Source organism: Atractosteus spatula, chromosome 1 (genome assembly GCF_055471065.1).
Source record: "Atractosteus spatula isolate fAtrSpa1 chromosome 1, fAtrSpa1.hap1, whole genome shotgun sequence".
In the NCBI taxonomy this organism is placed as follows: Eukaryota; Metazoa; Chordata; class Actinopteri; order Semionotiformes; family Lepisosteidae; genus Atractosteus; species Atractosteus spatula.
Window position 1 is genome coordinate 11,800,079 of NC_142706.1, and position 119,818 is coordinate 11,919,896.

A 119,818-nucleotide genomic window follows, 5' to 3' on the forward strand; every position below is an offset into this window, starting at 1 on the left:
ATGAAGGGGCCTCTGGTGCATGAAGCACTTTGAGACAAAGGTGCTACAGATACTGAAGCATTACTATTAAAATTAGTTACATTACAGTGTCAGAATGAAATGAACTGCCTCCGAATCTTTCACTGGAAGTGTTTTTCTGAATTTACATAGCATTTCCCCACATTAAACATGGCATGCCTGTCCTGAGTATCTATAGTACCAATTAGCCAGTTTTACTGTAGCAACAGCCTGTCTGCCTCAGGTTTTGTTCGTTCGGGGTCTCGACAAGCACATTTCTAAATATTTTTGGACCTAAGAAACAGAATGTAATAAACAGGGAATTCTACAAGTGATAAGAAGCCCTCTACGTAATAAGTAAGATTCTCCTACATATTTCAGTATTCAGAAGTCATAGAACCCAATTTTATGAACTAATTGACATTAAATGCGTCAATCCTGAAATACGCGCTAAACTCAAAGCTAGAGCAGTCACTTTCAACTCTGGAATCATGGACAAGTACAAAAAAAAAATCCAGATCTGACCTCAGAAAAGCCATCAAAAGAGGTAAATACAACTATAGAGAGAAACTGGATCATACTATCACGATGACCGAGACACCCGGAATATGGGAAACGGAATTCGCACCATCACAGACTACAAAGCGCAACCCAGCAATACGACACAAAGCGTCTTTCTCTCCGCTGAACTAAACTCATTCTATGCTCGGTTCGAAGTCCCTAACACAGACGCAGCTAAGAAAATCCCAGTAAACCAGGAGGAATACCCACTGTCTGTCTCCAGAGCGAACGTGCACACAGTTTTTAGGAAGACAAAGCCCCGCAAAGCTCCTGACCCAGGCGCTATCCCTGGCGGTGTTCTGAAGGCTTGCGCAGACCTGCTGGCAGACGTCGTCACGGACGTATTCAGTCTTTCTCTTACTCAATACCCAGTCCGCTCCTGCTTCAGGAAAACCACATTCTTCCGATCCGCAAGAAAACCAGAGTTAGCCGTCTGAATGACTACCGCCCCGTTGCAAAGCACACATCACCTCTTCACTGCCTGACACCTTGGACCCACTGCAAGTTGCATACCGACAGAACAGCCATCGCCACTGCCCTACACACTACATTCTCACACATAGACAAGAAAGGAGCGTATATGAGAATGCCGATTGTTGATTACAGCTCAGCATTCAACACCATCGTACCCTCGGCTTGTCACCAAGATCCGGGACCTAGGAATGAGCTCCCCTCTCTGCGATTGGATCCTGGACTTTCTGACGGGTCGTCCGCAGGTGGTAAGGGTAGGAACCAATTCATCCTCAGCCCTGACTCTGAACTGTGTACTGTGTACTGTACTCAGCCCTCTCCTCTACTCCTTATTCACTCACGATTGCGTTACCAAGAACAAAAAAACTCCATCATGAAGTTTCCGGACGACACAACGGTCATCGGCTTGATTACGAAAGGCGACAAGACTGCGTACAGGGAGGAGGCTGACAACCTCTCTCTGAACACCAGCAAGACCAAGGAGTTGATCGTGGACTACAGAAAACACCAGAGAGCAGACCACGCTCCCATTTACACCAGCGGCTCTGCGGTGGAGAGGGTCGGCAGTTTTAAATTCCTAGGTGTTAACATCACAGACGATCTAACCTGATCCCACCACACCAACCGCGTAGCCAAGACAGCAGGGCAGCGCCTCCTGTTTGTTAGCAGACTAAAGAAGTCCGGCATACCGTCACATATCCTGACCAACTTCTACAGGTGCACCACTGAAAGCATCTAACTGTAAGTGGCTGCATCACTGCCTGGTTAAAGAAGTGCACAGAGTTGTGAAATCGACTCTGTCATCTCTCTCCTCTCTCGCATTGCGAGCTTGCGGGAAAAGTGTTTCATTACCGACAGCGACCGGTGTATGCCGTATTGTCGTGCACTTGATACATAAAACACGATTGATTGAATTGATTGATTGGTTGACTGCCGGTGCTCACAGCTCAACTTCACTGTGAACCACAGAGGACTGCTCAAATATAAATCTAAGAAAGCAAACGCCTTATCGTACCGTAACTTGCGTTTTGCTTGGTGTTTGAAATACCCACGTTCCGGTCGCCGCCGCTTAAGCATTGAGACTGACACTCATCTTGCATTTACACTTGCTGCGTTCTCCCCCTAAATTTAACGTATTAAAACAGCACACCTTTCATCGATTGATGAATTTATCAGTTACACCAGATAGAGTTAGTTTAGATTGAATTATTTCAAACCATGTACTGATGGATTACCAGTTTACTAAATTGAATTTACTAATTGACGGCGAGAGTCTTAGCAGATCCGTAGCGAGTTTTTTATTTTTCTCCTTGCACAGTTCATTACCATTTCGAAGAGTTCTGTCTATTTGACAGATGTTGATATGATAGTGTAAAACTTACAAAATGAAACGTTTTATGAAACAAGACCGTAAAGAAATAACTAAACGCCGCGAGACCGACGTTGCCGTAAGAAAAGTAAAAAAAGACAAGCTACTACTCACCGTATTCTCCACTGTCTCCTTTCACAAACTTCATTATGTCGTTTAGTAGAAGTAGTAGAAATAACAGAAAGGTCCACATTCTGTGGCGTTGCTACAGTACTATCGACTTCCAAGTGGCTTTTTAACTGCTTACTTGTTGCTCCTCCTTTAACTAGTAATTTGTTGTGACGTCACCGTGATATATAGCGTTACAAATTAACTCCGTAACTATCTAAATAATATCTCAATTACTCCGGAATATGTGTCACAAACGCTCTCTGGGATGCTATTGGTTGAACTGTAGTTTTTTTCTGTTTTTAACTAAAAGAGATGGTATAAAAGCGTTGTATTTAAAAGTGTAAACAGTAAGCCACTTTGCCTGAAGACATCCGGTCGGCTTTTTAAATACATGGGGTAAAGAGCCTTTACTTAACTGGTTCCCTTCTTTACCCCTCTGCTCCTACTATACTTAGTACCACCATCCACGGGCTCCTCTGTGTATTGTAATTGTGTTTTATCTTGTGTATTCTTTTTATTTATTGTAGTCATTCTGTAAAGTACTTTGAGAAGCCACCTTTCAAGGCGCTATATAAAATTGTTTTTTATTTATCATTCATTGTAAATAAGTCCAATAAAATACTGTTAAATTACTTTTTGTGAGTCAAACAACTCGAAGCAACATCTTTTTTCAATGTTTAATTGCTTAAAAAACAAGAATTTTCCAGGAATGTCTCATCTGATGCGCCCAAGATCATGCTACAGCGACGTGAAATATTTTCTGATTCGGGTAGTTTAAGTAGTTTTCTTACCAAATAAAACTATATAGATTTTAAGCAAAAACACGTTACAATAAAAAGACATTCTTCTATTCAATGTGTACAAAAAGATACATTTTAAAACATCAGTGCTCAACAGGTCAAAAGTACAATATCTAAGTCATTAAAGACCAACACAAAATATATCCAGTTGAAAAGAAGACATACATGACATATATCAAGGCAATTTTGACACGTTGAAAAATGATAATCCCCTCCTCTCTTAAGAAAGAAAACAGAATTTAAATAGTCCTGACTGCACAATATTGGCACAAGCATGTTGAACGACAGGCAACCATTACAAGGCTACTTGGGGATATGAAGGAACAATAGGTTTATTCCATGCTGAAAAAAGAAGAAAGAAAACAACGTTTCGGCTGTGGAGCCTTCTTCAGGCTTGAGAGGACACCTGAAGAAGGCTCCACGGACAAAACATTGTGTTTCTTCTTTTTTCAGCATGGAATAAACCTATTACTTGTTCCTTTGCAGCTGACGCAGCTACCCACCTGAACGACTTGGGGACATGAAGATCCATACACCATGGACTATATCGATTGAATCAGTCTTCAAAGCTATGTAGCTTTTTAATGCCTGAAAAGGCTGCATTAATCTAACATCCTGCACATGGTTATGTCACATAGATCTACAAAATTAACCATTCTGGTAAGTCTTCACCCCCAAAAACCTGTGAGAGAATGACACTTTTACGACACAGAAACCCAGTCTTCTGTATTACAGTAAGGTGAGGGAGAAGCAGATATCATGGATATGCCCATCTTTTCCCTTTGGTTTCTATTTTTGAAATTCACCTGGTTTTCTTCCATTTATGGATCAGACCTTGGTTTCTCACACAGGGATGTTTTATTTCACTTCGAAGTCGGAAGAAATAAGCTTCCAAATCATTAGAGAATACAAAATCCATCATCGCCTCTTTTTGCCCTGCTTTTGAATCTGTGGATAAAATCAGCATGCTGGCAGCACACACCGGGAGTCCTGCAGATGGCGACTGAACTGCACGGGCAATGGAGCAGACACAGGGGCGTGAGTCCACTCCGGCTCACGTTCAAATCAATGGTCCAGTCTCGGGGTAGCGATCGGAGGCAAACCGCAGCGTGGAGCATTGCGAGTACCGCGCCTCTCAGCCACCGGAGACTCCATCTGCCCGAGCTGCTTCCGGTGTCACCATGGACCTGCCCAGGCAGGGGGTTTGGGGGGCAGCTCTCAGGGCAGGGACTGGATGAGGATGATCTTCTCGTTGATGCAGAAGCGGTGGAGCACGGTGTGCAGGTTCTCCCCGCAACGGGACACCTGCCTCTCCATGGCCAGCCGGAAGTCCTCCTTCACCCCCTTGGTGATGCCGCGGGTGACAGTGTGGTGCCTGTGTGAGTGGGGGCGAGACAGAGGAGGAGACAAGGAGACCTGATGCTCTGTAGCGCTGTTTGCCCTCCCACCCTTCCTCTCTCCCTGACAAGATTACTGAACCACCTTCATTCCCGCATGAAAACTGCACTTACACGATTGACACGAAAAGAAAACTTCAGGAGAGATGATGGACAAATTGACTGCATCTCCCTCCAGTTGTGACAATCTCCACCTCCAGAGGTGGGATTTAAATGATGTGCTGTAGGCTCAGAAACCTAAAGAGGATCTCAAAGTTGACCACCTGAGATGCTAGTTCTGAAAACGTCGACAATCTTCTAAGAGTAATCTGTCACTGAGTAAATCGCAGCACAGGAAGGTCTAATGGATCTGAAAACATAAGTGAAAACATGAAAGTGGTTTCTAGAGCTCTGATGTGGGGATCTACTGAGTCATCTCAGTAGACCATCATCATTTCAGACTGTCAGCTTTAACCTACTCTTTGATCAAATCTGAATGCTCTTGCGGAAGTGCGGGTCCTGTGCTACTCTGCTGCTGTCTATCAGATGGGCTGATGATGACGATGCAGTAATTCCCCCACCCCCCCCCCAAAATGAGGATAATGCATGCCTCTTGTCTGCCATTGTACAAGTGTGCTTCTTTTTCAAAAGTCATCTGAAGTGCCAGGGATTAAAGTTCACATGTAGTGCTATGTGGAAACGCTCCCCAATACTCACCGGCCCTTCCTCTCCGAGGTGCTGTGAAATCAACAGAGAGCTGTAATTGGGCTGGGAATGAAATCCTGTACAGCAGCACGCTGCTCTGATGCACCGCTCAAAACCCAGTGTGACATTAAGTTGCTGCTTTTAGCAAAGATTACAATTGCACAGGGCTGGCATACTTCAATCACGGACAACCGCTAAGTCTAACGGCTAGTGCACAGTCGGTCATGCAAGAACACCTGGTTCATGGAGAGGACAGACAAAAGGGATGGCTGGATGGCGACAGCAGAGCGCCTCGGACACAGACTGACTGGGCAGCATGGGGCACGTGCCACAGGAACCCAGAGGGGTGAAAATGTCACAATGCGGCTCGCGGTTTTAGTCCCTTCCACAATGTAATCATGGATGGCTCTTGCCCGCGGAGGGGCGCGATGAGGCACACGTGTGGAGGGGTGGAGTGGGGTTGTGATCACAGCTTGTAAAAAAAAAATCAAGAGATGAATGAACTGGGCGGCAAAAATAAGAACGGACAATGATGGCTTTAAAAAAAAAAACCACGCGGAAAGAATTAACAAAAAAAACGGCAGGTGATGAGCAGGCTGGGGAGGGTACCTGTCGGCAGTCGGTACGCCAGGCGGCAGGATGGGGATAAACTCCTGGGGTAGGAGCCCCATGGAAGGGCTGGGGTGCCTAGAGACAGCAAACAGCAACATCCATCACCCACAATAGGCCGCCAGGACAGACGCGCACGGTTTGCGCACAGGGCAGGACTTGGTTTCTCCTCACCGTACAGTAAAAGACACTGAAGCTCTGTCATAACAGAGCTTCTTGTCTCTCTCCGGGTAATCACGAAACTGGCCAGGATGATCATCCGTCCCCCAGATGACAACACCGGAAAACAAACTGTCTGGCATGCCGGAACGCCTCGGAGGATCCGCGTGTACCGTTTCTCTGGGCTCATCTGGGAACGCCCCAGTAAGTTACCGCGAACTTACTCAACAGCTCTGAAAGCGCTGTGCACTGACGAACCCTTCCTCCATGAATTGTAAAAGCTAGTGTGGTGCTGCTCCATGCTTTGACTCTGCCTCCGTTAGCCAAGACATGAAAAAAGACTACACCATATCCTGCGAGATCAACAAGAAGTAACTGGCAAGTCTAATTAAAAAGGCTCTACTCCAAACCACCTATCGCCTTCCTCTCCAGCTGTTCATTCATTGGAGCTGATGCCAGCGTACAGCTCATCACTAACATTAGGCTGTAAAATGTCACAAATCTGTGCATTACCTTGCCTCAAAACACAGTTTGCAGTTTAAGACTACTTTTAAACCTCAACAAAAGACTAAAGGCTTAATACTCTAGTTTAAACTAGTTGTTTTTTTTCGTCTTGTTGGCAATGAAGCTGCTTTCGTTGCAAATATTGTGAATGCCTTCAAGGTCTGTGGTGTTTATTTTACAGCATGTTTAGATGCTAGCCATAATATATTTATATAAAAAGTGATTTCTAAATAACAGAATCGGTTGATCAGTTGATTGACTTCAAACGTCCTGGATTTCCTGCTCCCTGTCTCACCCCTCCAGTGGCTGGTACAAGACTGTCCCTTTCCCTACTCCGCATGATCTCCACCAGAGTGAGCAGGTGCCAATGTGGACGATCCCGGGGCTCAGAGGGGGAACTTACTTGATGAGCATGCCCTGATTGGGCAGGAGCTCCAGCTGCACCTTGCCTCCCTCTGTGGTGCGCAGGTAAGCAAACTCCTCCAGCATGTCAATATCTGCACGGGGGGGTGTCAAGGAGAGAGCTGACGGGAAACCACTCTAGGATGGAACTGTAGGCAGGGTGAGCAGGCGTTGGGGCTGTGTACACATAACTGGAAGTTACGGACACTGATGTTGGACTCTGTTGTAGTTTGTTTCAATTGCACCCTTTGCCAGTTTCAATGGGCACCAGCATTGCTGAGGGTACCCCTGTAACAGTCTAGCACCCCATCCAGAGTGTGATTAATGCTGTGGAAACGGGGATGAGCTCCTTTAGGCTCGAGAGTCCTAGAGGATGTTACTCCTAATTTACTGTACTCTGTCAGTGGAACAAATCTCTTAATCCTGAAGAGTGAAAGAAGACACAGGGCTGTTGTACTTTCTGGAAAAGTGGATTTAGAGAAACCCAGTGAAACTATTTGTAGCCTATAGTTCTGAAAGAAGAAAGGAAAGCATCAATCTAATTTCTGCAGTTTAGTTTCACTAAGACTGTTATATTTCTCAGGTTATCCAAACAAAATTGACAGATAACTCAAAAGCATTAACCCCAGCATGTAGTTTCCTTAAGAAATTTTCCAGAGCTGAAACCAAAGACCCTTTCTGATCAGAGAAATTGTTTTTGCTGTGGTTGACAAACAGTCCCGATTCACTAAATAAATATCAGTGGTGAAGTGCACCCTGCAGTTACTTAGAGCACCGAGTCCAATTCCTTCAGTTACAAAGAAAATAATTTCTTATAGGACACAAAGGACAAAGGTGTACGAAAAAAAAATAATTCTATTCATAACAGAATATCATACTATCATAACATTTAACTGAGTTCATGAGCACTATTTCAAATCTCTCTGTGAAAGGGGAGATGTGACAAAATTAGTTTTAATCAAACAAGCAAATCTGTCTCATCTTAATTTACTCAAACAAAAATGCAAAACCATTTACACTTAGTCATTGCTGACTAAAATGAAAAACAGCTCGTTACTGAACATTTTTGTCTTCAATTTACTGAATGAAAATTCCACAGCGCTGAAGTTTTAGCTCGCTCCTATTTTTTTTTCTTGTTCCAACCTCACTGTGCAATCACCAATTTAGCAAGTGTTTTTGCTTCTCAGCATATGGCCATGACACCCTGACTGCACTCAGCAGAGAAAGAGGAAGTCTAGGTTGACACTTCTGACCTACCCACTTGCAAGTCACTTTCAATTCCTCACAGGCAACACAGCCCTGTACCGCAAGTCCTGCTCAGATTGGAGGAGAGACGCGTTTCTCACCAACGACAAGCAGCCTGGAGGCTGAAATAGTCGCCGTTTGCCAAGAGTCGAGAGATTCCTGGACATCCTACCCTCTTACACCCAGCTAGGATTACACCACCCTTGGGAGAATCCTGGCCAATACTGTGTAGTGACTGAATTCTGGCCTCGAACCAGTGACGTCTCGCTCACAGGGCTAGCATACAAGCACTTACCAAGAAACACAGCTATAATCCTACAGTAAGGCTAAGCACTCGGAGGCAGGGACACCACCCAGTGTCTGACGCAGGGAACTCCAGAGTGAGAGGATACTGGTGATGTAGTTGAAGAAGTTCTCGTACTGGAAGCTGCCTTGCTGGCAGATCTTATCCACAGCTTTCAGGAACAGGCCTTCTCCCTGGGGCCAATCATGCTGCAGCAGGACTATCACATGACCCAGAGCCAGGTCGTCTCTGTTGTCGGTGAAGGCGCGGAGCTGACACGACAACCCGACAAACACAATGAGGTAAAGAGGGACAACAAAGAAAAAATATTTTGACAGAAAATCCATAAAAATACTTTTAGATATAAAAATATTTCCCAAATTGGTCACAATATGGGCAAAACTAACTCACGGGCAACTCCTGCTCTCCTAGGTTTGACTCATGCAGGTTTTACAATGAAATTAAGACCAGATGAAAATCCCACTAGGATTTTTTTGTTCTGTACAAAGATACATGGCCAGTGATCCTGCAGACTCCAAATGACTGGACTTGCCCACCCTGGTCTAAAACCATGTAACTTCCGTGCTGTCATGTAATGTTGCACAGTAATGCTGAAAGTAATCATTTGGGATGTGCCCAGTTGCTTTGCACAAAACAAGTAAGAGTAATATTTCTGTGTTTCTTTAACCAGATGTTTTGAAAAACATTTGCACGTTTCTTTTCATGACTACCATGCACCATTCATGAGGATTGATCACATCCCAGTCCTTAGTATATACCAATAGCAGTTGATTTCTGCCATTACCTTAAAACATGCTAACATCAGCTGCAAGCAGAAGGGCATGATGGCCTTACTTGTACAGGGCAGAAATCTGAGGTCGGTACCTACCAGTGGGGAAAGAAAGATCAACATTGGAGGCATTTTACAGCACAAACAAAAACATTTTTAATGCAATACTAGGACATTAGATAGATAGACCTAATCCAAACATAGCTGAGTCATCAGTATGCTAGGCCCCTCAACGTCCAGTATTCTTTTTTAGTCATTTAAAACTGTGTTCCAGAATACAATAAATCCTGCCACATTTCAGTCTTTCCCAGGCCACTCCAGCCCCACCCTGCCCATCCTGAGATTACCCACCCTTGCGGAATTTAGTCCTGACCCTGGTGACCTCCTCAGCTGTCCTCCCCGAGTCCTGAGGCTGGGGTACCAGGCCACTCATCACCTCCAGCACCTTCTCACAGGTCATCTGCAGGCCAGCACACAAAACAAGCAGAACTGATTAACACTGCAGTCTTCACCTGCTAGAGCACAGAACCCAACACACTCCTTAAATACAAAAACCGACCCCATCTTATTCATGGCCATTCTTCAAAAATGTGATGGGCTCAGTACAGCTTTGCATGACTGAAGGCACAGAATATGAGGACTCAGTAACTATATCCAGAGTCTTAAGCGCAGCTAATTGCACTGCAGCCAGTTAACAATTTTTTATGTGTCTAGCCAATTTGTCATCATTAATAGCTCCCAGCTCACAGTAGCAAACCCTGTGTCTACACAGGGAGAAACAGGAAATGCAGACAAGACTCCTCTTAACCTCACCTTTCATCTTTTGACATGTCACAGGCTCTGCAGCAACATACAGGAGGTGTAGTGTCAGTTTGAGGAAAGAATCATCCTTCAGGCAATTTCCCCACAAAATGTACTTAAATGTACTCTGTAGACCATGTATCTGTTCCGGATGCACATTCACTTCAAACTCCTAGAGGGAGCTTTGGGGTCAAACTTGTGTCCACACTCTTACAAGAGGCATAAATGAGTCTGGATGAGGTTGCCAGGTTGCATCTGATTCCGACTGCCCGCACAGTGGACAGATGAACCACTGCCCGCCGTGTGGCAGCAGCCACTCACCCTGTACTCGCCCAGGGTATAGTGACAGGAGGCCAGCTGGATCAAAGCCCTGAGGTGCTCCAGAGACCCCTGGGAGGAGGCCTGCTGCTGGGGGGTCTGGAAGGACGCCAGCTGGTGGAGACTGCTAATGGCCTTCCTATACTGGCCCTGGAGCAGAGGCCAGGAACACAGGAGAAGAGGAGAAAGTGAAAGGCTGTCAATGGAAACATGGAACAGCACTGAAGCAAACAGAAATCACGGGGTCTGAGAACATACAAAAGGTGGCAAATGAGATGAGCTCATTTTGGCCCATTGTGCTTGTCTGCTAGGTGAGTAGCTTTGCTCAGTGCACTTTTTTTTACCCTGCAGAAAAAAAAAAACTAATAAAGTACAAGCACACACATTTCTTTCAGCAGTATTATAAGTGTTGTTTAGCTGGATCCGAGTAACGTCTTGCAATAAGGACGCCAGGAAGCTGAGCAAAGCTCTCATTCTCTCACATTCCCAGTTCTCTCCTCCAAACTATTTTGATACAATAGTTCTCCATGACGCACATGGACAGGCAGAATAAAGTGAATTTAAAAAATCATCTGCCTCCTTCTTGAATAAGTAAATGTTTGGGGCACAACCACTTAGCTAGGGAGGTAGATCTAAATATCCAAAAACCTTCTGTGTATAGATGTGATTAAATGTCTTATTAAATGAAAACAGCAATCTCTATACACATATAACTATTATAATAATTATAACTGTAAATGAACCTTACCCCAACACTGCCAGGGGTCTGTACTGAAGTCTATGGTACACTTAATCTGAGTTGTAAATGACTCAGACTCACTGATTTACCTGATAGATGATCATGTCAGTCAGGAATATCCTCAACCACAGCCAGCTGTCCGTCTTCCAGGAAGAACAGATTCTCTTAAATTCTGGGGGAAAAAATAAAAACATATTATATACATGTAAACACACTATATATATATATGCCAGAATCACAGAATGTAATTATTGACAATGTCTGGGCCACACTTCATAGGAACACCTATTAGCTGCTCAAATTCTTTGAAAACAAGAAACCAACCAATATTTCTGCGGTAACGGTTTCATTTTTATTTGCTGCTTCACTTAATCCTTTCATCATTCTAAAACAAAAGGGGAAAAGATTTCATCACAGTCGAAGTTTGGCTTATATAGGTTTGGTTTATAACACACAGGGGCATTAGCTAGCAGTGAATGTCGTGGGCCAGACACACAATCTTCGCCCGGTGTGTGTCTTTTTGTGCTTCTGGGAATTATTTTGAGCTCTTCCAGCAGCCCTGGTCTCGAAATCAGCGCCTCTCAGAAGAAGATTGCTGCCTGCGCTTTGACAAACCGTTCTCCAGGGTCTCCTGTGAGTGCAGCAGCTCCCAGCTCTCCCTGGCCGTCCTGAAACTCTCCAGCATGTCGGCCCAGGTGGGCAGCTCGGCCTTGTTCACCAAGATGTGGCGTCCCCGACCCTTCCCAGAGCCCTCCTCGTCATCGGAGCTCTGCCGAAAAACAGGACAGCCCACTCACGTCCAGCCCCAGACACTGTACACATCATCTATTACAAGTGAACAAGTAAAGGATTATTCCATGCTGAAAAAGAGAAGAAAAGAAACATTTTGGAGCCTTCTTCGGGTGTGAAGAAGAAGAAGGCTCCACAGCCGAAACGTTGTGTTTCTTTTTTTCTCTTTTTCAGCCTGGAATAATCTTTTACTTGTTCCTTTGCAGCCTACGCATGCTGACGCAGCTCCCTACTTGATCTATCACAAGCGAAGTGCCTGATCAATGAAGTGGTACTGGGGAAAAAGTAACAATAAAATAATATTTTCGTATTGAAACACGGGGAGATTTTGATTTGTGCTCTTGATCCTTTTGAGGGATTCTCTTAAATATTAGTTTCTCAAAAGACTGAGCTTATAAATGTTTCTTGTTGATCCATACTGTTTTGAGACCCATTTTCCACAAATTACACAGAACGTGTTGCCTCGCTCTCTCTCTCACCATTGTCTTCTCCCTGCCGTCCGCCAGCTTGCGTTTCTTGTGGATGTGCTTGTTCCGATCGATGTCTGCATCACTGTAGACCGCGGAGAGGTCTTCCACCAGGATCCAGGGTATTGCACCAGGAGAGCTGTGCCCTACAAAAGACAGACACTAAATAAAACCTGTCTCTTCCATTCCTGAGACTGACACCTCAAAAACCTCACGCCAACGAGATAGTTACACGTGGGATATGGTATAGTATGGATATGCAGGCTGGTTATCTATTATTTGTCTCTTAACTTGACTCTTTAGCTGCTCTGGCACTGCTGACAAACAAAGCTTGACAGTGCCTTCACAGTTCATAGAGTTATCGGATCAGATAATCAGTCCCCACCTGAGGGGAGACATCAGATATTTGCCAACTTAAACAAGCTGGAACTTCCTGGACCTGACCAAAACTGTAATTGTATTGTCTTTTCCACAAGAAAACACTTTGTCTCACTTTACTTGCATGAATTGGAAGACAGTGAACCGTCTTTGGCAGGTAGCACAAAGGGACCATGGTGTTGCGGGCACCGCCCTGGATCACTCACCCTGGAAGAGCATGGGCTGGATGGTGCTGACGTACTGGTAGGCACTGCGGAAGAACACCAGCATGACGGAGTACACCACCTGGTTCCTGTAGCGGATGTGAGCCTCGGCATCAAAGCTGCCGAGATACCGCGCCAGTTCCTTCATGCGCTGCAGGATCTCCCCGTAGCTCCTGCACAGCAGGGACGGGGAAAACACAGACCTTCACTGGTCTGTAGCCCAAAGGGGAGGCACTCTATTCATTTAGCATCAGCTAACTGCTGATGTCAGCTAACAGTCTACTCTGACTGATGCTTTTTTACAAAGCAATTAACATTTGCTCCCATTTACACGTGCTGGGTACGCCACTGCAGAAAACTGAGGTGAAGTACCTTGCTTTAGGACGACATGGCCTGTCTCACCTGGGATTTGAACCCTCAACCTTCCCGTTACGAGTGTGAGGCCTCAGGCACTGCACCACACTGCTAGTCCATACATGTATACAATAGCTGCCAGTGCAGAGGACAGCTTCCATCTGTCTGCCTTTCAGAGCTTCACTTCCAGACTGACTGCCATCCCTGTTGGAAAAAGAGCCCAATCTGCCCTGTATGGATACCGCTGGCACTAAGGGAAATTATGCCCAGCTGGCTCTTGATGGCATTAACTACAACAGATGTTCCACCACCCGTCTCAGGCACTCATCTGCCTGAAGCCACTGGCACTTCCTGGGGTGTTCCTCAGGTTCAGCAGCTGGCATGTGACCACTATAGGTTGTGCCACTAATGGGCAGATTGGCATCAAGTTTTCAATCCTGACCTTATCCACCTGTCCACCTGCATAAAGATCCACGCAGTGGTTCCTGAACTTGCCCACAGCTGTCCGTTTCTGTGGCTTCAGAGAGGTGTGCATTTCCACGACAAAGGAAGCATGGCCCACCTGCTGCCCTTGTCCATCTGCCACTCGCACCTCACTCCCACCACCGACAGGATCTCCAGCAGGCGCTCCCAGGGCTCCACGATCTGGGAAGACTTCTCCGTCAGCCCCTCGATCACGTAGCGCTGGGAGCCCCGCGCGCTGGGGGACTTGAGGCTGCCCCCGTCCTGGGACCCTGATCGCCGCGAGAAGGGAACAGCACAGTCAGAGAGAGGGGGCAAGACGGGACACCTGGGCAGAAATCTGAAAATCAGCCTGCAGGATAGCGCAGGAAAAAGGGGACGTGGCCGGTTTATGATAAGGAACAAGGAGAAATTAATTCCTCTTTGTGTGTTTTCTTCTTTCTTTATGCTTTTCAGTGTCAGATCAACCTCTCTGTGTTCCTCCGCAGCCTGCGGGCTGCTGCAGCTCCCCACTCAAACCTCTTCGGTTTGAGGAAAAGTCAGTGCAGCACCTTACACTTCTCAATTGCTTATATGACTCATAGGATTCTCGTGTACAAAGGTATATCAATTCTTTTTACTTTGGTTCTACCTTTAAAAATTCAGCATTTACGTGCATGTGCAAGAAAATATCACTCCACACTGCACATAGAACAGCAGATTGCTGGCTAACAGATTCATAAGAAATTCCTCAAATACTAAGAATGCAATAAATAATAATACAAATACGTAATTAGTATCCCCAAATCTGAATTCAGTAATGTGCATTTCTGTTACTTACAAGCATCTGCATCACCAAGAGCAGTGTTTTATGAACCAATCATTGTGTCATGTAGTAGGTAACCCCCTGTTTACAGTGTCAAAAAAGCAATCAATTCTTTTTTAAGGAATGTGCAGGTGACAAAACTTTTAAATCTTCATCAGACAGCTGCAATTTCATTCATATCAAGTGTGGCTTAACAATCCCAAGGACAGATGGATAAGGGAAGCATGAAGCTGTCTGCGAGCTACTGCAATACTGTGTGATGCACGGCTGTAACAGAGAGCCCTACCCTGGAGCTGACTCTCCACAGTGGGGCTCCTGGTGACGTAGCTAATGTAGAATTCGGCAGCTTTGTGCATGTACTTGTAGAGCAGGCTGGCAGGCAGGCGCATGTCGGGGTTGTTGATGATGAGAGGAAGGACGTCACACACTGCAAAAGTGGTGAAAATTGTCAAGGGATTTCTTGCACAAAATATTGAAAATATTGTTAACCAAAGAGCTTGGCATTACATTTCTACAAGTACGTTAAACCTAACTGGCTACACTATCTCATTCGTGTTGTCAACAGCGAAATTAATAGACTGCTTAAACAACACTAAAACTAGGACAAGAAGAGAAGGCACTAACTCAGTATGAGTATGCAAAGTCCTGTAAAATCATGACATTAGACACTGATCCTAATGCAATTCTGTTTTTTTTCTGTTTTTCACATTTTATCTTTTAAATAGTTAAGCATTGCAACACTTTATATAGTTACAGTCTTCTAATTTATTTTTGCTAATATCAAGAAAATAAGACAGGATGGACTGCAGGTTACAGATTTTTTTTTTCATTTCTGTGGATCAGATATTCCAGATATTGCTGCTCTGAAACCAGATCACAAAAGAGCAACCAGTTACATTTTCAGGCTAAAAGTAATGCCCTACGCAGTGCCAGACTGAAAGAACTGAATGAATTTAGTCTCGGTGAAGACCGCCAGCGGATCTAATGAATGTATTGAAAATCCTCAAAGGCACTGACAAAGTCAACCCAACAGACTTCTTTAGAATCAACAGCGAAGCCCTGCAATTTACCTGATCACTTTCGTCTGGATATATTCTGGAAATTGTTTTTTGTAACAAGTAGCCAAAACAATATAGGCAAACACTGTGTAAGTTGTGTCAATATAGACACTCGTCAAGAACTGCAATAACAAAGACAATTAAATATTTTGAAGCTTTTTGACAATTACATTGACAATAGTGACGTAATAACATACAGCAGTTCAGTTTACAACTCAGTCTCAGTCACCTGACAATTATTGTCATTCCTTTATATTTTTATTTAACCAACAGATTTACGTGTCCCTACCAAAACCGAAGCCTAGCCTCAATTTGTTTTAAGCGGAAAATAGCTGATTGTTCAGGGATTTAACAGGTTATTTTGCTTTTCATATGTTTAAAACAGGGTGTCAGCCAAAGCACAGAACTGACCACAGCTTTAAAGCTCAGTCTCACATCTTGACTGGAATATTGAAAATCATCAAGATTCTTCTCTGTCTGTGCTATAAAGGTTGCTTGAGTGTTTTTCTAAGCTTCACTAAGACAAATTACTAAGACCTGAAAATCTGAAAGCTTTGCAACACTTTACGTGGAGCTACTCTGCAGCACCTTAGCTATAGAATACAGTTTTTCTTCAATGTATATATATTTCTAATTTACCAGAATTCCCACTGAAGGTGAATTTCTCAAGATAAGGAGGAGAACGAGACCCACATTGTGTAATTTTCCACCATCTCTAACCTTCTCAGGTTGATGTTTTGAAACGCAGGAATGTCTATTTCTATACTCGGTCTGGGTCACACAGTATCCCTTTATTCTATCACCAGGAAGTTATAGTTTTGTTCCACACTTAACCCTCTATCTTCTGCATCACCTCAACAATATCAGCTGCACTCCCCCCTTTTATGTTTTTATGTTTATCGCCATTAATGTGCTCTATAGCAGTACCAATGCACACACAATCAGATGAATGACAAAAGAGCATGAAGAACGGTAACTCAGCATTCCCATGAGGTTTTGCAGCTATTATGAAACGCTATACATAATTTTCTGCACTTCAGGGCAGTCATTCAAAAGTGTAAATGAAGTCCAGTCACAAAACGTGTCTGGGTCAATGCAAAAAAATACTAAAAATAAAAATGGAAGCAGAAAAACAATACAGGACTCAGCAAAATGCTGTTATAAAATGCGCTGTTCAATCCCCCCTAAACGATTCACTAATCGGAGAATGTAAGTCTCTCTTTCCTCAAGGCACCTGTGCTCCAGCCATCCAAAAACACACCCCTTACCAAACAGTTTCCTGAAGCAGTTGACTGGTGACTCTTGGTCTTCAATGCTTTCCGCCTCTAGCAGCGTCTCCCCCAGATTAACCTGCAGGAAAAGACAGGAAACTTTGAAAAGAGCCATCTGATAACAAATCAGTCAGACTCCATTTTTCCAACCCAGAACGCTGCTAGGTTCAAGACCCTATTTTGCATCACCCTGAGACTTGAATGTTCAAACATATTCTATGATTTGTGTCTCTAAACTTGCACTTGGTTGATTTTCCTATAATTTATAAGTTTCTACAAATGGCAGCATGCTGAAAAATGTTGGTTGCTGGTATATATTTCCAAAACCACAGAAACAGTGGCAACAATTAGAGATATAACTGAAGTGCACTAAGGATTATGCCACTGAGGAGCGCCTTAATAAACTGAAAGATGTATGCTTAGTTTTCTGTTTTAACCTGAATTTCTGTTAGGATAACCTCCACACACCACACACACTCGCCCCCCCCGTACCCCACACACACACCACACACACTCGCCCCTCTCCCGTACCCCACACACTCACCCCCCCCGTACCCCACACACACACCACACACACTCGCCCCCCTCCCGTACCCCACACACACACCACACACACTCGCCCCCCTCCCGTACCCCACACACACACCACACTCACCCCCCCCGTACCCCACACACACACCACACTCACCCCCCCCGTACCCCACACACACACTCACCCCCCCGTACCCCACACACACACTCACACCCCCCCCTGTACACTCACACCCCCCCCGTACCCCACACACACACTCGCCCCCCTCCCGTACCCCACACACTCACCCCCCCCGTACCCCACACACTCGCCCCCCTCCCGTACCCCACACACACACCACACACACTCGCCCCCCTCCCGTACCCCACACACACACCACACACACACCACACACACTCGCCCCCCTCCCGTACCCCACACACACACCACACTCACCCCCCCCGTACCCCACACACACACTCACCCCCCCGTACCCCACACACACACTCACACCCCCCCCTGTACACTCACACCCCCCCCTGTACCCCACACACACTCACACCCCCCCCGTACCCCACACACACACTCACCCCCCCCCGTACCCCACACACACACACTCACCCCCCCGTACCCCACACACACACACACACCCCCCCCTGTACCCCACACACACACACTCACCCCCCCCGTACCCCCCACACACACACTCACCCCCCCCGTACCCCACACAGACACTCACCCCCCCGTACCCCACACACACACACTCACCCCCCCGTACCCCACACACACACACTCACCCCCCCCGTACCCCACACACACACACACACACACCCCCCGTACCCCACACACACACACTCACCCCCCCGTACCCCACACACACACACACACACCCCCCCTGTACCCCACACACACACACACCCCCCCCTGTACCCCACACACACACTCACCCCCCCCATACCCCCCCCACACACACACACCCCTGTACCCCCCACACACACACTCACCCCCCCCATACCCCCCCCACACACACACACCCCTGTACCCCCCACACACACACTCACCCCCCCCGTACCCCCCCACACACACACCCCCCCCCGTACCCCACACACACTCACCCCCCCATACCCCACACACACTCACCCCCCCCGTACCCCACACACACTCACACCCCCGTACCCCACACACACACTCACACCCCCCTGTACCCCACACACTCACCCCCCCCCCTGTACCCCACACACACCCCCCCCCCCTGTACCCCACACACACACACCCCCCCCTGTACCCCACACACACACACCCCCCCCTGTACCCCACACACACACTCACCCCCCCGTACCCCACACACACACACACTCACCCCCCCCGTACCCCACACACACACACTCACCCCGTGCTGTACGACAGACTCAGGAAAGCGCCGCAGCAGCAGCAGCAGCATCTCGGCTTTCTCCAGGGTGTTGAAGCACTGCTCGGTGGCTTTCAGCAGCATCTCGCACTGCACCCGGCCCGGCAGCGTCTCAAACAGGCCTGAAAGACACGCAGCTGGCAGTCAGGCCACCCTGCCGGCAACGTCTTTCTCCTGCCTGCTGGACGAGTCCTGGAGAACCATGAGGTCTTCCAGTCTTCACTCCTCAGAGGGGCTCAGCTGGACCAACTCCTCTCTTCATAAAAAGTCAAACGTTTTCCAGCACTTCGCACATTGACTGCCCACCTACTAATGGCTGTCTCCCTGAGACAGGAAAGAAACCTTTAAACACATACCACTAAAACAATTATAAACTGTCCTCTACCCTGATTTCCTTGACTTACAGGCCAGAAGAACCACAAAACTGCTGCACAAAGGGATTTTTTGCCAGTTCTCTGGTCTTGCTTGTTATTTTTTTTTTAAAACAGGTCTTCTCGTTGCAAAATCATTCACGAGCAGAAAAATTAACTAAGCGGAAAGAACAAACATCACAACTCACATTAGTTAAAAAATAAGAAAATGTACATTACGTACTTCTTCAAAAGTCTTGAATGGTTCACTTATTTCACTACGGCGATGTACAAAGTAAACAAAATAAGTTTCCACTGACGTGTGAACTGTTTCTGCCATCTCTAATCCCTGGGCGATGTGACCCAGTCCCCATTTCTAATCCAACCAGGCCCTGACATTTACATTTAAAAATGGCAATACCTTTTTATAAACTCTAGAACATCAGAGTGTTTAAAAATACAAAAACAGATACAAATCACGAGTAGCTGGTATCGTAGCTGTCTCGCCCTGGCCAGTTCAGCGACTCCCAGACTGTCCAGCTCACCAGAGGCCCCATGTCACCAGGGTAGACCCTCCGCCTAAGAGCGGCGCGAAGCCCTCACCTCTCAGAAACTGGGCGTGTTTGTCCTGGCAGTCGTTCCGCAGGGCGGCAGTGATGACGCTGATCTCCCGCCACACCACCGGCTGCTCAGGGAAGTTCACAAACCTGGAGGGGCACAGACACAGATATCCGGCCTCCTCAGAGTCTCACTGTCATCCTGCGGTCACGGTAAACACTCTGCAGTGCGGTATCCCCAGGGGCAGGCCTGGCCTGTCAGTCACAGCCACCCTGCTCTGTGTGACCCGCAGGACTGCCGATGAGGCCATTTGATCTTCTTTTGAAAGCAGCCATCTCAAAACCAGACTTTAAGTCTTGACGTCTGCTTTGGGATTTCCAGCTCGTGAAATGTTATTTGGAGGATCTACACTTCCGATAATGCAGTCACTGATTAGAAATAAAACCCTATAAGCAGTGTTTTACATAATTTCAATTTCTAATGACTCAGACCTTTAAGTATCTTGGGCTGAAAATGAAAAGAGCCATTAGCTGGAGGAATTCACAAAATGCAAAGACACATACAGTACTGAAGCATCAACATGCAAAGCTCATTGAAAATTACAATTACAGAAGAAATGTCAACCCAGCAGGTTTTTCCTCCAGAACAGACAGTGCAATGTGAACCATTGACCGTGAGCAGAAACTATATGCACATGCATTTAAAACCCAGAACAGGAGGAACATCTGTTTGTAAAAGGTTGTGGAACAAACTACACCGTTGTTGCTGAAGCTATTACCCTGGTGCCTTTCAAGAAACAGCTGAGGGAGACCCCTCGGATCAATTCTCAGCTCTCAAAAAGGTGTACTCATGGGGTAAAGCACTCACATGTCATACAGCAGTCTCCCCGCTGAGGCTGTCCTCTCTGCCTTGCGCTCAATGGTGTACATTTCATACTGAAAGAAAACAGAAAGACGGACAAATGCCGTTTATTAAACATTGGCGTGGGTGCTTTCTCAGCGTCATTTTAATCAAACAAAAAGGATTTCCTGCACTGGATAGCCCGGTCAGCCTTGAGATACCTTGATTCGTCTCCATTTTCTCTAACCAACATTCTCTATAATAAAAGGAAAAGAAATACAGTCGTTCCGCTGCCGTTTTCACCTCTACAAGGCAGCTGCCCCTGCTGTCGTTCTAAAAAGACGAGGTGTCTTCAGGGGCAGCGTTCAGACCGATGTTCACTACAGCATCACTTTAGAACAATATCGTGCCCTGTGAAAATCAAGCGAGTATGTTTGCAAATCCAGCTTTTAAGAACCCAGTATAAATTTAGATGTCTTTCCATCAGTCATACAACCGCTGAACCATACTACTGAACTGTTCTGACCCTATTAACTGTGCGTAATGTTGTAATGACTTACCTGTATATTAAAGTCGGAAGGGTAGAGGGTCCGTGCAGTGATGAGCCACGCTTTGGCTGCCCATGGATCTTCATTCACGAGCTCCCGGGCCCTCTTAACTAAAAACTCGCAGTCCCCCTGCGCGGACATTTCCAGCTTACTAGTTAACCTTAAGGACTTTTAGTCACACATCGTATGGACTGTTTACGTTAAGCGTACCCCTAAAATGTTAGCATTTATTAGACTCTTAAACTAACCAAATGCGACGTATCTTGTGGTTATAATATTATATCAGGCGATATAGAAGTGTTACACATACGAACAGGTTTACAACATCTACAATTATCAAAATATTTTCTAAAAGACGAGGTAGAGAAGTGTGCACAATCCTCTAACCGATTGTGAGTACTGTGCTGTGAAAATAAACCCCGGGCGCATTCAGATGACGTCAGACGGGGTTTACATATGACCTCAAAGAAGAGGATGCGCGCGATGACTGTCAAATCAGTTTATCTGTAATTTATTAATTCTTGCGAGCGCAGTTCTATATTTATACTTAATAACAGTCTGAATAGAAAGCATTTGTACTTTAGCTCGCTACACTGTTAAAAATTAGAGAGTGTAAACTAATTATTCGAGATCTTTTATGAAAGAAATGTAAATCTGCTTGGTGTGGTTGAATATTTTTCTGTTTTTCGCTTTGCATTTACCTTCGTTTTCAGTGCTTTCCAAGTTTCTCTTACTTTTGGGCGCTATAATTTTAACAGTGATTTCACTTTGTTTGTACTTTTCTTTCTTTTGACTGACAAAGTTTTAGAACAGTTTCTTGTGTTTTGTATCGCGAGTATGGCTTAGGTACCGTATAACTACCATTTGCATACATTGAAAACCTTCCTACAAAGGGAAAGGTTATCCAAATGAAAATGAAAACGACTATTCTTGATGTAAGTGACATCACACACCCATGTGACTATTTTACGGTTAGAATCTAACAAAAAAGAACATCTTTTTGGGAGTGAAAAATATAATTATTCCAGCATAATTTCACTAGATGGCTCTGTTGAGTTATAAACGTCTCCAGTATGATTAATTCATCATTCAACTGTATCTGAAACTCCGCTTTAGATTGTGTCTTGCAGTAGTTACAGATATCGCTTAAATGTTTGCATATACATTAAATATAATTCTACAGGTGCATCAACTATCGTGGTTGTTAATATCCCTGTGTGAACCACCGATGAGCCATAAATTCTGAGAAACATGCACTACACACTGTTCTGTAGAGACGTGATAACCGAGAGACGATTCGTAACTGCGATACACATACTGCATGTATGAAACACAGTACATGACAGAAAAACTTAAAATAAAGTACATATTATTGGGGGGATTGAAATCATGATAACTTTGCTTTCAATTGGACCACTTCAATAGTGGAACTATTCAAAAGAACCCAGATTGTATTTGCACCTCGTATTCACAGAGGGTATTACTAGCTTCTGTGCAGGAGCAGAGACGGAAAATAAGAATTTTAATTATTTGTATGTAAATTTGTCCATCTCATCAACATGCTACATTATGATATTATTATTTAATATTACAATATTAAAAGTATTCACCCCCCTTGGACGTTTTTACATTTTATTGTGTGATAATATGGGACCATAATGCATTTAACTATGGGTTGTTGCTGTAGATTGACAGAAAACACTTTTTAATGTCAAAGTGAAAACAAAATTCTGCAGATATAAATATAAAATGAAAAAAAAACTTATTGCATAAGTATTGAACGCTTTTGAGGCAATACTTGGTAGAGGCATGTTTGGCAGAAATTACAGCCATAAGACTTCTTATTCAGCTCCTGCCACAGATTCTTGATTGGACTGAGGTCCAGGCTTGGACTGGGCCACTCCAGAGCATTGGCTTCTTTTACAACCACTCCAGCTTGTATGCTCTGGGTCACTGTCCCACTGGAAGAATCTTCTCCCCAGTCTCGTGTCTCTTGCGGACTGTAGCAGGTTTTCCTCCAGAATTGCTCTGTACTTTCCTGCATCCATTTTTCCTTCTGTCTTCACAAGTCTTCCACTTCCACAAGTGCTTCGCTGCATCAAGAAGCTGCATCAAGCTTCTTGATGCAGCGAAGCTTCACTATAGCATGATACTGCCGCCACCATGCTTCATAGTAGGGACGGTATTCTCAGGACGATGTTCACTGATAGGCTTGCACCAAACATAGCTCTTACTGTTGAGGCCACAAAGATCAGTTTTGGACTTGTCAGATCATAGAATCTTCTTCCTCCTGGGTCAGAGTCTCCCACATGCCTTCTGGAAAAGTGTAGTCAAGATTTGATGTGAGTTTTTTGTCACTCTCTCAGGAAGCCCAAATTTGTGAAGCACCCAGGCAATTGTCATACGCACAGTTTCTGCCACCTCAACCATGGAAGACTGTCATTCCTTTAGAGTTGTTACAGGCCTCTTGGCGGCCTTTCTGACTAGTGCTCTTCTCTCCTGGAAACTCGGTTTTGGAGGACACCCTGTTCTACACAGTTTCACAGTCGTGCCATATTTTTTATATGTGTTTATAATGGACTTTACTGTGTTTTGAGGGATATGTAATGCCTTGAAAGTTTTCTTTTACCCTTCCCCTGATTGGGGCTTTTCAATAACACTATCCCAGATTTAGTTTGAAAGATCTTTTGTCTTCATGACGTATTTTTTGTTGGGAGCTATACTAATCAACCATGGGATAGGTATATCTATCCTGAACTCATGTGAAACAGTACTTGCACATAGGGGGACTCCATTCAACAAATAATGTGACTTTAAAATACATCTGGTGACACCGCAGCCTGTTTAGGTGTGTCACAATAAAGGGATTAATACTTATGCACTTTATAATTAATTTAGGAGGATCTGTACAATTTTGTTTTCACTTTGACATTATAGAGTGTTTTCTGTTGATCAATAGCAAAATATCCCATATAAATACATTGTGATTCTATAGTAACACAGTAAAATGTGAAAAAGTCCAATGTCGCTATAGTTCCTTTTTGCTTCCTCAAAATAACGCAGCACATGACATTTCTACACCGAAAAGCAAAATGGTTATTAATGCTTGCAGAACATTTTTGATACTTTCTGGTTTGAGCTTAATGTTTCAGGTAGTTCATCTACAGAGGCATGTGGTGACTTCATTTTCTCTGGTCTTTCGTCAGTCCATTAGATGCCTTAATGTTAACAACTTCCTTCCTGTGGGAACTAATTGCTGAAGTCAAAAGGGCTGGAAGTAATTGTGTGGGCTGGTTATCATATGTGGCCATTGCACTCCTACTAGAATGATTCTAATGGAACGGAACCTCTAAATGAGCGGCACTGCGCTGATATGGAGTTGAAAAACCTAGACGTGAGTAAATGGATGCCTGCGTTTGGGAGGAATACTGGTTTATTCTGAAAATATGAATAACAAAGGCAATATGTAAATGGCGTTCATAATTTGTGGAGCTGTGTTTTGTATTATGCTGAACTGCTATATCCAGAACCTGCTTGATTTTGAGAAAACCACAGCTGAAGGCCTGTAAAAAGACACTGTTTGACACATTAGGATTCTCCGTGAAGGACTTATCTTGTAAAGGTTATGTGACGAGAAGAGAATGGTAATTTTTAATGGAGGACTGGGCCTCCAGGTCACAAGTGTCCTTATAGTGTAAAGACCAAAAGACAGAGGCAGAGCATGAGAATTCAGCCAGTGCCAGTCGCCACAGAGCCTAAACGATGTCTCACTCACTGCACCAAAAGATGTGACCCCCCTGAGTAGAGAGTTAGAATTGCCCTGAGAGACCAGGGCAGGGAAGAAAAACCCTCGTCTTGGAGGGCCACTGTGTCTGCAGTTTTATAGATCTCTTCAAAGGCACAGCACATGGAGAGCTAGGAGAGGCTGCTAAATGGGTCCCTTTAAGCCAATAATAAGCTGATTTAGGTTGTAAAGAGATAAAAAACCTGCAGAAACACTGGCTGTCCAGGGCCATGATTACCCACCTGTGGACGAGGGGAAGTGATGCTTACCCCTCTTTCTGACTAAAAGTTATTTTTGGGTGATCAGTTTACAATGAGCAGATAAAGGTGGAGACGACACTCCCACAAAAAAACATTTCTCCTCTTGCGCAGGTCCCTTTGACTACATTTCACATATCAATTTATCACTAAAACATTACCTTAGTTATATTTACACCTTCTAATTTATTATAATAGGCTTTAAAGATCTACAATCCCAGATGAGGGTCCAATTTATTACAACATATTAACACTGTTTTCTTAAGAAAATTGGGCACTGCTGTATTTACATGAGGTGTTTACTACAATATACAATACGATGTTTGTAAATTACAGCTTAGAAAATGAATATGAATAAGAAGGTTTTCACTGTAACAGCAATTTTAATAATTATGGTCATAAGATGTAGTATACTTACACCCGTATTTAACAGGTAATATAGAGTATTTGACTTTGCGGTAGTTTTTACTGTTGGTCGTGTTTCAGAATGGTAAAATATAGACTACAGTATAAGCATATCAGAAATGTCCCTTTCCACTGACACACAAGCCACTAACCTCCAGCAGCAACAAAATCACTTAATCCCTGACCACCTGCAGAAGCACATTCAATATGTCAGCAGTCAGGGGCTGTCAGTCGGGTGACTTAGAGAGGGCTTCTCGAAATGTCTGTTGCCATGGAAGCGCAGGGTCCTCTTGGGCAGAGAGAGGTCAAATGAACATCTGGGTAATGTCAGACGTAAAAGGAGATCAATTCCACAAGTCTAGAGGGGCCTGCTTCAAAACATCTAGTAGCAGCTGGCTGTGTAATCTCCGTTAGACCAATGACTCTATTTTAAGGATGGCTCTGGCAGAACACAACAGCTTGGGAATTCACCAAATCAGCCTAATGAAAATGACCCTATTCGCAATATGTGCCTATAAGTCATAAACAGCCTCTTTGTTTAGCACTGCGTGTTGGGGATTCTTCTCCTGCCTTTTGCAAAGACAAAATCTAAGTGCTACAGTATATTTTAAGCGATTAGGTAATAAAGCAATATTTACAAAGGGCCATCTAAAAAGCAAATCAAGAGACAAACACGTGCCCCAGGTATCTTCATCAATTATGACTAAACCTTCACATTAGGAAAGAGTCTCTCTCAGAACTTGATGAGTCAGGCTGGCTGAACCTGAATCTGAACACTTTAGTATATTTCGGAACCTGCAGTGGGCCAGTGTCTATATGAACAGGCGACACACAACTAATACCGAAGAACATCCTTCTTTTCTCATGCCCTAAAACGCTGTGAACATCCTTATCATTAGAAGGGGTGCTGAGGTATTCGGTAAACAGACACCCGTCTGTCATTGGGAGAAATTAGCCTTATTGGCTGATTGGGAGCGTTACTGGGAGAAATAAACCCGCTATCGTTTCTCCTTAAGAGTTGCCTGTTCTGTCCCAGCTCTCTGAATGGCCCAGTGTCATCCATGAGCCAGCAGTGCTGTCTTGACGACCACGAGAGGGCCAGAGGTGGCAGTCTCAGGCAGAGCCCGGAGCTGTCGAGTGAGAGAGAGAGAGAGAGAGAGAGACGACCCCAGAGAGGGCTGACCCCAGGGGGGGACGCCAGGCCAGCTGTCTCCTCAAAGAGCACTTTTCATCTCGAGTTTTCTGAGCGACCTTTCAGCATCGAGACAGGTGCATTATTTTTCCTCGCTCCGAAGCCTGTTGTCCTCAAGGGCAGACAAGGAGAATGAATGGCTTCAGCTAGTGCCTGCGTCTCTCTGTAATACACAAAATGAATCTGTAACAGCAGATCTCAGTAGATTGGAAGGCCTTGGGGAATATACTTCTTCAGTTGCAGTGTGGTTGGACAGCTTGTTCTACACACACAAACCTAAATGTAACATGCAGAACACAAGGCCGTTCTGTCCACAGAGATATATAAGGAGCAAACTAACCACATTGCAGAAAACCATTTTGTTCCAAGACCCAAGTCCTTGGATCATTAAGCAACAAGCAATAGAACTACATAAACGGGCTATCTCATTTCTAATTTTTTATATGTTCTGACGTTCCTATGAAATATTATATACTGATGCTCTTTTACTTCAAGAACATTAAGCACGAATCGGCAGCTGTACAGCACCTTGTAAAAGTATACATACCCCTCCAATGGTCCCATCTTGTTGAATTACAAATGATCTATACACATTTTTTTCAACGTTTAGATTTTTAATCAGAACTTGAAGGCTCAAACTGAGCACTTTTATGGCTTTAAGTTAAATGCCGTCAAAAACTGCAAAAATATGTTGCCTGCACAAGTACTCACGCCCTTCCAGTGAATAGTGCAGTGTAGTGAAATTACAGCAGAAAAGCAGGGAATATCAATGTTTCTTCTTCTGTATTAGAGACAGTGAAGTCTGTGCTGGTGAAAGATTACCTCAGTCCTGATCTGAATCTCTGGACCACTTTAAGACTAAACACCGAAAATATGTCCGCACCGGGTTTGGTAGTGAAAAGCAGAGAGGAAATCTTTTAAGTTAAAAATGATAACTTCGAGGTTTGGGCTGAAAACACCGAGCAATAGAAGCACGGGGGCAGAAAGGCTGGAGCCAAGCAGATCAAAGTGTTATCCGAGCCTCAGACTCAACCTCTTCAAAGCGACGCTTGTGTTTCTAACATCGAGCCCAGACGCCCTCTCGCTCCTAAATCTTTCTCTCGCTAGACAGCCGCAGCTGCTTCGCCAGCACATCTGCTCGCAGGGGGGGGGCATGAAAAGGAGGAAGGGGGAACGTCTTGCCTCCGTCACACTGCTTCTACTAACGCTGCCTCAGCAGAGGAGGATGGCGTGCTGCCTGCGGGAGAGAACCCGTAATAGAAAGAGTCCGGGCTCTCCCCGCGTCTCCGCGCAGAATGAAAAGCCGCCTCCGACGGGACGGCATGAGAGTCCGCCTGTCGGACCTTCTCTGTCGTCAGAGCGTCGTTCCTGAAGGACAGAGGGACGGGCATCCGACTCTCCGTCTCTACTCTACAGTTTCGTGAAGAGTTGACCGAGCGGAAGGCGCTGGGATAAGGAACATTGAATGCCCTTTAATTAAACTTGCGCGCCTGTGTGCGTGGCGCTAGCGGGCCGCCAGGGGGCACTCTTCCCTCTGCGCCAGGATTTCCGAATCCGAGCTGAAGTACCGCGACCAAGGACACTGTACTGTGGAAGCTGCTGCTCTTTGGATGAGATATTTTTACCAAATTCCGGACAGCCTGGTCATTAAGGATTCCACGGCACTGTTCGTAAGCGTGTGGATGTAAACTGCAGTGTCCTGGCTAAACTTCACGTTGAACTTGCAAACATAGTCTCTGTGAAGTTTCCCTTTAATTCAGCAGGTGAAGTAATTTCTCACATCTTCATCTGATATGTTACGCAGAGGATCTGCTGGCAGCCAGTAGATGAAATGGGTCCCCTCTTCTAAGTAGAAGTCTTTGGGATTCTTTGGAATTAAAAGCACTGTACAAATCAGCAGAGGTTTTAATTCCAAATTAAATCAATGTTTTTCCTAAAAGGAAGGCAACACTTTGAAATCATGAAGGTTGAGAATATTTGTGCCCGGCCGGTCTTTTACATTTTGGGGGGTTTTCTGATACAGGCTGATCATATTCTCTATTATCAAAAGGAGTTCATGAAGTTGGTGCGACAGAAATGACAATGGTTCGCAAATATGGTATCAAGTTAGCTCACAACGTAAATTCAAGAGTAGAAAGTGGGATATTTCTCAATTAGACCAATTGCCATTACTAGTTCACTAGTTAGCCATTTCCCCAGCTTAATAAGCCTGTCTGGCTCATTAGATGAAAAGACCACCTGTACAGTTAAAATGGGACTTGTGTTTCACCCACAGGCTTCAGTCTTAACTGCTCTGTTCCAGGGCTTCAGAGCACTTGCTGGCCTGGTACTATATAAAGGACTTGTACGAGCTTGAGTTTAGATAGATAGATAAAGACTTTATTGATCCCGAAGTGAAATTGATGTGTTACAGCTTTTGCGATCTGGAGTAAGATTGCAGAAGAGCAGTAGTTCACAATAAGATGCCTAAATTTCACTCCCATGAAGTGCCAAAAATATCTTTATTTCCCCCACTGAGAAGGACCTGTGGCAGATAAGAGTGATCAGTTACGGATAATCAAATCCAATAACACCAAAAAAAAACTACAGTACCCCAGGGCCACTATTTGACACCCCTGGGGAGCTAGTGGACAGCTGGGTTCATGAGGTCATGCTTGTCCTATCGGGGTAGCCATATGGCCCAAGGGGAGTTATTCTTCAAACAGGAGCATCCCACTTTGCCATCGTGACTCTAAAACCAGAACACTGAACAACCTCACACCCCACTCTCAAGACTCATCTGTCAAACGTACCGCAGTTAAAAAGCAAGGGACTTCAATCTCTCACTACTACCCCCCCCCCACTCAAACCGAATCTGCCTCCCATCTCATCTTTACCCGAACATTCGAGGCGGGATGCTTGTCACCTAAACTTATTAGGGGTTTTGAGAAGCTTCTAAAAAAAAACAGGAATGAGTATAAGGTAAATTGCAGGGTTTGAGTTCTGCATTGCCCATCACCGCAAAAAAAAAAGTCACAAAACAGCAGAGATCTACATCCACCTGAATCGTTTCACAGGAGGGCAGTACAAGCCATTGTTCAACAATTTTTCCATTTTAGACAAAGCCCAGGAGACGTTTCACGCCTTCCAAAATGAAAGTGACAGGTTTAGTATTCTTTGGCTAAGATACCACAGAGAGGTTTTGCTATTCAGACGCTTTAGCTAGAGATCACACCCTCTCTACCGGTCTGAGTTTTTTTTGCAGACAAGCTCTTGCAATTTAAAGTTGCAATTGAGGTTTAGATCATGGCAAACAAGGAAGATGTTGCTTTCATTAAGCACCTCACGTTTTACTCATCCTAATAGAGCAATAGATAAAGCTTTTCACTCCTTAACTGGAGCTGGCAAAGGAACAGCGTCTTCTAAAGCTATTGGATGTGTGGAATTCAATTCCTTAAAACCTAAATTAAAATTTCCCGTCAGAAAACGGCTCCAATGTGGATTGCATTCCAGCGCAAAATTGAGGCGCATAAAATTGAAGATGCTTAAATCAGTTGTGAAGACTGGTTTCCCCCGTCATCCGAAGTAGACACGCCTCGACTCCGTTCAGCGATATCGATCATTAAGGACTTGAGCCTCTGCGAATTTAAAATTGCACCGCACGTCTAGTCTTAGATCTACAGGCGTGGCCAGACTTGCCAGTCTAGCGCAGAGAAATGCGGGCTATAGGAGTAATGCCAGCGGATTTTTTTTTTAATTAACCCTCCTCGCTCCAAACCCACCGATGCATTTTGGTCTTGATAAAATGCAGGCGGGGGGGGAAAAAAAAAAAAAAGACGGTAACTTTTATTCACTTTTATTAAGTCAATTTCAACATTTGTACAAATTTCTGGGGTTTTCCCACGCGAGAACAATTGGTCACGCAGGACCACTTCCCGTCCGGCAGGCGCCGTCCGCCGAACATTGTCCTCGAGCGCTGCCCGTGGGTCTTCGTGCGGGAGTCCGCGGAACAAAGGACACGATGCTGCTCCCGCCGCTGCCTACGAGTTCTCACCCTGTTTCTCCTGTGCAATTGCTGAGACGCGCAAAAATGGGGGAAAAAAAAAAAAAAAAAGAGAGTGTCCGTCACTTCACACGGTAAAGGCTCTTTCTCCCGAGCTTGTAGACTAGACGGAGGGGCGTGCCTCTAACATCTCTAGTGCGGTCTATCAAGAGAAATAACTAGCACATATTTATTGTGCACGTACATTAACACATAAATCAGCAGTTTTAGAGAGTAAAAGGCTCCTTCAAGATAGGCAGCACTCCCCAACAAATGTAAGCAACCAGCAGTGTACGCCGGTGAATAAGAATGCATTAACAATTACCGGCATTACCCCAGAGTGAATCTGCCCACACTACTACTACTACTACTACTACCCCGCTTCAAACCGTCCAGAAAAAGCGTTAGCTACTCACTCTCTTTTGTGGGAAGCGTGTTCTTCTCGTGAGTCTCCGTCTTCTTCAGCTTGCTCTTATCAAACTGGGAGATCTCTTCTAGACTGGGCTTGTCTGCCATCTTCTGTCCAATTGACCTAATTGGAAGGGAGGAGGGGAAGAGAACCAAAATCAGCACTTCCAGACCTTCACGGTTGATTGAGCGTCCGACGAAACACCAGCACCGCCAGATCAGATTCGATGGGATACCGAGACCGACCGCTTTCAGCTCCACTATCCCCGAGGAGGCTGCAGGGGGGGGGGGGGGGAATGAACACTAGAGACCGGTAGAATTGTGCAGCCCGAAGCAATTCAAGTTCAGAAGTCTTAATCCAATATCGTGGCGACCATGCACAAATTCATCCGATTGCACCATATATATATACACACATACATACACACAAATGAAAGTTACAATTAGTATGAGTATCTAAACACGTTTTACAAAGGAATATATAAATCCTGGAACAAAGAATAATGTAACGGGAAAAAAAAATCAATTTACTCAGCAGCGGCGTAGCCGTCCCCCGAAGTAAATGAGTTGCAGTCTTGGAACAATAGGGTTCCGCCTTCGTCTGCCTCCCCTTTATACACAGCCGCGGTGCTGTGACGTCAGGCCTTTTACCGAATCGGACGCATTTTTTTTTTTTGCCCGACACTGAATGGATCATTCCCAGACCAGCGAGAAGGGGAGCAATTCAGCACTGCGGTAACGTGGGAAAGGAAAAGACTCAGCTCCCAATTCAAGACCATTTTACCGCACGTTGTACTTGTACAACTGCAACTAGATGTCATTAAAGGCGGCGCGTAATTAAGATACGGGGGCTCGCAAGTACAAAATGTGAAAAGAGCCGAGATTATGTGTGTTACATGTGCGCAGTGTACAGTATATAAATGGTTCTAAGTATAGTTACCAGGGACAGTCATTCATTGATTCAGAACATGTGTACAGCTGTAATTCGTACAAATGGAATGAAAATGAGATGCACGCAGAGAGAGTCCTCTATTGTCACAAGTCTTTGGAAGAAACAGCCGAATTTCTGAAGGCGCCACACCTGAGGGCGAAAGTGTAAACGTGTCCGCGTTTTCAAGGAGTGTTAGTTCACATCGCCTACCACACTGGCGTCTTTCTGTGTCTCTGTGGAATCTGTTTCTACATGTAGACGTGTGGAAGGTAAGACGTGACTGGCAGGGGAAGTCCAGAGGCTGCCTGGTCACAGAAGGACTTCACGGCAAACCGCACAGCACAGTTTGCTAATCCTAATCCCTCTTCAGGAACGAATATGGATCAGGATGTTATTTTTTCTTTGTGTTAAGCTCATGGCAAACGTCAGGCTAGGCACAAACGGCACAGCAATCACAGTAGGCCTTATGGGAAATCACTCTGACAAATGTGCACTGTACGTCTGCAGTTATTTAGTTTTACCAGGTTTATGGCAGGCATTTCTTATTCTGCTTCGCTGGGCTGTATATACAGTAACTGGAAGCAGTTTAATCCAGGGGTTCCCAGATCCCTGTCCTGAGGACTCACTGGCCCGTTGGGTTTACAGAGTTGTCAGTTTTAACAGGCATTCTCACATCTGTCTATTCTATACATTACGGAAAATATCAAACATAGTAGAGTAGAGACTAAAGGAGTTTACTGCCATATGCACATGTACACTGGATGTACAAGTTATTCACATTACATTGAGCACTGGTTCTGCACAATCACTGTCCACTGAATTTAATTCTAGTTTATCTCTTAAATCCCCAGTTAATTGATACGTTCGTTGATCTGCTCACGTGGTAACGTTTTTATTTATCTCGATTCTTCAGTCAGTCTTCAGTGTTTCCTACTCTTTCCAACAACTAAATCGGGGTTCAGGTTCATGTTCTTGAAGCTTTGTGGTGTCTCAAACAAAACAAGAATAAAGAAAGGATTTCAGTCCTAAAAGGTGGTAAGGAACGATCCCTTCTCTTTCACGATGTAATCGGATTACAACACAATCTAATGCACCATGAAAATCGAAGGCTACGACAGGCAAAACACCAGTCTCTGGCTTTCATCCTATGGCTTTAATGGTTAATTGAACCAATTAATTGCATTCGTTCAATCATCAGCGCACTGCAGGTCTTACACAAGTGCTAATTAACAGGTGCCTCTGAGGCAGGCGAGAACTCTGAACTCGCTGGAGACCTGGAGTCGCCGTCCCCTGGATGAAAACACGTCCGCATGTACGTTCTCCAGACTCCACACACTGGCACCCCAGACAGCGCTGCTGCTTTTCTCTCCGAACTGCCCCCTGCCTGGCTCCTGCCCCCTAGCGCCGGGGCAGAATGCAGTTTACAAAGTCACCAGCACGTGACAGAAAAGTCGAGGGTGTTTGCGCCACAAATTTGTGCCCCGTTTCACTTTGCCTGTTCCCCATTCTCACAAGTGTGTTGCAGATGGGACCACCAGCTCTCCATTTAATAACAACAACAACAATAATAATAATGTTATAGTTGTCGTAGAACAGTTCGGCTTCTAAACCTGTGGCCTTTGTGCTGCTTTGCAACATAGGAGATTATTGTTCTGCAGTTCATTTTTACACCTACAATGCTTATTCAGAGTTAAACCAGTTCAAAATGGTGAGAGTGTATTCTGAACGTCTTGTCACAAAGCTGGAAGTTCAGCTGGGTACAATTACAATTACAATTCCTTTAACAATTACAAATTACAATTCATTCAAGTATAAAAATATGTCTTGGAGATCAGATGTTTGGTTAAAATACAAATGAAAATCTTAATTTTGGGGTTTGGGACAGCATGAATGGGGGGTATACACACAGGAAGAGCAACTTTTGCAAACCTTCAGGATAGTTGGAAGTATTTGTTCCATTTTGCATAAGTTTTTACAGAGAGTGTATTTGTGTGTTACATATATACATGTACACTCATTTTTGCATGATTTATCAAGCTTGCAAAGTTGTATATGGAGAGGTCTATTGTAATTAGGTGACCATCTTTCCAATACATGGTTAACCATAGACTATAATAAAGAATACATTAATTTAATGCAAGAAATTGTATATGGCTAATATAGTGATCTTATAAAGTACTGTGATTACTATGTGTATGTGGAATCAACATTGTCAGGTTTAGTAAGGCAATTCTGTGGGCGGAAGGTGCCTACTGTTGATAGAAGATAGCTTTTAAAATGGGAATCATTTTAAATTCACATATAAACTGGGAAGACTGGGTGTGCAAAACTGCAGACAGGAATCTGGCCTCCAGCCTGCACGATGTCGCCGCCTGTCCGATCGGTTCCTGGTGACGTCATCAACAAAGCGCCGCTGTGTAGTAGCAGTAGGCGGGGGAGGAGGAGGGTGTGCGTGTCAGGTACAGAAAGACGAGGGTGGTAAGGCAACAGAGGATTTATCAGCGAGAGGTAATTTCTCTTTTTTTTTTCTCTGTTTCGTGGTTTCTCTGGTCGGTCGTACGAGGAGCCACGGGCAGACAGGATCCTACGGTTTTATCACCCTCCAATCGGCTTGTTTAAACTGAGTGAGGCTTGCAGCTGTTCTGGTGCACGGCGTATCTCTGCTGTCTTGTGTGTGGGGGCACAGGCCTTACTTAGCCTGTCACACTCCTTCAGCGTGACCTCTTGGGCTGTACCGTGCACAGCAGCCACCAGTTTCACCCCGGGTCTTATCTGCAGTTAACCAGGCGTGAAGGTCTGATGGTAGCGACGGCGGGCTGACAGACCGAGAGTCCTCGGCTAGGGAGGGTCCTGTGTGCTCCAGACCCGTTCGGTAGGATTTTACAAACAGCCCTGGTGCTCTGTAAGATCCTGTCCGTACAGCACTGGCTGTAGATCTCTGTAGATCGTGTTGTTGGCTAAACCCATATAAACGTCCGTCTAATATCTGATTTAAAAGGAAACTGGGATGTAATTATTTGATTGTAATAAAAAAAAACAACGCGAGATATAGATTACTCAGTGCCATTTATTATCCTCCTCTTTGTTTGCTTCATGGACTCCGAAGTGTCTCTAATTAAATAAAAAAGTTGTATTTTATTGGACTACCTTAGATCGACCTGTAGCTATTCCGTTCTTTAAAGTGCCACTTTGCTTCTTGAAGTCTGTGCTGCCAAGAATCTAGTCGATTTAATTGAACGTTTTTTTTAAATACCGATCAGCAGTTCTGTATACGAGAGTGAATGTTAAAGAAAATCCCCATTGAAATCACAGGAGATATTGCACGTATAGATGCGCGGTACATTAAAATGGTTATATATTAGATTGGATTGCGTCACAGGTGACGGGAATTCAGCACTGTTCGGTTTATCGATGTAGATACACTAACCATGAGGAAAGAGTTAATTCAGAAAGCAAGGTCATAAGTCCATTTTCTTGTTCCCTGTTCTTCACGTGGACTCTAATTTTAGTTCTGCAAAACAGCGTGTGGAAGAGGCAGCTGAGTGTTACATGCACACTGCTTTTAGCAGGCCGGTTAGTACACACGCCAGTTTTTCTTAAAACGAGTTCGATTTTTTTTTTTTAATTTTAAGATGTAGATCTGCTCAACGGACTACCCAGCTGGCGCGCACCTACTGCATGTGTGGCTGAGGTTAAGGTGTAGGCGCCGTGAAGAGAGGGGGTCCCACAGTTTCGAGCCCACACCCTTTGGAGAGAAGCTGTGTCAACAGGGCGGTGCTGCTGGACAAGACCGTGCAGCGCTGTGAAACCAGAGAGACACCAGCCTGCCTCTTCTCTCGGAGTCCTCGGGAAATGGTGCCCTGTGCACCTTGACTGCACGAACGAGGGAGTCCTTCCGAGCTGGAGTTTTAATTCACAGACCCCAGACTACTGCTGCTGCTCCTCCTCCAGAATTAGCAGATGAACACCAACGCAAGTTGGTATTTTGTTTCACTTCGCTGCTCCGCTGGAGGGTGTGTCACAGTCCAGGGTCAGGGAAAATGCAAACTTGAGATAAGAACCAGTTTTGTTATTCCGTTTTGCACTGCGTCCCTGATCCCTGTGTGCTACGGAGGGCAGTTGTAGGTTAGAGGTTTTTCAAATTGCTCAGCGATGTTGGGGACGGAAAGGGGGCGGAGACGGTCTAGAAACAGGCAGCGAGTTTTTTTTTCCACCCTGTCTGTAAGGCTGTTGAACTTGCAGAAGGCCTATGTACAGTGTAACGTTCTTGCTAACCACCTGATTTTTAGCGATCTGCGTTGAGGGAAGAGCCTCTCAGGGGCTGTTTTGGGCGCAAATGTGAGATGTCGAGCACTAAAAAGAATAATCCCATTTGTGGGCATTACAGTATTTTCAAGCGCGATTTAAAAATCGATGCCTTTTTTTGCATCAAATTTTGTATGTTACACATGCACAACCTCTCATATGGGGATGTTAGTGTCTGCTCCTTTTTGTGCTTGGCGGTGTCATGCTGATTTAATGCTTGTGGTAAGGTTTCATACTGCACATAATTGAAGGTCACCATTTTTTCCCAGTGTATGGAGACTAGACAACTAAATACACTGCGTTTGCAAGGAAAACCAGCACAATATGACGCTAGACAGCATTAGTGAATCTTGAGTGGGTCTCTTAACCCTTTATAGTGTTGCCTTTCGCTCTACAGAAGTCTGCAACACCTTCACGTTGTACAGATGAAATTGTGTTCTGTGCGACTGAAGTATATTGCTGACAAAGAATCTGTAAATACTGTGGAAGTGGAATTACGGGACAGCTTTTTCTGGGATTAAACAATACAGAAGAGTAAATCTCAGAAAGACCTATTAAAGGTTACATGTTGTCAAAAAGGCACAGACATTTTTTTTGTATACAGTTGTTGATTAACATTCTTGAATGGCAAGTCTATGACTTTTACTGGGTCATATCATGACCCAAAGTCATTGTGTCCTAATCATTTTTATATTCCCATATAAATATAATTAAAACAAAATTAAATAAAAAACTACAAAAAAAAACTAGAGAGTAAGATGCAGAATAAGAGGAAATCCAAGTTTTTTTTGTATTTGCTCTTATTCTGTATATAAGAGGAAGATGTAGAATGAGATGTGGGAACTTTTCTGAATGTAAAGGCAGATTGTGACTGAAAAAAATATCTAGATGTTACTTCTCACTGAACTTCGTGGAGCATAGATTCACAATCACCTGTCAATGTAGTATACTCATGTCTCAAATTAACGGTGGTTTTGTCTGCACTGTCACCTTAAAACACTTTTTTAATATCTTAGAATTTTGTGATGCTTTGGAATTAAAAGTGCTGTACAAATGCAAACTTATTTGAACTTTCTTTTCAGATGTTGGATGCCATCAAGTATGACTTAAAACAGAGACAAAGATCCTGTTTTCCTACGAGTGTTTTAGCGTTAGCGTAGAATATTCCAAAAGAAACTGAGAAAATGTTTCAAAGAGGAAATGCAGATTTACTGTTACTTTGAGCCCTGATTTACTAGCAACATTCTAGAAGACCAGTTTTTGGAGCAAACCTGTGAAGTCACTCCCACAGCTGCTTTTCAGATTTCAACTTTCTTTAGATGTTCATGGAGCTAGCCTGGGGTGACCCTCAGGATTCCCACTATGAACCTCTACCACACCCGCTCCACGATGATTCGGATCTCGTCCTCGCTGTTTTTCACTGCTTTGAACCCCAGAAACGTGGTCGCTGAGACTGAAGTTTTCCCAGTGGTCACAAGGTCAACAGAAGGTGTGATAGTCTCTGAGATGGAGAATACATGATACTGCGTAGAGAAGGGCCAAGGACTACATGCTCTAACCTAGTGGTTGGAAACTCGTCATTTGAAAGTAGAACTGCTATGCAGAGACTAGGAGCAAGTGTAAGGGAATGAGTATACAGTACATGTGAATCGCTTACTTTTTAATTATATTTATATTATTTTGGTTTGTATTTATGGACGTGGTGACTGGAGGCCTTACTTCAGTGTCCTCTAAGTAGTTTTCACTTTCATTTCCTCTGTGAAAGAGCACTGAAGAACATTCTTGTTTCCAGGGATCTTCAGCAATAAGGTTTCCATTTCTGTCCAAGTGGTCTGTTGCTTTTGTTGACAGACGGAATATTTCAGTGATTTTAGGTGACCAGAACTACAGTAGGTGTTTGAATGTCATTGATGTGTTTTTCAGTCCGTAATGACTGTTAGTTAAGAAGTAAAACAACGTGGATTTATATATCAAACCTTTCGATTTGAAGAGTCACAACCCCTGCAAAAATCGCACAACCGTTTGTGTTCCATTTTGTAATCTTTAAAGCTATTGAGAAGCATTTTTAATTTTGAATATTCAAACACAAACACTCGTTTTGCTTTTCAGAAAAAAAAGTCCAAATTTTATCACATTGCATGCAATCAAATGGACTTTGAACAAAAATCCCCTTTGTGAAGTTTTTTTTTTTCTGTGGTTATCAGGATAGGTCTAGGGAAAAGATCAAGTGTAGGAGAACTTGAAAAATGTAAGTCTGTATTTATTCGGTTGCTTTTTGTAAGTAGTAGAATAAAAACTTTACTTTTATTTCTGAGAATCAATTCGGTAAGGATGCTGGTTGTACTTTGAGTTTATTCCACTGAGACTCGGTATAATGTAAAAACTACATCAGGGCAGTTTTCCACAAAATAAATATGAATTGTACCTCATCATTTTAAAGGCACTACCCAGACCTAGGTCACATGTTGAAAAAAGTTTTTCGTGATTTCAAAACAAACAGTCTAACCTGACTCCTTAAACGGTGCCATGAATCATAACAGGTTTTAGAGCTGGCAATAAATGCTATCTGTTTTCTGGTTTGCATTTTTTTTCATCAAGTGTGTTGTGGACAGGGAGAAGCGAAGCCTCTACAATTTCTGCAGATCCTTTTCCTCTGTTTGATTGGCCTTGTTTTTTGGTTGGTCTCCAGTGAAGTGAACTGAACGCTATAGAGCTTTTTTTTTTTTAGTTCGCGATGGGGTGTCCTAAATCCTGGAAGACTGGGTGCTGCAGGCTTTATAGATATCTTTAATCCACGCCAGCTCTGCAATGTGGAATACCCTGTTCAGTTTCCATGTGGATCACTGAGCCACAGTAGGAAGATTTATTTTTAATTTTCTTTCCTGTGTTCAGGCAGGTTCCCCTGACACCCGTCGAACATCATCAGTAGATGTTGCTGCACACGTGAAGACAGGTGTGAACGCCATTTCACTCCTCCCTTGCCTTGATGTCACTCTGTGATATTTAGGACCAAAAACTGTAATTCCGTAGGATTTTGTAAGTGATCACCCAATTAAACCTGGGAAGAGATCAACATTTAACAAATGGTAGACTGAGGTGAAACAAAAACCAGGGAAGCCTACTAGTCTGATCCCATTAATGATCCTCAGAACCTCAGCAAAGCAACACATTGCGAGATACACTGAAACCCCTTCTGGGTTTGCAGACCAGAGTGAATGAATCTGTACAATTTAACTGTAAAGAAACTTTAAAGTAGGTGTTTGTAAATTTCTTTTGAACAAGATTCAAGAAGGAACGCATTAATGATAGAAGTGAAGTTAATATATTAGCTCTGAAAAAGTAATATTATTGCATTACTAAAGAAATGACATTGGGCAGTTTGTAATGTTGCTGGTCTTTTTTTGCAGGACCATGGCCTCAGCCAGCTGGGCTTTCCAGGAGATGCCCCAGTGGTAAGTGTCACTTTCCCGTCCTTTGTCGGATTTCCTCCCTTGCTTGAATAGAAGCTCAGCTCTTCGCCACTCTGGCTCACAGTGGTCAGTGGACTTGCCTGCAGCCCAAACAGAGTGACCCCCATGGAAACACAGTTTCCTGTGTGGGAGGCAGGCAGCTCCCAGTGCTGAGCGAAAGCACTTGGCTTAAGTGCCTCAGAGGTCACAGGTACAAAAACGTGATGGGGGGGGTTTATCTGGATTTTATAATGAATGAGTCTCAAACAATTGTTTTTATGTGCACTTGTTTCAAGGTTTCAGGAATGAATATCATCTTTCAGGCCTTAGGAATGTTTAAAGAGCAAAATACAGCCATACTCTAAGATTCCCTTTGTTGGCTTTAGAAAAATAGCTTTGGTTTCTGGAATCTGCTTTTTGCATTACTCCTCTTTGATAGTGGACAGGGTTCCTGAGCTGGTGTCACAAGCCTGTGGGTTCAAGGCCTTACTGTAGACAGCACTTTCTGTCCTTGAGCATTGTTACCCTGTAGTTGAGTACTTCTTGAGGAGTTTACCCTGATTACTCCAGTCCTTCTTGCTTTGCTCATGGGGATGAATCAGCAGTGGACTATAGCCACACTCTTGACTCTCGACCCATTAGGGATCCCTGGTGTCCGTACAATCGATTCTTTAAGTTCACACTGTGCAGTTGGGCTGACAATAGAAATCAACCGATGGGTCCTCACAGACTGTTTCTGTGAGGAACCACTGGAATTGATTCTCCTGACAGAACTGAGGAAGGCAGAAGATAATGGAGCTATATTTCCGAACATCTCATAACTGGCAGACTGTCAGTACCTGGATGGGAGACCTCCTGGGAAAAACTAAGGTTGCTGCTGGAAGAGGTGTTAGTGGGCCCAGTAGGGAGCGCTCACCCTGCGGTCTGTGTGGGTCCTAATGCCCCAGTATAGTGATGAGGACACTTTACTACAAAAACAATGGCGCCGTCCTTCGGATGGGACATAAAACCGAGGTCACTACTTTCCGCGGTCATTGAAAATCCCTGGGTGTTTCTCGAAAAGAGTAGGGGTGTTACCCCGTTGTCCTGACTAGTTTTCCCTCTGGACTTTACCAATCATGGCCTCCTAATAATCCCCATGTGCGAATTGGCTTCATCACTCGGTTCTCCTCCCCACCGATAGCTAATGTGTGGGGAGCGTACTGGTGCGCTCTGGCTGACGTGGCATCATCCAGGTGGGACCGCACACTGGTGGAGGGGACTCCCCATTACCTGTAAAGCACTTTGAGTGGAGTGTCCAGAAAAGCATTATAAGTGTGTAAAGATGATAACAATTATGTAAGCTTTTTTTAGATGAGACGTTTGCCTTGGCATGCTGACCCTTCCCCAATGTCACAGTAAAAATGTTTTGTAAACTGCTCAATGCCATACTAGCAAACTGCACTTGTAATTGTAAGACAACCCCTGAGTGTGTGGAGAATCTGAGCGAGTTAAGATGGCCGCTGTAAAGCTGTCATAGATTGGGTTAATAAATAACTTCCAGTGTTTACCCTGTACTCCCAGTGAAAATATTACAAGTATGCAGTGTGGCACTTGTTTGATAGTTTTTAAAAAAAATGCCTCATCCCTCTTAAAAAACATTGAAGACCACTGAACTACAGTATCCCATTCAGAGGAACCTTATGTTATTATTTTGGCTAATATTACAGAAACTAAAATAACTTGAACCTCCAGAATTGGTTGAATCCCTGTCGGGCTCCAACTCCAGTTGGCTCTTGTCTCATCATACTTTTGTGTTACAGTGCCTGGCTTTTACAGTTTAGGATTCCCTTCAACAGGAAAGCAGAAGTGAGCAAAACATTCTTTTCTTCTTTCTAAAACATGACTTATTTTCCACGTTCTTCCCCTTTATTTTTTTTCTACCATCTTCTCATTTTGTGAAGAGTGCCGAAATGCTTATGTACAAAAAAAACTATTAAAACATGGAGAGCAGTTGAGGATCAGTCTGGAGAGATAACATGAAAGGTTTCGCTTTTGAGGTTTGTCCTGTCTTTCATTGCTCTGAAGCTCCTAGGCTATATATGCTTTTTATGCGAACATGGAACGTAAGTCCTCTGATGTCTGCCTTTGCAGTAGCGTATCAGGCTATTAAATAAACTTGCCTCTAAACCAGCCGTGGGACTTGACATTTGTACTTTGTCAGTAACTTCAGGAGTAGCATAGGATACTGAGACATGTTTAGCTGCAAGTGGTTTGATATCCAAAAGTACAGGAAAAATGTTGTGCAGGCATCAGTAGCATGGGCTTAATGTGTTAAAATCCGAATAATTGACATTCAAGCTTTTGAAATTATCAAAAGTCAAAGGTAACCAAATGCTGTAGTCCATGAAGGTTGTCACTCAAATTTAAATTCTCATCTTTGCTGTGAAGAAAGATTCGCTTGTGATGTGCACGTGACCCGCTGGGGAACGTTTGAGCAAAGCTGTAAGCCAATTGGAGTCCCAGTCTATGGAACATCTCGGTGTATGATATGATCTCTTTCACAAAGAAATCTGCACAAAGCTTGTGTATAACTGCTTATTTTAGATATTTATTTCTATATAAGAAAGTAATTTATGTTTGGAATTTGTATATATGCCTGATATGTGGGCTTTTACAAGTGCATGATAAATTATTCATTGAAAACTCCTTCAGGACTTCATACTATATTTATGTGGGCTCAAATATACTGTAAGACATGTAAATGAGATGGCAGATTAGTATTTTCAGAAGCCAGATTTCTTTTATTTCAACCTGTGTTCCAGAAAATGGCTTCCTCTGCAATGTTCAAGTTATTACAGTCCTGATGCTAACAACTTCTGAGTGTTTTAAGCTTGTATTAGAAAAAAAACAAAGAAGAACCCATTCCCTTTGTTTAGCCCCCGAGGTCCAACAGCTAATGCATTCGGTGAGAAGATAAACTCCAGGACATGTCATCCTCATAAAAGTATCCGATAAGATGTGAATCCATTTTTGTCATCATTATAGAAAAGACATTATTGCAAACAGGAGAACAGGAAGACCATATCTTAAGTAATTTTGTGAATGTTTCTACTGAATTCCAAGATGTAAGGGTGTTATTATGGGGCCGAAGTGCAATTTCCAGTATTGAAATGGAGGGTATGTTGATTAAGCTTTAAGCTCTGTGCAGAAAAAACAGTCTTCCTTCAAATGGATTTCAAGATACTGTAATGTCAGGATTAAACCAGAACCGTGAATGTAGAACAAAGGAGTAAATTTCATCTTGTATTTGGCAGAAATAGATCCCCTTCCCTTCACACACAGACCCTTTGTGTCATAAGATGGATTATTTGGCATGTAGTTGCTTCCATTTACATATGCATTTAGAGATTCTAGAATGCGTAGTACTTACATTCTGTCAAAGAAGAAGCACATTCATTTTTATAATGGACATACAGGCTTGAAGAAAATTGGTCGATTTAGTCCATCTGTAATAATTTCTGCATCCGTGGTTTCCTTGGCCACACTAAAAATTGAGGTAGTTTATAGAATCAGTAAAAACAAATCTGATACGATTTTATGTTTTTAAAGGCCCAGTTGAGTCTTTTTTTTTAAATAGAAAAATAACTGGCGCATACCTGAAACTCATGGATTTATTTCAGCAACAGTGATACTCTGATTAGCGTTTCTATTATGTAACGGAGAGAGCAGGTAAGATATCCAGCAGAGGAAGGGTCCCCTTGGCTGTATTAACTGTGTAACTGCAGGTAAGAATTCCATAACCATGCCAAACAGTTCTGCCTGCAGTTGGGAACAGCCTGGTTTTTAGGACTGATGCGTCTTAGATGGAAACTGCACCACAAGATGACCGTTTGGGGAGAAATTCGTTTTCTCTTCAAACTCCTCATGGGTAATTTCAGGACCAGTGTTAAAAACTGTAGAACAGCCGAATTTGGCCCAGCGTAGTTGACGGCTTCATTTACGGCTGTGGTTCTCGTCCTCCCCCCCCCCCCCCCCCCCCGCAGCTGACGGAGGATGAAGGCCAGGGGCTGACTGTGCCGTGGGATTCGCCACCATGGATTCGGAAGCCCAGCAGAAGCAGCGGAAGGAGCTGGTGTTGCCAGCCTCCCCGGCTCAGCGCCTGGCTGGCGTGACGCCGGGCAAGCACTACCTGTGCGGCTCCTGCGCGGCGGTCACGAACATCGCCGTCACCTTCCCCATCCAGAAGGTCCTGTTCCGCCAGCAGCTGTACGGCCTGAGGACGCGCGACGCGGTCCGGCAGCTGCAGAAGGACGGCCTGCGCAACCTCTACAGGGGCATCCTGCCGCCGCTCGTGCAGAAGACCTCCACCCTGGCGCTGATGTTCGGCTTGTACGAGGACTTCTCCAGCCTGCTGCTCCGGCACACCAGCGCCCCCGAGCTGCTGACCCGCAGCCTGGCGGCCGTGCTGGCGGGGACGACGGAGGCCATTTTCACCCCCTTCGAGAGGGTCCAGACGCTCCTGCAAGACCACAAGCACCACCACCGTTTCAACAACACGTTCCACGCTTTCCGCACGCTGCGCAGGGAGCACGGTTTCCGGGAGTACTACCGAGGCCTGGGCCCCATCCTGCTGCGCAACGGTCCCAGCAACGCCCTCTTCTTCGGCCTGCGGGGTCCCATCAAACAGTGCCTCCCCGAGGCCAACACCCGCGCCTCCCACCTGGTCAACGACTTCATCTGCGGCGGCCTCCTGGGGGCCATGCTGGGCTTCCTCTTCTACCCGCTCAACGTGGTGAAGGCGCGCATGCAGTCGCAGGTCGGCGGGGACTTCCCCTCCTTCAGGACGGTGCTCGTCACCATCTGGCGCGAGCGCGACGGCAAGGTGACGCACCTGTTTCGAGGGGCACACCTCAATTACCACCGCTCCCTTCTCTCCTGGGGCATCATCAACGCCACATACGAGCTCCTGCTGAAGCTGCTGTGAGGGAGGGGGGCAGCGGCAAACTCTGTCAGAGAGGGTGATGCCAAGAAGGGACAAACAGGACCAGACGAGCATGATCTGGTGCAAAGGAGCACTGGTCTTCTTGCAAAAACAGGTTGGGGGATGTTTCTAAAAGTGACGAACTCATGTAAGAGCTGTTTTTGGTGCTCCTAGTTCCTCAGCTGGGCTGCTTTTCAAAAGGTTTTTCAGCTTCTGTCATTCATTACCCATCCTATAGAGTTCTTTCAGTAAAGCTTTTCTGCTGAGTGGTTTCTCTTTAGCAGAAAATATTCAGCAGAAGGGCTTGTTTTGTTAAGTTTTTGAGGTGCACCCTCCCACCACATCTTATAAGGGATCCCTGCCTCACATACAGGTTTGTGTGCACCAGCATTGCGTTTCAGCTAGAATGGTACTCGTGCCCAGTGAATTTCCACAGCTCACCTCGCCTTTCTCAGGAGAGGATCATCCTTTGACTCTTTTGCAGCCCATAACATGAAAGCAAAACTTTCAAATGGGAGCTGACCAACTTTATCCTTATCAGGGCATCAGTAATGGCACTAGACTCTGTCAATAGTCAATATAAAGAGGGAAAAAGCGTTTTAAAACGGTGATCTGAAATGTTGGGAATAAGAGAAGGAATACAGTGCTGCTGCTCAGGGAGGTGCAGACATAGCACAGTGCTGGCAACATTTTCAAAGACATTCAGAGCTTCTTGTTTTTGTCTTTTTGAACTCGTAATAAAAACCCATACGTTTTTCAACACTCTTCCATATTTGTTGTCATAACCTCCAATGTTGATGGTTCCTTTTAGGAAACTGGGTGACAAATTTTACATTGCAGGACACTCTGCAAATGACTTGGGGGTGTCAGCAGCTTTAATTCAGACCAGTCAAGTAACATTACGATGGGTCTCGTTTGTGAACATAGCAAACGTTCTCCTTGCAGACTATAATCCTACAGGGATGAACTGTTCTTTTCATGCGTCGCATGGCATGTCATATTGTGCTGGGGGGAAAATGGTAAATTTCGGATTCAGTAGTCGAGAACTGAGATGTAAGAACACACAGCATACATTATAAGCACTTGAGTTTCCCAGCCCTGCTGCAGAGGGTAATCTGATAGAGAATCAGATTCTTAATGCTCTTCTCTGCAATCCTTTTAAATATTAAACAGTAAACAGATTCTCTCTGCACTGACGAGACCATCCTCAGTATATCTGTGATAGTTGTCAAAGGTGAAATATCACCTGCTTATGTATTCAGATGTAAGGAATCCACACTACACAGCTGTATAGCACAGCTGTACTGATCAGCAGGCTTCAGATACATTTTTTTTGCAGTATAAAATACACCAGTGCTCAGTTGGAATAGTATTACTATACTTCTTTTTTTTAACGGTAAAGCCTATAAAAAATGGTTTGCTCCCTTACACTATGTCTGCCTTTTAATACAGATTAACTGATAGCCAAGACTCCTTGGTTATACTTTGACATAAGGAGGTAGGAATTCCATAACCACACCAAAATGTTCTGGCTGCAGTTCTGGAAAGTTTTAGGAATGATCTATGTTAGATAGAAACTCAGTGTGACCATGATTATAGCAGTAAGGTATCTCTTGGAACTCATCATGTGGTTGATTTCAGATATTAAAGTTATTTTTTTTTTAATCAGAGAAATTAAATGATTAAGATTAGTTGCCCGTGGAGTAGGATAAGTTGTTTTTTCCAGACGGGAAGGAAAAAAAAGACATTGCCTGTACCTAAAATGTGGATTTTGTTTTTAGAGCCTGTGATGTCAGTGACGGGTACACATGTCCTGAATAATGAGAATGTTACTTATCATCTCAACCCAAATGTTAAGACTGTCTGACCAGGAGGAAGTCTGCAAGGCATCTCGACAGCACTTAGTTTGTTTTGTCTTGAGAAATGACTAACCTGTGGGAGGTCAGCAAAAGTACAAAATCGGGGACCACATGTCTTGTGTGATAAATACCTGGGTGTTTTTTGAATTATTTTTTACATTGATTCAAAAATAATTCTGTAGATATTTTTTGTATGTATAATATTATATTTCTTTCTTTAGACCTGTACCTTTAGGCTGACCTTTTTCGTCAATAGAGGAATTTGTTTTAAGAAAACCCCACAGTTTGATTTAAAGTCCGACATGCTTTGTTATTCTTCAGTTCCCTTACTATTTTTTGTTCTGCTGCGTCCTTTTGCAAGGGCGGCTAGGAACTACCGCTCGTGGGTTTTGGCTGAGCAATTTAGATTGGAAATTTCCCAAACGGTGTCGCGAGGTGATGGTGGAGATTACTCCCGACTACTGACCACACAGTTAGTAGCTGGGAGTCAGAAACCAGAACCTCCCAACCGGCCACGGTACTAGCAGGCTTGCTTGCGGTGCTATTGGCGAGGGAAACCTGTCTCCTGCGATTGGCGATTAATGTTTTTCCCCCTCGGGTTTTGTTAAACATTAAATAATACAAGTAAAGGAGAAAAAATATCCAAAAAAGAAAAGGGAACAAAAAAAAACAGCACAGTTTGTTGCAATATATAATTGCAAGTCTGAACACAAGATTACATACACTGTTTTTACTTAATTATTTTATACAAAGTTAAGATTATGAAGATTTTGCCAGCTGTGCCAAATACATTTTTAAATTTGAAGGTGTATTTTTTAGAAATCTTTGTGTTGGCACATCAGAAAATATTGTGATCATAATTTAACGTTTCGTTGTAACGTTCACAGCATATAAAATAAGGCTCAGTGCGCTGAGCGAGTTACAGAATGAACATAGCCCTCCTCTCTGAAATCTATATAGTGCAAGACTGCAACGCAACACTGAGGCGTCTGCCAAAAAATAAGAGCTATAGAGAGCACAGAGAAAGAGAACTTTATTCATGATTGGGAGGGGGTGAATAGTTTTACAAGTTACTGTATATGTGACGGTAGTATTCCCACCTTGTAACCTGAGCTGGTTGGATCTCGGAAGCTAAGCAAGGTTGTGCCTGGATGGTACTGGGTTATGCGACCTCCCGGGAGAACCAGATAGCAGACTTCTCAAAGCAACGCCCCAGTATGATGATTGGCAATACTCTGATGTGCAATGTGCTGTCTTGATTGTATGGTCATGAAAGATTCTGAGGCAGTGTAGAGGCATTAATCCATGATGCCTTGATTAAAGTCTGCTCTGGTCTTGGAAAATTGGGCCATCCAAAGTTTCCCTTTTATTTTTCATGAGGTGAAGCAGTTTCTCTCACCTCTCTAATCTAGTCTGTTTTATAGTAGCAGTGCCTGTGCACATTGGCTGCCATGTTGCACTTCAGTGGTGGTTAAATGGGTCTCCTTCAAAATGTGAAGCTCTTTGGCTTAAGAATTGCTATTTAGATGCAACCAAATATGTGAGCTATTTAAGCCTTAAAGTTCTAGAACAATACTTGTCTGAACCATATCCCAGGCCCAGGAGCTTGAAGTCAGACTACAAGTATTACACATTGGAATATACACTCACTGTCTATAAACAACTGGGGCATATCCACAAAGAACACAGTGTTAACATAATTAACAATAACTGTCACCCCAACATAAAATCAGGTTCAGCGGGCTTAAGATAACCTAACTACTTTCACTGTGGTGGAAGACTGGATAATGACTGTCAAGATTAATATTGATTAAACTGGTATTAAAAGTTTTTTTTTTTTAAGGTGACATGCAACCAAAATTGCCATAAACCTGGTTTACTGAATAAAGCACAAATAAAAGCTAACTTTTAGGAATCTTTTAGGATTGTGATTTAAAAAAAAAACCTTAAGCTACTTTATATGAACCTAATCTACTATCAAATGGAAACGTAAGACTGGGTTTGATGTGCACTGGGTTGGTTTTACCAGGAAGACCAGGAAAAACCAGGTTGTTCCTGTAAATGATGGTGGTCCAGTAGGTGGCGTTCTATCCCGTGAGCTAGAATTCCCAGCAGAGGGTGGAGTTTAGTGGTCGGCGACTGTGTGGTTTTTAACTGAGCTGCGCTGCTGTGTTGTGGGCCTCCTGACACAGACTGTGCTGTGCCTCGTCCAGGTATTAACTGCACTTCACTGGCAGGAGACGTGGGTCCACATCTGGACGTTCTGTTTCAGGATCCAAAGCAGGATATAAAATGCGAGGAATCATCACTGAGGCACACACTTCAGGATCCTGTGTCTTTGCATGAAGGAACACACACAGCGAAGAAAATGATTGCCAACAAAAAAAAGTCATCCTTTTGACAGGGCTATGGTGGCAGTGAGTGGAAGGCAGCTTGGAAAATCTATTGCCAGTCAGTACATGAAGCCTTTCTTTGAAACAATGATGACTAAGCCCCTCTAGATTATATAAATGAACCTGAAGTGGCTCCGAGTGGCTCTGAGCGGAGATAGGCTTTTAACGGTCTTGTGCACTGTTAAGTGTACATATTGCAAATGCAAATATTTAACCTGGCCCTCTGCCACTGCTAGCATTCTGCTTGCTTCTAGTCCTGGAGTACTGAGCTTGAGGTTGCACAACTGTATAGCAGCATTGATGGAGCAGCCTCAGCTTAAATCTGGCTGTTCTGTCGTTTACAGCGATTTATACCGCGCAGCGAGAGTATTTCATGTGTATGTGTATGACTGACACATTTTTTTCCAAGCAGTGTAATCCTTTTTTTGTGCTTTCTTCATAACATCTCAGGCCTGGAGAGTTTTCTGCATTGTGTGCAATGGCTGACCAGCAGTGAAAGGCTGTGATGAGCTCAGTGAGTTATCTTCAAATGTATCACACACCGTCTTGAGTCCTGTTCATATAAATTGCTGGGATGTGCTTTCCCCCTTCTAACTTTTTGCAGATCTACCATCCATGATGCAATGATTAATAGGGGAGGCCTACTCTCTCAGTGTCTGGGCGGTAAGCACTGTTGCCTCACAGTCTTTGGGTATTGATTTTGGATTCTGACAGGGGTACCTTCTGCGTGGATGTTGCATGTTCTCACAGTGTAGTTCCCAGCTTGTGACCTGTGCTTCCAGGATAGGCTCTGGGATGTCGACCCTCCCCAGGAATAAGCATCTTTCTGCTGATGGATGAATGCCTCATTCTTAAACAGTCCTTGCATTCTGTGCTTTCTATATATATGCACTGTATGACTTACAAATGTAAAGGCAATGTTCTGCCTTTTCCATGTACCCTCTGCAAAAAAGGTTGAATGTACATACTCTAATCATATGTGGACATAATGTGCAACAAACCTGCAGTGATTTGTGAACAAGCTGAGCGTGTGTTTTTTTTAAATATTGATTCTGGTCATAATCATTATTTTTTTCTAAATGTAATTACTTAATATATGCTGTATATCGTCTCGATATTTTTCGTTTTCATTTTTGGAAAAAAAAAACCCTTTTGGGGAAAAAAAAACCTCAGAAAGCTGTCGTGGTTCATTTTCCCCGCCTGAACATGTGGACTTGTGGGGGACTTCCCGAAAGCCTTTCCACTTGAAGAAATCACCCCCCTAGGGCCTGAATTGCCAGTCCTGGTCCCCTTTGGATTTTCATTGCAGCTTGGCTCCTACCTTACATGAATCCCTAACTGAACTAACAAGTTGCTTCTGTAGAATCTGTGAAAGTCTCCCCCCCCACCCCCCACTCAGTGGTCGGTGAATTTTAGTTACTTAGGAAAAGCAATAGGTCAAAGTTCAATTGAAACCTAGAATCTGGTGAACTGTGGGCTGAAATATTTCATTGAATTCTCAGATAGAACAAAAACCAGCAGGTATATGTGGACCTATCAGTTTAATTTCATAAACCCTTAACAGAAATGGCCTCCTCTTCTCCCTTACAAAACTGGGGTAATTCAAGAAAGAGAATGCAATCATGATGTAGCTTGACATCCCTCTTTCTTTATACTTTATAAAACATTTTATATTACATTAGGAGGGCAGTACAAAAAGGGACAACTAATATACCCAGTTATTGGAGTGAGTGATAAGGCTCTCGGCTTAAAAGCGAGTTAAACTTTCTCTCTCCAGAATCATCTCTGATTTTAAAAAATGTCCACAGTTCAATGCAGAATTACAAACTGAAAGAGTTGGTGTTATTGGTGTTAGCGCTAATCTGGGGTAAGATAAGAAGACCAGTTCATTCTGGAAAGGCCTCCAGGAGAGAGGAGATCTTCAGAGAATAGTGTCACAGCCCAGCTCCACACTATCTTCCAAGACAGGACTGTCGTTACACCGATGAGACCCGATTTTCAATAAACAAGCAGAGAAGGCTTGGAACTAAAAGCCAGTTCTTTATTAACAAATAAATGTATATAAAAATAGCCTCTATATTTGAATCAAAGAATTATTTAAACCCCTAGATTTCAGAACAAACTACAAGTGCTCCACATCTCTATTTCTGTCAAAGAGATCATGAAAATGAAAAAACCCTGAACTATTAAGCACTATACTCCCATTGTTAACAAAACTCTTAAATATATATAGATAGATCTGAAGGTACCACACGATTTATGAAGTACAGTCTAAAATGTTTCAGATACAAATACTGGAAAATATTATCATACGTTTACGTGAACACCTTAGCTGGCATTTCTTAAGAAGAATGAATGAGGTACAATAGATAAGTACAGTTTAGCAATATTTATAATAGGGAGGTACTTTTAAAAGATCCTTCTTAAAATCGATTGTCATTTTTGAGAAAAAGTTTAACTTTGTATCTTCATCATTATCTCGCTTCCTAAAATGCAAGATGCAAAGTTCTTTCCTGTCATGGTATTTAATGACACCATTTCACTTCAAACATTTCTAAGAAATCACTTTTTTAACAGACAAACTCAATTTTGAGTCCTGTACCACCTAGCCCCCTGACCTTATCCAATATGTCATAAATCCCCCCCCCCCCTTTTTAACTTCTGGGATTTTAAGATGGCATAGCTTGGACCCCAGTACAGTTAACTAAGTACAATTCATCTTTGTTTTTGGCACAATAACTTAATCCAAGTATATATAAAAAATATTTTTAAAGCATCAAGTACAGTATGTTTCCCTTGAAGAAGGGCAGTCACAGGAAGCTTGGTACACTGCCTTGGACGGGTTTAACTACATGTAGCTGTAAATGGTTAACTTGATAATTGAGCATCAACAGCTCCCTACCTTTCACATATGAAGAACAAGTGACATGTAAAGACAGTGTTCTATTGTAAATAGGTTTTACACGTGCATCAATCTGTTTTGGAGAAAAAAACAGATTCAGGTCATCAGACAAACAGACCATTTCCCTCTGAGAAATTCCAGCAGGAAAACATTTAAACCAAATTTCAGAATGAATCTTTTCTAAGATGTAGATATGATCCTCACGTTAAAAAACAACAACAAAAGTTAAGAGGTGAAAGTGGAAGTGGATTTCAGCACATCTTTTGTGTCAAGATGGTTCCCCAGACCCACGATACTTTCACTCTGCTCCGAGGTGCATGGCCTCAGCAGCCCGGAGCAGTATGTACAGTGCAAGCAGCTTATCTTGAAGGTCCTGAAGGACCCTTGGGGGCTGGTTGGAGAGGTCCCCCCCTTCTTCAGGCTCCTCTTCCACTTCACAGGAAATGAAGAGCTCCTTGGCCACAGGGACTTCCTCTTTCAAGAGCTGAACATCCACATCCTTCTGCTCCAGTTTCCTCTCCACCTTTCACACACATACACACACACATCACAAGCACAGTGGAAACTGACAACTCTTTACTTTATGAGACTTTCTCCTAAGGCACAACTCAACAGATGCTAACTAGCAGACAGGAGCTGTTCTTGAATTGAGTGGTTTCCGTGTAAACAACATTTGTTACCAAGGAAACCTGGAGGTTCCAGCACGGCGTATCATACACAATTATATGTAGTTTATGAGTCAAACCAAAAACGTGTGAAGAAGGAGCAATTTTTAAAGTATTTTTTCCCTAAAGCATATATCAGTAAGCCCAGGCTAAGGAAATGTAATTTTATTAAAGACACCCTTAAGCTTTTGTAAAATGTTTCAGTTTGTAGCAGTAACAGTTTATGTAGGACATAATTAAAAATGTTACAAATTAAAGGAGGTTATGAAATCCACCTAGCTCATTTGGTAGTTTGGTAGCTACTTGACCTGAGGACCCCATCTCAGCCAGTTTATTTCCCACTTCCAGAACCCTTTGCACAAATACATGCTTCCTGTTCTCATTTATAAATGCAGTTTCCACTTGGGTCCCTGGGTCATGTTTCACATGAATTCTGAAAACATCAACTGGGTTGGCTTTGACATTCAATGTTTTTGAATACTTGGTTCAGGTTCCGCTGTAAGCCATTAGTCTCGTCTGTTCAAGACTAAAAAGATTGAGTTCTCTTAGCCAGTCAGGGTAGGCCAATGGCCTAATGACAACACTGGGTCATCACAAGGCTGCTTTCCAAAAGGAATTCTGTATGCAGCCACACTAATGTACTGACACCTTGTATGAAACGATAAATGAAGACAGATATAATACAATACAGTCCTCGGCATTAGAGGATGATATTTGAAACAGGCACCATATAGTTCACATGGTCTTTAGGACAAGTTTTAGAAGTATTTTTTAAATTTCCAGTTTTATGGTATTATTACAAAACTTTGTAATACTATGAAAACGAAAACACTTTACTACAATTTTTAGAAGTTTTCAAATCTTCATGTGACAAAATGTCTTAGAAAAAGACATGGAACTGGAAGATTTCTTATTTGTTTAATTTTGGAATTATGACGATTGTAGCTGTTTAAATCATACACCCCCATTTCCTCTCACTTTGTAAATCTCGCTTTGCAGTGCTACTGTACATATATAAAAAAAACGCTGCTCATTTTGTTCCACAAGGTGGAGATCATCCTTTTCTAAAGAGCAGATCTCAGTTGCAATGCTGATGTTTTGCTGAGTGAATTAGAAGCTACTTAACACGGCAGGTATTTGACTGCTGAGGTGTGCTCTTTTGCAGCCTTTTATGAAAAGTGCTAGACTTCTTAAAATGGAAAATTAATCACGGTAAGTGCTCATAATGGCTTTTGCGTTGTTTTATAAGTAAATATGGAAAAAAAACACTTGCAGCCTCATATACTGTAAGTCATCCTACAAACCTCATGGTTTGTTGAGTGCCACCCCCCTTGATCTCCTCATAATAAGGTTTCTTTCCCTCCACATCTATAACAAACAGGACACAGAACTTTGACACACTTGCAGCGGGTCTGAAACCTTTTAGGACTGTTGAATTCTAAGAAGCACTATTTACCACACATATACAGCGTTTAAACTGGTTATCTGTATGTCATGGGACTTATGGAAAAATGTTTTGCCTGACAAAAAAAAAGTTGAAAACCCCTGGGCTTCCAATACAATGATTGATTCTTTCACTGTGAGGGCATGATAACGAGAGTGGAGTCGTTACAGTGAATTACCAAAGCTGGTAAGGTATCTCTGCTGTGTTTTACGCCTCCTATCAAGTGTGCTCTGCTGCAGTAGGAAACTGTGCAGTTTTTTTTTAAATAATTAACATGTTGGCACATTTAGCTCCAGCTCAGTCTTAGACACAGTGAAAAAGACAGGAAAACATGAATCCCAGACAGTGCCATTCTGATATGAAGATGTAACTTCCTTACATAAAACTGTTACCTGAATTTAGCACTTCATCAATATGTACCAAATTTAGGTAATATAAAAAGAGCAACTAACACTAAGTTTTTTGTTCCATTTAATGAAATGAAAGATCTCTGCTCCAAGTCATAATCTCCCAATAAATTCTTTTGTTGCAATGCACTGCAACTCATATGGAAATAGATTGGGCAGAGTGTTAGAAATGACTTTTTCAAAAGATGTTTTGCTTAAAGCAAAGCGAATGGTAAAGTCAAAAAGACTGTATACAATCAGTGATAGGCAATCAAACCTACGGTATAAGCAGTCATTTTGAGGAAAGGTTTGGAGATAAAAAGGTCTAATACATTCATGAACCAAATGGTACGTTTAGCCACAGTATGAGCTCATCTGAAAAGCAAACCAGAGGTTACAAAGGCTAAGAAACACAGTCTTATGTCTTTTCTTCATCCCAGCGTGAAAAGACAGGAAAGGGAGCTATACTCCTGGCAATGGGTTTGCTTACCAACTGAATCTGCTGCTGGCGAAGATCTTGACTTAGGTTGGTGACATTCAGTACCGTCTGCACATTCAGGTCTGTGAATAAAGACAAGACCGACAATGAATTTCCTTGAAAACCAAAAAAGCTGAGTCTCTTATACTCAAGTAAAGCACAGGGTAAATCTACATACATAAGACAAGGTACAGGATGTGAATTGTGTTAACTGTACACCTGAAGGGTTTCCTTCCTGTGGTAATCAGCACATCTACCACTGAAGGTGCCCATCTCTTGAGCAGAGACTGGTGGCTGTATGTTATTGCACAGGGAATTTGGCTATTAAAAAGGATACAAAAGCATCAGGAGACGAAGTAACACTATTTGTGACCTTACTAATTTTAAGAAAAAGAATGTCCCAGGGTAGGGTTTATTAAAAAAAAAATGACCTTCAAAGGCGTCAACCAGAAGAGCGAGGGCCCTCTGGAGCTCGTGCTCTTGATCCTCGCCGGTCTCTGACTGGAACGGCTCCAGGAACTGCAGCAGCTCCAGGACTGCCTGCTTGGCCTCAGGGCTCAGGCCCTCCACAAGTGAGGGCTCCTCGTCTGCTCCGGTGCGGCCCTCCGCAATCTGAAACCGCCAGCGCAGACGTTTTGAAAGGAAACCCAGGCAAAAGGAGTTTGCGTGTGCAATGAAAACATCGGCGTATGACCACAGGCTTGGCGGCACTGATCCAGCCGAAGAGGTTAAGCAAGAGGACTGTGGAAGCTGTATGTGACCGAAGAAAGCTGGTATATATACCATGTGAAGGAACCAGCAAAGGTTTATTCCATTCCGAAAAGAGAAGAAAAGAAACTACTTCTTCAGGTGACACCTGAAGAAAGCTCCACAACCGAAACATTGTGTTACTTTTCTTCTCTTTTCAGCATGGAAAAAAAAACTTTATTTGTTCCTTTACAGCCTACGTGTGCTGACGCAGCTACCTACTTGAACGACATATATATCAGGCGTACGCCTGTTTGTGTGTACTAATGTACAAAAGAAAAATAAATAAATAGAATAAATATAAGTTACAGCATCTTCAAAAACGTGGCCAAATACTGATCTGCAGACATTAAAAATTGTGTTTTATTTGTACAGCACTGAAACATGTAATGAAGTGGTCACAGATCACATTTTCTGTGAAGACTTCTTATTCATTTTGTTTAAATAAATGACTTGTTGCTAGTGCAGCAGTGTGGCTATCTGCGTTTACATTAGCGGCTGAGAATTGTGAGAGGATGGAAATCAAGGGCCTAGATGGATGTATGGCGTGTGACGGGTGAGTGACAATATTGCCATACGACGCCATGGTGACACACGTGATGGAACAGCGGGCGACACAACCCCATCAAAACGTCAGTTATTTTAATAAACAGCTTTTGTCCTTACATCCAACACCTCCATTACTGCTTGAAAGACAGAAAACTAACTGGTTTTAGTTTTTATTTTTTCCTCAATGTGTTATGTCAACAAGCGAATTGTAACAGTAACTCGTCACGCTTACGTAGTGGGACTTACACTGACTGTAATCAGTTACTGAGCTTTTCAAGCAACTTATAAAACAGCGAGGCTCCAACACGGTGATAAAAGTGGAACTTTAAACAATAATAATTCTGGGGAGAATATGATCTTCAGCCTGATGCCATTAGCTTGACCTCTGTTCCTGTACAAAAAGGATCTTTAAAACAGCATCAATTGCTTCACAGTCCTCAACCTTTCTAGCAACAGGTCAGCAGGCTCTTGGCTTACTAACTATCTTCTTCTCATGACCAGGTCGTTGTACCAGTTTCAACCACAGATTCAAAACCAACACTAAAGAAACAGCAGTTCTTAACCTTTTTCTAAGTGCGACCCCCCCTCTGGATGAGTGGAAAAAGTGCGCAAAAAAAAAAACAGTTCCACATCAAATGAAAAATAAAATGACTGTAGGAAAAAAAAATACTCACTCAATGAGATGGTTGCGCTTGTATAAAGGCAGAGAGGACTGTTAGGTCATTCATTGCTTCACAGGGGATTTGTTGGGCTGAGGTAAAGACGCAAATCTTTGTCTTCCCTGAGACGGGCTCTGTATTAGTTCTTCACGTACATTAGTGCTGAAAAGGCCAACTCACAAAGACAGGATAATGTGAATGGGTGATTTACTTTCAAAGCCATGTTACTCAGGCCTTCATATTTGCCTTGCACTGAGATCCCAAAGTCAGCCAGTAAAAGAGAGTGGGCTTTCTGTGAACAACTGCTTCGGAGCCAAGTCAGTTGTGAGATCAGTCAATGATTCTTCAAACTGAAGCAAATAATCCTTTGTCAGCCGTCTCCGAATATGAATTTCTGATCCACCCGCCTGCAGTAGAGACCACCATGTGTTCAGGAGAATACTTGCAAACTCAGTCCATTCAGATGAGCTCTGATTATTGTCTTCAAATCAGCTTTTGGCACACTGTTCTCGCATAAAAACTCCTCCAGGAAGGGGAAGGCCTCAAAGTTGTCATTGACGACGCGCGTTTACCAAAACGTGAGTTTTCTGATCCACCCCAGAATTTTGTCGGAAAGATTAAACAGCGTAGTATTTTTCTCTGAAGTGTCACATTCAAGCCATTCGGCCAAACAAAAACCTCTGTACCAACTGGGATGAATAGCAATCCATTTTGTTATAAGCTGTTTAATGACTGATTTATTTATCAATTTGTATACGTTATTAACGAGACCAGGAAGCACCCACCAGGTTAAGAACCGCACCACTACAGTAATCCCTCTATAAACCTGCTCTAATGCATTAAGCCACTCGAGGCTCCTGATGTTTGTACAAGGACATTCCCAGAACTGACTGTATCATTAGGTGTGCTCACCATGTACTCCAGCACACCCAGGGCATCGCCGTAGGCCAGCAGTTTGGTCAGCAGGGTCCAGATCGTGGCACTGCCTTTACTGTCCAGGACTGTCAGCTCCCTGAAGCACTTGTCAATGTCAGCCTTCACCTCCTGGAAAGCTGAGCAGGAACCAGAAACAAACCGATTAAGGCAGGTCTGTACAAGGGCGGCACAAGATACTGCAACCCATTTTTTTTACCAGAGTGTGATCATCGGACACCAAACCCGAAGGTGAATGACAAAAAGGTACAGTCATTAAACAGTGTGGATTTCTACAAGGAAGTCTGTTCAAGGCACACAGAGTCCAGGCAGCCTGAGGCCAATTACACCACTTTCCCAGCTGATTCTTTGGGACCTCTCAGAAAATGAATTCATGAGATACTTAAACCACTGAGTTACTACCATCTAAATCAAAAAAGATAAGCCTCTTCTTGTTTGTAACCTCTTATATTTTATATAAAATATTTTCTATTTGATGTCTTTCTCTCTGATTTTCAAGGAAACATACACCAGTGATGGGAATGTTTCACAGAAAGGAGATGACACATCATTCACCACTAAAGTGACATCATGAGCCCCTTGTCAGATTAAGTAGAGACATTCCTTCCTCAGTGAATCAAGGAGGTAGTTACATTTTTTAATAATACTTCGATTATTAATTACTTTCTACCTAGCCAGAGTGGAATTTAGCCAGCACGCAGAGGTTAATACACCTGCTCATATGAACATCATCTTGGGATCTTGAAATGACGAAGTCATAGGATGACAACACGTCCTACTGCACAGCATCCCTGGTCACTATACTGCGGCACTGTTAATACCAGAAGGGAGAGCACCCCCTACTGGTCCACCATCAATAATGGTCATGTTTATTACGCCATGTAAACAATAATATTTATCTACATCACATACAGTAGAAATCTGGTGAAATTTGGTAGAAGAGTCCCATGCCACTACTGACCGGGCCCTGCATAGCTTACCATCTGAAAATGATCTGACAGGATCATGAAATTACTACATCTTCCAGGACACTTTTAACATCCAGTTTTTTTTAAAGGTAAAGGTTAATACATGTAGGTGAATGTTAATAAATGTGTGTCTCTCAGGAGTTTGTCACAATGCACCTATTTACCTGTGCCATGGATCTGTGCCTCAGATGCTGCTATTCCTGAAAAACAAGTTTTCACAATTTAATGTCAGTATTTCTCGACCTGAATATTTCCTCAAAGTTCCTCAAAGCTGTCCCGAATTCCATACATGTAGAACTTTGCATAGATAGGAATGCAATGATTGCAATTTTGCCATTTAATACCTGTAAATAAGCTTCTTTCAGTAAAGAACTCAACTAGTATGCAGAAGATCAAAGAATAAAGATCACAAAGATAATAATAATATGTGCTTCCAGTGATACATCTGAAATCAAAACAGTACAGTTATTTTTATCGTTCTTTTACTTAAAATGTTTGTGATGTCCGCTAAAGAAAAAGTTTTAATTATTTTTACTGCACATCATACATTTAGTGTCAGTAGAAAGCCTACTAAATTTTCAATGTTCAAAATGGGATGAATACTGACAATAACACAGATCGCATTTTGATCAGTCATAATGTTGTATGAGAATTATTAACATAGATGCAGAAAAAAATAGGACCCAGGATAGTGCCTTGTGGGACTCCCCTACTGGAAAGAATTAGTGAAACAAACATAAGATTTAAAGACCGTTTGTAATTTTGGAAAACGAGCAATGGAGTTTACATCAAGACCAAAGCTGTACATTTTCCAAAGATCTGAGTGATATTTAGTATTATAGTTATAAAGGCAGTGCCATAACTGACCTTTGTCAAGAGCTGTTATATTGTTAATAAGTTTTAAGTTTGCTTTAACACACCCATGCCCAGAACCAACACCAAACTACAAATACAGTAATCAACTGGTCAGCAGTTCCAGTTTCTAAATTGTTGAGATTTTGGAGAAACATATCAAGGACCAGTTGGTTTAATGCAAACACCAGAAATAAAACTAAATAAGACAAGAGACGGAGTTCATCAAGGAACACATTACCGTCAGAGATAAATGTTTTCTTTCTGGTTGGACTCGATACAGCATCTGCAAAGGAAAAAAATTAAAAACTTGTCGATAGAAGGGCAGAGCTAGAGTGCTCTCTGTTCTTTGAGTTAAGGGTACACGAATTCTTGGGTACTTTCAATCCACTCTGTTCACGCTAATCATAAAAAATAAATATGGGCAATCCCCCGTTATCTAAATTATTCTTCCTTTTTGTTTTTAAAGGGTAAAGTTTTTGAGTTTTGTCATTAAAGGCATTTTAGGGGAATTTGGCAGGATGAGTCTTGGTTACAACGAAGGCAACCATGACAACAGTACAGTCCTAGTTTTGAAATGCTATTCACCACTGTTAATTTACTGGCAGTTTTTGCAAAAAAAAAACATAAAAAATAACTCTAGTGGCATTCAGTAGCTACTCAATTGGCATGCTGAAAAAATCATGAGATAGTTAATTGTTTTGTTTCCAAGGAAGAAGCAGGTGTAAGCATGGTGATGAATGTTTCACCTTTTCCATCACGTGTGTGAAGTACTACACTTCCTGGTTAAGCACATAGATTAATACAGTAGAAAACTGTAAGAAAAACTGCAAGAAAACTGCAGCGGCACAAAACAAAACTTTTTTGCTGACTGAAAACAGCTCCTTGCTGGGGCGGGGGGGGGGGGGGGGTTATTATAGTTGGAAAGTTTCAAAATGAATGTTCGTACTCTTGAGACTCATTCAAGTAATGTGCTAATATAACATTTAAATGAATTTAAATTTTGCTTTCGATTTATGAGTACTTCCATTATCACCAAGCCTTAGTAACTGATGGTTTCCTGTGGGGTGTTTTGTACTTGTCGCTGCAGTGTTTCAGAAAGCTAGCTGATGGATTGACTGGTATCAGGAAAGAAAATTATTCTCTATGATGCCAGGCTGCAATTTGTTACATTTCACCAATTCATCAGGATGAGACTCATTTGTGTCAATCATTCCTAAGTCTAGAATTCTAGTAGGCAGTTTTAAACAAATTTTGCCTATATTATAGTGTGTAGCAAAAATAAAGTCACATTTCGTTCTCCTCTGCAAGAGGGTTTCTCTGGCAAAAAGACTTGAGTTCAAACTCACCCACTTTGCCATCCCCTCGAAGGCTCAGCTCATAGACCTTGAACGCCAGTATGGTGCCCTCCTGGACCAGCATCTCCCATTTGTTACTGTTCACCATGTTAGCCTGCATCTGGAGCAGAAACACCATGGCTCACCCTGGCTGCCGATAACTCGAGAGGGCAATCAGTCCCTATCGAATAGGCTCGGGTTTGGAAACGGGCCTTTCAAACCCTGTATCGTCAATATCGGCTCAACCTGAATTCTCCGAAAGGTATCAACAATGGGACAGGCAAGGTAGAAATATTATTTAATCACAACTCTGCACAACGGTGGAATTATCAAAATGCCTTCTAACTTTCAAACAGTGTCGTCTTCCCAGAGTTTTGCTTCACGGAGTTTTAACTGAAACGGACCCATCCGTTCGTTAATAGCATTCGGCCAATCTTTTCACATTAATAACTGGAAAGCTGCGGCAAACAATCTCATTCACAAAATAAGAATGGGTCAGAAAACTATTGGGCCACTCTTTAAAAATGAAAGTTTTTTAAGTGCTTTTAACAGTAAATAAGAGGTTTACAGCATGCCCATCTAAAGGTTTTTTTTTAAAATAAAGTGAAAAACGTTGAGTCACTCAAATTCATATGTCTGTACAACAATTGTCTCCTTTCGTGTGTAACCTTTCTAATGTTATGAAGCAACTCAGTGTCAATCTTTGAGCAAACAAAAGTACCAGCGAGATCTAAGTTCTGCAGTGGAATGCCTACCCCACAGCGGTCTAGATCAGAGATCCCAATCCTCATCAAGAGGGCCAGTGTGTCTACAGGATTTCAGTCCAGTTGGGCTCTTATTGACTCTTATATTATCGGCTCATCATTGACTTTGTAGACCAGCAGCTTGCCCCTTGCTGCTTCTTTTAAAAAACCCTGCAGACACACCAGCCCTCCAAGACCAGGAATGGGGACCCCTGTGCTTGAAGTCAGTGCTAGAATGCAGAGCTTCATACCTTGGTCACTGGCACGACTGGCGCCATGCTCAGTTTTAAGTACCCATGTCTGGACCAGGATTGCTTGATTAACAGCTGGCTCTTCGCTCGGACAGACGAGATGATCACACCCAAACCATGAGCCCTTTCTCTGCTCAGTTTCTGCACCAGCCAGTGGGACATGTCTATTTTCCTGCAAGAGGCCCATGAAAAAGAGCACAACCTCAGTGCTCCAATCCCATTTTACACCCACTGCAGCAGGCAATGAACATCTGTCCGTGCCAGCAGAATTTGCCTTTTACAGTCCCTCCTCTAGGACCTGTAACTCGCCTGCCCAGAGGAACTAATGTTTGTAGCTGTGAATTTCCAGAGAACGATTCACTGTTGAATTGATAAGGCTGTAATTTCTAATACAGACTGTATTTTTTCTGATAAGGCTGTAGTATTTTGTTGTGGTAAGACGAGCAATATGGAACAGAACATTCTAAATGTACTGTAGACACTTTAAATTCCACAATTTTGCTATTTACAAAATTATTCTGCTAACAGGAAAGCATGAAAAAAAAATTCAGCATCTTACTGGAGGCATTAAAGAATCTACAGTCTGTCACTAAATCCACTGCCTCTCTTGGATATTTACACTGCTGTGTTTCGCTGCCATTTTCCTGAAGCTACATAGTGTGACTTCCACAGTGCACGGACTCACGCGTTTTGCAGCTCCTTCATCAACTTGTTGAAATCCATGTCCATCACCTCCACGCAGAAAGACCCCAGATTGGTGGTGTGGTCCAGTGACACCTTGCTGTCCACCTCCACCTGGTTGGCAGTAACCTGTCCAGACAGACTGCTATTCCCCTCGCTTGATTTGGTCAGTGTGATGGTCAACGTACTGTTGGGTCCTGCAAACAGAAAGTGCAGGGCTGGGAGAGAACAGCACACTCCAGGAACCACAAGTCTTCTGCTTTTCATTCTGAAACTGACTCCATTGCCTAAAATTATTGAACTCTTCACTGATCTATTTCCTTAATTACACATTTTTTATCGAATGGATTTGCCCATTTTTCTATATGTGGACCCTTGCAATTTGGATAACAATCAATTGTCCCACACCTTGGCTACTACAATCCCTGCACTGCTAGGGGACACTGGGAAAGAGAGAATCTGTGCTTCTCTCTTCTGGATCTGTGAAAATCTGTGGAGTGGCTTAGCATTCATCTGACTGGAAGAGTGACAGGACTCACAACTCTAAATGACAAAAATGCAACTCCCAAGCCAAGGATGATCATTTAAATACGGCGGGGCTCATGCTAGCGCCTCTTGAGGAAACATGCTATTTCCATACCTGTATCAGGCTTGGACAGAAATGTCATGTGCCTTTTAGGTGCTTCCTGAGTGATAAAGGCACACATTAGGGCTTACAGTCCCTGGTTTGAAAAGGAGATTTCTCATAAAAGGGGAACTGCAGTCCCAATTTCTCAGACCGGTAATTAAATGTCAGTAGCAAAATAAATGAATTCACAGTATTGCAAAATTTGACAAATTCTGAACTAAGCACAAAATTCTGAATGTTGTGAAAGTACTGTATGACGTCCATGCTGTCGCAATCCTCTGTTCTCGCCACAGACAACAGGAGCTCCCACAAGTTTTGACGTGCTCTTCCTGCTCACTAGTCACCGTAGTAACTAATGTAATGAGATGAATGAGCAAATAAGTACAGGTTGTGCAGCAGACATTTCACCACATGAATGTTCCAACATGATCAGCATGCAGAGTTAACAAGTAGTATTTGTCAGCAAAACCATCTCAAAGTCGAAAGCAACAGTTGTTCTGGATTAAAAGAGATGTATTCACAAGACTGCTGGTTCACAATGTAATGTGGCCGCTTCACGTCACAGGAAGTTTTGTTGCCTCTTTCTGAATGGCAGACGATGACGGCAATATGGCCCTGCGCATACAGTACATTGAAACAACTGGGGCTGCCCGGACAAGGGCACAGAGTTCCCACAGCACCAGGTTTGTGGGTGCAGCAGCTGAACAAGGGAGCAACCCCTATCTTGTAGCAAAATCGATCCTCATGAGCTTTCGTGCCCCAGAGAATCCATGTTTGGATTCTGGCAATGCAGGGTTGACAGTGTGAGCAACAAATGGATATTACAGTTTAATTCCTGAGCTTGAAACAGAAGTGTAGAATGACACTTTGGCAAATTCAAAATAGTATGAGTTCTTGTCAGGCATAGTCCTCCTTGGTATAATCAAACGGGAAACACAAACAGTACTCAAACAGAGAAAAGCAGAAAACCAAACAAAACCACAACGAACACTGTAAGGCATATGTCCTTGTGCAGTTTTCTTTTTTAAAAAGGATAATAAATAATAATAGTAGCCCCCACCTGGATGATGCTACAGCAGCCAAATGGTGCCAAAATGCTCACCACACATCAGCTATCAGTGGGGAAGAGAACAGAGTGATGAAGCCAGTTCAGAGATGGGGATTATTAGGAGGCCATGATTGGTAAAGGCCAAAGGGAAATCTGGCCAAGACATTGGATTAACACCCCTACCTTTTTCGAGAAATGCCCTGGGATTTTTAATTACCATGGAGAGTTAGGTTCTCAGTTTTACGTCTCTTCCGAAGGATGGAGCCTTTTTTACAGTATAGTGTCCCCATCACTATATGGGGGCTTTAGGACCCACACAGACTGCAGGGTGAGCGCCCCCTACTGTCCCCACAACCTTAGTTTTTCCCAGGAGGTCTCCGATCCGGGTACTGATCAGGCTCACACCTGCTGATCTTCAGTGGGTTGCCGGTTGTGAGCTGCAGGGTGATATAGTGTTTTGTGGCTGTGGTGAAATGCTTACCAGCATCAACATAGTCCCCCTGCTCCAGAATATCCTTCAGCTCGACACAGGTGGGGAGGTATTTGTTGGGTCTCCATGGGAAGAATGGCACCACTTTCCTGACCACATGCAAGTTCTGGAACTGCGAGGAGCTGGCAATACTTCTCATGGGCACCAGACTCCCAGTTGGGTCCAGCTCCTTGGCCATGAATTGAGTTGCCTGGTGAAACATCCCTCCTGCCTGCAATTCAAGCAGCAAAGACTCGTGTCGGAAAGTTCTCCAGTCATCTCTCCAAGCGTCAGAGCTTGTTTCCAAGTTTCTAAACTTCTCCGTTCTGAACGACTAACACTGGAGCCCTGTCACCTCTTTCAGTGTCCAATACTGTCAATCAAAAGAAATGATTTAAGGTCTCACTCACTTGCCAGTGTTGACATGAATACTGGTCCGTATACTTAGGGAAACGATAAGACTCACACCGCAGAGCAATTTGGTTCACCTTTTACAAGCTGCACAACCTACTTCAAAGGTGCTGGATACTTCTTACTTTTATTTTCATTTTAAGATGCTGAGGCTTACCAATTTATACTGCTTGATCTGCTTGATGAGGATGTGACCTTTCAGCTTTTAAAACTTCAAATTGGTCAAAGTGCTACGCAAGGGGAGCCTGACCAGAGTTTTGTATAGAAATGGCAGATTTTGGACTGCCTGGAACCACGGGTGATCATTACTATCAGAGCTGGTTCTACGCCACAATAAAATCTTCTGGGTACTGCTGGTGCACTTAGTCCCACTTGTTTTGTTAGTAACTTAGGTGCACATGCCTGGTGTCACCTAGTTTCCTAGAGTATTGAGGGTGTATTATAAATTGCATTCTATTGCACTCAAACACTGAAAAGGTAGTTTGACAGGTGCTGTTGTGTCGCTAATGTTTAACGCGGTGATATAGTGTTAGTATTGGAAGTACTGTGCGTTGTGACCCAAAGGGATCTCAAGACAAGGACTTGTGTCTTATTGCTATTTGTGCCTGAGGTGTGCTGCAGACTCCAGCTGCTCGACAGGCACCATACCTGGTTGAAGTTCAAATTGGGAGCTAGTTCGTCACAAAATGTGGCACAGAGTCAGATCCACTGACCGCTGTTATGATGTCCAGCAGGAAGTGCTTGAGAAAAAGGTGAAAGGACTGTTATTAGAATGAGCTGCACCTTAGTTAGGAGCTTTTTTTTTAAAAAAAAAAGTTAAAAACATTAAAACATCCCAAGTTAAACACATTAAAACAACTGCTCTGTGTCACACAGGCATTACAAAAGAGTAATTTTTCGATGTTGGAAATCGAGATGAATTAATTTATTCCAGAGTTGGGTAAATTCAGAGAAACCTGCTTTCCTATTTTTTTTATTGTCACTTGTTTCATTTTGAGTCCTTTTTGGAAAAGGTTTGTGCTCCTCTTTAGTTTTCTAGAGGCGTTACAATTCAATAATAGTAACTTTTTTTGGACCAGGCTGAATTACCAGCCACAATTGAGAGACCCTGCAGAAACTAACATTTTGTATTGCACTAGAGATTTCAAGCCCCTTGAGCTGTGAAGTCTTTTTTCACCCGTCCTGGAAAGTTTGCATAAGAGCAACCAGAGAAATTCCTGGTCAAAGGAAGGTCATACATAAGTTAAAGGAAAATAACCTTTTTAGTGCCGAATACAGGATTTAAGGTATTACAAATCTTCTAGTTAAGGCTAACACCAGTCCCATTTGCAAGAAATGTAATTGCATTTAGGCATTAAATGGGAGCATGAGGCCACCATTCATAGATGATGCATTTAGCACAAAAATGTAATACAGCAGGATTTTAACAATTTAGGACCATGTATATTTAAATAATACCCCAGAACCAGTGGCCATATTTTGTAATACAATGTTCAAACTATAACAGTGGAATATGAATACTATTGTTTTAAAACTGAACCATAACAACAGCAACAGTTCTCAGAAGTTATTTCACACGCTTAAAGAAAAACAGCTTTCTGGCTTGACTGATCGTTAACTAAGAACAAACGTCTAAAGCTGAAGAACAACAGAACTACAAGAAACTAACATTTAGGGGCAAATTGTGTTTTTCTATAACAGGTCCCTATACAGTACTATATTGTATATTGACTTACTGGTATCTCTACATATACACGACCATCGGAGCATTACGTTTTGAACTTTTTTAAATTAAACTTTGAACCACTACCGAAAGAAAAATCACGCCTAATAGAATATCCACATGCGAATGGATGTTCACATTTCTAAAAGCCGAGCAAAGGAACTAATTCCTAAATCACCCACAATATGCAATTATATTGGCTAATATTATTATCAATAATAGCATCAGGAATGTTATAGGCTAAAGGCAACATGCAAGCGAAACACCGAAAAACAGAGAAGGGTAAGTACGGTAGGTAACATTAACCGATCACAATTTCACTCGCATGTTGGAAAAGGAAAGAAATTACCTTCAGTCCCGAGTTTAGTAAATGCAGAGAAGCCTATTGCACTTGAATAAAAAGTGCAAAACGCGATTTATCTTCCTGTAAATACTGCCGTGTTGAATGCGAAAGAATGCTTTAAGAAAACTTAAAGATCACCGCCCAGCAAGACTGCAATTTCCTGGACTAAATTTAGCTCACAGGAAATATCCTTCCCGCTGGTTAAAGAACCAGTAAATCTCAGTGTGACAGACGAAGATTCATAAAGGACATTGTTATCAAAGTATAGTAACATGAAATAACATTACCCCTCCCGTATACACTAGAGAAGTGATTCGCATCCTGCAAAATTAATAATCACAGTTTTGAGCTGGAGGGAGTTTTTTTACGTGCTTTCAGATTACTCTGTGAGTTTCAAAACTGCCCTGAGTCAGGTGTAGCAACCTGAAATGTTACCCTCTGGACCTCAGGAGAAGGGAAAAAAAGTCGCTGCCCCTTCAACCTCTCTCTTCGTGGTAAATCAATCACATATCAGGAGCTAATTATCAATATCAGAAATAATGGTAAACTGGTTAAGAAGTGCATGCTTCATGTTTTGCGTATCGAAGTTACCGGTGCCTTTGAAGTCACGCCTCCTGTTTCAGTTTCACCTGCAAAACGGTTTTCCCTGTTCAACGCGCGCAGCCGCGGCCTGTCTAACGAGTGTTGTTGCCTAATTATTTTGATTTTCACAGTTAATAAAGTGATTTCATAGATACATGGATAAAGAGCTACAGTGACACAGAAACACGATGTGTTTTGTCTTCCTCATTCTGTAACTCAGAGTTTATTTAAACACAAGCACTTCACATATTCTTTCAAATATGTGTTTATTGTTCAAGTATAAGAAAGTTGGGAGATTGTCAATTACATGTTATTCAAATGACGCATTCACATCATATGGCTTTGGACATTAAATGTACACGCAATTGTTTGATAATGTAGTTTTAACTGTCTAAACAACACAGTATGCAATAGCTGAGCAGGACAGAGTCTCTCATAAAGCTATCAATAGAGAATATCATCCGAGCTAGTTGATTACTTCTTGTCACCATGCTAAATACATTGGGAGCTTTGCTCAATGACATTACTGCAGACCACGCACTACATTTCAGGCTTTTGTATGGTGTTTTAGTCTGATAAAGAAAGTACCGGAGCATCACAGCAGAACTCACAAATTAGCCTTAGTGCAAAGAAATGTAGTAACTTCTACTCATTTCACTTAGTATGGCGTGGATAAGGACTTCTGGCCCTCAGGAAATTCTACTCCCAACCTCCACCAGCCACAACCCCCTTGTAATAACACACCACGTGGATTAAACCTTTATGTATCTTGAAGTTTCAATCAAGCGTAGGTGAGCTTACACTTGTAATACTTTAAAAAAGGACAGCGAAACCAGACCTGGAAGACACAACTGCTTCTATGGAAGTATATTTGTCAGGAGTGTATTTTTACCAGAAAGGATTAAGCAGGGGAGAAGGATGAAGGGCTGATGGCATTAACATCAGTCTTGAAATTCTCCAAGTTTCTTTTAACCTCAGAATACCTTAAAACTACGAGCTGTTTTTAGATTTCTAAGTCAAATGCTATTGTCTTGACTGAATTTAAGTATTATTTGAAAGTGTATAACCAGAAATATATTTGTTTTTGGATATCAAATGACACATATTTATAAAAGAAAAGGGCAATGAATTTTTGATTACTAAGCTGAAGTGAGCAACCGATACCAAGTCCCTAGCTTCTTCTAAGTACCACAGTAAAATATCCAGTTCTACAAACTTAAAACTTCCCTCAGCCTTAATCAATGTTTCTACACAGAAAAAAACGTCTTAATTAGTGGTTAACTGGATGGAGATATACTAACAACACAGCTGTTTTTTGATGATGTGTGGATATTATTTGTACCCCTCAAAAACGACAAAAATGGGTCATCATTTTGTCACTGCTTTCCCAAATAATGATTTTTCAATTTCGAAATAACCAAACATCCTGAGGCTAATCACAATGATTAGAACTGAGTTACAAGAGAAGAGGAGAGAGACATAGGAGTTATTATTTGATAACTGTGTGAACTAACCAGAGCTCTGCTGTGACGGTTGAAACACTGTTCCAGCGTTTAACCATGTTTTCTTGGACTCCTCCTCTCCACATGTACTGTATTGACAGGGTTTTAAAAAACTACTGGACATCATGGGCAAAAGAGAACTCCATCTTATATAGATTTCAGGTGCTACAAGTGAGCTGTTCTTCGTTCTTTGGCTTGTGCTAAAAATAAAAAACCGCAGACACCCAAATTCCACAACCCAACAAGGGCGGGCCATCCAATCCAAATCATTTGTAAAACTGAAGCCTGTCTGTGAAACCTCCACCGTGCTCGCGTCATCTATAATTTTGAAAACAATATTCATCTTCTTAATGCTACAAACCTTCCAGGCAGTGATCAAGTTATACTGTATGTCTGTAAGAAGGGGGCCACCACTGGGTTTAGTGGAGAAAACAGTGCTTGAATTAAGGGAGAGCAGGTGTCAACACTACTGATAAGATATCATTCCCCTTTTAAAAATAACATATTTTCCTCATGGCTACTACATTTCATGGGAATACCTCTTTCTTCCAGGCCAGTGCTTTGTTTTGATAAGGAATGATAATATTTTTTTAGACCTTTACAACTCATGTACCGGATGGGGGAGGATTACTAATGTCTACCTAGGAGGAGGTGTGGGGTTCCCTCATGAAGTATTTGGCCTTGAAGGAATCATCATATAAGGGCGGGGTACAGTCTGTGACAGGGCCCTGAATGAATCTTCTACATTGGAAGGAGAAAAAGCAGAACAGTAGGATATTTCCTCCCTCTGGGAAACTGTTTTGTTTCAAGGGGAATGGTACAGTAGCTTTGTTCTTCTTTTAACAAGAAGAACTCATCTATTTTACAACTTGAACAAAGGGAATAGCATTCGCTTCCACCACATGTCTCACACCTCAATTCAAGGACTGTTTCCAACACACATACAGCTCATGACACATGAAACAGATTGACTTTGGCTGTTTCAGTTTTACACTGCGCACTCAGTCTGACGAAAGAGGTAGAGGGCTGAGTAAGGAGTTTTTGTTGACTGAGCAGAGAGCTTTTTGGCTCCTTCTGACTGTCACCATCTCCATCATCCTGCAGTTCCAGGAACGACGGAGCACCAGAGTAAATAAATACTTTTATAAATACATAAATTAATACATATATAGTCCAAGCAAATCTCATTTGAACTCTAAAATGAGACTGAGCAATAGAGGAACATTTTATTTTGTTTTTTTCTTTTCCTAATCTTGTGTGATCAGACATGGTTATAGCAGAAGTCACTGAGTTGTCCTGGCGGAACAAAAAGAAACCCATCCTGTGCTTTCGGCCCAGCTGGACCGGCTGCAGCGCAAGATCAGAGAGCAGTCAGTGTTCTGAACAGCTGGGTCAGGCAGAAGACCCTGGCGGTGAGGGCTGTGCACTGGCGCGCTAGTAGCTTGATGGCCAGGTCATGGCAGCTTTTCCGACCACAGGCCTTCTCTGCAGCCCGGACAAACTCTGCGTAGGTGCCGACAATCTCCCGCAGGCTAGCCAGGACCTCAGTGTGCCGTTTCTGACATCGGACGCAGTTTGTAAACCAGAGGCAGACAGTGGCCAGCTGGACCAGAGTCTGGAAGCTGTCCGAGACAGCCAGGAGCATCTCTTCCGGGCTCTGTCCTACCCGGATCGCTTGCTGACAGCTGGACATCAGCTTCCGAGACTCGGCGTAGAGGAGCTGCTTGTTCTCCGAGAACTGCACAGCGCAGGTCTCTTTGTGATGCTGGCCCCGGCTCTCGGGGTTCTTCTGCAGGACCTGGAGTAGCTCGGAGATGTCCTCTTGAAGCTGACAGAAGCCCCGTGGAGTCTCATATCTCTTGTTCCTCAGCTGGTTCAGTGTGTCTCCCAGGCTGTCGGACAGGTAGCAGTCCATGCTGAGCTCGTTATCCAAGGGAGAAAGCAGGGGGCTGAGCTCGGGGGAACAGAACCCCCGGGAGGAGGGAGGCACAGTCAGAGGCCCCTGTGTCTGGCAGGAAAACTCATAGACAGTCAGCTCATCGTCAAAGCTGTTTGCTGCCCCACTGAAGCAGTTTGCATATACTGTCTGGCACCCACATACTTCCACTGGGCTCTTTGGTATATTTCTCAAAGAAATGCATTCAGAGGTTCCTGAGATGCAATCTGATGCCAAGTTTCCTGGGCAAGGACTAGGCTGCTGAGAACTGCAGGGTCTTAAAACGTCACCCCGGCTTTCCTCTGTTTGGCTATAGTGGGTCTGTACTGACTGATCCTCCGTTTCCCCCATATGTGTAAATGGGCTGTGTATCTCTGTGCTTGCCTGAATCAGATCTGTAAGAGGGGATGCAAGGCAGACAGCTCCAGCTTCGCCAATTTCATGAAAGAAGTCATGGAGCAGTTGTCTGCTTTCACAAACTCCTGACTGTGCCATTGCGTCAGAGCTGCCCCTAGTGAGAGTCACAGTGTTGCTGATGGCTTCCTGAGATCTTGATAGATAATGAGGCAGTCTTTGGATTTTACCTCTTAGAGTCGATGTGGACAGCCGGCTCACCACGCTGGTCACGCTGCCGAAGCCGGGGCTCAGTTCTCTGGGGTTGCTGCCCGTCTCTCCACTTGCCCTCTCCAACTCAACGTGCCAAAGACATTCGTGGCTCAGAGAGATGCCTTTCCTAATGGCTGCGGAAGTGTTCAGACTTGGAGCCATCTGGCACAGTTCTTCAGTAAAACTGGTAGGTTCTTCTTCAAGCTGATTGTCATCTTCTGTGCTGGGAGTGTAAAGCAGTTGTGGGATTGGTCTAAACCCTACTAAGGCCAGTGTGAGCCCTCCACTCCCAACTGGGCTGTATCCTGCAGCCTGTTCTGTAGCAGGTGGGACTCCTCTTGGGTCTATATTTTGGTCATCTCCTTTTCCTTCTTCCATTGGGTGGTTATCTTCAAAGATTTGCCCCTCGCAGGAGGTGACGCCAAGGGGCCTCGCCTCTCCATTGGCCTCAGCAAGGAATATGTGATGCACCAAAGGCTTCTCCCCGCCCTTGGAGTCGCAGCCAGTGTCCTCGGCCCTGCAGCTCTCCTTGCCCTCGGGGTCACTCCTGCAGCGGATGGCCATGATGGGCGACACCATGAGCAGGGATTCCGTGACAGATTTGGTCTCCATGGTGTCCGGCTCCATCTCCATGAGGTCTGAGGACAGCTTCTTGCTCGGGGCCACTGGCGGGGGCTGGCGGCCGACGAGGGTCTTTGTCTCCAGGAGGGCGGGCTCCCCCTCGGTGTTGCGCAGGGAGGAGATAGTGGGGGATGGGCGTCTGTGAGGCGACAGTAGCTCCTTCTCGAAGCAGCACAGCTGGTCATCGTCCTGAGGCCCAGGGAAGGACACCTGGGAGGTGTAGTCCGTTTCAACAAAGGAACGCCGCTTTCGGGATCTTTTGCTAAAGGGCGCGGCCTCCCGTTCCTGTTCCCTCTCCACCACGTTGACCTCAATCTCACTCAAGCTCCATGTTCGTGTCAAAGAGCTTCCCGCTGCACCGTTATCTGTTAAGAAAGGAAAAGAGAAAACGAGGAGCATGCAGTTTGTCCTTTTTAGCGGCGGAGCTTCTTGTTCCAATCTTGAAACCCATAGGACTACAAAGTGAATCACGGTATGTCGGTCACCAGTGATTAACAGTCTGACATGTATCTGTACACTAAATGTAAAAAAGCTGATTTTAAAAACACAGGTTGTTTTAGATCGCCCAAAATAATAAATGTCATTTTTCCTGACCTGTTTTCAGTAAATTTAGTCATTATAAGATCCATAGCATAAGAGTAAGACACATTTTACATTTTTAAGAGCTTAAAACAAAAATACATCTTTAAGGGTGAAGTAATGAAATAATTCTAGTATTATTCGGCAGCATTAAAAACCCACTTGTGAGAATTACTCCGAAAACCCACGGGGAACAGTGGGGCGGATGAGTATACAGTACATGATCAGACGGAGGCAATGTGTCACGGACCTGCTGTGACAGCGCTGGTGGGAGTGAGCCTCTCCGGGGCGTCGAAGAATTCATCCTCAGAACTGCTGTCTCCAAAACCGGGAGGGGGCTGAAGAATGGGCGCCTGCTCTCTGCCTCCCAGAGGTTCCTCCCCCCGAGCAGAGGCAGAAGGAGACGCAGGGACGCGCTCGTCCCGGGCGCTGTCAGGGGTGACATTGGCGCACAGGTTGTAGTACGGCCTGGCATCCTCCTCGAAAGTGAACACGCAGTCGAAGACCGCCTCGCTCCCTTCGCTGGCCCCCGAGGGGCTGGGCAGCAGCGCAGGGTTGACAAGGGAGTCCGCCGCGTGTGACAGCTGGAGGGAGCAGATGCAAGGGCTGCTCTCGGCATTGCCGCCGCCCTCTTCCCCTCCAGGCTGCGCAGGCACGTCCAGCAGGTAGGGGTGATGGACTTCCAGGAGCAAGGGCTGGCTGGATGAGCAGGCCTCAAGATCGTCCTCCTCCAAGGCATCCATAGAGTCACTGGAGAAGCTGGCGTTGAACCTGGAGTCGCCCTTGCTCTCCGATCGGCAGGAGTCGGAGGTCTCGGAAAAGCTGTTTTCGGCAGTGTTCTCCTCGCTGTCCCTTCGGCTCCGATCGGTGAATTGTTCTCCCTCGCCCTTCAGATACTCTGGCTGAGGCTCCTCCTTCTGTGCCTGGGCCTCCACTGTCTGCTCCCTCTGACCTGCTGTTCCCAGCTCATCACCGTCCTTTGGGAAGTGCAGGTCAGCCAGAACATCTCGGGCCGAGTCTATTTCAGAGGACTCTTCTGAGTCGCTGCAACCTCTGGACACATAACCTAAAATGCACACGAAGGGATTTTTCACATGACAATGCTGAATTATGTCTGCTTTGCTTTCTGGGAATTTTAATTCTGGGTTTTCAAACCCTGGAGCATGAAGGATGAAGGGTGTTACCATATCCATCATTAGGGTTTAAATTACTTAAATAAGCTGATATTTAAGATTTACTCGATATATTTTGCATTTGAGGATTTAAATAATGAATTCAGAGCAAAGTACAATATCTGTAAATTATTTTGAGGGCTATAGAGATACGTGATGCAAGGTTAAAGCCGCTCAGAACTGGGCAACAGAGAAAATGCTGTTTATTGATATAGTGGGCAAAAAACTGAATATGAAAACACAGTATGATGGATGAACATACTGTCGTTTTCTCATTCCACTTATTTCAGGTTTAACATTAAACCTTTTTAAAGACAGATAATTTATTTTAGTGTATTTAACTGCCTTATTTTGAGCTTTTACCATTGGTTAATGGTCTGCACTTCTGTACTTTTTTTAATCCAGTACTTTGTTTATTTTGTTGTGAAATAAAAGACTAGGGCAAAATAACTGCTAATTCCCTGAAGTATTGACTTCTAAGAGTCTTAACTGTATTCAGCACTGATGGGGCTCCTAAAAACATTAACAGGGATTTTCAAAGCTTCTTCCTACACAGCAACTTGGCCTTAATCTGCTGAAAGCTGCTGTAGACACAAGAAGATGCTAATCAATCTGAAAATTAAAACAGTTGTGGTGAACTAAAGTAGAATCAATCTGCCTTTCTATTAGAAATCTTAAACTAGCTCAATTTCCATAAAGAAATGGAGTCAATTTTGCATTCAAGCAAAATATTTTGGAATTGATCCGTGTAGACTATTTCGTATTTTTTATTGTAGATTAAATATCCCCAATATTGATCATGTGGATTTCTACTCAAAGTATGACACAGCGGTTAAAACGTCAACCGCGACAGCAGCAATCGTGTTGTTGGCATGGGAACAACATTAGCTATGTCAAGAAAGTTAAGTAAGTTCAAAGTGCCAGGTCAGAGTCTGAAGTGGTAAATTCAGTAAAACTGTAGTTTAAAATCTTTCTTTGGATGCTTACCTTCCTCAGCTGAAACGCGGTGTGTCTTGGTGTTTTCAGGCCATGAGAACACAGAAACTCTTGAGTCCACAAACAGTTTGTAGTATCCAGTGATGAGACAGGCAAGCTCTTTGGCAGCATGGGACTCCAGCAGTAATGTGATTGGCTGAGGGCAGCAGAAAGAAAGGTCAAAGAAAGGTAGTTGTATTCTCATTGGCCAAAATATTAGGTTCCGCTTCCCATAGAAAAAAAGTGCTGGGCCTCTGAGCAGCTTAAACAAGTTGCTCTTTAATACAGCAGGACAAACTTCTGGTAGAGTTGTGATGTGGGTAACAGTGTGTGTGATTTAGCTGCACCAGTTCAACCAGCAATTCTGCTGAAGTACAGATGCAGCCATCTCCAATGCACACGATGTCAGTCAGTATAGTGCAGTAGGCACCATGGTATCCTGGACAGCACCATGTCATAGCATTATTATTTTTCAAATACTCTGATGCAGGAGTGCACTACTCTTTAAAACTGCTAGGTGGCACTGTGAATCCTTAATACTGCAGATGTGTGTGGTTGTCAAACACATCGGTACAGTAGTAAATGTTTACATATGTTTACACAATACCGTATAACACTGATGTTATATAATATTGTAATTATATAATATAATATTATATACGGGTGTAAGGGTATTAATACCCTTACACCTGAAGAAGGCTCCACAGCCGAAAAGTTGTGTTTTCTTTCTTCTCTTTTCAGCATGGAACAAACCTATTACCTGTTCCTTAACACTTATATTGTCACACTCCCCTGTTGAATAAAACAATACTAAAAATGTTTTTAATTACATACACTACACAGAATTATTAGTAATTGTGAATAAATAGTAATTAGAAAATAGAATTTAGATTTTGATTATTAAAAATATATTATACACAGTGGCCTTAATATGATATCATATTTAAAAGCAAATAAACACATAACAAAAAAAAGAGGCCAGACAAAAATAATTTTTGAGTAGTGATTTGAATAACTTTGTTGGTCGCGTACTATAAGTTGCATCGTAGGATACAAACACGAATATTTACAATACTTTTGAATTTTGTGAGTGGCATTTATTAATTTGTCATTTCTAAAATAACGTTAAGGTCTTTTTATTTTAAAGTGCCTAACTGAAACAGAACAGGATGTGTCTCTTTCACAGCATGTAGTTTTATGTTTTTCTAAATCTTTAAATCTTGTCCTGTAAGGGAAATGTCTACTCCATGAGTTTATGTTTTTGGAGTTTTCCCATTGTTCCTAGAGGGGTGAGGGGCAGGGCAGCATGATTGAAAGGCATATCTGTGTGGAACACTATTTAATAATTTCTGAAATTAAGGGAAAAAAAACAAACAAGATGTACCATAATCTCTAGCTGTCCTAGCAGTCACTTTATTGCCAGTTAGTTTAATTTTCCATTACATCCCAAAGTAGTATCATAAAGACAATAAATATGATTACAAATGGCTCCAAAGTCATAAACTGTAGGTGGCTTTACAGTGTAAAGAGCTTTTGGTCTGTGTTTCTTCATGCAGGAAGGACTATAAAAGCGCTAACCCCAGTACCCTCACTGCGAGGGGACAATAGCTCCATGAAGTTGGTCCCCTACAAACTGCACAAAAAAATGAAACAAGCTTTCATTAGTGCTACAGTAGCTTGTGTCATCAAAAATAGCTTCCGAGCTACAGCTTGTGAGATAAAAAGCAGATTTATGTTGTTACAGTCAAAAGCACTTTTTTAAAATTACTTTTCTTCAGAGATCCAGTTGACATTAGACGTTTGCAGAGAAAGTTCAGTTCACTGATAATATTTATTTGAAATTTTTATTTATTTGAAAATACCATTTCAGCACACAGAGTATACTTTTCATTCACAATCTCTTAAGCCCATACAGTGATAATACTACTTGTTATAGCTAAGCATTAAAAAAAACCTCTAATTCTGCTCACAGGGCTGAGATTGTTACTTTGTTGGAAAGTCAAAGTGATTCAGTAAATCTAGTTTGTTGCTAAGAGGAAAATGGTGTTCACACTAAAACAGTTTTTTGTGCATTCATAATTTTTTCAGGCTGTATATTAGTAAATATCATCAAACTGGGTTTCATGAAATAGCTGGTAATATTCTTGTGTACCTTATTTTTTTATTTTCAGCTATCAGTAGCAGCTGTGTAACTATTTTATTTATATGAATTAATTAATTTTGTTAATAATATCCAGACTATGTATTTAACTTTGATTTTTTTTTTATTATTCGGGGGTAATAAGATCCTTACACTAGACAGGTCTACAGAAGCACACAGAGACTACAATAAAGGTGAAATCAGTCCCTTTTATTTACAGTGAGGTGAGATTTATGAACCATGAAATAATACCTCTTGAGCCTTTACTTCACTGAATGTCCTCAGTTCCCCAGTTAAATACAGAGCTATGCAGTTAAGCTGCTTACTGGCATGAAACATCTCAATGCACAGTTCTATATACAGTATACTATACCAAAAGGTCCCTTGCCTTATTCTTCTTAGTCTTCTTACTGAATTCTCTTTGGCTCTGGAGCATGTCAGAGGGTCTGCTCTGCTCCCAGACACAGATCATTGGGAAGCCTCTCCATTTGGTTTTAAAATGTCAGCCAACCAATCTCACTGTTACCTGACCAATAGCACAGACTATTGGGCAATGTAGTCGAGCCACAATCTGCCATCTTGTCTGGATCTACTCCTACACAACTCAGGATGACTTCAATAGCTTCCTATATTTTTCATCCTTTTTTTTGCCTGTGCAACTTCAAGTAACGGTGAACACAAAGAAGAAGCCCTGAGGTGACAGTACCTTTATGTCCTGAAGGTAAATTTTCACCAGGCTAACCTTCTCCGACTCTGGGATCAACTCCACGTGGCTGATGTTGAGGAACTCTGTCAGGGTGGTCATGATGTTCAACTTGTGGTTGACGATTTGGCTGATACCATATTTGGCACCAACTAGCAGTGTGACCACAGATTCTCTGTCCTGCAGCTGGACAAAAAAGTGACATTGGGTGCCTCTCATGCTGATTCTTTGATGTGATTTTAAAAAAAGACAAGAGAAAGTGGGTGTGCTCTGTAACTTCACCAGATCGCTTGTGTATACCTGGGTCCAGTGTGATTTACATAACTGCCGCTGAATGAAAACTTAAATCAAGCAAGTTGCTCACTGCTTTCAAACTAGTGTGACACTTTCTGTTTGCAGTATGAAACTGAATTTTTTATGCAGATCCAATGATCCTACAAACTTGAGAATGTAATTCTACAAAACAGACAACAGAGGATGTCTCAAAAGGAAAACAACACATTCTTTGTCCTGGTTCTCCCTCTGATACTAAAAGATCCGTAATTTTCAGGGTGATCTTTCTATTTTATACACAGGTCTAGACATTTAAGAACATTTCTACCACGGCCTTAAGAAACATCTGCTTGTTTTATAAAAAGTTAAGTTGCCTTACACATCGTATACAATTACATTCTATTCATAAATTAAAAATATTTAAGCTTTGTCAGTATTTTTACTCACTCACCATCATAGTGGCACTGAAGGCTTTCCCTCCATATGATTTGAGCTCGCCTAGGATTTTCAAGTAACTCAATCTTGCCTGCACAGCTGAAATGAGTTGCTGAAGATGAAAAAAAACATGGACTTTAAAAACAAAACATTCTAAATAAACTTATTTGGTTAAGATGTGTAAATCCTTATTCATACGTGTGATGTGCATCTCACCAAGAAATGTGCAATGAACTGTGTGATGAGTGGCCTAACCACACGTTTGTATTAAAGAGGCAAAACATTAAAGAAAAAGTAACTAGTTGAAGAATTAGCAGAGTTACTTAAGTGGCAAATACAGCTTAAGGCATTTTGGAACAGCACAGTAGCTGTTGTTCAAGTTGTGGCAATGAAGTATACAGTAGATATTGGCTTAACTCGCTTATTACATTTTTTGCTTATTAAACCACAACCTCAAACAGTGTAGTCCAGGAGTGTTATGATCTGAAGTAAGGGTGAAAAAAGTTCTTCTCAGAGTTTCTTCTCTGTTAAGACTGTACATACAAAATGATCAATAAATGACTTCCAAACAGGTCATGCCAGTATATACTGGATAGGAATCCATACATTATTGCCAATCATAGAGCAATTCGTAAGACTTCAGTGTAACTCAGGTGCCTTTTCAATGGGTTAAACATTCTGCCTGCACTACACTGTAAACTGTTTCTGGTTTATTTGCAAAACTATTTCTGCAAATACGAACATCACGCTATGTTCACGCCTGTTTTCAATTCATGATAAGAAGAGCTTATATAAAAAATCAGAACCCAAGTGCAACCCAGATACTGCAACCCAAGTGTGGTAAATGTTATAGGGCAAAATATTCAAAACTGGTGCACACTGCTCCAGGCATTGACACTAAAATTATGAGTTATTTGCACCTTCTGCCTTGGGTCAAGCAAAGCTTGGGTCTTCTTCATGTGGTAGCTGATGGCTTTCTTCAGGTCCTTGTCTCTCATATTCCGCAACAGGGTGGGAGAGATGAAGTTTTCAATTCCCCAGTCTTTCCTGTCCAAATGAAATATAGCACAAAGAAAGTCTCTTTCCTCTTCAGGCTGGAGAATGCGATTCTCATACAGTACTGTGCATCAGTGGTATAGCTTGAAGGAGCTGATTGTCAATCCAATATACAGAAAACGTTCTGTCAGGGCATCTTATTCGCACAAATCCATTCAAGTTTTAAAGTCTCTGAACAGCTTTATGTCTAATGGCTTCTACGAAGAAACTCTAAACTTTTTCAGGAAGCCTCCTCACATACTGTACATAACAGCACTGTGAGAAATCTTCCTTTATGAAAGGAAACTTCAACTGGAGAATTGAGTAAATCCTTTTATATTAAATAATAGAACTTTTTTTTATTTTTTATAACATCTAGTTATAAAGGTTATGAAAATCTATCATTCTATCACATAGACAGACAAACCTTCTTTCTATTCTATTCTGCAAGACTAAAGAGAAACTTGAGGGAACTTAAACAAGAGAAAAACACAGTGCTTTCAAATCTCCCCATTATCTAACTTTCAGCTACAGTACCTCTGATCTGAGCCCCTTTCCTCTTTTGCTGGTCAATACTTGGAAGGGGCTCCAGGGAGACACCTTCTGGCGGGATGTGTGAAGTGCAGGTGTGGGTGTGTGCTGTACGGCAGGCACTCACGCAATGTACTTGAGGGAGAGTTTCTGGGGCTGGCCGCAGGAGTGCAGCCTTTCCTGCATGTGCAGCGCGGCCAGCCGCAGGGCCATGTTGCACTTCATCTCCACGGCGAAGCGCTCCTGCAGGACATCGCTGCAGCTCTGTGGAGACAGCACAGCATCACCGCGACACCTCGCGGGGGGCTCTCGGACTGCCATTACACCTGGGAGGATTATGTACGGAAAGGCTGGGGAATCACGTTCACTGCCATTCCATCCGTTTTCTCTATATTGCTTAATCCATAGAGAGTCACGGGGAGCTGGAGTCTCATCCCGCAGCCACAGGGCACGCCGGTCCATCACAGGGCCCAAGCACATAGTTCACTCAACACACACACATAAAGGGGGCAGACAGAGGCACCGAGTAACCTGGACAGTGTGTCAGTGCTGTGGGTGAGGTAACCAGAACACCTGGAGAGAGCCCACACAAACACATAGTAGAACATGCAAACTCCACACGGGAGACCCCAGTGCAGAAAGGACTGCTACCAACCCACCACGGCGCCACCCTCTTCTTTAAATAAACGCGTGCTAAATGGTGTCTTATCGCAAACAAACGTGAAATTCGATTTTCAATGTTCTGCGCTTTTTTGCTAATATTTTCCAGTTCTTGGCAGCCTGTATATCCTTCTGAACTGCATGCGTTCTACCTGATCGCCTGCTCTCAGAAGATGCCTTCAGAACAAAAGCTTTGAAGGAATGTGAAAGGTTATGTAACTGTCGTTAAGGCTGAAATAAGGTCACAAATAATGTTAATAAACATTAAGAACACACCACCACATATGCATAACAGCACATGCATTAAGGAAGACATAAGTCAGATCTGCTCCACATGCAGAGCTTCCCGTTCACTTCCCTGTACTACCTAAAGGCAAGTAGAACCTTAATTGTAATATTGAAACGCCCAGTCTATGTTTAAATAATGCAAGACCTAGGATTTGGCTAAATGCATTGAACTGGCAAAGAAGCATCAACTGGAGTAGCCCTCCAACGGGATCTGTGCATTAAGGGCATATTGTGCAATATGCGCCAATCAGGCAATGATAAGAGCAAAAAATCTGGAGAAAAGCAAGTGACAGTAAAATCATCCAGACGTATACAATTTAAGACATGGAGACTGACATTCTGTGTTCTAAACTACCACAATATATTGCCGCTCATTTGGAAGAACATTCCTAGATAAAAGCTCAAACGTAACTGAGGCATTTCACCTGCAAAGAGGTACATTTTTTTAAAAAAGAATCTTTACAAAACTTAGCGAATAACTCTTCCCACATTGTGTGGCTCTTTTGGCAGCCCTTTCCCTAATAAAGACTGCCACACGCTTAAACCAAGACTGTATTTAGTGACAGAAAGATCAGTTAATGGACATCGACAGAGAAAACTTGTAGGGGAGTGCCACACCTGTAGGTAAAGATACTCAAAGGCCACGGGGTCTTCCTGTAGGAGGTCCAGGGGATCCCTGGGCACAAAACACACTCTGAAGAGACACCTGTAGTGATGGGACTCCTTCTTCTGGACAACCTGGACAAACAGGCACAGCAGGTCAGGACACACCCCTCAGTGGCTCTCACGTCGCCTAGTCCCAGCAATCACAATGCTGCAGCAACTTCACAACACAAATTCTCCGTCTCCTACCACAGCCACGGCCACAACTGTAACCCGAATGCACACATTATCATTCCCAAGTATTTGTCAGGAAAGCCTGGCATTTTTTGAAGTAGTCAGTCAAGCCTATTTTACATGTGTTTGTGAGTAAACCAAAGGACCCAAAGCAAACAAATGCAAATCTGGATAAATGTACATGTAAAATCCACACGGACTGATCCCCAAATCCAAATGCATAACTGAACTGACTGTAGCTGGATGGTAGGTGAAGTTACTGTTTTGCCACCCCCAAAAAAAACAAAGAAATGAGGCCACAGGATACAGGAAACTACTAACTGTAGTGGTTCTTCATACTGTATGTGAAAAAAGCAAGTGCTAGTAAGCACGTAAGAGCTAGTTTGTCAGTTGTGAATGTGTCATACATTACACATATTTTCTCTATATACTGATGCACAAAGATAAAAGCAACCATTTAAATATAGTCACATTTTAAATAATGAGCAGACAGTTTTGTTGATTGAGTAGTGTTTTTCCTTGGGATAATAAAACATAGAGCACAAGTATTGTGATTGCATAAAAACACAAGGTCATTGATGTTTTAAACACCTTTAAAGCTGCCAAAATAAGTTAATTACGAATCTGTATAAACAGACTTTCAACTGCATTTGGTTTTAGTGTTGGTTTGGTTGTAGTTTTGGTAACAGTGAAAGTGAAAAGATACAACCATGTCCCGTCTATATAATAAACATTGCCTGGTTGCAAGGAACCTGTGAGAAATCTTGCTGAGATTAACAGACCAGATAAAGTACATAACTGGTGTTTCAGAGGTTGACCACATCGGTCCTGGACTGCAACATCCATGTTATTGATCCGTATAATTGTTTTCAGACTGCAGTGGCTATAACCGCGAGAAATTCCAGAAAGAAATGACTCACACATCAGCAAAGTGACCGTTGCCCCGGCAGGGGTAACATTTTGACAGCCGAGAAATGAAACTGCAGAGAGTGGTGGAGTGTTTTGTTTGGTTTGTCTTTGACAGACCTGACAGAAGACTGGTGCCATGATGAGCATTAGGCTGACTGCTGTGCTGTTCAGTCAACGGGTGAGATGTAGAAGTGACTTGATAGGGGAGGGAGTCTCTCTGAATACAAGAACGTCTTTGGTGAACACCGTAGGTAACCTTGCTGCTAAGTATTACATAGATTAAAAGCTTGATCTAACATTTATTCTGTTCCTACAAGTCAATCCAGTAGGACTGATTTTCCAGAAGGACAATGCAAGACCACACTTCTAGGATTACAATGACATTACTTCAACACAACAATGAGGTCTTGCTGTGTACAGCTTCTTCATTACCATAGATTAGAACGTCAACAGGAAATAACCATGGCTCTCACGAACTGGCTTGAAGCTAAACAGGAAGAGGCACTGCTCATCAATGCTCATGCTCAAAAAGGGGAAATTTATTGCAATGCATTAATCTGTATTTTTGTTCCTATTTTCAGTAATTGTTTGATATGCTTCTTTAAAGCATTTTAATTAACTCCATTAGAATGTTGCATTTCTTTTACGCATCAGTATATACCGTATGTATATCATTCTTTGCCGACAGCTTTGTAGTCCGAGATTTATAGTGCTAATTGCCATGTTAGAAAAATACCTAAACTTTTTACTAGAAGATATTTTAAATAAAATGTGACTTTACACGTAAATACAAACAAAAATATGGAAAGATGACAAAATAAATTTGAAAGTTTTAAATGCATGAAAAATTACCTGAGCCTCACCATACAGCTTGTATGACAAATAAGATGAATTTAAAGCTTTACAAGATCCAACGAAATCACAGGAGATAACCTCTAAATGTATAGTAGAGACATTCAAGTTGAAATGAAAAAAAAAAAGAGGAATAGTTCTCCTACAGGTTTCTGCGTCCAGTCACCATTACCTGCTCAATGAATTCATCATCGTGCAGTAGATACAGTTTGGTTATGTTGTACTGCTCTTCCAGCACCAGAGCAAAGTGTTCAATGCAGCGAATAGACAGCTTTTCTTTCAGAGTCAGAACAATGTCCTGGGAAAACACAGAGCACAGCTGCTAATGTCCACAGAGAAACCGGTTCACTGCACTGTAGTTGTACTCAAGTCAAACAAAACCTCTGCCAACTGCAATGAAGTGTCTAGAATTAAAGGGAAGTAAACAGTAACCTAAGAGTCACAAATTGAATTACAAGGTGTATATAGTGGCCTGCAAATGTACTCAACCCCTTCCAAATATTTAATTTAACTAATTTACTGTAGGTTTACCATTGGAAAGGGAGTGATAACCTATGCAATCAACATATTTTAGTTTCTGATTTTTCTTTTGCAGTTCTTGCTGACATTTTACTTCTTTAACCCAAAAGTGTTCAGATTGTACATTCAGGTTCTGTCAAAAATATTCACTTTAAACAAATGTGCATTCAGCATTTGTAATTCAACAAAAGGGGACATTTCAAGAAGGGGTTGAAACCAAGGACCTGCACCTTTGCGTAAGTTTTCCTGACCTATCGAGCACTGTGGACTCAAAAAAAAACTCAAGAGGAGGCCATCACGGCCATCTAGTTCACTTGGTTACTAATAACTAATTCATCCAAGGATCTCAGCCAGCCATTTACCGAAAGAACCCAGGGTATCGCCTTCAACAACATGGCTTGGTAACTTGACCCAAGCCCCCTCACCCTTTGTGTAAAAAATGTGCCTCGTTCTCACTTTTAAATGCACCTCCCCGCAGTTTCCATTAGTGTCCTGTCTGTGTTTCAGTGTTGGGTCTGAAGAAGTAGTGCTGACTTTTTCTCAGTGCCTTTGAGGACTTTGGCACCTGAACTGGGTCTCCTCGCAGAAAAGGTTCAGTTCCTTCAGTCTCTCAGTGCTCTTGCTCTTCTCTGGATTGTTTTCTGAGTGGCAATACATGTCATTGTAATCTGGTGTCCACGTTTGTACACATTATTCTAAATGATGCAATTTATTAGTGTGTCATATGATTCTAATAAACATCCATTGATTTAAATGATACACGTTTAACTTCATAGTTAATAATAAGACATTTCTACATCATGTACAGATACAGCTGAAAAAATGTATTTGTATTTGTTATAAGGGTCTTTGCTCATTCAGGCTGAGGAATAATGTTTGAGGCTGATTAATCCGTTAATTCATTCCATATCCCGTTATTACTAAAACTGAACACTTTTTCCAAATGGTGAAACCGTTATGAGATGTAGTTAAGTGTAGTTGCTGTGCCTTGAAACCTCAGCTATTGTCAAGCATTGTAACTGGTTTATCCCCCCTTTCACAGGCCGAAGGGATACTGCTTTCACTCTTTCCAACAGAGGTGTCAATCGTCCAGTAAAACCCAGTCATTATTACTGGTTAAATGAAAGATGTACCTTCACAGTGGTTTTCTCCTCGAACTTGAATGCTTTAGTCTGACCGTTTTCCAGGTACACCTTGAGGACGTTTGGGAGGAAGAGCAGAGAGTTACCCTGAAAGAGATTAATAATAATTGCTTACACTTATATAGCGCTTTTCTGGACACTCCACTCAAAGCGCTTTACAGGTAACCACCACCATCAATGTGCAGCCCCACCTGGAAAATGCGACACCAGCCATAGTGTGCCAGAATGCTCACCACACATCAGCTATCAGTGGGGAGGAGAACAGAGTAATGAAGCCATTTCATAGATGGGGATTAATAGCAGGCCATGATTGGTAAGGGCCAATGGGAAATTTGGCCAGGATGCTGGGGTGACACGAGAATTTAACAGAACCACTAACAGGAATATCCCAGAGACACATTGCTGTTGCTCAAAACAGTAAAGAGCAAGAGAAGAAAGCCTTAGGCACAAGGGAGAAAACCCATAAAAAGAGAGAGAAGGATGGGAAATAAAACGTATATCACTGCCTAGAGCCCAGAGAACTGAGCAGAGGTGGTTTGTCAAGCAATGAGGCTTAGTTAACAGCATGCAGATGAAGAATAACATCAGAGCCAGCTGCATACAGGTAAAGAACATACCCTCTGCTCTGTAGAACAGTTTGCAAAACATCTGCTACTGGCTTATCATTACAAACAATATTGCCCAATAATCAGAGATAATTATAGTCATTCCACAAAAAGTGAGATATAATTAGAAAAAATATAGTCTTTACTGGATAAAGAGACATTTATAAAAGCTGTTCAATGCACTGTACATCTGAAACACACCTTGTAACCTGCATAGGAATGTCTGTTTAAAGAAGCGTGAAGGTAAAATTTGAACATAGACAAAGACACAGGTTTGCTGATTTCATAGGGCAGAATATTCCACAGTCTAGGTGCACAACAGATGGCTCTGTCACACACGATGAGTAGTCTTCTTGTCGAGGGGACCAGCATTATTGGGCTGGAAACACGATTTATTAAACAAATAGTAAGAATCTATCAAGATGGCTAATAATTGACTTCATGCCAACTATTATATATGAGGTAAAAGCTACGGTAACTAATACTACGAAGTTCTTGTATTACGGTGCTTCCCACCGGATGTTTTTTGTATTAATGTAACAGTTGTTGTTTCAGTATCTAACCACATATCAAGGTGAAGAACTGAGCCGCGAGTAAATGAACTACACGTTGCTTACATGTATGTTATGTTTAATTAAAAAAATACAGCTAATCGATTAAAACAAGTTTACCAAAGTTTTGACGTTGTCGGCAGACCTGGAACTTGTCTCTGGCCTTGGTGCTGATCGGATGCAAGGGCCGTCAAGTTCATCACGTATTTGATCGTGTTCGTCCGGTTCGACAAAGGAATCGCGGGGACACCAGCCGTCCATCTGTGCTTTTGCTTCAACATCTAAAGGCATCTTGAGCAGCGACGGACACGGTGGTGCAGCCGCCTGCTGTGAGCTTGCACGCAGCCAGACAAGTGAATGATGTGCCGTTATCGGATACTTTATAAGGCCCTGGTAGCCAGGTGTCATAATCAGGCTTTTTATGGTTTAACAACGCAGCCTAGTTGGGTCTTAATACTACTGACGCGCAAGAGGATTTTTCTCCGTGTAACTCTGTGCGCACCAGAAGTGTTTTCCTGCATATGCCGACGTTAAGAGCCAAGAGCAGCGTGCGAGTTGCCAGGGAACAAGCAAAGGGTAATTTCACGGTCGGGGTAAAGTAGAAAAATGGAAAAACGCGTCAGGGCTTTGGAGCCTCCTTCAGGCGATGGGTTAAAATGAAGGATTGGCGCAAGATTATGACGGATTCAGAGAACCTGGGGAAACAATGTGAGAACAGGTAAAGGGAGATTGACCGGAAGGGTCAGTGATGGGTAAATCTCTATGAACGAACTCCAAGCGAAGTGTAGGAGGCAGAAATAAACATTTTAGGAGTTTCGTGTAAATGAAATAATTTCTGAATGCTAAGGCTTTGAATTGAGTTTTATACACGTTTTAGTCAATTATTAATGCCAAATACTTTTGTTTATATCACTTCTGAGTGTTTATATCACTTCTTAGAACTTGTTCTAAGTTCAGTACAATTTCTTTTGCCTGGGGTTTGATAAATGGCTTTGATATATAGACAAGACAAGCTTAGGTACTTTTTTTCCATTTCATTGACCATATCTGATTTTTAAGGGTAAAAGAGGTCATACATACCACCACATTAAATAAAAAGTTAATACTATAAATATTTGATGAAAAATAAGACATTTATTGTAAAACTCTAAAAATCCAAATAAGATAGGGACATTAAAGATAAGCTAAAACAGATTTTTTTTGGGCATTTTAACCTACTATAAGGTCACCATTAGTTTAATATTAGTTGAAATATGCCAAAGGTAGAACTTCAATTTTAGTAGGGAATGATAGTTTAAACTATGTGGATGCCTTCACAGCATACAGAAATCCTACTAAGGAGAAGAAACTATTGATTCATATACAATTTTATTAACTTTGTCATATATGCCCCCTCACCTGTACACAAATGGACTGCTATACTGTCATTTCAGTTTCCTCATCCATTAATCAGCTTTCAGAGCATAAAGTACCTTGTCAGCTTCATTCCATAACATTAAATGTGGTTAAGGTCAAAATCGCACCTGCAGATCAATTTCAAAACCCACCTCTGTTCTCAGTGGTTTAAATAATGGACTCTGGCAGTAGCCCGAGGATCATTATCATGTTGAAAAAGAAGCCTTCTTGCAGGCAGTCTGCAGTACTTTCTACTTCTGTAGGCACCTAGTTTGAGTGGTGTATGTCAATATGAGTGATTGGAACTGCCTCATCACTTAGAAAAGAGCTTTTCACTTAAGGAAAGAGTCACTTTCTAAGCATTTTTGTTTTGCAGCAGAAACAACACTGCTGCAGACACAAAATGCTAATTTATGACAGAGAAGACCACTCTTCAATTCCAGCATATCCCGCAGATATCCCAGTCTCTCAGCACAGAAATTTCCTTTACATGAAAATGAAATTCTCTTCTGATGGCAGTGATGTACTATGAAAGCACTTTGTTATAGTTTCAGTGTGTGGTACATCAATAATTCTTCACAGTCCCTCTTTCAGCATCCACAGAAGACAGACTATGCTGGATTCCAGCTGTGCTGCTACTGAACTGTCTCCTACTCTCTGGGCAATGGGTATAAAAGTCCACAGTTCCAGGATGTGCCTGATGTAGCTCCCCACACCTGACAAGGTAGGCCCATCACCTGGTTTATCTGTCTGCAAGTTGAATGACCAGCAGTTACCCAGTTTCCTGGCTGCTTGAAGCCATTCAGGATCCCATGAAATAGGAGTGCTAACCAATGTTCCCTCTAGGCTGTGCGCATGTACGCGCGCACACAAGTTATGAAATCAGCGCACATAGGAAATTGAACTGCGCACAAAAAATTAAATTCCACTTTTTGGTTGGTAAGTGTGGCATACATAAGTATCCCAACTAGTTGTACTGATCCAGCAATTCTTCATTTCTCATCCTTCTCAGCACCTACTGTGTCCTGACACTGGTGATATACAGTATCTAACCCTTCACATCGCACACATGATAGTTTTGTGCCATTGGCTCCTTAGCCAAACACTGACACCAAATGTCTGAACACGCAGTTCCAGATGTAGGATAATCGCAACAGTTCAACATCAGTAGGGTCTCAAAGGGCTTAAACCTACCTAACCATCACTATTAGTGATAGAACAATCCAAGGCTTGGAGACTTCTGCTTCACAGTAATTGGAAGAGATGACGTAGAAAGTTCAGACATCATATTCCTTCCTAGTTTTCAACAGGTGTGGATTGTAAACCAGAAACTGGTATGATCCACACATTGTCAGTAAGCTGCTTATCCTGGTGAGGGTCACAGGGAGCTGCAGTCTGTCCCAGAAATATGTATAATGTATAATCTATATTGTGGACCTTGAAGAATAGGATTACTCTCTCTAGTGGGGACACTGGTTCATCGCTGGGCCACAGAGATCAAACCCACCTAGGAGGGAGGAGAAAACTGGAGGTCCTTACAAAAAGCTAATACAATGTTAGGAGAACATGCAAACTTTACATTGGTGTTCCATAGGAAGTGAATCCAGAGCCCTGGAGCTCTAAGGCAGAGTCTCTAGCTGTCACACCACCATGAAGCCTGCAATCACAAGGTTCCTATTTCTACAATAAATGATTCTCCAGTGATGCTTTTTTTACTTCCTGCAGACAACTAAATCTTTATTACTATAAACATCACGGAGATAACTCACTCATCCAAAACAAGAGCCTAAGGATAATATCACCCTGAAGGTACACGGTATTCACAGTTACACCAAGTGAGGACAAAGGCCAAAAGCTGAAGGACAACAGCACAATCACTTGTGGTTCTGAGAAACTCTTCAGTCTCAGTGCCCATGTGTTTTTCCTATGTAGCAGAGTTCTTACAGGATGTTACAGATGTCCAGCAGAGAAGGCAGCGTGCAGTGGGTTTCTGCACACACTGTACGTGTCACAAGGCCAGGAGGGCTCATGGGAGAAGCAGACTGTGGGGCGCGCAGAGGCTCACCTGAGCGTGGCCATTCACCACGACCTCCTCAGCAAAGCGCACCTTGACAGGGTTGGTCTTCAGCCGCGCGCGCTTCTCCGCCGTGATGAAGGAAGACTTCGGGCCCTGCGAAACACACTGTCAGCCTCAGTGCGCAGCATAGCACTGCTCCCCCTTCAGGAGCAACCCCCCCCCTCCCCCAGGAAAATGACCCTTCCCAGATTCTGAAGACAAGAAGAGACTGGGACTGAAGAGCTCACATTGTTGTCCTAAAATGGGTCAGATTAGTTCATGAACTTGGAAGTGTGTAGACCTGTACACTGGCGACCTTCACTCAGTAAGACACTTTAAATACCACTTGCTGGAAGGAACATGTTCAATAAGCCTTAGGGGCATCCATTATAAAGCTGTAAGTTCAACATCAAGACATCAGGGCTGAAAATGGATGGATAATGATTATTATAAATGTTTCTCAAATCCATTTCTTCTTTGGAGTTGGATGTTGTGCCCCTTGATAATTACAATCATATGCACACACATAAATGGCAGCCTGGACTAACTAAATTATTGTTCTTAATGAGGCTGGAAGACTGGTGCTGCTTTCATTGATGACATTGCTAGCTTGCAGTTGCCTAGTTGGCCAGAGGAAGTCGCTGTTGCGCTGTAAAACTGGGAATACCCATATTGATTTCGAATTTGTCCAGAAAGATGGCAAAAATAAACCAGCGACCTCTTGGCTCTCTGATCTGATCCCTGAAAGCAGTTACTAGTCTAGCTACTCAGGGGACCAGGGATTCAAATTCTAAAAATCTGAGATGACTGAAGATTTATCCCAGCAATTAACTTCAGTTTTTGTTCCCCTGTGCGCACTTCAAGGCAAAGTCCATTCTTTTCAGCGAGTCATGCTGGAGGAGACAAACACTCAAGATAAAAAGGCTTTTCTCAAACATTTCCAACACTTTGCGACTACTGGTGCATTCAGCTCCTGGCGACTAGTGGATTGTATCAAGTGAGGCTACTTACTGTTGTATATCTGAGAACAGTGACTGTCAAAGAGTCCCTTGATTCTCTGGAAAACATGAAGAATACAGAAGACTTTACAATTCAAGCAGCAATTGAAACTGTGAAACCCAATGTGAAAACGACATTTCCAGTTACAAACTCAATTTCATTTAATCAGAAACACTTGTTGTACTGCAAAACCTACATGGTCTCTCAACACTTTTCTCTCACTGTAATACAAATGGCTTTCATCTCAGAAATTATTTTTCATTATTTAGTAATATCAATGCTGTATATAGGAGCTGCAGAGCATGACTAGTTTGATTTCAAAACAAATGGTCAAAGTATGAGCTCTGGAGTCTGGTTTAGACAGCTACTCACACAAACAACAAAAACATCAGAATCTAAAAAACACTCCTGAAGTCCCTGTGGATCTTCCAAGGAATAAAATCACATTTAAATAACTCTTTTCTTGCAATCATTCCATTAAGGACTAATTGAGGAGAAATGGCTTCTTCTCTTTCAGTGAGAAAAGTAACATGACACAAGTCTCTCTCTCAGAGTATTATCTAATTGGCTTTTGTCTCATCTGGGATGTTCTTTAATTGGCTTCAATAGGAAAAATTATTGGTGATCTTGGAAGTGGAGAGCATGGACATGTGTACAAGGAATGCTGATGAAAGAGGAGAAACATCACATCGCTTTTTCCATGTATACATGGATCGGAAATTGATAAAACACGTTTTCTTCAGCCTGATAGCAGTGCATATACTCTTCTGTCTTCAACTGCTGCCCTAGCAATTTACAAAGCTGTCTTAAGTGGCAGAAAAAAATAAAAGAAGGTTCAGTTCTCATTTTTTATAGGTATTATATTTTCAGATTGTTTTTCTTTACTCTGAGTCTTGTCCCATTACTGGAATGGTGCAGGTATAATGGATTATACAAGTCATTGATTTTTCTTTTGTCTTGCTGTTCCAGGTTTTACTTCTATCTTTTAACTTAAAATTCAACCTGAAAAAGGTGAGGGAGCAATTCACTACAGTAAAAGCTCCAAAATGTGATTTGCTTCTCATGAGAGCTTTATAAATACAAAAAAACTAAGGATATATAAAGCCTTGCAATACTAGAGGTTATATCTGGAAGATAAACCATTTTGACTTTGAGTTTTGGGCCACCTGAATCTTATTCCAACTAATCTGAGGTCAGTTGTGTGGCACAGGTACTCCAGACTCTCTCCCCTTAGAATTTAGCAATGCCGATTAACGAGCATCTCTTTGGAAGTTGGCAGGAAACCAGAGTACCAAGAGAAAACCCACACTGGCAAAAAAGAAAAAAAAATCAAATTCCACCCAGGAACCACCCCAAGCTGGAACTGCACGCAAGAGCCTACATCCTGATACCCACCGTATCATTCCTTCCGGTAGCCAGAACACACATGCTAATTATAAAATGTTGCTGACTAACATGGGGAAATTATAGCTAAACTTCAACAGATGCTCCTATAAGAAAAGCATAACTACTTAGGCACCTTTTATCTGCAACAAATCTACTTTTATTGAGCTTTCTGAATGTTTTTTTCGTCGGTGATACCTTCTACATTTGCTGAAAGGTCCTTCAACCCAGCACAAAGGTAGTGAAGATGGCCAGTTTCAAATGCAGCGTGCCAGTAATTATATCCCTTGATCCTCCTGCAATAGAAACAAATGCCCGGCTGCTTGTTACCTGATGATTTCGGCTGCCCGTTGGCCAGACACGTCCTCTACCAGGATGCCGTTCAGCTTCAGGATCTGGTCCCCAGGAAGAAGGCGTCCATCAGTAGGCCCTCCTGCACAGAGAGGAAGCTCACAGCGGTTACCCAGGGGTCCCTGCAGGGCCAGTGTCTCAGCAGCAGGGCAAGGAGAGAATCTTACCTTTCCTCCTCTTCTGATGGGGAGGACTGGGAAATTTCTACTGTGCATCTGTAAGGGGGAATTCCTTACAATAATCTTCCTCAGATTAACGTTAATTAATTAACGTAAGTTAATTAACGTTAGACAGAGCTCAGTCTAAGAAATGAGTCATTTCTATCACAGAGATGGCCTTTTCTTGGCAAATGGTAGTCCCAACTCTCCAAGAGGTGTCAAAACTAAAATAGAATAATCCTTTCTTATGCAACTTAAATCTCAGTTTTCTCAGAGAAAGCTGTTCCATGAGTACTGTATCTGTGCAGTTGATGCCTTCGATTTGGTTTTGTAAGCAAAGCAAAGTTTTTATCAATCAATCTTAATCTGTTCTTTTAAAAACAAGTCCTGGAGGATAGGTTATATTTCAGGACCTAGGGCTTTGCACACAGCAGATATTGCTCAAATGCCCAGTGCCTGTATTTATAAATGCTTTTGCAAGCAAATTCAGCATTCATGCAATAAAGAAAAACTACTAGGTCAAAGATGAAACTCTAAGGTGAAATAGAATAACCAAACACATATTCAGGATGCTCCATCAGGCTACTTCAAATTAAAAATATTAAAGCAGCCATTTGGAATATTAGTAACAGGTAAACAAAAAATAATCCTTAATACTATAACAGTGATCCTAGGGTCCATTAGCTACTAACTAGCAAATGGTTTAGATGGGCTAAATGTCCTCCTCTCATTCATAACCTTTCTTTATGTTCTTAAGATTAAGAGTGCTGTTTTTCTACCGGACTGGTGTGTTTTCTAAAATATGTGTGATAACGTTAGAAAACATTTTGGTTTTGTTTATTTGAATCCAAAATCCATTTTATTCTTGATTTCACCACAGTCTCTTTTCATCAAAAATGATGAGTTTTACAAATCAAATACTGTCACCTTTTGTAAAAAAACACATCCTTTATGACATCACACTTCCATTATGACTACTTCATCTGTTCTTGCCTAGCGACTAGGCAAACCAATTTGTTTCCATGAGTCCAGAATGAACAACGACCAGGAAGGCCTGTTTGGTTTCTGTGGGTTGATCTTCCTGGGCTGTTATGGGCTATTATGAGGGCTGTCTCCGGTTTTGAAAATGTCCTGGTGGAAGACTCCCTTTTCCAATCTGAACTCCAGCAAAATTATCACAAGATTGTGCTATGGATACGTTGTGGCATGGGCCCAACGTCTAAGGCACCTGTCAACATGGCAGCTCCCATGTTTCCTCTGAAACCTCGTTTCTTGGCAGTGGGACTGGCTGTAGGAGCCTGTGCCTTTGTGACGGCCTGGTACTACATTCACTTCCAGCGCAGAAGGACTTCACGTCCGACTGGGAAGAAGAAGAATAAGAGCACTCCTCTGCAACCAGACTCCCAGTGCTCCCCCGTGGAAGTGGATGCAAAGTCAAATGGGAGGACCACCATCCTACCAGATGCAAACAGAAGGAGATGTGCCTCTTCACCACCTGCTTTTGGCTTTTACCAGCCCTTAAGGTTCTCTCAGGAATCGGATTCTGCTCAGTCTACCATCAAGACAAACCCCTGGGCTTCCTCTGACGAGCTACAGCAGCTCTTGTACACAAAGGCAGACAGCACTGCACAAGTCCGACCGCAGGGTGAAGCTGAGAGCCCTGAAGCCACTTTGCAGGGGCAGATGATTGAGAATAATCCAGCAGACCTAGCAAAGCGTGAGAGTACATTACCCACTGTGAGTTATCCAGCTCCAGCATTTTCTTTTACCCAGTTTCAGGCAGAAAGTGTGCTGCCCCTCACCCTGACAACTCTGAATGTGTCCCTCAGTCATCCTCGTTCCACTCCGGGCAGTTTAATCTCTGAGGAGACCTCTGCTTGCAACACAGCCCACACCTCAGGTGGAGACCAGGAGCTGAAGCTCTGTGCTACTTCCATACTTACTTTAGAGAAGGACAGTCCCATCCAGAATGAGGAGCGCCCAGAAACTCTGGATGTGCCCCTCCATTATCCTTGTTCCACTCCGGACAGTTTAGTCTCTGAGGAGACCTCTTTTTGCAACCCAGCCCTCACCTCAGGTGGAGACCAGGAGCTAAAGCTCTGTGCGAGTTCCATACTTGCTTTAGTGAAGGATGGACCCATCCGCAAAGAGGAGCACACAGGGGACGATTTGGGGTCATTAGCACACCTCCCCCAAACGGGGACTGTTACGGCTGACACAGAGCCAGAGTGGCCAGAGGCACCACAGCATGAAAAACCATGGGGACAGACCCAACTAGCCAGGCTGAGAAGTCTCCGTCAGTGGATTCGAGAGGCAGAAGAGTACTTGATAAGTAGCCACTGAGCATGAAGTTATGTTGAAACTGGAACTGCAGAATGAAATCTACACACAGCTCCAGACAAAATGTAATGTTAATGACAGCAGATGTATGATGCTCTCCATTATTTTCTTTAATTACTAAGATGACATCTGAACTAAGCTCCTTCGCTCTCCAGAAACGGTGATTAATTCTGCGTTCAATTATGGGGTAATAAAGTTATTAATGGCCTTCAAATAAGTTGGTGTGCATTAGAGTTTGGTGATCATGGAGCTTTAATTATTAACAAAGCCAGAGAAAGGCAAATCAAGAACACTGGTCAGGTGGGATTACAAGAAAGAATTGTTGGAGGCGATAAACAGGATTGTAATAATCCTGAGGACGTCTTTCAGCGCTGACAGAGTCAAGAGAGTAAGAGCATGAATGTGCTTTTTTCAATAGAGCTGATCTGTGCTTAAAAATCCATTACTGTAAAGCACGTCTAAAACCAGTTTTCTGATGGACTTTTAGAAGCTGTGGCTTCATTGCCGGTCTTGTATCTCCTGTCTCCTCATTTTTTTATAGTGCTTAAAAATACACTGGGCCTCCATAAGACGCCATCAGCTCAGCAATCATCTTGAAACACTATTGTTCCTACTGCTGCTCTTGATAGTCCAATATCACAATCCAGAGACTTTCTTCATGGTAGTCACGTGTACACACACAAAACACAGAACAGCATTCACTAAGACATAGACAAGCAAAGTCTTAAAATGCAGCTTGTAAGCATTAAGGCATCTTCAGAGGGTATATTCATGGGACATCCATTCCTATAAAGGACAGGAGACGCTGCACTGGCAGGGATCTCCTTGGGGGATGTGACTAACACTTTCTAAGTCACCCCCTCATAAGCCTCGTTAGTTAATTAAAGTGATGATTCATTTTGTATTCTGTCGCTGCCATTTTCTGTTACAACATGTTTCGTACTCAGTCGTACGCCAGCTTTCTAACGAAACGCAAAACTAAATTTGTTTCTTCAAAGGCCGGATGTGGAGACAATGAAGAGAAGTTTCCAATCCATGGAATGTAGGCCTCAGTGCACAGTGCTTTACCAATGGGCTTCAGAGCACTGGGCAACAGTAACCGCCTCTCCAACTAAAGTGTAGTTTTCAGGCACGGGTGGGTACAGACAGCTGGTCGAACAGAAAGGCACAGGAACAGGGAGATATCAATTTTTTTTAAATGAAAGATCATTCAGCAATTTTTCACGCAAAAGGGGTCCGGCTGGTAAAAAGTGGGTGGGCTTTCAGAGCTTTCTGCTCACATTACGTCCCAAGTCAGTGGGTCAAATAAGTTCAAAGGTAAGCAAATGCATCTATGTTCTAAGACTTTTCATTTTCTTTCATTAATGGTTGACCTTTATACCCGAAATAGGAAAAAAACTGCACACTACAGCAAAACCTTTTGGTAGCTATGCTACCATAGAGCAGGAAGTGAAAGTTACCTGCAGTCACCTCTTTCACAATGAAGGGAGGCTGTGATGAAATCTCAAAGCCATACTGGCCCAGCAGCACGTCCTGGTGGATCTCTAATGTAATTCTCAGGGGAAAATTCGGCTGACTGTTGCTTCTGGAGCTTGATGAGCCGTCACCTGATGTTCTCTCCCTGGAAAAAGAGCAGACGCAAGAACTTCAGAATTGTTACAAACGAGAGGAGGCCATTCGGCACATTTGGTAGTTAGGTAGTTATTTGATCCAGGTATCACATCCAAATGTTTCTTGAAAGAAGCCAGAATATGGGCTTTAACAGCATGGCTGGATTGGTTGTTCCACACCCCCACAACCCTTTGTGTAAAAAGTATGGAACAAGCTACCCAGTTATGTTGTTGGAGGTGACGCCCTATCAGATATGGACCTATCAAGTCAGGTATTAGGCCAAGGTGTTGGGCACATAAAAGCAACATTCAAGTTGAATCCAGCAGACCAATCATGGCAGGAGGTTAACGCAGGCTTCCCAAGATGTTTGTGGCCTTTCACAGGTGACCTAGGAGCACAACTATCTCTTGGGAGCCAAGCACTTGGGAGCACCCCGTATTATTCAGTCAGTGGCATGTTCCATTTCTGAACCATAAAGATCAAGCTAACCTGCACTCTGAATAGAGGAAACTCTGGAGGCTGAGAGCCGGCTCTGCGTCACCAGAAAAGCGTATGGTTTGTTTTTTCCCACAAATCTTTTCCATTGCTCAGCTACACACTTGGTCTGTTGCCATTTGTTAGAAGAAAGGAAGACTATGTCTGTTAGAAAACATGTGCCACATTCCAGGCATTCTGAGCACAGAAGCCCTGAAAAGAGGATGCTTTGTTTCTGCAGTTTTTGTGCTCCTCCTTTTTGACACCACTTACCTCAGGCTTTAGAAGAGAAGCCAATGAGCAGTGAAGTGTGAGATGCAAAGCAATTACTTCCCACAACCTAGGGCTGTGCCCTTTGTCATATGATGTCATCACCGGTTCCTAAATGCCTTGATTACAAGTGTGAGCACCAGGAGACCTGTTGTCTTTAATCTCAGGGCTTAAATCTCTGACATAATGCTGAAAGAACAGCAGCTACACACATTCCCTCTATTACATGACAGGATTGAAAATTTTCTTATTTTTAATACAAAATATGTCACAAGAATGTCTTTTTGTTGTCCTCCTAAAACAGCAAAGAAAGTAAGATGCACACTTTTTAAGAGCAGAGTGATATTAAAAACAGGAACAACACAACAACTGCCTATTACTGCTACAGCATAGGGAGAACAGTGAAAAAAGTAAAAGCAAAATGTCAAAGGATCAGGTAATTAAGGGCATTTTGTACCTAAATACCTAAAAGCTGGAAGTATTAAGAAAAAGCAAGATATAGAAGTCACTTCATTAGATACAAATATGATGTAACTTAAATAATAGAAACAAGGCTAAGAGAGATTTTTGAACATACAGCATTCCAAAGAAACAGAAAAGATGAATTAGGTAGAGGTCTAGCAATTCAAATCAAAGTGAGCATTCAGGCACCAGAACTTAAGCTTAGTGAATCTAGGGTCTCAGATAACAGATATGGGTCAGACTTTTAAAAATATTTAAAACACATAATGTTAGGGGGATGCTATAGAAAAGCAAATTCAGATACCTGTTACTGTGCAATGCAGTTTATTATAATTAAATCCAGAACGTGCATATAAAAAAGGGAAAGAAGTGGTTGTTATGGGAGATAATAATTTTCCTCACATACTGTAGTTCAGAGATATCAGCAGCTGAAACTGAAATATACTAAGTTTGTCAAAGCACCCACTAGAAGGAATGCCTGCGTTTTTTACATTAGATATAGTCTTATGCATCTAGATATAGTATCTTAGTCTAGTAAGGAAAATAGAGGTGAGATTACCATCAGGGAATTGTGTTCATAATGTTGTTTGCTTTGAAGTATATTTTGAAATGATAATAGTAATGCCCAAAACAAAACAAATTTCCTTACAATTTAAAGGAAGCAGACAGAATAGGACAGATCAGTAGATGATGGATGGAATCAGTAGATAACGAATGGTACAGTATGCATTCAAAACTATTCGGCTTGAAACAGATTAATTGCAAAAGGAAATGTATCAAATACTAGAAAGCACTGACTCAAATACTGTAATGAAGTAAATCAATAAAAATTAAGGAGAAAGAAAGCCCTTCATAAAAAGATAAAACTGGAACCAGAAAAGAATTAAATGGTGCATAGTAAATTACAAGAAAAAAATATTTATAGCCAGACATTTAAATGTATTAAAAACAAGAAAAAATCAGTTTGAATAAAGTAATTTAATTAAGCATTCTTATCCTTGTTTTTGTATTATTACGGTGTAATGCCATAAAAATGGATGCTAGACATGGTAATTAAAAACAATCAGGAATATACAGATTGCAGCAACCTCGACAGTCCTTTGTTTTCTGGCAAATAACCCCAAGTGAGCATGACCCAGCTCATTCCATGCTGGATCACTCATTTCTATTGCTGCAGCCTAAAAATCATCTTTCCACAGCTCTCAACAGATGACTGTGTTCCTCTGTGAATTCTGCGAAATTTCGCAACCTTCTCCCAACACTTTTTTCTCTCTCCTAACTAATCCAGGCCCCGGCATTCTCTCAAACACTTTCCAAAGCTATGCTGACATCCAAGCGTGCTGGACATCTGAGCTATGACACAACCTCGTCACTGTGGAATTGACTGGGTGACACGTCACAAAATGAAGTGCACTGCAATGGCTTCTAGTTTGATGAATAAAGCTATATAATGACTTGTTACATTAGTCATTTGTTGTAAAACCTATGAATGTGCTGTAAGGATGCAAAAAGTCACAGCACAGCTTAGTGAAGATTCAAAAAAGCCAATTTAAAAAAACATGCAATTGATCTCAAAAGGTTTTAGTACAGCCTTGGTCAGTCTTTTGTGTTACCATAAATGTCATGTTTAGGGGAGAGACTGTTGCATATGTATTTAGAACCCACATTAAGATTGCCATACATAATGAAATAATATGTTGACAAGCTTATCCCTCCCATCCACTTGCTCTGAAATAACAAATATGCTCTGAAAACATTCTTTGTAACAGATATCCATCTCTCGTTCTCAGCAGTGTACTGTACAGAGTTTAGCTAAATTTAGAATAAAACCTTTCACTCGCATAGATCAAACCCTACAGTGTGCTACAAAAATGTATTATTACGTGAATAACAATTCTAGGATTAAATCAAACACTGGACTCCCCCCATTCATAGCCACAGTAATTAAAAACCCAGTGCTTAACGGCACCTTTTCATTGGGAAGAAAGGAAGACGTGTGTGGTGATCACAAAGCTGCATGCAGAAACATGCAAATTCAGACCTTGCAAATTGCACAGTGATTGAACATAGGTTGGCCCCAATTACAATATCATCAAGCCCGTGGCACTGCCAGCATGGGGTATATGTCTGACCAGCCTGATGAAAGACCATCTGACACTTTGATGGTTCATGGGAACTTTGATGACTGTTTATCCTGCATTTAGACTCAGATCAAGGTTACCCAGCTGTCCTGATGGGAGCAGTTAGGGTGCAGCTCTCTCTGTCCTGGCCAGGATTCAACCCCAGCTGCTCACAGGCTCTGCACACACAGGGTGTTCTTCCCTAGGCAGCAGATAACTCCACTGGGCCAAAAGCCCAGGTCCTCTACCGCAGTCAGAGCTCAACACTGGCTGGATTTCGGAGGCAGGTGACATCACTTCTATAACTCGCTCCGGGCATTGAGCCCTGTTCCTCGTGCTCTCCTTTTTGCACAGGTCAGCTTTGACCCAAGCCTTTTGGTTCATGTTCTTGGGTGGAGAGAGAGAGAGCCCTGAGGCAAATGCACTTTCGCTGCAGATCCACACAGCCCAAAATAAATGACTGCATCCTTACCGGCTGACAGTGTCTCTTGAGCGTCTCAGCCATCGGCCCACAATCTGCTCAACTCGGCTGGATTTGCGCGACGGTGATGTATTTGTTTCTTGCTCTTCCATTTAACTGCAGAGGAAGCAGAGTCATTAGCGTTAATAATTGAACAGCGCCAACTTCTATTTGACAGAAAGCACCAAATACAAAAAAAAAGGAGCTCAAATTACTGGGCCACGCAGGCAGGTTTGCAGAAATACCACCTGGAGGTGAAGACGCCGGGCAAATTTAGACTCACCTCCTAAAAAAGACTGTAAAAACACTGTACTGTATATGGTCGACTTTCATTTATCTACAAATATTTTTCATCAGAATTTCCTAAAATGCTCTGACTGTTGTGAACCATTGCATTTTTTCCTCTGGCTTCATCCTATCCTGATACTGTTTCAACAGAGATCTCTACAGCACAGGTCCAGGGTGCCAAAGGGGCTCACAGTCAAATCTGTATTGCACAGAGTGCCCATTATTGACTGCTGAGTTTATTTTAGGGGTTCTCTGTAAGACACCTTTGGGGGGGTTCCACTGATGGTGATGGTGCTGGTGGGGTGGGGTGCGATGCTGCATTTTCTTCTTATTTAGTTCTGTCTGTGGTAAATTTAAAACGAACACAAATTGGCTCACATGAAAAAATCACCCTTCTAGCCAGCCCTCCACAGCCTTGGTAATTTAATACAACATCAGCAGCACATCACTGCTATCTCCTGTTGTTGGCCACTCAAACACACACAAAATCATCACGCCAGGCATATTTTTTAAATTGGTGTATTTCAGGCTATTTTACTCTCTTTTCATTTTTCTCCTTTTTTAAAAAACAAATTGACAACAATGACAACCCTCAAATAGTTTTGTAAAATCCCATGAGTGACGAAGAGCGCAGCACAGCGGAGATAAGACTGCGAACCTTATGGGTGAAAGGTATGGTCTGCCACTGTCTCTCATTTCTGTGCATCTCGTAGCGCTATGTTTTTACCCTTTGCCATGGCATTTCCTTTCAGTATTGATATTCTTGTGAAACGTGGACAGAAGGTTCACTTTAAGAGCACAGAGGCAAATGCCTGTTCGCTGACTGCCATCTTCTGGTGTGCAGAAGGTACTTTGATGTTTGCGCAAAACGTCGGCACAGTTGTGTCCCGTGTTCAGGGCAAGAGATGTACAGTTGATCCAGCCTCACCAGCACCTGCACACAGTGACAGAGCCAGGCCAGGCCAGGCCAGGCAGAGTCGCTGACACTCACATGTCCACAGACACGCTGCGTTCAGAGGGGTTTTGTGTTACAAATGCGCCTCTATGAATGGGACATCAATGGGGAAGGCAGTCACCGACTTGCACTCCGATAGACCAAAATGAGCACGCAACAGCGCCAACGCAGAGAGGTGAGTACTGAATCTCAGAGCAAGCGGAACAGTGTCGGGGTAGGAATTTAGCAACAACAACCATCAAAGGCACAGTGCTTGGCTTAACTGCCCCCAAAATGATTTGGTGCAGAACCAAGACAATCTTGACTGCTTTAATCAGAGCTCCTAGCAAAAGCACGCTAGCAAGATTAATACCAGAAGAGTGCCAGAAAGCATCCCAAACGCCTCCCTTGTTGCCTTTCTGTGGGATAAGGATTTCTCCTACCTCAAGCATTGGGTGAGGATAGCTCATATCTGTCCAATGACAGGGAAAAAGGACTCCTGAATCTCAAATGTGTCAATCAGTAGCTTTGCATCAACCTTTGAATAAATATTCTTTTTTATTATTATTTTCTTTTTGAGCTGCTTTACATTGTTTAACAATCTCATGAAACTGAATGAAATCTACATGGCCAGTGATTCTTGCAGGTTCCTCCTGTGTACTAGCTCCAGCCTTTTCATTCCTGTTCAAATTATTCAGCGTATCCTAAATGTCTGTTTAAATGCATCATTAATACAGCATGTTGAGAACTATCGTAACGGGAGGAGACAAATGATGCACACAATATCCATCACCTCCCTCTGCTATGTATTACAGGAAGAACACTTCTTCCATTGAAACACACTCAACATATTTTCAACAGATGGTTATAAATATATTAAATCTGTGCCAATGCTAAACCTATCGTTTGGTTACAGAAGAAAACAAGACAGTGATCCATCCAAATTAATCTTTTTAGGCTAAAAGTAATTAATCTCACTCAAGCTAGATATGTTTGCTTCACTGTTTTGCCAGATTCATGAGAAATTACTTTTACCCTGAACATTTTCACTTTTTGAGGGTGAACCTTCATTACGGCTTTTTTCTAGACAAACTTCGAGAGAATATTGAATTATTATGATTTTTACCTGTCACGGTACTTTGCCGAGATGAAGCACTATGCTTCAGTCTCCTCCCTACAGCTGTGAAACATGAAACTTGTCTGTTTCTGTCATGTGAAGATGTCATTCTAGGCTAATGTGCGAGAAAGCACAGCTTTAAATTGACCCAGAAGGCTGCAGCCTCAGACATCTCAGTATGTTCCCCTAGCCAAATCCTAATTCGCCTTAGAAACCAGGGGGCCGGGGGCATAGTGTTAATGGACACACAAACATAGTGATGGCTCCTGTTTCTTCTGTTCCTAAATCTCTAGAGAGGTAATACAAGATTTAAGCCAGACTCTCATTAAAATTTAGCAGCGTGGCCGGTCTCAGGAGGTACACCCCACAGACAGTTCATGTCCCACTCTTTAAAGCAAACACACAGTCTCTAATCATGGTGTTGTAGTCACATCCTGAGCGTCGTAAATAGAAAGATTTTGCATTTCATAATCAAGCCATAGCTAAACTAAGTGCACCGATCCCTAGAACAGTTTAACAAAGCATTTTGAGGAAAAGCCTTCATCCTGCATCAGGTGAATTCCACACAGATAATTATCACAGATGGCACAGTCCAGATGCCCACAGGCATGATGCCACCAAATTAACAGGAAAGAGCAACTATTTCATCCGAGACAGCGTCTCTGTTACCTTCACAAGTGCAGAGATGCAAGAGTTCCCGAACAATTTGAACAGCATAGGAAACAAATACTAATAATATTGATTAATTAGGAGCAATTACACAAATCATGGTCTGACCCAAACTTTTCTCTTTGACAAAAGCAAGCCAGTTGTTTGGGACCAGACAAATAAAGGTCTGACCTTACTCAACTGGAGAAACTTCATAAAACAAAATCCAAATATGTTATGAGTTAGCTATCTCTTGCTATTATTGCTATTTTTTACAATGAATTTGAATGACTGAAATCGGGTTTAATAACAAAACGGTGACCCTGTTAAGTCAGATTATGACTCTAACAAAGGCTCAGGTGTGACTACAACAATTGTGGTTGTTTTAATTCACTTTTTATATTTTGATTTATTTGTGCCCTTTGTCAGTTTTTTCTCTCCTTTTGTATATTTGTTTAATTGGAGTAGTACAAGGAAGTCTTTAGGCACATTTCTGACTATTCCTCTTTTCAAAACATTTAAGGACTTAAATCTCCATCGGAACATAGCAGCAAAGAGTTCTGAACGTTAGGAGCCATGTTGTTCCAGCTATACTACAAAAATGTCACCTCCTTTCCTTGTTAGATAGACTGTACAAAGGCTTAACGATAGTTGATTATGGTTTAAAGGGTAGATTAACAGGCAGGAAATGTAGTATACAGAAAAACACTTTTAAATATATTTTTGTTGCCCTGTGTTGATGTTCTAGTATTTTATGCATATTCATCTTCGAAGATGTACTATAGCTATTTCGGCAATGCCCGTGTTCATTTTAATGATTATTCATGCACAATTATTTTCATTCATTCGGCCTTACTCCGCATAGCTCAATATTCTGATGTCACAACAGGGGTACTCCAGGGAGCCCTTGAGGAAGTCATTTAGAACTGACTGAACACAAGAGTAGTTATACTTTCAACAAGGACCAATGTCTTTCGCCCTCCAGGTAAATCGGGGAGTCCTTAAAGGCATGCTGGAAAAACACTACCTATGCTTACCGCACAAAAAACAGAGACTCTGTCTGAACTGAAAACAAGTCAGTAGAGACCAGAAGCAGCAGCCGAACATGAAAAAACATTACACTGGGCTCATTATTGAATGTCACTCTGCTTAATGTCCATTTGTGACCTGGAATGACCTCTGGGGATTCCTGAAAGGCAACAAAATTATCTGAGGCTCAGCTTTCACATAAATGGTTTCTAGCGATGACATAATTGGGAAGTGAAACAATAACGAGAGTTTTGAAGAAGGAAAAAAAATCACAACTGTTGCTTTGACGTGAGTGAATTAGCTCTAAATATGAATTTGGTACCAGGCCTCTCAAGAAAGGAACACATAAGCCCTCAACCTATAATAATTAGAGCTTTAAGCACAGAAAATGAAAACTGTCAGGTTGTTCTTATTTAATTTTTCCCAGATATTGCTGCTGTCACCTTTGGGACAGAGGGAAGATTAAGAAGTCCCATGGAAATGTCTTGCCAATTAAAAAAGTCAACAGTAGTAATTGTACATGACTCACGCTCCTCTTTCCTGATTCTGAGCAGGCACTTTCTCCTAACCTCTCTGGGAGCAGAGAGAATTTAACTTTGCTTTTCCTTTGTATCAGTAAAATTCATAGGAGGGCTCGTAGTTCTTAATACCCGACGTGGCTCAAACTGCCATTCCTGGACTTATGAAGAACAGTACTCAACATGTACATCTGGAAGAATGACTCACAGAGGGACAGTAAGCAATTCTGCTGGCTGGTTCCCTCGCACACACGAGGACTGGAGGGTGAGTTGAGAGGCTTTCACGTATTGGGGATTGCATTGAGCAAAAGAGACAGATTGTGTCACAGAGCTTCACAAAGGCAGAGGGAAAAGAGCAGTAGACACATTGTGGCATACGTAAACACTTCCTATCCAACAGGAGTCAGCCAGGCGTGAAAATGAGCTTTTAAAATGCCAGTCGAACGAATACCACAAAACTGAAAATCTTAATATCATGGAAGCAATCAGTATTTTAACTGTTATATTGGTTCAATAACCTGGTTGAGTGTCAGGACCTGACAAATTAAATTTAGGTCAAAGAAATTTGAAGCAATCATCACAGTAATTCCTCACACATACTGTACATAGTGCTTCTCATCTCAGAGGATCACAAAGCACTCCACACAAAACAAAATGAGACCCACTTCATCCGCCACTAACCTCACATCTGGGTGATGTGTGGCAGCCCACTACACAGCAGATCAGTTGGATAGGTGAGAACTTATTTCTCCAATTGAATTAAGGGGATTCTTTATCCTGACTGCATGTGCATCCAGGTGGCAGGGTGACATGGTGGTGAGCATTGCTGCCTTGCAGGCGCTGGAGCACTGAGTTCAATTGTGGTCCTGGAGTGCTGTCTGTATGTTCTCCCCATGTTTGTATGGGTTTTTGCCTGGTGATCCAGTTTCCTCCCACTGTCCAAAGTCATGCCGGTAGGTTAACTGGCTCCTGGGGAAACTGGCCAAAGATGTGTGCCTGTGTCTGTGTCTGTGTATGCCCTGCGATGGACTGGAGTCCCATCTAGGAATCTTGCCTTGTGCCCACTGCTTGCTGGGATAGGTGCTGGCTCCCCTGCAATCTTGAATTGGATGAAAGGGTTAGAAATGGATGGATAGATTCCAGGCACATCCTTCCATTATCAGGAAGCTGCTTATATCCGATACAGATTTTCCAGCAAACCTAGAGCCTATTCCAGAAGCAGAAGGTGCAAGATGGGTCTACACCCTGACTGGGATGCCAGTCCCTCACAGGACACACATGAGCACTCATGGACAATTAAGAAATGTGTGATGGGAAACTGTCTTGAAAACTGCTGTCCAACAATGTCCCCCACCCAGCAACTGAGCCTGAACAAATCTGGTTGAAGAATGATTGGAAATTGCACAATCCTGATGTGCAAAGCTGACAAGAGATTTATCTAAACCGGAACTGCAAACCAGGGTGCCTCCTCCAAGAATTGACTCCGGACTGATTATACTAGTTTGGGATTTTCCTTGATGTATTTCTTTCTGACATTTAGCTTCCTCCACCCTCACTAGTATTCAGTTTGAGCATTCAAGTTTTCCTTTCAAAATATTCACGTTAAAAACATGTCTGAACATGTTTAGGATTGTTTGCCTGCAGGAAAAAGACAGAACCCTAAAAGAAGCTGGGGGTGCAGTCTAGATAGGAAATAAGTGGGTAATCATACTCAGGGGCACTTGAACATATCACACTTGTTTCGTCAGCTGATTGAGACAGCCCTTGAGAGCAGGATGAGATCTTGTCAGCCTGAGCACCAGGCCGAAGTTGTGGCGACATCCTTCTGTGAACACAAGCGCCTTTCCAGAAGACAGACGCCACGCTGTGCAGATTACACAGTCCAGTTAATCCCCGGAAGCTGGGACAGACTTCACCGCGAGAGTTCCGGGGGCAAATTCCCAATTCCACACAGCCTCGGAGAACGCAAATGTCAGCACGCTGGGGGGTGTTCTCCGAATACATTCTGAGTTCATTTCAATATGAACACAAATTGTGTGACAGCCTTTCGATTTGCGGCAACAGTTCAATATTCCATGATGAGGCCGCTGAGATAATATCTGTGACAAGCCTGTCTTTTGAAAATGTTATTTTCTCTTAAACAGCAAGAGGTTTCGCATTTCTGTCAAACACAAATTCTCTGTCTTAACGAATTTGTAGTAATATAATAAATAATAAAAACATCACATTATTAACCCTTCACAATTTCTTGCATTAGGAATTTGTCTTTTCGCATACCCCAGCTTGCTCTCCGTGAGACACACAGACACACAGACAGGGAGAGAAGCTTGGGGTCAGAGCGCAGGGTCAGCCATTGTACGGCGCCCCTGGAGCAGTTGGGGTTAAGGGCCTTGCTCAGGGGCCCAACGGAGCAGGATTCCTCTGCCGGCTGCGGGATTTGAACCGGCAACCTTCCAGCCACAGCCACAGAGCCACCGCTCCGCCCTTAATACAGGTTTTAACAATTTTATTTAGCCTGTGTAATACTTCTCTGGCATTTATTTACTGCACTGCTATTGTATTTCAAAATACAGTTCAACATCTCCGTAGTGCAGGAAAGGTTTGGAAACCAGTTTGTTTTTTTAGGTCAGTTAAGGTTTTTTTCTAAAGGTTTTGCAGTAGAGATGCAAAACATTTTTTTTTTTGTCTGGGGGCCTTTCCTCACAGGAATCACAACAACCCTGAAAGCATAATTCAGACTAGCCAAGAATGGTTTAATTACCCTGACCCTGGAGGCTTCACAGATGAAAGCTGGTTTGTAGGAGCTGTTGTTAGTGCAATACAAAAGAAATAATCACATCGTGCTTCTTTATCGGTCATCAAAAGGAAATAAATTAGATTGAAAATCCACTGTGATTATTACCCAAGGTGGCAAAGGAGAAAATTTGTCCTGGGGAAAGTGAGCAAACAGACTCGGGATCGGTGTTAACCTCTGTCACCTGACTAAGTCTTTTTCTATGTTTTTTCCTCGTTTTTGTGCTGGTGCATTTCTTCTTTTTTATTCAGCGCGATCAGCTAACAGATGAAATCAACGAATGAAAAACCGCTGTCACAGAACACTTTTTTTCCACACGGACGATAAAAACTAGCCACCAAATCTGCTGTCCCTTTCTTGGAAGTGAAACAATGTGCACACAGCCCAGTGCCTACAAAGCTCACTAATGAGATTAAATGCCTGTTTCAGGAGGGTTTAACACGAGGGCAACTGCGTCACCTATTAATCTGGAACAAAACCTCTGGACTCAGTGTGACGCGTTGGGAACACAGACGATCAGCCTAGATGAGCATGAAGGAAGCCCCGACTGCATTCCATTCCACTTCCAAGGTGATTTCCAGCTAAGAAAGCAGTTGAATTAAATGTAATGGAACATGCTGAGTTCAGAGTTCTCTAGAAAATTATAGAACAGCTTCACCAACAGTGATCTAAAGAGCTGAAACGTACACAGTAATGTGTGTAATGAATTACACTGTGATGCAGAAATACACAGTTGGATGCAGTACGAACAACTACAGAAAATAACATGCAGGATTCTACTGTATATATAGTGTTTAGTGGAATTAAGATTGATAAATATATCATACATAAGTATCATAAGTAACGACATGATCTTCACCTCAAGACAAAGAGGTGTTTTAGCTACACTAAACAGTATACTTTAAACTTACCAGTGTCTCTTTATTGGTTAAGAAATGTATCTTCTGATTGGCTGGCACCACAGACCCCTCCTACAGCTATAAAAACAGAGGTCCCGTCTCCAGCCTCACCAGGGTCATAACCCACGCACTCACTCTAATCCAATGGTGTCAGGACGACCAAACCAAAATAAACTCATCTGGAAAGAAGTGCAGCTATTTTTAGAGAGCAAAGGTTGGACTGAAAGAGAACTTAAAACAGCAACAAAACGAACATTTGACTCGCCTGCAGGTGTTCTTTCTGCCCCTTTACAAACTAGTGTCAGGAACATAGACAGGAAACGAACAAAGTGGACAGCATCAGAGGCCCATCTGTTTGCTGAACGTACAATTTGCATCAACCACAACAATCACAATTGCACATTTGCAATATTGATTTGATGTGGTTAAGCACATAGCCGCCTCCACCTCACTTTCTTTAATCCAACAGGCATTTCACATTATACAAACTAGATCGACCCGTGAGCAGAGCTGCAGCACTCCTAGGTCTCCACATCTTGAGTCCATCACTTCACTTGACCAGTTAACTTAACTAGAACTAAAGCACGTAACAAACAATGATGTACAGTATAGTAACAAAGATGAATGAGCATTCCATAAACATAGATGGCAAACCATTGACAAAGTGTAGTTTAACACATAATAATACAATTGCATTTAAGATATATATATATATTGCATCCCAAAGCACTTTACAAAGAGAAAGAGACCCACTTCATCCACGACTGAAATGCAGCACCCACCTGGGTAACACACAGTAGGCATTATGTACCAGCAGCCCCATAACCCAACAAATCTTTAATGACCAATTAGTTAAGATCTCACTTTGACATCTCACCCCTGGGGTGACTGAAGAAGGCTCCACAGCCAAAACGCTGCGTTTCTTTTCTTCGCTTTTTCCTTACCAGGTTTCACGTTCATGTTGTAAATTGGTGAATAACCTTAGGAAATTATAGCGTTCTAAAATTATTAGTATATAATATTATTTAATATTTGTAACAAGTAGATTCAGTATGACATAAAATGGATAAATATGTGTTCATTATACCAAACTACAAAGGCAAATCAAATTCAAGGCTAGATTTTAAAGTCTCATACGGAAAACAAGAAAATTAAAAATGGGTCTGAAACAAAATAATCGAGTTATCTCGTCAATGAGACCCTCGTTCTCGAGAAACTCGAGTTCTAGGATCAATTCATCGACGATGAATAAAATAATTTGTTTGAGGCTCCTTCTGTTGCTGCTGTTGATTATCCTAATAGAATCCCAGTTAGAACATGACCGGTCGTAATCGAGTACGTAGTATGTTTCTGAAGCGCAGAAGAGCGGGATCAAGGATCTCAAAACACAGGTACGCCACATCAAGTCATTGTAATCACGCATAATACACATAATAATGTAATAATATCTATTTCATTTGTTTTTGAGTATGTCAGATCCATGTAACTAGCGAACAGTAGACAATGAGACATTTTCAAGCAAGACACGTAGACTACTACAGGTGTTTTGTATTGCAAGTGAACAGATTCCCGTTTCCCGCAGCTGTACGCACGCCGCCTGGCTAAAAATCGATGCCGCACAGCCAAACGAAAGCGTGAAAGCAAGTGTGGAGTACAAGACTGTTCAGCGATTATACGTAATCGGAATTAAAACGCATTGTTTCCCTTGCGGTTTCTCCTGTATTTCATTAAAATGGGTTATTATGAACTCCTAACCTGTAGCCCTTCGGATCGCAGTCTCTCCCAGTGACAGCGGCTGGAGCAGAGAGGAGCTTTTCAGAGCTCAGGTTGATTAAACTATGCCTAAGGTCGAAAATATAGGCAGATTGATTTATAGAATGTTTATTTTTTTTATAAAACATTCCCATCTGCTCAGCTTTACTGATCCCACCTCCCTTGTTAATGAGTTCACTGGTTGTTTTCCATTTCTTACTTAATTTCATATTTATGTCTGCAATCCCTTTCTACAAAGTTTTCAGTGCAGTACTTTTTAAATTACGATTGGCTATACCTTTGAAGCAACAGAGATGCTGTTTATCATTATTTAGTGTTACTAATGCTCTTTTTTATTACTTTGAATTTTAAAATACATTACCTTTGCAAAATGTGTGCTTTGTGTTTTTGTACACATTATTTATTCTGTGCTCTAGTTATATAATTCATTTCATTGTCCTAAATAGTAAAATAAGATTGTGTTGGGAGTTGATAATACTAGTGTATGTAGAAACCATGATCTTGGGGGGCCCCTTTTGAAGGTCTTGCCTAGGGCACCCAAAAAGCTAGGGCCGGCCCTGGTAGCACCCATCCATAAAAGTGGTGACAAAACTGAACCCGGTCATAACAGTCCATTGAAGTGATAATTAAAACCAAACTAGTGGGTCATTTGTATGGAGAGAGGATTCTAGGGGGTGATCCATATGGATTGGGAAAAGGAAAACCTTCCTTATTTCGTCTCGAACTGCACACAGAGGACTGTTTTTAAGGTTCCATACTAGGACTGTTGCTCTTCCAAGTTGATGTTAAATTCATGTAAACTAGTCAGTTTTGTACTCTGTAGCAAGATAAGAAGATACGCAAACACTGTAGAAAAGAGTTACACGCAATCCAAGACTGGACTCCTAGCAGATGATATGCAGTGACAGGTGCAGAGTGTTCCACGCAGGTAGCAGAAACATATTCTGTGAGTGCAAGATGGGAAACTCTGAGCAAGAAGAAGTCACTTATGAAAAAGCTGAAAGACGTTTATGTGGACATAATTTACATCTTATTGACAATGTGGACAAGGCAAATGGGCAAACAGAATATAGGTTATATACTGTAGCTGAAGCTTACAATGCACTACTAAGACCCGTAGTAGTTTGGAACGCTGGGTACCAAAAATGATTTTTCTTAATATTACTGATCTGGAATCTAGATGTCTAGAGTAGAGCAGCCAGATACATTCCAAAGCTTTTAAGAATCTTGTATGCCTACAAGCTAAAAGAACTGAATCTTTTTAACTGCACATGGAGAGGAGCGTCTGAAGGGACCGAGGGAACCTGATTCAAGTTTAGTGGCCGTCTTCTGAATCTATAGTGCAGATAGGTGGAAACTACAGTGAAGTGCAGAAGGCATTTCTTTACACCAAGGGTAACAGGAGTTTGGAACAAACTAACCAAACCTGTTGTTGAAGCTGGAAAAACTGGCTTCTTTCAAGAAACATTCAGATGAGAGCCTCGATTAAGAAGATGCTAGCAATCAAGTGAACTAGGCGCTTGTCTCATGTTTTACCTTTTTGTTCTTATTTGCAAGTAACCACAATTTATAGATAAGCAAATAACTACAGTTCACACTTTAACTAAGAAAGTAAGCATTAAACGGAGGCACTACTTAAATGAATGTCAACCATACCTCATTGCAGGCTGTATTTCTCTGAAGCAGAGACTTGGGTAAGGGACCATTGTCCCTATGTGTGCACTACTTACTGTAACACACAAGGCATACATTTCGCAGACACCAACACAAGACTGTGCTGTTTATCATGGAGCATGAACGCTACGTTATCTCAGACGGTATGCTCTTCTAGTTGAAGATGATCACCCACAGGACTAGGAGTGCGTGGGCTGTGTCAGTCCTGCCCTGCACCATGTGAGGATCAAATGAGGGGGCAAACACTTTCCGGTCTGTTAAAAACCACTCAGAACAAAAGCGTTCTTTCCCCCAGCCCAGTCACTCACATTTTCAAGGCAGAAACACTTTGATCCATTTATTGCTCTTTGCATATAGAGTTACATATTATAAGACTGGTGTGAATGTTTTACTCAGAAATGCTTACTAAGGAACAGCCAGTGGAACTGAGTGTTTTTCCAAACCTTCCAAACCTTCCAGGATTGATGTTGTTGCATTTTTTTTTTGTATTCAGTTGTCTTCACGATATTTGAAACAACATAAACATCAGACCTTGGTGCTGAACAATATCTTCTAAGCACGGAATAGGAGCTGAATGCTGCACTGGTCTGGATGATGTGTGATTGCATCAGAAGACAGGGGCATGTTTCCATTTTCTGACCATGCAGACAGTCTGTCAGCCTCTAAAACAGAAGCTTCTCCTTCGGAGCAGCTGTTTCTCAAACGAGCAGTGTCAGATTTCTGCATAATCTGGTAGATTAGGTACTCACCCAGTTACAGCCCTCTGGTATGGTGACCTCATAAGTAGGCTGGGCCTTTTTCGTAAAGGCGTGGCTGGCTTCCTCACTCTCCCTGGGGATTGGCTGAGGGGTGAAGTGGGCGGGGCCTGGCTCTCATCAGGACCGACTCCAGGGTCCTGAAAGCAGCCGAAGCATACACTGTGACCTTCCTCACTGCTGAGTCAGGTGCACCGCAGGACTTCAGCCATCCGTGGATGATCTGGAGCCCTCGCCTCTCCTAAAAAGGAGTTTTTAAATGTTAACTGGAAGGCGCTCATAGCATGCTGCCCTTTATATTCAAGAAAGAAAAAAATAACAGTTTTTTAACAGGATTGTTTTAATTTCCTGGTTTACATACACTAGCTCCAAAAGGCATATGTGTAGAAAAACAGCCCCACCCCATTATCTAAACAGTTAAAAAATGCAAACCCGTAATAATCTTTAAAATTGGAACTGTGCTGCTTCTGTTATTTCCCAAGGACTTTTACTTGTGGTTTTACCCATCTCGATTAGCACTGATCTTGGGCTACCTCTTGCTACTTTAGGTGAGCAAATCAAGGACCACTACTCTGGGTCTGTGAAACCAGCCCATGAAGCTGAGGAACTGAACGGTGTGCCCTGTGGACACACACCTGCTGGGCTTTGTCCCAGTTACACAATGGAACACATGAGCACTGCAACTCCTTGCCCCATCCAGCCATCTGCCCCTTTCCAGACGGACAGCCCAACAGCAGAGCAAGCCCCTGGAAGAGCCCTGCTGCAGCTCTCGAGGGATGCTGCTGCAAGTGTGCAGGAGTCTGGCAGGCCACAGGGGGCACTGTTGCTCAGAAAGCCAAGAGTAACCTGACCCATCCTAGATCAGTGACACTAATAATAATAACAACATCACTTTATTAACCCTTTACAATTTCTTGCATTAGGAATTATCTTTTCACATACCCCAGCTTGCTCTCCATGAGACACACAGATAGGGAGAGAGCCTGGGGTCAGAGCACAGGGTCTGCCATTGTACAGCACTTCTGGAGCAGCTGGGGTTAAGGGCCTTGCTCAGGAGCCCAACGGAGTAGGATTCCTCTGCCGGCTGCAGGATTTGAACCGGCAACCTTCTAGCTACAGAGCCACCGCTCCACCAGTCCACTATACAGGCCTCTACCTGGATCACCTGCTCACAGGTGAATAGGAGCTGAATGCCAGTGAGACAGTACAGACTTGAACAGGAGACACCTGGACTACAGAGATCAGCCTGGGCTTCGACACAGCAACTTTGCTCCTTGAACTATCAAATCAATCATTTTTATTTAATTTTTATTGTTGCAAACCTGACCAGCAGTATACCCGTTATTATATACTTAATCATGCTAGGTTGCACTTGGAAAAGGGACAAGGATGTCGTAGCACTGAGGTAGAAGGGTTTTTTTTTTAGCTGTCTGAATTGAATTTAAAAAAATGAAAGCTGAGATGAACAAAAGCTATCCACAACAAAGGTGTATATCACCGGGCAACTTGCATTTTCATAAAAGGGGTTTTGATTTTCATTTGAAATGAAACGTTTCTAGTGAAAGCCTGTGATCAGAACAGCCCGGCCACAAACAAGAGAGAGAGGGAAAACACTTAAATAAAAAGGATTGCTGGGTGGAGCCTTTTTTTTTTTACTGCTTTGCTGCAATGAATATTTAATATGATCCTCTTCAAAGGCATTAGAAGCAATTGCAGATGTGAGATTTTTCCCCTCTCTCTCTCTCGGTTTTTAAAGAACTTTAGCATCGAAGCACTTTGGCTCATTCGAGCAGGAACCTGCTTATGTTCCTACCCACACCGCACTGCCACTGGTTCCCATGGGAACGCCACCCCAGAAAGGAAAGCAGCTTCCTGTCTGCAGCACAGTAAAAACCTTCGCAGGTCTGGCACTCATTTCCTCCCGGTGGACTCTCTCGGGAGTGCTGCAGACAGCCTCTCACAGAGGAACGCACGGCGTTTTCAAAGCCCGGAATTAAACGCCATGTGTTTTTTGCAGCATCTTACATTGTACAGCGGTGTTACAACCATGCTGCAAGATGTATTTTGTGAACATGTTTATTACACAGATATAGGGCACTCAATGAAAAAGACTAGCACTAATTTATTAGGGCAGATGTCGCAAAGTTTTGTCATGACCATCACTGTAGAGCTTAAAACTCCACCAGATAGTTTAAATAGTGGGCAATATGGTTCCCTAAACCTGTCCTGGATTTCCCCCAACACTGCAGGGGTGTCTATTTTAAGGTCTGCACACAACATGACCGATGTTTAGCAAAGACACCAACACTGTCACTGTCTTCAATCCAGAAGGATAACAACTGAAACAATGCACCCTATGGAGGCAGTTACTGTATATTCCTGGGAAATTCTGCTAACTGGCAGCATGGTGACGCAGTGGTTAGCATTGTTGCCTTGCAGTGCTGGGGCCCTGGGTTCAATTCCACATCTAGAGTTGGTCTGTCCTCCCTGTGTTTGTGTGGGTTTCCTCTGGGTGCTCCAGTTTCCACCCACAATCCAAAAACACAGTGGTAGGTTAATCTAGGTGTGAGTGTGTGTCTGTGTTTGTGCTGGTGTGTGCCCTGCTATGGACTGGGGTCCTGTCCAGTGTGTACCCTGCTTTGCGCCTGTTTCTTGCCAGAATAGGCTCCCCTGTGACCCTGAATTGGGAGAAGTGATTAGAATAGGGGTGGATTGATATTACTAATAAAAAACTCTTTAGATATCACCAATCAAAAAGCAAGTTGCAGAGCAGGATTACATCACTGACTCACACAACAAACATATTTGGGATTGTGCAGCTGTAGCAGCAAGTCTGTAATGGCAGAACTGATAAAAGCTCACATTGGATGGACTTTAGGTGCCCTTGTTTATTCAGAATCAGAAAAAACTGATGTCAGAAGGGATTGTGCAAGATCTGTCATTACTGTCTTCCTGTCAACTTTCTTCGCCGAGAACCAAAAACAGCGGGCATTTTAATTTCTTGTATTATACAGTATGTCCAATTATAATCTCGGACATATTCTGGAACCCCAAAAGGCACTCTTTAAAAGAAAAGATGTGATACAAATGACAAGCCCATTTGCTCGTATGGTGAAAGCTGTTTCTTGAAGACGGATTCACACTACAATGCCCATAATCAATAATGGAAATTAATTTAAAGACCATGTGAAGCTGGCAAACAAACATTCATTCAAAGGCCAGTCATAGCCTGTGAGTAAACTGTGAACATGAAAATTGCCTATGTCCCTAAACACCCTTCACATTGAGTATACATTTTCGTTACAAAACAGGGTCATTGTGCATTACATATTGTATTTCAATGTTTGCTAGAACATAGGGCTTAGAAAAATACCTTGAATTATCTTAACAGACAATCACATTCTTATAAAAATTATCTACAGATGGAGAATATGAGGCACTTCTTTATCCAAAGGGTTGTGGGTGTATGGAACAAGCATCCCAGCCTTGTTTTCAATTAGTTCCCATCCAGAGGAGCCAGAATTGAATGGCCTTATGTTATGTTAATAAACAAATAGTTTAATGCCAAATCCCCAAATCCTTATGTTTATGTGTTTTCAAGAAGTATGCTGGACCCTTTGAATACATACATATAAGGGAAGCCTTGCTTCTTCCTGCCAATACCTCTACAACTTTAAATCTGGAATATAAAACACATAGAGATTTGCAGAAATGCAGACTGGTAGGTTGAGAAACCTTTACCCAGCTCTTGCTAAGCCTGTGGCTCCAGTACAAATGCACAAAGCCAATTAAAGGATTTCTTGCTGGTTACACTTGCATTAAGAGTTTCCAAAGAGAGGATTTGCAGTTGAGCTAGGGTCTCCCTCACATTATATGACTACCAAACCGTTCCAACGAGATCGTCTTAGTGCTCCTCATAAACATCAACCTGGGCAGAGGAAATCATGTTACCTCATAGGTCAAACTCATTTTATTTAGGTAATAAGTAAAATAAATAAATAAAAATAAATAAAATAAATAAATAAAAGGTACTCCGTGCTAACAATACTACATTTACAAAAAAACAGAAAAGGCTTTTTGCGAGCATGATTCCAAAACATATGCGCCCGCAGAAGCTGAGAGCTGCATCAGTTTCTGAACAAAATGTAAGACAGGAAAGAGGAGACAGTTCAACTCTTCCATCTCTTGAAGTCAACTCAGCTTGATAACTGTCGGTCTGGGGTTTCTGACTAGTCCCCAGTGGCCCTCCGTGCTAATATTAAAAGCACCACACAACCAGTTTAGCTGCTCAGAATTGGAGGCTATCTTCACTAGAAACTGAGTATGGTCCTCGCACTTTCTCTGCCAGCAGAGGGCTCTCGCCTAAAATCACAGAGCCTTGAAGAGAGCAGGTATGCTTTTTAACCTAGGTGCCATACTGTATATCCACTCCTGCTGGTGTTAAATTATCTCCCCCTACCATGAAGCAAAGTCAAAGCAGAATCTGACACCTTCTGCAAAATTGCAAATCCTTCTTAATTAAAGAATATCTCCGATTACTGGACGAAAAATCAAAACCTGTTTTGTAAATAGGAAGAAACTGTTTTAATGCTTACTTATCTGAAGACAGTAACACCGAACCTTGATGAGGCCCTCACATTCGGCTTACGCTTAATCAAATGTTTAATTCTCCGCATTTCCACAGTTACCCTCTAAATTACCCAGCCGGTGAGAGAGAAAAGTGCTTTTAAAGTGAACATTATACTGAAGGATAAAACCGCATCAATTGGCACACTGATGTCCTTACAGAAAATGCATACAGGCAGAGGAGAGAAAGAAGAAGAGATGGAGACAGGGAGAAGACATGGCTGATTACTAACTGAATGGGTCTCCAGTCCTCAGTAAACTCCAGCAGCGTCCAGCAGTAGATCCTTTCTAAAAACTTCTTCCAATTCGGGGTCATGGAGGACCGCAAGGCAGGGTACACCCTGGACAGGATGCCAGTGCCAGTAAATCTATGCAATTAATTTCTATGTCCCTTTCTTATCTGTGCTATGCTTTCACTCTGTTTCAACCGGGGTCTCCCAGATTTTGCAGAAGGGTTTTCCACACGTCTCCCCAGTTTATCACGATTTCTCCAAGTATGCCTCCTTGACCATCAGTGAGGTTGCAAATGAGAGGGATCCATTCAGCCCAGCTTGGCTGGTTGTAAGCCCACCTCACGGAACAACAAGCCAAGCTTTTAATCTGGCTCAGCACAGTCTAACAGATGGCTACGCCATATTCTTTTCTGTTTTTGGCTGGACTGAAGGACAGATCTTCGAATCCAAGACACCACCACTCTTCCTGGTAGAATGTTACAGAATGTTAAGAGATTTACAGGAGAATAATCGTAGATGGATGCAAGTGGTGTATTTTCTCCTTGTTGCCTTTTGGTGCGATCACCGAGTACAATTCAGCATGTGCAAAACAAACACCAGCATAGTCTGAGCAGACAGCAAGTAAACTAGACATTGCTGACGATATTATTAGTCTGCAAGCAAAGGTCGACAAGCCTAGCAGCAAGTGTACAGTAAGTGCAGAAAACAAATCTGCAAATCTAAATAAAGCATTCATTCAGTCTTGCTAGCAGGCAAATTCCTAGGATCTTGCTGCTGGGGGAACAAGAGGGGATTTAGGAATTGTTTTTGAACACCAGATTGTTTTCCCTTACACTTGTGTCACCGGAAACTGAGCTGCAGTGGATACCACGCACTTCATATGAATCGTTTCTGTTGCAGATCCGCAGTTCAACAGCCCTGAAGAAGATGTGTGAAATTTTGCCTTTTTTTCCTCTAACAAAGTCTCTCCAAATCCAGCCTGCTTACCTGGCAAACATCACCTTGACAGCTCTATCCCATGTTTGTAGCTATCAAAAATGACTAAAAGAATGACTTAGCAATTAGCAAGCTGTTTTTAAAAAACAGTCAAACGTCCAAATACACTGTGATTTAAAAAGCCAAAGTGTTTATGTGTTTTCACTCATGCTCTGGCATCACCTTAAACAGACTTACTGGTAAGTACAAGGATGCATTTAAAGTATTTTTACTGCAATCATGGATTTGTGTATTAGTTTTGAATATAGTTAACCTTTTTGATCAGCAAGACTTATTTTCATGATCTAACTGCTCTATGTTTATTCATACGAAATTCCTAAGAAATCCAGAAAGCTGTGCACAAAATTACATTAGCAAACAGATAAACAGAAGGTTTTCTTCCACACTCCAACATACTGGTAGGTCAATTGGCTTCTGGTGTGTGTGTGTGTGTGTGTGTGTGTGTCTGTTTGTCCTGTGATGGACTGGCGTCCCATCCAGGGTGTATCCTGCCTTGCGCTTGTTAATTGCTGGGAGAAGCTCCAGCTGCCCTGCGACTCTGAATTCCGTAAAGCCCTTAGAAAATGGATTCATGGA

The 119,818-nt window shown here is 42.6% G+C and overlaps 6 protein-coding genes across 13 annotated transcripts; 2 read left to right on the top strand and 4 right to left on the bottom strand.

The window, feature by feature from the left end:
* Positions 1-3,174: 3,174 nt before the first annotated feature.
* ints10 (integrator complex subunit 10) lies at positions 3,175-21,673 on the bottom strand. 4 transcript variants are annotated; one of them, XM_088922415.1, is made up of 18 exons: positions 21,255-21,673; positions 20,722-20,789; positions 19,900-20,003; positions 18,929-19,068; positions 17,025-17,106; positions 14,985-15,125; positions 13,994-14,165; positions 13,081-13,250; positions 12,509-12,642; positions 11,856-12,009; positions 11,330-11,412; positions 10,505-10,651; positions 9,734-9,842; positions 9,398-9,477; positions 8,702-8,864; positions 7,066-7,159; positions 5,403-5,423; positions 3,175-4,684 (listed from the first exon to the last, which is right to left on the bottom strand). In XM_088922415.1, exons 1-18 carry the CDS (start codon positions 21,381-21,383, stop codon positions 4,528-4,530), a joined length of 2,148 nt encoding a protein of 715 aa, XP_088778541.1. In that variant the 5' UTR covers positions 21,384-21,673; the 3' UTR covers positions 3,175-4,527. The 4 variants fall into 4 exon arrangements, with proteins under 4 accessions (XP_088778541.1, XP_088778559.1, XP_088778550.1 ...); XM_088922433.1 differs by lacking the exon at positions 5,403-5,423 and adding an exon at positions 6,000-6,077 and having other exon boundaries at positions 3,183-4,684; XM_088922424.1 differs by lacking the exon at positions 5,403-5,423 and having other exon boundaries at positions 3,183-4,684.
* Positions 21,674-30,701: 9,028 nt separating this feature from the next.
* LOC148840614 (thymosin beta-b-like) lies at positions 30,702-31,892 on the bottom strand. Its single transcript, XM_088922754.1, has 3 exons — positions 31,841-31,892; positions 31,318-31,433; positions 30,702-30,934 (listed from the first exon to the last, which is right to left on the bottom strand). Exons 2-3 carry the CDS (start codon positions 31,415-31,417, stop codon positions 30,900-30,902), a joined length of 135 nt encoding a protein of 44 aa, XP_088778880.1. The 5' UTR covers positions 31,418-31,433; positions 31,841-31,892; the 3' UTR covers positions 30,702-30,899.
* Positions 31,893-34,670: 2,778 nt separating this feature from the next.
* On the top strand, positions 34,671-50,224 carry slc25a51a (solute carrier family 25 member 51a). 5 transcript variants are annotated; one of them, XM_088938673.1, is made up of 5 exons: positions 34,673-34,748; positions 39,438-39,498; positions 39,953-39,997; positions 41,797-41,842; positions 44,020-50,224. In XM_088938673.1, the coding sequence occupies exon 5, from the start codon at positions 44,070-44,072 to the stop codon at positions 44,958-44,960; it is 891 nt and encodes a 296-aa protein (XP_088794799.1). In that variant the 5' UTR covers positions 34,673-34,748; positions 39,438-39,498; positions 39,953-39,997; positions 41,797-41,842; positions 44,020-44,069; the 3' UTR covers positions 44,961-50,224. The 5 variants fall into 5 exon arrangements, with proteins under 5 accessions (XP_088794468.1, XP_088794799.1, XP_088794554.1 ...); XM_088938428.1 differs by lacking the exon at positions 41,797-41,842 and adding an exon at positions 35,873-36,216 and having other exon boundaries at positions 34,683-34,748; XM_088938342.1 differs by lacking the exon at positions 41,797-41,842 and having other exon boundaries at positions 34,671-34,748.
* A 1,005-nt stretch (positions 50,225-51,229) lies between these two features.
* Positions 51,230-67,525, bottom strand: LOC148840616 (gasdermin-A2-like). The gene is made up of 12 exons (XM_088938803.1): positions 67,433-67,525; positions 66,009-66,100; positions 64,962-65,181; positions 62,809-63,001; positions 62,124-62,295; positions 61,142-61,250; positions 60,034-60,078; positions 59,105-59,140; positions 57,952-58,091; positions 55,516-55,696; positions 55,097-55,167; positions 51,230-52,634 (listed from the first exon to the last, which is right to left on the bottom strand). The coding sequence occupies exons 3-12, from the start codon at positions 65,170-65,172 to the stop codon at positions 52,410-52,412; spliced, it is 1,383 nt and encodes a 460-aa protein (XP_088794929.1). The 5' UTR covers positions 65,173-65,181; positions 66,009-66,100; positions 67,433-67,525; the 3' UTR covers positions 51,230-52,409.
* Positions 67,526-70,870: 3,345 nt separating this feature from the next.
* frmpd1a (FERM and PDZ domain containing 1a) lies at positions 70,871-101,071 on the bottom strand. The gene is made up of 15 exons (XM_088913778.1): positions 100,971-101,071; positions 97,022-97,182; positions 93,043-93,145; positions 91,342-91,387; positions 90,340-90,444; positions 85,715-85,810; positions 84,235-84,360; positions 82,083-82,202; positions 80,644-80,780; positions 79,871-79,997; positions 78,967-79,062; positions 78,246-78,428; positions 75,412-75,556; positions 73,503-74,318; positions 70,871-73,038 (listed from the first exon to the last, which is right to left on the bottom strand). Exons 1-15 carry the CDS (start codon positions 101,069-101,071, stop codon positions 70,871-70,873), a joined length of 4,530 nt encoding a protein of 1,509 aa, XP_088769904.1.
* LOC148840618 (uncharacterized) lies at positions 94,323-95,564 on the top strand. The gene has a single exon (XM_088913791.1). The coding sequence runs from the start codon at positions 94,323-94,325 to the stop codon at positions 95,562-95,564; it is 1,242 nt and encodes a 413-aa protein (XP_088769917.1).
* Positions 101,072-119,818: the final 18,747 nt, after the last annotated feature.

Coding starts and splice junctions, on each gene's coding strand:
- ints10 (XM_088922407.1), bottom strand. CDS start 21,383: ATGTCCGCGCAGGGGGACTGCGAGTTTTTAGTTAAGAGGGCCCGGGAG. Junction 12,643..13,080: donor CCAGCCCATGCTCTTCCAGG/GTGAGTGATCCA, acceptor TGTCTTTTGTAG/GGCACAGCTCTCCTGGTGCA. Junction 12,010..12,508: donor ACGGCAGGGAGAAGACAATG/GTGAGAGAGAGA, acceptor GTTTTTCGGCAG/AGCTCCGATGACGAGGAGGG.
- LOC148840614 (XM_088922754.1), bottom strand. CDS start 31,417: ATGGCAGACAAGCCCAGTCTAGAAGAGATCTCCCAGTTTGATAAGAGC. Junction 30,935..31,317: donor CACGCTTCCCACAAAAGAGA/GTGAGTAGCTAA, acceptor TGCGCGTCTCAG/CAATTGCACAGGAGAAACAG.
- slc25a51a (XM_088938342.1), top strand. CDS start 44,070: ATGGATTCGGAAGCCCAGCAGAAGCAGCGGAAGGAGCTGGTGTTGCCA.
- LOC148840616 (XM_088938803.1), bottom strand. CDS start 65,172: ATGTTTCACCAGGCAACTCAATTCATGGCCAAGGAGCTGGACCCAACT. Junction 60,079..61,141: donor TCGAGGGGATGGCAAAGTGG/GTGAGTTTGAAC, acceptor TTTCCTTTGCAG/ATGCTGTATCGAGTCCAACC. Junction 55,168..55,515: donor TCTGGTTGACGCCTTTGAAG/GTCATTTTTTTT, acceptor CTTTATTCACAG/ACCTGAATGTGCAGACGGTA.
- LOC148840618 (XM_088913791.1), top strand. CDS start 94,323: ATGAGGGCTGTCTCCGGTTTTGAAAATGTCCTGGTGGAAGACTCCCTT.
- frmpd1a (XM_088913778.1), bottom strand. CDS start 101,071: ATGGAAGAGCAAGAAACAAATACATCACCGTCGCGCAAATCCAGCCGA. Junction 97,183..100,970: donor TCAAGAGACACTGTCAGCCG/GTAAGGATGCAG, acceptor CTCTTTTTCCAG/GGAGAGAACATCAGGTGACG. Junction 84,361..85,714: donor AGGAGAAAACCACTGTGAAG/GTACATCTTTCA, acceptor GTGTTTTCCCAG/GACATTGTTCTGACTCTGAA.